Here is a 115,678-nt window from a genome sequence, read left to right on the forward strand (position 1 = left end):
TATCTACGATACGCTACAAGTTGTAAAGTCAGGGTGTCGAGTACAAATACATAATTAAATACTCTACATAGACAACACAGCAAAAATCAAGACGGAAAAGGAAGGCTGCGACAAAAATATCCTTAGAGGAGCAAGACAGGGTGACTCAACTGATAAAAATCACCCCAACTGTTTATTATTCTAGAAGAAATATGCCGAAAGTTACATTGAAATTTGACCCATCTGAGAATCGCGTCGAGACTTGTCCTATACAGCACAAGAATTACAACTTATGCTCTAGAACTAAATGCTTGTTAAGAGTTGGACATCCAAAAAACTAAACCCATGACCAATGGTTGGAATGACAAAATAGTAAAAATAGATGAGAACATAATAGATTATAATTGAGGTCAACAATATCCAACTATGATTTAACAACAAAGGAAATAGACAAGTTTATTGGAATTGCATGGAAGAGATATTGGTCCCTACGAAAATAAGTTATGAAAATTAGTCAAACAAGCATGCACATTAAGAAAACTTTTCAATACATGCATCCCAAATTTTACATAGGGCTACTAAACATGGGCACTTACCAAATAATAAAAATATTTAATAAAAAGCAATGGAAAAAAGAATTGGAAAAGAAGAATTGACAAAAAAGAATTGAGAAAACACAACTTAAAAGGTGGACTGATTAAATCACAGAAATAGCTAGAAAGTCACCTAGACGAAATAAGTATTCAATAAGGAAATATGAAGGATAAAGGGAGAGGCCTTTACCCGTAGACACACATAATCGCTTATCGTAGATCAACAATAACTATAATGTATATATTTTATATTTCTGATATAAGGCTATAAATAAATAAGAAAATAACAACAATTAATACTGTATAATATTTAAAGTATATATATTTAACATCTATACATTTGTCGTTTTAGTTGCGGAGCCTTAATTAAGAGGGCGTTTTGGTTTCTATTATTCTATTCCATAAATTATTTTAAACTAACCACAACCATAGATAAAGTAAAGAAATCATATTGTAAAATATTAAAGAAATATTTTACCAGATTAAATTCATACAAGAGGTTACGAAAATAAATACAATAAATTATAAATATTGTAATAGGAACATTCATAATTTTTTTCTTCGTAATTCGTATTCTATTATTTATTGAAAATATTATTTGTGTATGTATGTTATAATTATAAGCTAAATAGTTGAAAACTTGTTTACCATTAACTAAATAATGATATATGAATAATAATTTGTTTATTCACCAAAAATATTTGAGTAACACAATCTGAATGTTTTATAGGATGTCTCATAAAAAGTGTATTTTCTGTTCAAACACCTGTTGTTTTCTGTTTGGAATAGAAATGTAAAGATTAAGTTTTTGAATGGCATTCCAGCTTTGTACAGCATAGGGCACAATGCTTTCTAAAAAAATTATAACACAAAAACCTTAATTCTTATATTTCAGTACCCATTATGGCAGAGGTGGGACCATTTACTAGTACTACAGCATTTTGTGCAAGATGTGGATCTATACTACCTTTACTCAATGATTTTGGTCTTGTTAAATGCTATGCATGCAAATCGATTTATGAACCAGATAGTAAGTTCATACTTTTGAATAATAATGAGAAATCCAGTGGTGTCTTTTATGCTGTGGTGTATCTGCTTCATGATAATTATTCCATGAAATTTACTGATCCATATTAATAAAATGATAGAATGCTTTTAATACTAAAAAAGTGGATCACTATATCAGAGTACCAGATAGTGTTTCATAAATACATAAAATACAGATTATTTTAGTATGTGAAATGTTCTCTTTATTTCTAATTTTTGTCTAAATTTTCTTATAGATTTCAACAAGCTTAAATTCAATTACACTATTAACTTTAATACAGTGTCTGTCTTAACAAATGAAAATATTTTAAATTTGGACAATCCTGAAGGCCCAGTTGTTGAAAGGAAGTGTCCTAAATGTGGTTGTGATAGAATGTCATATGCTACACTACAGTTGAGATCGGCTGATGAAGGGCAGACTGTCTTTTATACCTGTGTATCTTGCAAGTGAGTTTATTTTTTCTAATTTAAAACAAAATAGTTACATAATATGTATGAAATTGGTATATAAAAATGTGTAGGATCTTATTTCACCACAATATTGAACTTCATACCACAAGTTATAATATAATATCAACTCAGTCCACAACACATATTCTACTCACCAGTGTTCAGTAGAAGAATTAAGTTGGAACCAAAGTATTTCTCAGTTGTTTAATATACTAGAAATCACATAATTGTTAAAAAAAAATAGATTTTTATAGTTTTTGATTACAACATAATAAATTTACAATTAGGTATATGAAAAATTTGTTAAATAATAATCTCAAATGGATGTGCAAACCAATCACTATACATTTTAATAAAAAACATGTGTCAGAAACACTTTATTGAAGTGTTACTAAAATAACTTTTGTGTTGCAGGTACAAGGAAACAGAAAATTCATAGTTATAAAAATCTAATGGGATATAAAAAATAAATAATATTATGTTTAAAAGTTTATTCAGTACCCTTAATTAATTTAATTTCTTATTTAGGATTTTGTGTTAATTTTTCATACCATAATGTAAACACATACAATCATCATCATCAACCATAAATCCATGAACATGCCAAATCTTAAACAACTGCCGTAATCTGTTACTTCTACACTTGAAGTAAAGGATTCAGAAATTAATAATTATGGATATGAGAACCTTGTCAGAAATAACATAAGAAATTAAAGATATGATTATTATAGTTCTTTCGAGAACAATGTCAAAGTTCAATTGTATTTATACACTACATATTAGATATTACTACATTAATAATTGTAATGATTTTAATTAATCTGATTTGAGATTATTTACTGTTCATTGTAACTATAATTTGTGACGGAGACACTGTTCATAATATGAAGCGCTTGCTGCTAAATTTTCCCGCGCTAAAAAATAAGCACTTGCGTTAAATAATTCATTTCAGTAACTATAATTATTTATAATCGTAAGCGGATAGGTCAGTGTTTAAAATAAAAGTTACAATTTCTGAACTACAATGAGCAATTCTCACGTAAGTCTCTAAAAATATATTAGTTTTAAATGCTTTTGAAACTAAACTATACTCAGGGAAATAGGAAAACTAGTCAGGTGAGGCATAATAATAGTTCAGATAGTAAATTTAAGTAGTTATAGCATAGTATGTATGTATTTACATCCATATATTCATATCATATTTTAGGAATTTTGATGCATAGGACTTTTTAAAAGTTATGAGTACCTACTTAATTTTGACGCGTTAGGGAAAAGTGAAGAGTAAATTTTTACAATGCGCGCGCACACCTTTACAAAAAACGGACACCCTGAAATTAGAAGTAGTCAACATTATAATTTTTATGCGTAATAGTAAAAATTTCAATGTATTAACTATTAAGTACATTTTTTCTATGTGTTTTTTTTCTACAAACGTAGAATGCAATGTTTGTATCTTGTTACGTCTAAGAACTATAATTCCTCACACGCGTTTTTTTATTTATCGTCGGTTTTCACATTTAATTTAAGGTATTTTCTATAAAGTTAACCACACCTATTGATAATGATTTTCTGTTGGTATTTTAATCAATTAAATAACAGTTCAGCAATATTGGTTATTAGGATACATATAACAATTTGTACTCATGACAACTCTGTGTTGGAAGGTGTTAGGCTTACAATACTGATTATAATCATAAATGGAGTAACTCAATGGTATTCGTACTTATTTTTAAATAACTAATAGTATTGTCTAAAGGTAAAACTAATCTGTATGTATTATTACGCAGGGCTTATGTCGCATGTATTAAATTGTGCGAAAATATTAAAAACAGGATCGCAATCGGGTTTACGATTGGCGTAAGACCATTTATACTTATATTGCCAGATTTTGCATAAATACTACAAGCCTGTTCATTTTATAGTTATATTGTTGTATGGTAAATACTTAAAAGGATTATTATGGTAAGTTCACAATTGAGGGATTAATTACGATTCTACAAAGGCGTTCTTGTATTTATTTCATTGCACAAAAGCTATTTCTCAACAAAGCAAAGGAATTCGATATTGTAACATAAATATCTCAACCAAAGCTGCACCTGATGTACGACTATACGAAAGAAAGTAAAAAAGTATTACATACTACGCCTACTACTATTTGGCCTAGTTTGTTCCATACAACATACGAAGTATTTTATGCTCTATAATATTAGAAATAGGACCCGATTTAGCCTGTAAATTTATGTATTTGTCAATCATTGTTGTGAAGATCAAAGACACCGACATCGTTCATTCACAAGACACAGGTGAAAACTTTCCGTTTGTTCGGCACGCGCGAACTAACAGTATATGTATGTTGGAAAGAGATACCAATACTATATTTGTATATAATTATAGCACGTGTGAAAAGGATAGACTAACTCAAAGCCGGAGGGAGAGAGAAATATTTTTGGCGGCGAGATGAGGCTGTAATTAATTTGATGAGCGGTGTACGCAGTTTGCTCATGTCATGATTAGTGATGTCGAGTTGTTGTCGATACCGATATATTAAAAGGTGCGTTCTAAGTTACATATAAATAAATGCTTTATATAATACATGTTAAAGTAACTCAAATGTGTATAATGTTGATTATATTATTAGTGACGACAAAATATAATATTCTGCTTATGCGTCGCATATGAAGATATAAAATATATATATAAGCTCCACCCATAATTTAAAACGCTTTCTAAAATTTATATTAAATATGATATGATTTTATATCAGTGCTTTGACAGAAACAAACAAACAAGGTGCGTTTGTTTCTTTGTGTTGTTTTTAGTTTCATTCCTTGGCATTTAGTTCTAATCAAAAAGTTTTGATTAAAAACCCTTTTATTTATGTTGTTGTACCAATAAGAAAGTTCATGAAATGAAAATATTTCATCGACATCGATACAGCACCTGCCTAGTAGCGGGGGCCGGGCGGCAGGTGCGTCCCAGACGCTCCGGCGCGCCAGTCTTTCGCGGCCGTTGCTCTGACCACACGTCGCGTTCTCTCGAACACATACCGACACGTGCGTGGCGCATCCCCATACCGTTTTATTTTCAATACGCACCCTGTGTTGTGTGTGGCGTTTGGAATTTCACTTCTTGCCTATTGGTAAGTAACTGTTAATTCGAAATCGATGTTTGCAACGGTGATTTGTGTGCCAGTGTCAATTTTTATTTCGCCCTACATTACGTGTTGATGAAAATTTCGTAGATTGGTATCTGTTGCGATAACAAAAGCATCGATGAAGCGCATATAAAAGACATCAACGTGTGTCGATGTGATTTTCCCAGTTTTTTAGCGTTTGCTTGAGAACTATCGCGACTTGCTTTTTCATTTTGCACTTTCATGCATTTGCATGGTTTAAAAACCAGAAGTTGCGAGGAACATTCGGAATGGCAATTTTAACATGAATGAATTTCGATAACACATAAATATTAATGAGATATAAGATATATTGGTCATGTTCAATCAAAAGAATTGGATCGTAAAATATTAAAATTAGAGAAAGCAGTTAATCCTTAATTAGATTTGTGGCAAATTGAATTTTATATCAGATCCAACTCTGTATCATTTAATCATCTGTCCAATAAATTGATATTCTGTAATCTATGATATATTTTCATTCATACATTCACCTTTCAAAATTGTGAGAATCAGCTTTATAGTTTCCTGAAAAGCTGAACCTGTCACCACGTTATATGAGTAACATCAATAGTGCCAAAATCTCACATAAGAGTTAAATTATATAGATCTGTTAACTTATTAATATTAATACCGCTATGGACTCCTGATGTACGAATTAAAGTCAACGGGGTCAAATACCAAGGTCTTTAGATATTAAAGAAAACTATTATTATTGATATCGTAAAAAAGTAAATTTTACTTTATACGGTCCCAGCCGTTGAGGTATTGGAGTCCTTCATAGTCCCACAGTGAACATTGCCAGCTCTACTTTTACACAGACTTCTATAACAATATTTGTGTAGAGCTGGCAATCACATAATTCTAGAAATGTATACTCTATACCTTCCTTTAAATATGAGGACAATTATATTATAAGTTTGCGACTTGTCACGGAAAATATAACTGTATCGCAGCGGAGCCGAAGGTCACTGCGCCTAATTATGATAAAAATCTAAGAAAAAGCTTCTCAATCAACAGTCCTTAATGACATGGATTTGTGTCGAATTTCAGATTACAGTTTTATATTCTATGATTTGAGCCAGCCGTATGCAAATCATTGTTGTAGCAGTTTTATGTCCTCCATATAATTTAAATAATATTGATAGCGCATTTAGGTCGCTGATATTGTTATTTAGAAATATTTGCATATGTTTGGGTCCAAATATTACACTCGCAAATGTAGTTTTGTTTCAGTATAAAGCACTTTTTAGGCATTCCGCGCACCATTTTCCGTTGATGTATTTACGTTCTGTGATATGTCTTATTTATAAGACGATCAGAAAGATTCTCGTAAACTTTTAACCACTGGTGCTACAACCTTTTTGGTGGGTTTCAGATATTTTCTAATTGAATTAACAATTTGACTAAATATGTGCATAATAATAGACATTCACTAACTCCAGGGCTTTGGTTCGCAAATTGTCTTTTATTAATGCATTCAATTATATATTACACGTGACAATTGACAACTGGATTCAAAATTCAAAGACAGTGTTAATAATGAATATATTACTTGTTTATATTGCATTTGTTTTAAAATGAATTAAAAAAGCATTCTTTTTAGCTTTAGCTAATATAAACAAAAATTTACTATTTTGAATGTAGAATTTAAAAAGTAATTGAGAGGTATCCACTAAGCTTCAATAACGTTAGAATTTAGAACCTGATTGTGGATATATCACACTGTAAATTAGCCTCAATGACTTAGGTTATGCAAATTAATTAAAGAGTGTCATATAAAAAATTAAAGAATTCAGTTCTATAAAACAGGAAGAACAGCAACATAGGACCGTTATTATTTTAACACAATTATAATGCATTATACAAGTAGGTTAAAAACTATGTGTAATTATCATCTGTGGATCGTTCACGCACAGTGGTCCGACACGAGCCAAGATTATTGGATTAAGTGGAAAGCGGTTTATGCCTTACTGTTTTAGGCCTGCCTAAGTTATGATAATATGCAATTAAAATATAATAAAATTATTAATATTTTATGTATAGCTCGTTGAACAAAGTACAGTCATTCCGTAACATGGAAATGGTCTGCGACTTAGAGGATTCAAATTATCTCGATAAAATTTACTATTTTTGTAAAGACATTGATAAAACACGACACTTATAGTCCTTACTTGGTACAAATCGATAAATGTTCTACAAATAATAAGGTGAGCAGTGTTGGCCTAGTGACTTCAGCGTGCGACTCTCATACCTGAGGTCGTAGGTTTGTTCCCGGGCTGTGGACCAACGGAGTTTCTTTCTATGTGCGCATTTAACATTTGCTCGAACGGTGAAGGAAAACATCGTGAGGAAATCGACATATCTTACCCAAAAAGTCGACGTCAGCCACTGGAGGCTGATCTCCTACTTGCCTATTAGATTTAAACAGATTCAGAACATCTGTGGACCTAAAGAGGTTGTAGCGCCACTGATTTAAAAAAAAAAAGGTAGATATTCATTCTTTCTGTAAATAAATCAACTCATAATATAATTAATATAATAAAGTTTTATAAACGTTCAGCAATTTTAATTGACCGCTTAAAAACATCGCTTAAATTATCAACTGAGAAGAATAAGCGTAAGTCAGATGTAATTATTCACAAGTGATTAGATTGCTATCTTTTTAATCGCACACTCAAATCTGATGCTGGTATGCGTAAATTATTATTGTTCATTTTTTTCAAAGACGATTTGAATTTAGAATTCTTTTTGTAGAGGTATATAACCTTTTTTGTGTGTATTGAGAATGTATAGACTAAACGAAATCTGCGGCTGTTTGCTCAAAGATATTATCACTTTATATTAATCACTCACGTACAATAAAAGAATAAATACTAATTAAATTCTATTAATGCTATGCTTATAATGCTCAAAAATGTACGTACACGTCTGGCTATACTTAACGGGATAAATTTTGACGATTTATGTAATCCCCACGCGTATAAAACTAAGATACCCTGAGTGATGATAGATATATAGATGGATTTTGACATGAATTAACCATAAGAGATAAACGTTAAAAATAGTGTTTCTGAAGACTAGAATTGAGAGAATAGGGAAAAAGATAATAGGGTCTTGAAATTAAACTTTAAACATATATCTTTCTTCATTTATAAAGGTTTGGTATTACAAAAGTATATACATCTAGACCAATATTATAAAACTCCATTTCCACTTATTAAGTTTGTTAAATTTAGACCTTGCTTGTCATTGGACGTTATGGAACAGCTAGATTAATAAATTTGCTGTTAGGAGATTAAACGCGCCATATTTAATCAGGACGGGTGCGAACCATTTAGATAGAAGTGAAAATGGCTTAACTAATATTTGAGATTAAAATCTAATAATTAAATGTCGCTTTGTTAAATAGATTTATATTGTATACAGTAAATAATGTTATTTATAATTGGTAGGTAAATTATTTATTACTTGTGTCAAAAATGTTTGAAATATGACGAATTAATTCAGGGAGTTTACGTATTAAAATTCGTTTTTATTCAGGACCTTGTATGGTAAATATATCTTTATTAATTATTTATTTATTATTGTCATCACGCCTGTCTTCCAAAGGTGTAGGCAGATACCACAGATCTTCACTTGCCACGGTCCTGACATAACTCTCTTGCTTCTCCACTATCATGATATTCACCAATCACCATGCATTCTCGTTGGTTAGATTGCTTTTAGCAAGTCCCTTCTCTTGTATCTCCTGGATGTGGTCCAGGTATGTACGATACGGTCTATCCGACCCGATATCATCGACGGTTGCCCTGTTTATATTAGTTCTATAAAGCCAAACCACATACGCTTTTGTATCTTTGTCATTACGTCGTCTCTTAACCCACACTGCTTACGTATCTTACGATTACTTTTAAAAATTAATTTATAAACTTGAAAAACAATCCAGACGGTCATATTTGTAAAGCGCCTTATTCGTAAGTCGATAAAATACAGTAGAGACAAAATGAGCGGTATTTCATGACGTATCTTAATTCGGTCCCTCGCTCGCGTCTAGCGGAATTCCATATAATCATTATTAATTTATTAATATATACGGAGCACAGCTCTCTCCAGTTTGTAGAGCTTATGCTTCGCTGAGCAAGCGCGTGATGGATCCTACACTATCGTACGAATTTACGTCGCTGAAATTTCTCTTGTATGTAAAATTTGTTCGTAAATTGAGTTGGATTTTTTTTAAATTTCTTTAATTGTACAGTTTATTTACCATTAGGAAGTACTAAAAATAAAATTTAATATTTATGACATTTATAAAAATACTAGCGGACCTGACAGACGTTGTCATGCATGCTATTTCAAGCGATGAGTATATGTATTAAATACTAAAAATAAAATTTTATATTTATGACATTTATAAAAATATTACCGATGTTGACGCGCGTGTATTTTAGTACGGATATCTTTAAACAAATTTGAATAAAGAACACTAAATATTACAGATAAAAAATTGGAACAATCATTTGTTCTCGAGACGCAATTATTTTTGTAACGAATTACGTGCTCAAAGTACGCGACTAACCAGACAAATGCGTGATTTGTGAAGTCAAATTGAATATCCGTAAAATTACACCATACAAATTGCCCAGATGGTGTCATGGCGGAAAATTAGTGTCTTACATTTGTTTTACAAAGGCTTAATAAAGTTATTGTCATTGATCGTCATTTGTTACAGTCTACATATTTTCTTTTACAGAGTGTAACGTTTGAGATTGAGGACTAAATGCAGATTATATTATATATACATGCTAATTAACTACTTCCGCTCTAAAGTTTATCTATTTAAAGGGCGTTCGATATTTGAATGAATTTGTTATTTTAACAACAGGTGACTAACGAGCAGGCATTTTGATTAAAGTACTAACCTCCGCCCATGGACACCTGCAACGCCGGAGGGCTTACGGGAATGTTAGCCTTGTTTGTCTTCAGGCTTAAAAAAAATACGTTATTTTTTTCTACGTACAAAATCATTATCTATAACTGTTAAATCATACCACATACGCTACATGCCAATTTCTTAATTCCGTAAATATAATTGTCAATATCAAACTAATTATCTCAACAAGTGCTAGTCCCGATGATTGATTCAACTTGGAGCTTAGTGAGCAAGTACCGTAATACTTGGTAACATAAGAACTGGCGAAACGACCGACCAAATATAGGAAACTTGTCTGTCGATTACCGATTGTATTTATTTTATACACGGCTAGAACATCACTTAATTTATTGTATAAATGGTATTGTTAGCGAAGCATGTCTATGGAATAGAAATGCGAACACTGAGAAACGGTTTTCGCAATAATATTTATTTACAAAAGCTTGACAACGCTCGCTGATACATTGGTATCATGAATGTTATACAAGATATAATGTGACCAGTACTTCTAAACATAAACATGGAAAATATATCGATTCCAAAAAAATATGGAAAATTGATTTCATAGTGAAGGCCTCCATGGAGACTCTCGAAAATCAGAATTTCAGTCTGGATATTGTCGAGTTTTTTCCAAACGCGTTCTGATAGGAAAATAGAAAATGGTGACCTACCTAAATTTTAAATACACTAGCATAAGAAATCATAAAAAAGTGTAATTAGGATAAAATGAAACTGAAGTTATTTTTAAGAGGATTGAATCAAGTGGTGCAATATTCTCATCGAGTTAATTCCATGGAGGTACTACCCTGTTTGGCGAGAAGTTCAATAAGGCCATTACTTTATACGGTGTTTAGCACTATAATAACCTTGAAGATGTTTCTTTTCGTTTAAATTCTCAATGTACACATAGGCAGACACATGTATGTTTCTATTTTTTTTTGGTGTTGTCTATTTTTAAGAAGCTTTGGATTAAAAGGTTTTAGTTTTATGTGATATCGTAAGATTTTAAAAAAATAACACAGTTTAAAAATTAAACTGTCTTAACTGTATTAATGTAACATTATGAATGTAACAACATACAAGAAATCTGTAGTTGCACTCTTTACCTAAAGCTCTTTCGTCTCTTTCTGTTAAATTGTGTGATCGCTGAGATAAAAAGAGGTACATAAGCAATTTGTTTATAAATAAGGGTAATAATACATACAAGATCTCGAGTAAACTGTGTGACTGACACGAATGACTGAGCATTTTTAAAGCATTTTTACCGCGCAACACTTCATGTGTGACAAATTGCCCCCCGAAGTGTTTCCGAACCAATTTGACTAAGGTTTTTCGTTGTCTGGCATTGTCCATGGGCAGCGGTATCACTTAACATTAGGTGAGCCTCCTGTCCAATAAAGAGACTTCTATGTTATGTAGAAATGGTAATGTAGCCAATAATTATACAAGTTTATTTTGTGTGCTGTGTTGTGTAAGTGCTGTTGATTGATTTCACTATATTTCTCTGTTTTTAATTAAATTTTAATATTTCGCTAAAGTCCAAGTACCTTTCTAGTCTAGAATCCAAGCCAAAGACTAAAAAAATACTTTATTTCGTTGTTACTGGATTTTTGTAAATAAGTGTCAGAAACTTTTACTTATCTTTACAACTAAAGAACTTCTTAAAATCTCAATTTTATGTTACAGTTTTCTTTAACAGTTAAAATGAAACTAGTAAGTTTAATATTTAAATTAATTTTACAGCGTTGTAAGTTCATTCATAGCCTCATAATAATATCATGAAAATATTAATATATCAATTTTATCACCCTATCATGTCAAACCAAAGTGTGGTAGGTACAATAGTTAGAAGACCAAAGGTAGAACCACAATTTTTTTTCTATAAATAAATGTATACATTTTTAATTGCCTAAATAATGAGTGAAAGAATGTCGCGTCTAGAGAGCCGTAAGAGAATGGGCAGTGGGCCGCTACGTATGAAATTAAAAATTATAACGGCAAAACGGTCTTATGAACAATTGTTCTAATTTTCCTCGGAATAAATGCAATAGCGCTCTCATTATCAAGTGGAGAGGCACTTATCATAAGCACTGTTGGCACGAACACGCAACACGGTATTTCATTGATAATTTAAAATCGGCTGTACTTTTGTATGAATTTATACTCATAGGTCAAATAAAACGCAGGCATACAAGTCATATTTAATTTCCAAAGTAAATACTGAAACAGAAACATAGAAAAAAAAAACATATTTTCTCTTAATTTTTTCTTTATTTTTGTCTAACCCAGTGATTCTCAACCTTTTTTTGTAACGGCACATATTAAATGATTTAAAATTTGGCGGCACACAAAGATAAAAACTATTTACTTACAACACACTCCATAAATAGTTTATGACAAAAGTTTTAAATATACAGAATAAACTAATATTTGCTTCAATAATAACATTAATTAAAAGTTTATTCCGGGATTAATTACAAGCTAATAATTAAAATATTTTTTTAATTGATATAATTTAATAATATTAACGTGATTTCGCAAAATTTGGCGGCACACTTCTGAAATTTGGCGGCACACAAAAGTGCCGCGGAACATAGGTTGAGAATCACTGGTGTAACCTAGGGACTAATATATTAAAAACGTATTAAACATTTCAATGTACATTTAAAATCCTTTTATAACTATATTCCACATAATCAATTAAAATACAATTGTCTATATTTCACTTATGTCGTCATCAGTCTTTAAGTTGACAGGCTTCGGCAGTATTTAGCAATCAATTGAATTTATTTACACTTAAAACACTGTCACAGCACACGCTGGAATTTAGAATATTATTTCTAAGAAAACCATATTTATTTTATATTTCAAAGTGTAAAGTGCATTTAATAAATGTAAAGAATTCATTTCTTCCATTAAAAAACCTAAGAACGCCTTCTTATTAAGATACAAGATGAATAGAGTTGTTGGTAATTGTCTTAAACTTATTATTATTAATAGCTTAGCAGGCGTTATATGCACCAATGTTACACCACTTGCGTGCGACTTAGAATTGTTTTATTTAAAGCGTTCGTGCCTTAAGACGCGTTGATTTTGAGTAATAAATATGCTGGTTGACTACAGCGCGCTTAAAAAATTACATTTTGAGAAATATTTTCTAAAATAATCAGGCATCCTTATACACAGTAACCAAAGCTCGCTCGATCGTTGAAAATCGCTGGATTAAATAGTCTAATGTTGCTTCTGTTTGTATACTAGACAGTACATACATTGTTCAAGTATAATTTATGAAGCCATAAGCATTGGCGATTCTCGTAAACACATGACAACATAGACAAGCTACCACTTAATTTTAAATAGACTTTCATAGACATTATTGTTTAGTTATAAATAACAAAATGATTACAGATATAAATATAAAAACAAGAATTTATGGATTTAATTTGCCTGTCTGTGCGCTAAGATCGTCGATTTTTAAGCGTCGTTCTTGTATAGAATTAATAGCTACCCGATTTAAATGCTTAGAAATTCATCGTAGTATACTTCTTCTCAGTCGTATTCTTCATTGAATGTAGCATTACTCCTGCTTCCCTGCTACTTCTCTCAGCACATCTGTTATGGGGGAAACACACCAGCGGGTTGGTGATCCAGGTTAGGCTCACGATGGACGATATGATAGCTACGAATTTCAAGTTGATCCAAGACTGATTGGTTCTAACATTACTTTATTTATTTCTTTTTAATCGGCTGTATCGATGGAGTTTGTAGGTAACTGGTATGCCATCATAGTCTGATCACCTACTTATTTATGAAAAAATAAATACAGATGCAATCTGAGGACTAGATCCATACAGCGTAATGCCATTGAATTATTATTGGTTTCTCTCATAAATCCGAACATTTTGCGTTGTTTAAAACTGATAAAACATTAATATAAACTCGATAAGAGTTGTCGAAGAAGATTCCATATTACACGAAATTATAAAAAGATAGTTCTAATCAGTTAGTTTATTTCTAATTTAACCAATGGAAAACTGAGTTGTTTTATTGCATAACACGGCTTAACCGCAGTTTTATTTTAATTAACGTTCATGTTTATCTTTGTTTATTATAATACTTATTATCTTCAATTATAAATGATACGCATAAAGTTATCTTGCATATTAGTAACAGTAGTAATAAAAGTCAAAGATTCGATAAACTTTTAACAAATGTTAGTTACCGGCTGGAATATTTGGTTGTTGATTCCTTCGCCATAGCGTTGTTAAATTAACGTTAAACTACTGCATTCGCTATCATTAAACCTGTGCCACGAAAACCTTTTAGCTATGTGCCTTAATTTACTGCATGTATTTCGATGTTTATTTTTCTTAATAGACAACTTATTAGTTGTCTATGTCTTCGCCGTCGACTTTTGGGTCTAAGGCAAGCAACCTGTCGATGTTCTTGTACATCAAGCTAGTGAATGTTATGGTGCACGTATTAAGCCACTAGTCCAATACTGATTTATTATTTCATACTCTATCGAAAAGGTAGGCTCTCCGTTAGAAATCTATCTCTATATTTCCACTATACGGATATTGACGCTTACGAATCTCAAATGAGGAAATACAAAATAATGGGTAAAATTTGCGGAGTGTTTATATTAATTGTATGTTCACTATCTTCTGTAAACATATATACTCATAACTTCACAAGCTATGAGTATATATGAACGCAGTCAGGTTATTAAGTTACGATAAAATCTAATCCCCGTTAGTAGATAGTTTCATGTTAAATGGTGGATGTAATTGAACAAGTCTGGATAAAACTACTATATATAGTAAAGTACATAAATTTTGCCATTTTGGAACCTACTGAGAGTGAGATTGTTATATTGATCAAGCATAAAATTGACTAAAAGTACTTAAATTACTATTAAAATCTTATATTCATTTCGATGTCTGCCTATTAGCAGTAACTATGAAATAATTAATTATTACACTTTATTGGGTTACACAGTTGGTACTACATTTAGATTAATTATGCAGGCAACGGGCCCTATTGCTAACAATAGATCTTTTCCAGGCTAGTAATGAAAAACAAAACGAAATACTAATAAAAGAACAAAAGGTAAATAAAAAAAACGGCAATGTAAAATTACTCAATCAAAATAATAATAAAAAGCTAATCTTAAGAGTCAAGAATCACAATGATCCATAATACATAAATATAATATACTTACAATCACAATATAATTAAAAAGTCACGATAAACCAGTGCCGCTACCACCTTTTAGCTATGGGCCTAAATTAATTCATGTCTTTCTATATTACGCTTAAACAGGTGGAATTATGGTAAAGTTTTAATATAATAAAAAAGGTAATTATAAATAATTACTCACTCAAAGTGAAATAATAATTCTATGTCGTTAATAGGAATTTTATTAATTAACGGTGGGTGTTTATTGTTTCCTATGATTGTAAATATGTCAAACAACGGAGGTTCACTTAATGGCTGTGTCATTGATTGAGGTTTGTTTCCTACCTGTAAATAATTCTTAAAAGGGATTGATAAACTTTGTATTACTGTTGACTTATAATTAGATATTTATTTAATACAACTAATGTTGTGTATTATTGTAGTTCTATTTACCATTTTACAAACAACGTTTTATGATAGTAATAAATTAACAATACAAAGGCAAACTTCACGTGTATTTCATATTTTATATATTGAGCCTACTTTTTTAGTTGCCACACACCAACATATGGAACATTTAGAGGAGATATGCTTACACATAGATATTGTTCGCTATTCTAGAAAAAACCGTAAGTACAAAATAAAACTGAATGTTTTTTTCAAAATTAACTTCATTTTTCTTTCTAAAACCTTCCTTAGAGTTCAAACATAAAAAAAATATTTGGTCCGTAGATGTCTACGCGATTTTCGCGAGCTTTTTGTCGCCACTACCCTGTTTCATTTAAACAATCCATATCTAATTAATTTTCCTTAAAATTGATAAAAAAATAGAATAAAGACGTCACCTATCGATGCTAGAAGCCACGTGTGGGTTATCGACTTATAAGCGGTCTTTTCTTGAAATCTTTTTTATATCAATCAATATCAGTAGAGCTTTCTGGTATCCGAGAAATTTATTCAATTGCATAACATTAAAGTAATTTTAAAATATAAACAGAATTTCTTGATTATATCAAATTGATATTGCCAATCGAATAGCGGAAACCATATCCAATTACTAGCAAAGTCTTTGATTCACGATAGATGATGTTATCACTTATACTTGTTTCTGTCTTTATTTGCAAAACGCTAGTGACTGTTATAAAATTAATTCTTTGGAGTATTTTGGGAAAAATAATAATGAATGAAATAAGTGCTTCGTTTGGTCTTCAGAAAATAGAAATTGTATTTTCTCCAACTGAGATTTAGTTCCCTTCTAAGTACCTACTCTTGGTCCATTAAAGTGCAGGAAGGCATGAACAAAAAAAAATAGTTACTGCTTGGTACAACTCCTCGCTCACCGAAAAAGTATCACAATAAAAGGAGAAAATGCCACCAGCATTAAATGTGCACAGCCACAGGGACTAAACTTGAATATATTATAATTATTTGTTTATTTGCGTATCTTCTTAATCAATGAAATGCTTGAAAAGTTTCATTCAAAATTAACTGCTCCTACGAATTTGCTTTCGTCTCATATGATTTTTTAATTAGCTTTTTAGTAGCTACCTAACATACGGAACATTTTCATATGTTTCCGTGCAATGTTTCAAATTTTTTGCTTCCTAAAAACCTTTCTCAGTGTTCAAGAAATCAACATAAAACTTGCTGTCTTTGGTTAGTCACATATTTCGCGATTAATTTATATTTATTTATAATAATATGTTTTTTTTTAAAATAATCAACATATATCTTTAATCTCGTATTCATAATAATGAATTTTTATTTGTTTACTATGTTTCCGAGCGCATCGTAGATCTGTTGAAAATACCTCAAAAGCATGAACAATGCAATGTCATGGTGACTTAATCGGATCATAGATAACTAACGGTTAACTTATTGTATTAAGGGCTTGTTTATCTCAATTTTAAAATCGTTTTGTGCAATTCGTAGTCGGTCACGCACTGTATGGAATGTATCGAAACATTGAGTTCAAGAAAACTATTACGGTTGAACAGTTCTTGACCATTGAAACACAAGTAGAAATGTGACGGTCCCTTACTCTTTATAAAACCTTTTTTTAGTTTTTCTAGCTTGAGAAAAATATCTATGAGTCACATTTGAAAATAGAACTCGAGTTCATAAACTAACATTACCTCAAAGTCAATCGTAACATTACCGCATCTTGGGAATGTTTCTTGTATCTGCATATCAAGTTTCTATACAAATATATTCAGCATCGAAATCGCTTTACTGAATCGACTATCGAAACGCCTATCTTGACGATACTGCTATTTAACATACATTAAGTATAAGTTTTGCCACGCCATAATTTAACATAAGATTATTGTAATAAGAACGTTATTTGAAAAGCGGGAATTAAATTATGATGGGGTTTAAATACAATATGTTTATCCTATTACGAAAAGTGGACTTACCGTCTTTGCAAACAGTTCTTAAGTGGCCGTTCGTGCTTGATGGATTTACGGGAATATATGAACTACTTTAATTTCAGTGAATATTTGAACCAGGAGGTAACCCGTTCTTTATAATTTAAATTGATTAATTAATGTCTAAAAATTTTTAAAGTAGTTTTGTTAATTTGTTTTTAAATTTTTATTTCAAACCTTAGCAATCATTTATTACTATAAAAAGTTATTTTTTTTAGATGCTCAATAAAAAGATTATACGATCATTGTTCTAATGGACCATAGATTATGGTAATTGTTCTATAGTCTGTGATAAATGAGCGCGAATTTAATCGGTTACATTGCAGGAACAAAATCGGATACATTCATCTCAGTCCAAAGACAATAGAAAAAAGAAAGTTAGGTAAAGATTTACAATGTGACGCGTCGAATCGCTGTGACGTAGAACGGGCCGTAATATATAACGGTACATATGCGACCGATCGACGCGGGGTATAGAGTATAGGAATGGTATTATAGCAAGTCGTTAAGACCTTTTCATTTCAAATGGCTGTTCTTATTGGAGATATTTAAATCTTCGTCGTTTAATGCTCAGCTTTATATTATGTAGCATAATTTACTTGTGTCATTTGTTTTGCATTTATCTTCTTGCTTGTGATGATTTAAAAATCAATGTTTACTACAGTTTTCTTGGGTAACAATGCATTTATTGTGCATAGTTATAATATGTTAGTAATAAAAAGTTATAACCAGAAAATTAGAACAAATTTAAAGAGTTTGGACCCTGTGGTACCATTTAACGCAGCCTTTAACGCAGGCAGCAATACCTTGCTAAGACTATCTATAAGGCACTAATTTTAATCTTTAATTAGCGCCTGTGCACTTGAACATTATGGCCTAAGAGTAATCCAAGGGGAACATAATCTTAGTTAGGGGAATGACTCCTATATTGTTCATTATTTTTATTAAATTAAAATAATATGTAGAATTGTGTTAATGCGTATTAAGCCTGCATAAATGTTTTGAAGTGAAACTTCTTTAGAATCGTTGTGATTTCAAACCGGATGCAACGAAAAAGCGACAGTAAAAAGAGACAGAAACATTAATTCATATGATTTAACGTGGGAGAAAATGAGATAGATAAACTTCTTTCGAATCGTCGTGATTTCAAACCGGATGCAGCGGTAAAGAGAGACAGAAACATCAATTCATCATATGATTTAACGTGGGAGAAAATGAGATAGCAGGCATTATACAGCCTCTCTTTACTGCCGCTTTTTCATTTGATCGAATTTCAAACTTTCGATGTTTTAGTTTTTCCCAAATTAAAAATTTATATTAAACTTATAAATTAAAATTTATCATTAAAATATACTGTTTTAAAAGAACACACACATTTAGATAATGGAAAATGATTAATTTATATATGATTAATAATAAAAAAAATGTTTTTGAAGGTTTCACTTCTACCATGTGTGAATTGCACATATGTTTTTTTTTTTTATAGATAATAAATACATAGATTTAAAGTTACTTGTAATTCAAAGTTTGATTTACAATGCGAAACATGCCTCTATGTCTATAGTATTCTATACATTGAATTTTAAGCTTAACCAACGTCCTTTACTGTAGTGAATGCTGTGAGACGTGTTTCAATAAATAATGGATTTGTAAATAGTAGCCCGAGTCGTGTCTACCTTAACTCACTTTGATTCGTGTTTAAGTTGAACTCAAAGCAAACATAACGCTTCTTATCTGTTAATATTTCTACGTCTCTTTAGGTTTTTTTAATAAATCGACAAGCAATTCGGCATAAAAAAATGTATTGAAAAGGATTACTAAAAAACGTGAATTAATCGTATGTAAAACACCCCACTAAAACATATATATTTATCCTTGCTGTTTATAAAAAACTAAGTACATATACCTAAAATAAATTATCGTTTACATTCATTGTTTTATTTTCTTTCTATCAAAGAAATTCTTTTTAAATTATGGATGCCATAGCAACAAACACTTCTGACCGTTTTTTTTACCTAATGGTTACTATTCATCGTCTACGTTTAATAAACAAATATATTTGAATCGTTCCATATTTTAAAATTAAATACCACTGACAATAATATTCCTAGACAATGAAGTCGTGATTTAAATATCAGAAATCCTTTGCGATTATTTGTTTTTGGGTCGAACGTGAACCTCCTTAGTGTCGCGGAGGGCAGAGGTCGGCCCTCTAATGAGAATTCGACGGTAAAGCTATCGGAATGCGGAGGCGGCATACATAATTGAAATTCGTTTGAAAACCTTTTAAAAATTATACATAATACTGACTGACATATGAAGTACTCAATTCTTATTCCTCGGTTTATTTATAGAGGCTCACCTGATGTGATAACACCGACCATGGACAATCACTGCTAGAGGGCTCGCAAGCGCGAACGATTTTAAGAATCCGTGCTCTGGTTTCTTTAAGGACCGTTCGAAATTGGGAATACTTAAGAGGTCAGCTGGGTACCGTAATTATAAAAAATGTGTATACAATATTAAGATTTCAATCTCAGCATATTTTTACTCGTACTTTGAGTTCATAAAAGGTATATACGGTGATACCTTATCATTTTATTAGGCTTGAGGAAGTAATAAAAGATATAGGTGAAGAATAATTAAGTGATTTCAAGTTTTGACTCGCTTGTAACAAGCTATGTCCGGATATCAGTATTGAGATCAGAGCAAGGTAGTTTTTGTTGTAAAACGGCTGTAAATGATGTCCCATACTAAACAGTTTAACAATTCTGTATTAATGTTTGAAACGATTAAAGGTACGTCCAGGGTTTTGATTTGTTATGAAAAGCTGGAGTTTAACGTAGCCTCTCTCTGTGTTGGTAACTCATATTAGTATCGTGGTCATATCTGGCGCGAATCACTTTCCTCAACCAATTTCGATCCAGCACTTCATTCAACAACGGTGTACAATTTTGAGGAAGAGGAGTCCGAGTTGATCAGGCTATCTCGTTGGTGAATGTCCACTCGATCTTTTGCCTTCTATATTTCCAATCACGATGAGCTTCTCTAGGTTTCTGTTCTCGCATTGTGTCATCAAAGTACGAAATGATGCGTTGTCGGTAAACAAAGTCCTCATCATAAGGGATGTTTCATAAAAATATCTAAACATAAACGGCATTTTAAAATTACTGTTTTTAATTAAGGATCAGACATGTTTTAGAAGACGAGTTTTGAATGAAAGCGCAATCTGTTAGTCAAAAAAATATCTTATTAACAGCATAATCTGTGCTTAAAATGTCAGTTGTCAATAAGTAGAGTCCATAGTAATCTGTTTTTTCTTTATTTCAGATTTTCTGGCGCGCAAAAAGTGTTGTGTGGGTGCGAGGATATGCGTAGTAATAGGACGGGTGAGCACAGGTGACATTTGTGTTTAATGCCAGTGCCGTGTTCATAATGTTTGTTTGGAAAGCGAACACGACCCGCCGGAAGAGCGGTAGCTGGTAAGTTTTTTTCCTAGATTATACAAAGAGCATCAAATATAAAAACTTAGTTTGAATGCCTATTACTAATACAAAGTACGATACTGAAAGTATTGACGTTTTATTTTTATCTAGCTGCTCCCGCGAACTTAGTTTCGCTTTCATGGTTTTCTTTTAAGCCTGCCTTATTAGTAGCTACATACCATATGGGAAAAATCTATACTAACCCATAGAGGGTTTTCTCTTTTGCGAAAAAAAACCTAGATTCTAAGTAATACTAAATTTTTATTTCTTATGTTTTAAAATTTTGCACTTTATAAAATTTCCTCGGAATACATGGAATAAATTTAAAAAATAATTATATCAATTAGTTCAATCTTCGAGTTTTGCGCTAAGCAACAATATATACGATTCATTTTCATTAACTTCACCTCTATAATATTTTAATACAAATATTATATATTGTAATAAAAAAGTGTCTTGAAAAAAACTTTAGTGAATAGGACGCAAGAAGCGCCAGATAGATTTCGATGCCAAAATATAGTAGACCTAATTAAAAATATAATAAAATTACATTCCATGTATTTAAAAAATGGCCGTTTATTTATCATAAGTTTTTGTAACTTTATTTTTTTTACTTTAATAAAATACATAAGTACAACCAACCAATTACCAATACATTGATAAGTATATTAAAATCTTTTGTGTAAACGATCTTGTTTAGCATACTCAAATTACAAAAATGCTTTTCATCTCGATATCAACGGCTTTCTTAATAAGTCATGATGATGGGGCAAACATAAGTTCAGTTAGTGACCTACATACAAATATTCGGGTACCTGGCTGTTAAAAACTTCTAAAATCTTTACTATTTTTATTTCTCACAAAAGCTTACATTATGTAAGTTTAAAGAAAAACACTTTTTTAACGGATTATAGATATGTATTATTATATTTAAACTTATAATTATTTGTACATAATTTTAAATTTAAACCGACGTTTCGCGTGCTTTACAGCGTGCGTGGTCACGGTGACTGAAGACAAAGGTGTTAAATGTCAAAAAGTATTACAGCTGCAGAAAATGTTGTGTTATCTGTATTTATTTCCCCGGAGTTCTATATATTATCATATAATCTTTTTCGAATCGATTCTTCCCAAGATTGGTACGCGAAGCCATTGAAATAAAAAAACACGCCAATTTCAATAGAGAGGACGGCCTAAAATTATCAAACACCTGGGATCCAATAATATCCAAATTAAAATCTCAAAATAAACAACCCGCGAAAATGGAGGACACCGTGAGCAATTTCTGCAAAAACCCTACATCTTTTAGTCGATACCAACTCCGGGGAAATAAATACAGATAACACAACATTTTCTGCAGCTGTAATACTTTTTGACATTTAACACCTTTGTCTTCAGTCACCGTGACCACGCACGCTGTAAAGCACGCGAAACGTCGGTTTAAATTTAAAATTATGTACAAATAATTATAAGTTTAAATATAATAATACATATCTATAATCCGTTAAAAAAGTGTTTTTCTTTAAATGTGTAAAAGTTATGTAAATAAAAGACAATACTATTATGTAAGTTTTTGTGAATGTGGACAGACCAATGTTTGTCCACATTTTGTAATGGAAAATAAATTACGTCTTGTCGCAAACATTGTTTATTTATGTTGTCTCATGGTTTGAAAATAAAAATGTCATAACTAATATTATTTTATTAATATTTTACATATTAAACACTTAGTAAACACCAACATAGAACGTGAAAGGGTAGCACTGTCTTACTTGACGTTTCTGCCTTATCTCCAAGATATTGACCAAAAGCGCGGCATGCAAAATTAAAGTAGCCACGATGAATTCCAATCTTCAAAAGGAGATGGCATGTTCTTTTTTAAATTTATTTATATATTGTCCAAGTAATTTCACGACCAAGTCGTTGTAGGTATTGAATAACTTATGTAAACGAGTATGTACAACTTGAGCAATTGGTATTGGTAACCAGGATGATTAAGTACTAACTACCTATTTCTGTTAAAAACGTTTAACATTTACAGAAAATTCCAGAAACATGCATCGTTACCTATTGTTGAACATTGTTTCTTTCAAGTTCGTCTCTGCTACTTTATTCCTATAGCTTGTTAAGTGTTAGACAGTTCGTATCAATACATTCCAATGTATGGGATATGACAATCGGTCAGGACATGTAACACTGTCTGTTCACATGTGCTACAAGGACAGGCATCACTTTGTCTAACCCTAGGCCTGTAAAGATTCCACAAGAATTCATCGTGGTCCAGACCTTAAGGCACTTTGCTCCTTGATGTGGTGTTTCAAATTCAATATAGCACAATGAAAGCTCAACAAATACCTTGTCGTGTCGGAAAGCGCCATCTCTTGGGCCAAATTACTCTCCCACGGCAATATCGATACGATTCGTCGGAACAAAGCCTCATTTGTAGGTCCTTTGTAAGGGGCCTATTATTACAGCATCATTTTAGTACTCAATTATAGCAGTGTGAAAACTGTACAATAATCATACAAGATTAGACGTTATACGATCTACCTTAGGTTCAATTTGTGTTAAAAAGAGAGGTTTTGCAGAAATAATTTTAAAATGTCTTTCCCTTTATGGATTTACTATAATTTGTCTAACAGGAATATTATATAATATTTATCATTTCTATATGAGTTTAAAAATTATATCCTAAAAGTTTAATCTGTAATCACGTACCTACTATAATTAGTATAACTTTATAAAGCTTTTACATAATGAGTTATAAAAGGACACGATTTAGTAAAAAAATACAGTTTCTATTACATTATACGTTTAGGCGCCAAGTCAGAAGCGGGTGTAATTTTTAAATATCATAATTGATCAGCCCACAAATGTATCGAGCTTTGAATAAATGTTTAACCTGTTGTATTCTTGAACTTACCAATTGAAATAACTTAAACAAACGCCTTTGTAAGGATAACCAGTGCTTACAGACGTACATCCCTTCAGGGCTATGTATTTACCGGCCATATACGTTATTTACCATTCAACGTTATTGCTTACAAATTGCAACATGGTAACATGATATTTCGCTGAGTGTCGGATTTTGAATTTCCTTAATATATTTGAATAATTACGATACGTTGTAGATGTATAAATATGATGAATTCATAGATTTTTTATGTAAATGTTTATTGATAAAGTATAATCAAAACGGTTTATATTATACACATACAAATACAATCTACTAATAGTTTACTTGTTGTGTATGTGGAAATGTGCAATGTGTGTGTGTGTCGTGTGAGGGTTTCGTGATCTTAATACATTTTATGATACTAAATATTTAAAGCAAAACATAGTGAATCATTAGACGCTTATATTTTTTATTTTTTTTATTTTCACATTTAGGTACAAAAACAGAAAACAGATTGATTACATACATAAAATTATTACACACTAAACAACATTTAAAAATCTGACTTCCAGTTATATCTGTACACAGCATTTACACTAAATATCAACTAAACAACATACACATATCAAACCGAATGACAATAAAAAAATAAAAGAAAAAAAATATATATATACATACACACACACACATGTATATATACATATACATTAATCAATTAAATTAGTAATTAAGGTTGCATTAATGGCATGTGTTTAGAAAGCGAATCACATGTCTATAAAGAAAAAAATAAATATAAATTTGAAGCTTAAGGTTTTCTCGCTACTTAATAATTACTATATAATAAGTAAAACGCTTTAAGGGCGGGATTCATCATTCAATAAAACATGTTTAGTGAAACCCAAAAAGTATAGACAATAAATTAATTACCAAGCGAGCCTTACGGTGGTATAACGGCTCATACCAGTTTTGATTGATGAAACTCTCGCAGGCCGACGATAATATTTGTGGAATGTGTGAAAAATTGAGTCTTGCTCGTAAATCTTTATTGGGAATATAGAGAAGTTTTGAGCAGAGTTTGCCTAGTGGCTTCAGCGTGCGACTCTCATACCTGAGGTCGTAGGTTCGAACCCCGGCTGTGCACCAATGGACTTTCTTTCTATGTGGGCATTTAACATTTGTTCGAACGGTGAAGGAAAACATCGAACAAATATATGCAGTACATATATCATTCAAAGCTGATTAATTAGCCATCTTGCCGTCACATGAGGCTATTTTCAGGTTATTTCGTCTGGTGGTTGTTTGAAACTGCTTACAGCGTAATTTCAATAATGATTTGATGACCTATTTTAGTATTAAATTTTCGAACCATGTTATTTCGAGTTAGCACCATCGACGCTATGCATAAAGAGTACCTATTCTTAAAAGATCGGCAACGCATTAGCGAGTCCCCCGGCATTGAGAGTGTCCATGGTTATTACATAACATCAGGTGACACTGTCTATACTAAAAATTCAGTCCCATGGGAGAAAATGGGTTAATTAAATATTGAATTATGTATAAACAACAGCTTGCAAGTATCAGCCCAAAATGAAATCTAGAGGTAAAAAAATCTAAATTATAATGGAGTCGTCTGTAAAAAAATTATAAATATGATACCGTGTTCCGGTAATTTAATTCTTGATTTGTATATTTAGTTTAATTAGAAATTACAGTTGTAACAGATTAAAATGTCTAGACAATGTAAAACATAAATAAAATATGCAAGAGGTAAATAAAAAAAATTAAGTAGAACAAACAACAATTTGATAATATCAACTTTAAATTGCAGATTCATTAATAAATTACTACAATTCACACCCATTCATTATTTATAATTATTAGCAGCTTCATTTTTATATACAAAAGAAAAATAAATGAATAAAACACGTATATTAACATACATACATACATAACATAAATATAATAACATACATATATTATGTTTCAACTGGATTTTTAATCATAATTGCTATTTCTGTAACATCTAATAAATAGTGCTGTATTTCTTTTTGGTGAACATCAATTTGAATAACTTTCACACACAAGCCTGCTAAAATTTATCTAATATTTATTTCTACTGTAGGTTTACCAATTATAATTAGTTAAGAAATCTTCAGTATCCAAGTATCATTTGTTTTACGTAGCAACAAGTTAGATAAGGTTTTATTTTTTTTCTCTCAAACATCACATACGCTAAAATGAGCACAGACAAATACTTCTATGTTATAAAAAAGATAAACAGGTGTGAAAATGTCATCAATCATACAAACTAAGATGTCGCAGCGCCAAGCAGATCCCGCGAACGCAGCACACTCCTGATTTGACTTTTTTCATCGATTCGAAAGAAATTCATCAGATGACTTAACTTTATCGCTTATCTATAATATCTAAACCAAGTGAGCGTGAAAAACAATAAACATACAACTCAGCCTTCAGGTCCTTCAAACGGGCGTTGAGAGTGTCCATGGGCGGTGGTATAACTTAACATCAGGTGAGCCTCCTGCCCATTTGTCCCCTGTTGTATAAAATGTGAGCAACGTTAAGTGATCAAGGCGCTCAAAAAGATTCGCCGTCAGCGATTCGAATCACTCTTCGTTCTATACGAAGTTCCTTATGAATTAATAGCTAATTTAGGAAAGAACAGTGGAAGTTTAGATCTTTAAATAACTTAAATAAACGCTTAACAAACGTGTGTATAGTTTTTAGTAGAAATTATTTTATAGAAACATTCGGGTTACTTGAATCAATATACTTAATACAATTTCCAAGGCACAATGAATCACATTAGCGAACTAATCAGGCGAGTGAGTGGAATCACGCTCGTTCGCTACGCATTCCGCTCAATAATAATGCACTTTCGATACGAGCAAAAAACATTTTTACGTACCTTTCGTATCGTAAAATGGACTACATGATAAACGAGGCAAAACATCGAGGTTTTTATTAAGGCGAACCGAATCAATCGATTTATATGAGATACATTATATTTATTGTCTACATGTTAACGCAACGTTAAATACGTGGCAAAGTTAATAGTAAGATTTATATAAGAATGTATTATTATTATTTTATTTACACTTTGTTGCCCTAATACAGTACCATAGACCAGAAAAAAATAAACATGTGAATAGAACAATAATACAAAAGTACACATGAAAAAGATAAGGGATCCAGATAATTTCAGATCTGCAATGCTTGTGCAATACAGATTGAAAGGAATATAGAGAAGGGCGCAGCGGATAGGAACGGGAAGTGAGTTCCATAGCCAAATCGCCAAGAAAAGAAGAATTGGGATTTAAAGGATAAAGTTTAGTGTTTATATAGGTAAAAACACTAGCTAAAGCAGAATAAATTTAAAGAGGTGCGCCAATTACATTTTGGAAGCCTATACCAGTCAGTCACAACTCGATTTGGCGAAGAGTCCTATGTAATATAATCGAATGTTTGTGATGGTAGCGTTTAACAACTCTATGAATTAACCAAAAATGAATTAATATTGATGGTCTAATAAAGCCTGTTACGTAAAGCAGCATAAAAAGATTGCTGCTGATTTAATAATCTAGTTGTAAAATAATGGCATTTTATTTGGGAATTAGTTTTAACAACTTTTCCTGTCGTTTTCATTTAACAATATATATGTAGTTTGAAAAATGTACGACTCGTTTTAATATGTCGTTAGCGGTACAGCTTCATACCCAATAGACTCACTTTTATAATGAACACGTGCCCGTAGTAAATATTAAATTTAGAAAACGCTAATGATCTCTACCGGATGTAACCGTTAAATTGCGTGTTAATGTCAACTCATACTATATTTATTGGTATTTAAAGAAGTAAAACAGCAATCAGCTTGCCTATTATTATCAACATGCATGACAAACTCGTCTATCATGATGAATACGTCGCATTTTAAGTATAGCTATTCTCTTTTATACTCGGATTTTCTGCGATTTCTAGAAGTTTTCTAGATTTTACTAGCTTGATGCAGGTATCGGTATAATAGTTGACCTATCTATCTATATATAAATATCGATGTTAAAAGGAGAAACGATCGCTGATTATGGGCTCTTTATTTAAATTCTAAACACGCGGATTGACATTCAATTCACCAACAATTCAACTAAATTCCTTTAGTTTCCCTCTTCATATAATAAATAAAAAAGTGTTTATTAATTATACGTATAAGTTGATGGGCATTACAATCTCTGAGATTTGCGTGAAAAATGACATGTGTCAAGGTAATTCCATAAAAGATTTAATATGTATAAACGGCGTTTTAATTATTTAAAATTCAAATTACCATGTTAATGGTCTCGATATATCGAATAATCGTTGTGGCCAAAAGTTTAATAAAATCACTAACATTGATCAAAACATTTGTTGTTAGACACATCTTACATTAGTAGTTTATACAAGATAAAAATATCCTACCTTTTTTTTTAAAGAGTTAGTGTCTATAAGGAATTAATAGTAATAATTGTAATTAAAATTGATGAATAGAGGATTAAAACAAATTTAAAAAGTTTGGTCCCTGTGGCCTTTAGCGGAAGCATCTCCTCGCTGTATTCAGATACTTATTCGTTGAGCGAGAAAAGCAAAAGCTCTGGGGTCATCGTTACTATCTACCTGACCCTGGTGGGATAAAAGTCATACCTACGATTTGCCAGATTATTATTTAATCATTTAAAAAATGAATAAATACTCGTTTGGATGAAAGTAAACAGTACCGTACATATTTTGATTACTCACGGCGTTAGTGTGAACTAGCTTCAAGTTATTATTACAATTTCAAGATTAATAACCAATAATAAAATAGAAATTAAAGAGTAGCCTTGGGTTATGAGACAGTGACAGTTATCGTTGTGAGAAAGCAAAACGGCGTCTGCGCAAACTAGTTTGTTTATGCTGATATTTTCACTTATGTAAATCACTGTAAATTCTAACATTCCCGTGAACTATCCGGTTCTTGTGTGCCGATTATTTTGAAATGTCTTCTACGTTTTTGTGACTTAACATGCACTTTGCGCGATAGTTTTAATATAACTGTCAATTTTTTATTTCACGGTAACAAAATATTCTATGTGTGTTAAACATATTCAGTACTGTATTTAATTTTATAGTAAAACAGTCTCCTGTAAATCGTTTCTTGGTTTGATATTTTTAAATGAGACTCCTGAACAATCAAGCAGGCATGATCACGGGTAGGATGAAGTCTTAAATGAGATTAAAAAAGCAAAAGTAAACAAATATATAACTTTCGGAGTATCCAGGTATAATACAGATTATATATGATTTATAGCGCGATTTTTCGTTGGATAATTCCAACAGGCGACACCAATAGTTTTCTTTAAATAAGCTAACAAAATGATACAATTAACAAAAAAGATTGTAAGCGAACTGCCATAGAACTTATAATGATTACTTATGAAACATTTATTTATTATAAAAAAATCAGTAGCGTTACAAGCTTTTTAGGTCAGGGCTGTAGATTTCTGTATCTGTATCATTATAATTTGCCAATCTAAACGGCAAGTAGGTGATCAGCCACCTGTCGCTGACAATGCCGTCGACTTATTCGGTCGACTAGAAAGAAAGTGCATTGCACATCTAGGGATCTAACCTTCGACCACAGACATGGGAATCGCACTAGACCACCACTGCTAATATTTATTATAACTAATAAACATTTATCTATTTTCAGGTCTAGAATGGTGACAAAAGTTGGAACACAAATATCAAGGACGACGTCTTTGTGCCTCGTTTTAGCATTAATCAGTGTAAGTACTTATTTATTATAAGTAGGTACATGTCGGCGCGAAGCGCCTGTAAATAACGAATCCAGATTAATTAAAGCTGTCATTAAATTATTGAAGATAATGACGTCAGTAATACTGGTGTCATAGATTAGTTTGTTGGCATCTGCCATTTAATTTCGACATTAGAGTCTACACTTTAAAGGCTTCTGCTTGGTTCGACCGCTCAATCGAACTGAGGCTCGCACCAATCAGTTCCTGTATTTATAACAACCCGCATTTGTAATAAACAAGCTTCGTAACATTTCGGGTACTCGTTCCACGACCGAACCCGAATAGACCACAGAGTCAAACAGAGTCATAAGAACGAGTGTCAAAGATTACTTTAATATTTATTGTTATCTAGTCTCCAATATTTAAAATTATGATAAATAACTTTCCATAATAATAATTATGACTATGGAGTCAGAATTATTATCGATCATTGAATAGTGATTAATTATAAGATCTAACAACATTGACAAGTTAAATGAACTAGTCATATTAACGGTTTTAAAGATATTTGACTTCGATGTCATTAAATGATAATGACAGTGGCAGCTGACACTAACACGCCATTGCTGTAACATAAATAATAAAGAATATAAAATTACTACAGACTATCATAAAATATGAATCCCAAACATTATTAATATTTTTCGTAACAATATATAAATTTGCGCCGATACGGCCATACTGACTCCAGCGCGTCCCCTGCGCTGCTTTACATTGCAACAACTTTAAACAAGGCATCACTCATGACGAGATCTAGCCCACACAAGGCATCACCCATCCTGGGTTCAGCCAACAAGACCAGGATCAAGGATACGCGTGGTGGCCAGCCAGCGTTTTAGGAAGGATATTGGATAGGAAAACACAAGGCATCACTCATTACGAGATCTAGCCCACACAAGGCATCACCCATCCTGGGTTCAGCCAACAAGACCAGGATCAAGGATACGCATGGTGGCCAGCCAGCGTTTTAGGAAGGATATTGGATAGGTAAAACACATTTTTATTTTTTCATAAACATGTCAATGCATATACATAAAATAATTATTACCTTTAATTAGATTAGTTATTCAGTAATTCAATGCAATTACCTAGATCCAAAAACGTCAGTAGAAGAGGTCGAGGCCTCCTCACATAAAACTCTCCGACAAATCTTCCGCCGATACGGTCAATTCGACTGAAGTATAAACTCATGGCGTTCAAAGAATTGCTCCAATTGGTTACTCAACCAACCACAACATGTAAACCGCCTCGGCCTGCTGACATCTAGACTAAGAATTATAAAGCAGTTCTTCTCAAAAGCAGTCTAATGACAGAATATACCGATACCCGTTCTCTTTAAAAAAAGATATATTAAAAATTAAAACCCACAGTAAAATGGTATCACAAAATACTTGATATATATTTTTTTGTCATCACACTATTATCACATTAGTTATTCACATCAAATTACATTCATGCACCTGATGTTCGTCAAAAATATTAGAAGGTTTAATTTTACAATTACTTTTACAGTTACATTTACAACTTAAATTCAAATCTTAATTACTCATATCTGTAACGTATGGAATGTTTCGCTTATGATGGTTGATATAAAATGCACACTTAGTTTTTAGTAATGGGCCAAACCCAACAAAATAGAATAACAACGAATAGTGGGTAGAACGAATACGCAACGTACGGTAGACAAAAATCACTGCATTTTGATGTGTAGAATGTAACTGAGCTGAAGAGAAAGCGTTTTGGATTGAGTATTCATACAAAGTTGATATTTGTCATGACAACTATGAATAAAATTAAAATAAAACACGTTTATTTTGGAACATAAGATCGTCAAGGTATCACTTTTTCCACGTCACCAAATTCGATCCCGTAGGCATCCCTACTCATTGGCAAAGAAGACAGGGTGTAGGCCGAGAGAAAAAGCCGACGTAAAAAACTCTCGGTAATTTTTAAAATAAAATAAGTCATCAAACAATACTACAACGCTCATAGCAAATTAATTAGAAGTAGCTTGCCCAGCACTAGTCCTAGGCCCTTTCATCAACTAGACAATCGCTGACTTTATAGTAAGCCTTTTTACACAGCTCCTCTTTTTAATACATTTCCCAAATTTATTAAAAGACAGATACAAGAGCATCTGGGATTTTATATTAAAGAAGAGAATCCCTTTTCCCAAAAAGAATTAGTAACTAAACCACTCAAATCAAATTTAATTTTTTTTTTTTGTGAGCAGTTAACGTCTCCAAATATTTGAATGTTCAAATTTATATTTACAACTTTGATTTGGATTTTACTTTGCACTATGTGCAAAATATTAGAGAATGTTTATAATGACCGATATAAAATTCTCTTTTCACTTTCAGCGATGACGAAAAGTAAAAATACATAAATTTACCGAAAGACATACGTAAATATTAAACACAAAAGCTGTTTTTTTTTAATAGTGTCATCTGATTAGGGAATTCCGTGAAAGCCAGATTCTATATCTAAGCATCTGTAATATCGGGCTCTGCCTAATCTCTAAATTTGGTCTGCTAATATCTCTAACCGCACTTGAATTCAACACGCAAAGATCAACGCAAAGTTGGTTCGTCCCGTTCTTTTTCTCGATTCATAAAATTCATATCTTATTATGACTTTCTCGAATTAATTGACAATTTTAATAGTTTTAAAAAGTCTTATACCTTTCTTTGAACAATTAATTACATATTTTGTTGTAGTAAGTTTAATAAATGAACAATACTTAATAGTTTAATTTAGCGAGTTACATTCGTCATTTTGACGGTAGTAGCAATTTTACTCTAGATGACCCACACAACGGCAGAAATCTCATTTAATAAACTGTGCCATGAAAACCGGTATTATTGTTACTGAATTATGACGAAATAACGTTATGCTTAGACGGATTTCTCACTTTGCAGTCCCGGTAACGCGACAACGACAAACGACCCGGTTTAAGAAAGTGAAACGAACGAATTGATCTTTTGAAGATACTATAACACGGGATCTTTGTAATATCATTATATTTACTCTACTTTCGATTTTACGCCTACGAAATATTATAAGAACTGATAAGAATTTATTTAGTGAATCGGAGGTAATTCTCAGTTACTCAGATCGAAAAAACTCAGGGTAAATACCTGTGATCACCGCAACCATTACCTCGGCGTCGGTAGCTTCTGGACGAATCCTCTTAAAAAGCGCCCATGCCGTTGTAGCGTACTCTGCGTAGGAATTCGCTTGCTCGGAAGTGTAGTTGCGCCATTTCTGCACGTCATCTGCGTACCGAAATTCGTTGCCAAACGTATGGATCAGCTCCTCCTTCACTTGCTCCCAGGTGGTTGAATGCAGAGACCAGGTGTCAGCCCATGTTTTGGCTCGTCCTCTTAACTGCAAAATGGCCTTCATTCGAGCTTCATGTGGAGGGACCATCAGCTTCGTGATAGTTTCGTCTACGTTAGCGCACCAGTCCCTGATGTCGTGCGATCTCTCATCAGGGTTAAACGGAGGTAGGTAGAAGTCATGGTGCCGTCGGAGGGTTGCATCATCTGCTGATAGTGTTGCTTTCACAGCGCTTGTCGCGGCAGTCTTCGTAATGGAGGTCAAGAGACCCATCACTTGTTCCATAGTGAAGGTCGTGTCGTTTGAAGAGTCCGAAGTCTCTTGGGGATGTGATCCCACCGCTGCTGTCGGCGCGAAGCGCCTGTAAATAACGAATCCAGATTAATTAAAGCTGTCATTAAATTATTGAAGATAATGACGTCAGTAATACTGGTGTCATAGATTAGTTTGTTGGCATCTGCCATTTAATTTCGACATTAGAGTCTACACTTTAAAGGCTTCTGCTTGGTTCGACCGCTCAATCGAACTGAGGCTCGCACCAATCAGTTCCTGTATTTATAACAACCCGCATTTGTAATAAACAAGCTTCGTAACATTTCGGGTACTCGTTCCACGACCGAACCCGAATAGACCACAGAGTCAAACAGAGTCATAAGAACGAGTGTCAAAGATTACTTTAATATTTATTGTTATCTAGTCTCCAATATTTAAAATTATGATAAATAACTTTCCATAATAATAATTATGACTATGGAGTCAGAATTATTATCGATCATTGAATAGTGATTAATTATAAGATCTAACAACATTGACAAGTTAAATGAACTAGTCATATTAACGGTTTTAAAGATATTTGACTTCGATGTCATTAAATGATAATGACAGTGGCAGCTGACACTAACACGCCATTGCTGTAACATAAATAATAAAGAATATAAAATTACTACAGACTATCATAAAATATGAATCCCAAACATTATTAATATTTTTCGTAACAATATATAAATTTGCGCCGATATACATTACTTTAAGTAGCCACGTATTGCATAATCTCTATAATATTGTATTAGTAACTAATCGTACTGATTAGTAGTTAAATATTCAATTTCTACTAAGCCTATTTGGAGAATATATGATGTGATTGTTATTATATTTACTTGCACTTTATATATACATCGATCTGCTTCGTCTGTTTACATTCTTATCAAGAAGATAAATAAGATTCTGAAAAGACATACCGTTTAGCTCCGTGTTCAACAAAAAATCGACCTAGCTCGAGTAACCAGAAACGTTCCGTCCTTGGGGTCGGATGAATGCCGACAAGTGACCGATCGCTCTTAAAACTATGTAAGAAGCTTTCTCGATAAGGCTGGTGATACACTGACGTGTTAGACTGATTAAAAATTAAAATAATTGTTTTTTTTTATCAAAATAAATTTACGCTATTGGCTAATGCTCTAAATAGCTATTGAGTTTTTAGTCGGTTAATTCGAAATTTTTTTTTAAATTAAAATACATAATTTTATCTTTTTTTATATAATTTAACTAAAGACTTTTTCTTATAACTCATGTATTTTAAAAATGATGAAATCGTTTAAAAAGAAAATTATTAAATAAATGTATCAACATAAAATGATAATGATTACAACCTTTGAATAAAACTAAAAACGTACGCCAAAACTAACTGTTGGCGTGTTTATAGGAACTTCATTATATGCCCACACTACACTATATTTTGAGTTTTATTTACTCTTAACTTATCAAATAACGTATATGTTGATGTGTGTTGAAAAATATTTATAAAATCGTTCTTAAACTATGCAATTATTAATTAATAACGTAAAAATTAAAAAAAAATTACAACTTTTGGTAAAAACATCAAAGAAATATTCCTAATAGTGGTCATAGGCTCTTCTCATGTTTGAATTCTTGGGGCGTTGATATTTAAGTGTAAAACACTAAGGGCCTGTTTCACAATGTCTGGATAAGTTCCAAATAAGCTATTTGTTACTTATTGGTATGATAAATAGTATTTTTGCGTTTCACGACTGTCAGATAGCGCTATACGTCATGAAATTCGAAGTATCTTATTTGAAACTTTTATCTTTTAAATAATTTATGTGTTGCATAGCTATTTGTCACTTTATCCATACATTGTGAAACAGGCCCTAAGTGTAACAAATTGACACGAACCTAATCGTTAGCAATATTTCTTCACAATTTTATCGTCAAAAGTTATAATAGTTGCTTCATAACACAGCTAAATGCTACTGCATAGTAAATAACATCCTATAGCCAACGTCATACGTCCTTATACGTCTAATATTAACCGAAGCAATAAAAGCTATAGAGTTTCCGTTTAAAACCGCCGGTCAGCGATTCCCCTTAACAGTCGCCGGCGTGCGCTCCATTTCAGCTCATCTCGATGCGTGCGTCCGGTGGCACACATAGCGTACATATTGCACGTCTAACTGGACTGCGATTGTAAAAACACCGATGTTGAATCGAGACTTCGATTTAAGTTTTCATTTCACATTGTTTAATTTAAATTTAAATCGAATACGTGAATAGACTATGAATAGAATAGGAGAGTGTTCTTGTTTTTCGTTCGTTTACTGTTCAATCATTTACATTGTTGATATTTAATTCCTGATACTTATAACAAATCTACACGTAGCAGTATTTTGTATATATCATAAGTATATTAAAAAAATCAGTCTTTATTTCCCTAAACAATATAAGGTATCTGAAAATATAAAAAAATAAATATTATTGAAATAAAGTCATAGGGATATAAAATACCTGTTAACCGGTACCGACACGCTAAAACCCAATCGAAACTATGTAAATAATGTACAAATCTGTAACTTAGATGTAAGTGTCGGCGGTTATAACTTTATTCAAAGTAACCTTGCTGCCTGCTCGTTTGCATTTTCGTATAAGAAAATGCCCCTGCAGTTAGTAAAGTTTTACTCGCGTACCAACCAAACACATAGCAGTGCTATTATTAGCACAGCGTTTCTGTGAGGAATTAACAATTGCTCCTACGATGAAGGAAAACATCGTGAGGAAGCCGGCAATATCTGTCTATGAAATAAAAATGATTAAGATACCAGAGACACTATTAATGATTTACATTTAAAAACATAGGCTCATTAATATGGTACGTGATCAGCAATTCATAGGTTACCTCTCAAATGTTTTACCATTTATTATTTTTATAAAGCAACCCGTCAAAACTAAGTATAAAACAATAAATCAAGCAAACACGAACTAATAGGTTTCCTGTGGTGTCTTAGCGAGGTAAAATTTCAATCATTAATCACGAGTTAAGTCTTGAATAAGCCGAACGCAACTTGACTTTTACAAGTAAAATTCCTTAATTAATTTTGATGATAAGTCTGCATTCTTACGATATGATAATTTTACTACTACACATGTTGCACTAAATCTTTACTCATTTAATCAATTGAATATGGCTGTTTACTATGATTATATATTCTATTATGTGTTAGAAACTCATTCTAGTGTATTTAAAAAAACTGTTGCGCAATAACCTTTTAGATCTGGTTCCCTTAGATTTCTGTTTCGGTTCTATGAGCATTTCTTCTAATGGGCAAGTAGGTGATTTGCCTTCTGTGCCTGACACATTACGTCCAGTTCATGGGTATAAGGTATGACGGGGTTTTATTTACCAGGGGCAAAGGGGTAGGAGGCTCATCTAATGTTGATACCGCCACCTTCAATGCCAGAGGGCTCGCGAGTGCGTTACCGGCTATGTTTTCGACGTACAAGCGAGCGTTGAAAGCACACATAGGCAGAGATGCAGTAGTAGATATATTATAAAAAAACGTTTAGATCGTAATATAACGATGTAAATAATTTTATGGTGACATTTACAATTTGTCTAAGACTTAGCATCAATTGTATAATTCACAAACGTTTCTATATAAAATAATAGAATCTTAAATGGAATGTTAAATATATCCTGTCCCGCAGCAAAAGTGAGTAAATCCTAATAATACATTTGTAAAAACAAAATTTTCGATGTATGTAGGCATTTTCGTTAAATAATATATTCTTAAACTACATAGCAGTAATAATTGATAAAAAATAAATAGAAAACTGAAACAATATAAAAAGTTCGGTTTCTTATGTACCTTTAATGCCGGCAGAATTTTCTCGCTGTAGCACACTCATTCGTTAGAATGTAGTAATTTAATTTCTGTACCAATATCGGAAACTTGAACACACATCACTCTCAGTCACTCAACATTGTTATGTCAAAACTTCTCAGCTTAAAGATTAATTTTAATTAAAAACCCTTACATCATATTGTCCTTAACACATTGTTTGAATGAATATTTCTCGTCTCATATCATATAAGTCAACCTCCCATACACATTTCACCCGAAGCAAATGACATTCTATTTTCTAGAATATCTTATACGTTATTATCGTGCTATTCGCTAATATGACGGATTTCCTCTCAGCTTTGAACGTTCACACCCGTCCTGCCCTGTAATGGAAAGCTAAGTTCACACGATTATCGTTAATGATTATTTTCAAATCAAATTTTATAAATCAAATCAAACATCATTTATTCATATAGGTAACATAATGTACACTTATGAAGGTCAAAATATACTTTAAATAATTCTAATTATACATTTACAGCCAGTTCTCAAATCAACGGCGTAGAACGGATGAGAATAACTGGCAATAAACTCTCCGCCACACTTTTTAATCGCCAAGTTTTTTTACACAATGTTTGTAAGGAGCTGTAACCACTACACCATGTTCGTCATAAAGATGTGTTAGCGTGGTTAAGGGTTCAATAACTCTAACAACCAACCAACTATAACAATGGATCTATGCGCAATTATAACTTGCTTGTAAAGAAAAGTCGAGTCCAATGAATTAAATAAATCTACGTAAAAAATTTGTAGTACCAGTATTCATTCAAACAAAATAGGGATAATAAACCTAACCTGCCAAAAGCCAAGAGAAAAACCTTGCCTCGTTTCTACAGCTATTTATAACAATTTAAGTTGTAAAAATTGGTTATGAACTGAATATTGTCAAACATCTAAAAACATTTTTTGATGGTGATTTGCATACACGTTCATAATCTTTGTTTTTAACTTCAGGCCTATCTTAAAACCATTTTGTATGCAGAATTTCACATGATTATATTTTATATCTTGCATCTTAATGCAGATTGTTTATGTCAGTCATAACAATTTGTTAGTATTCAAGTCTTCAAGCTTTTGTATTAAAATATATAAATATAAGGTTAATTACTGAGAAATAATCGCTTTGATATTCACAATTATTTCATGAAAATTGTGAAACTGGTGGTAAGTGTGCGTTCATAACTTACGGCAAAACCCAATGACCTATCTCAATCCATTTTTGACTATCTGAGATAGACATCTTAATCCAAATATTAATAAAAGTGGTCCAATGTGAGATTGTCTTCAATCTGAAATTGTGGATTAATCATTGGGTTCGGGCGTAAGCGTCTTGACAGATGATTTATTATTTTTCCTAATACAAAAAGTCATAAAAATCTTTACCCACTCATTCAGTTATTTTCCATACAGTATACATTTTTGTTTAAGACATCTAGGTTTATTTAGTACACAACCCATTTGCCTGACACAGCCAGCATCTCAAACGATGACCGCTTAACGTGACCAACTTAACAAAGCACCATTGTTACGCACTTTAGTATATATATGATAGTTTCTAAACTTTACTGTTTGTTTTGTTTGTAAATAGGCTGTATTGTCAATGTGGTCGACTTCAAAATGTTGTGATATAAAATTTTGTTACTTAAAGCTATCAACAATTAATATACATTCCAGAAATGTATATGAATAAATATAGAGTTAGAGACAGAGAGAGTTGAGTTAGTTAGAGAGTATAGTAGGTATATATATTTCGTAATCATTTGTTTCTTTCTAATGAATAAGTGAGTGAGGTGAGGTTTCCTCGCGATTTTTGCCTTTCCGAGCAAGTGCTAAATGCTTATGGACAGAGAGCTCGTTGATTTATTGCCGTGTTTCATACCTAGGACAATAATAAGAATAGCCACACACTGACTAGATCTAAATATTAAAAAAAAACGAGTTTGTTAAAACGCGTTGAAGTCAAAAACTATTTAACAATAGTACACTTGGGCGGTAGTCCTTATATCCGCCCGCCCATTCTAGTAAATCCAAATAAATCAATTAAGCTATTTAAATGACTTCCGTTTGGATTCTATCCAGTTTGAATTGTGATGCTACTGATGAATATGTAGATTTTGCGATGACGCCCCGTCGTGGAATGCTAACGGTCGGTTTACTTCAACAATGCCTCTTTGGATCCCATACACGCGTCTGCATCTTATTTACGCACGAAAGCCATATAAAATGTCTCCCTGATTAAGTGGTGAAATATTTAATAGTTTCTAGGTTCGATTACACGAAAAATTAACAGAATTAAATATCATCGGATAAAAGCGTTTAAAAATAATAAGTATGACATTTAAAAAAAACATCACACATACACTGCTTTACATTAAGTATTCTTGTCAATCCAAAACAATAATTATAATTCATTCAATACTTCTACGATTCACTAAATGGCAATGAAAAAAAAAACAAATAAAAAGACGCGTGCGTAAATTAAAACTAGCCAATAATTAAAATTTAAAATCTCGATTCATATGCGATACTCTATAATTAAACTCTAATTATGGTAAATTAATTTTGGCCATTCAATGGGTAATGATTATGCCTAGAAACATTCAGTATATTTCCGCATGAAAAGCGAATTTCAATGCTTAATACAGGAGGAGCCTAACGGCCTTCTCTCGGCCTACACTCTCTGCCTTTGCCGATGAGTAGGGATGCCTACAGGTTCAAATTTAATGACGTGGAATAAGTGATACCTTGATGACGTTATGTTCCAAAATAAACGTATATTATTTTTTTTATTTTACGTTATCTAAAATAGACTGTAATTAACGCGCATGCTGTAATAAAAGAATAAGAGAAGAACGAAGACGAAAATATGAGAGAGAACAAGAATTCATGTAGCGAAAAATGTATCCCAGCATTTTATATTTCTACGTCATAGTTGTATTATACGTCTTGGCCCGATTTTGAGTGATGTTTACCATTTGGTAGCTTATATTACTCATACACAGCTAATAACCAAATTATACTAATACTTCTAATTCATATAAAATAAATCATTCAAATTTATTTAACGATAGTACTTTCTCTTTCTTGATAGCCCAAACACAATTTAACACAGACGAATATCTACTTTACTTTGGCCGTGGGGTTCAAGTACACAGGTGCTAATTAAAGACTCAAATTGCCGCCTGGTGGAAGTACCGGTGACCCCAGACCTGATGCTTCCCTCCCTTAGCGAGCAAGTATTGCAGTACAGCTAGGAATTTTATTCTGGGAGTACATTGCCTTCACATATAATTATTTAACAAATGTACCTATACAAATATTGTAAATTCTATTTTAAAAAAGTGAGTGTGGAGTTTCTTACCCATTCTTCACACGAAACTACCTTTTAGAAGGGGCAACTAGAATCATCGTTATATTTTCAAAACTCTTTAACGTTCAAAAGTGCCATTTTAGGTAGTCTGATTGGAGTAAATGATTTGATTTGATTTTAAAGGTGCCACAATTCTAGGTACACTGCCACAGGGAGCAAAATTTTAAATTTGCTTTAATTTACTATCTATCTATTTTTAATTATTGTTGTTATAACTATGTTAAGAATAATGTAAATACTGTAAATTTTTGTCTTGGATTTGACTCTTTATTTTATATAAATCATATATATTCTAATAGACATACACAAGGATGTCTAAAAGAGCATAGATTTGTATGTATATATGGATTATTCTTCGATTCTAACCCTTTGACAATACACTTTCTACAAAAATAAATAAGTGAAAACTCGCCTCGAATATTATTTCGGAAGATTACGGTTTTAATGCATCTTAAATACAATAAAGCCGTGTTGGAACGTGCGACGTTTCGGTCGCCGTCAGATAAATTTATTTTATGTTATTCGTAATGGTCGAGTCTTATCAGTTCTCTCTTTTGCGGTCTTTTTACACTTAATATCTTTGAACATAATTGATTTTAAATATATGGTGAGAGAGTTGGTAATGTATGCATTTTAGGGACCTCGTTATGTGTTCATTTTAGGCTAAATAACGTAATTCTGATTTTGATTAAAGCAACGGAAGTTGTTTAGTTGCTATTAAGATATTTGAATACGAAATTAATAATTTGGACGAAATTTCAAAAAAATCAACGTAACAATTTAACGGTTCCAAAATTGCGTTGACTGTTAAAGTTAGTTCTCAAGTCAGAAGCGTAGAACGGATAAGAGGAACTGGAATACTTCATCGTTATATCGTTACATATCACAGGTTCTTACCTAGTTTAGAAACCAGTCTCCCAACACCGTCACAACTGTAATGTTATTTATTGTTGTAAATGTTATATGGGAACAAATAAATAAATAAATAATAATTATTATTATTATCGTTGCCAAGGGTTTTATAGCAGAATGTGTGTATGAAAGCATCTGCCACTATTAGATCATCATCACATGTTAAAGTAATTAATTATTGAAAAAAGTAAATATCTGAGTTTGCTGTATTTTTCTTGTGTATTTTATATTCAACTAGCTGACCTGGCGAACTTTGTTCCGCCTTAATGGCAATAAATAAGCAGTTTGGGTTTTTTTATTGGAAAAAATACAAAAAAATTAAATACCTACATTAATCATTCATTATTATTTCTGTATTTTAGTACATAGGTTGCTCTTCCCTTAAGTACCTTGTGATACACATTTTTTCATTTTTTGTTTTATTATCAGGCGCAAAAACAAACAACGCTGATGGTCTTCCGACCCGTGAACATGCCACGTATAATTGACCATGGGAAAAACATGAATGTTCTAGATTTAAACCACAAACTTTTAAGGATTGGCCTTGTGATTTGTTGATGGTCATGGCAAATGCAAGACGTATCGGAAATTGAAGTCTTTTAAATTCAAACGGCATATCGGTTGGGATCATCGGGATCCTCGGAATAAGAACTTCCTCACCTTTGAATTTTCCTATCATTATCGTAGCGTAAATTACATTGTTCTTCAATTTTCTAACCACCAAACGCATACCATTATGTAGTTCAGGTCATCTACATCTTTATTCTTTTTCTTCTTTTTTATCAGTAAGCAATGTAACTCTCATGTTTGTTGTCAGCTGCAGTTTCGTCACATAGCGCCATAGATTTGACGATTTGAGGCAAGCGTTTATTTCGTCGACAGCCGTAGATCTTGGAATTACTGGCAGTATTTGGCGGAAATCGCCAGACAGTAAAATCATTGCTCCTCCAAAACATCTCGATTCATTGCGTAAATCTTTTAATGTTCGGTTAAGTGCTTCCAATGCACGTTTATGCGCCATTGTGCATTCGTCCCAGATGATGATTTTCGATGCCGCTAAAACTTTGGCCATTGCTGAGTGTTTTGCAATATTACACGTTGGTTCTCCAATAGTTTGAAGATTTAACGGTAATTTTAATTCTGAATGAGCCGTACGGCATCCTTCTAACAATGTGGCTGCTATTTCAGAAGAAGCAACTGCAACCGCTATGTTGGATCTCGCCCGAACAGTTGCTAAAACTAATGACATGAGGAATGTCTTGCCAGTTCCACCAAGGGCATCTAGGAAATATAAACCACCATTTTCATCGTTTGCCTTCATTAAAGTATCATAAACTTCCTTTTGTTGGTATTTCAACAGGGGTACATTCGTTTGAACTACTAAATCTAATTCCTGGTGATCATATTCACGTTCCCGTTCCAATACTCGATTAAATGCGTCATTCGACAACAACAACAAATAGAAACATTCATCATTCTTTGGATGAACTGTATACATACGACAATACCGAGTTTTATAGTTCTCTTCACTGTTTATACGAATGGGCAATAGCACTATCATTATAATTAAATTGTAAATTGTAAAAATAATTAAACGTATTTATTTAATAGAAATATTTTGAATATTGATTTCTTACAAATATCAAATTGTCATATATACGTCATTACATAGCTGTCATTATACGTCAATTACATAGCTATCATTTGCGTTTTATTATTCCAAGTCTGATTCTTATTTGTTATACCACTTTTTATAGTGACTGACGTTTCATGTCAAGTCCCACGGGAACGCTGTCGAACGGGATAAAAAGTATCCTATGTCCGTCTCCTGGCTCTAAGCTACCTCCATACCAATTTTCACTCAAATCTGTTCTTTCGTTCTTGAGTTATAAGTGGTGTAACTAACACGACTTTCTTTTATATATATAGATAACCATCATAATTTTACATGTTTTTTTAGAAAATGTATAAATCAGTACAGCTGTTTTGCAGACTTAAAATAAGTATGTTACAAAACTTATGATTACTTTTGTATACAGTATTCTTACTAGATTGTAGAGACTTATAATCGTTCTGAGTTCGATTCATGTGAAAGAAAAAACACATTTTATACACAATTATTGAACAAATAAGCATAGCATACCGCGGAAATGTTGCCAGCGTAAAAGGAACACTTAACACTGAAACAGGAAACAAAACCAAACTGTATCCATTTTTAATTATTTTTATTATGTTGGTTAAGAATTATACACATTTCTCTATATTTGTGTGTCATTCATATAAAATATCATGTACCTAACCAAAAACAAAACCTAATATGTATTAGAACTGTATTAGAAAAACCATATCCCCTCGAAAACTTTGATATTTTAATCATTATTTGATTTATTTTAGTCTCTTGCGTTTATCTGTTTTCAAACCAAAGATTTCTTTATCAAAAGTAAATTTATTCAAGTCGTTAATGTGATTAATTTTCCCCAATACATTGACTTAATTTTAATGGCTTTGAATTAATTTATATTAAAAAATACAACGAACAATAAACTCTAATTTATGTACATAGATATGATTTAATTGGCATATATCTTGTATTCCTCGAAATGTAAAATGATTGATTTCTATCAGGTGTTATGGTAATATAAAAAGTTTCTATTATAATAAGTGAAAGAACGTAGAAATGGCCATTTAAACTTCTCTTAAATGTTTTATTTTTAATGAAGCTTTAAACGATTATTTTAGCTAAACTACGCGCTTTAATACGACTACACAGTCTACACTACAGTCTACACAATACATTTTACCATAATCAAAGTAAAACATTATTGTATCTAATAAAAAAAATTTATGTTTTTATGTAACAAGGTTTTGTTATTGTTTTATTGCTCAAATAGATCGAACTAGTGCCATTGTAACCAGAACTGAGATCCCAGTTCTGAAATAATAAGTAAAACAATTCACGTTGTATAAAGATGTCTATAGAAGTATACAAACATCAATTAAATCCAGCTATATCTAATTTAAATATGTGAAAAACAGTTTAGTTAAAATCAATCATAAAAATATCTACGAAAACGTAAGCTCCTCATTATAATAAAGAGAACCGAGGTCTGTTAGACATCACTTCATTGTTCACAGACATCAATTTTCAAGTGATTATGAAACTAATACAACTGTACTTAAGTTACGACTACATGAATAAGAATAATTTATTGCTCTTACCATAAGAGTCAATAACGATTTCTATTATTAACTCTTTAACAACATATACATGAATAAAGCTAATTATATTTGCTCTTAATGCTCGGTCTTGGCAGATTGACAAGGGTGATAACTTTTGCTGATTGAGGATAGATGGCGCTGTGCCACACATTCAGAATTCGGAATTCCGCTATCGTTACTCTTCTACATTTGTATATAGTGTCTGGCTGATGTAGAAAAAGCATACTTACCTGGCGTAGGGGACACCGTGATCAAGAAGGCGGTTCCCCCAGAGCGAGACTTATCCATTGCACTGCGGATAGGTTGACCTCTGCGATTATCCCTAATGTGGATAACTCGGACGCGTAATTTTTGGTAGTGGGGACTGCGTACGCGCCGTCCCCCATATAAATAAACTGTGTAACTATCTACTTTAATAATATACAGTAATATCCTCACACTAGTTGTTTAATATTATGCCGTATACGTAAGGCAGGTGCCAGGTAATCCAGGTATACGCCTTGACGTCAGAGACCAGAGTGATATCAGCCAACCAGTTCTCCATTGAATTCGAAATTTAAAATTGATGTTATTGATCAATGTTTTAAATAATAAAGAGGTTTAGAAGTTTTAATATTAAAATTTCTCCATTAAAAGGCTCCTTGTCTATGAACGTTGAGCGGCACGTTAGAGACGTAATCACTAAATTATACCACACGTAGGGCTCGATAGAAAATTAGTGGCATTCTTGAGGAACTCATTATTCACCATTGACGACGTAACGGCCGTTATATTGTTATAATAACCTGTTTTCTATCAATGCCCTTATAAAAATACGAATACCGTACTACATGAAGAAATTTTCCTATTTAACGCTTATTGTTTGAAAAAAATCGGTCGACGATAAATATTAGGCAAATAACAAAATTTTGTACATTTTCAATAGAATTAAACACGCAATAATAAAAATAGAAACTTACTTTTAGGACTTTATATTAGTACTTCTCTCTTCTCTTCTCTTCTCTTATTCTGAGACGTAACTATTATTTTCTTAGTTAATATAAAGCTGCTACTCTGCTCCATAGAAGTAATTTAACTATAAAAATAAGGGCCATTGTTATTCACTAAACTCCCATTAAACCGTTAGATATAAGATAATTGCTATCATAAAGATTTTAGACAGTAATAAATTAATTCCCCATGACGAAAAGATAAACCAAGTTTTATTTGACAAAAGTTGATAAAAAACTATAAAAAGAGCAAATTAATATTTCGGATTGAATGCGTGTGATGAGAAAATGACACGTCCCACCGCGGGCTATTCACATCTATTACATTTGTGAATCATTGACGTGCGCGAACTAGATTTGACATCAAAATTGAACCTACTTATAGTGATCGTGTTGCAACATTTGTTGGTCATCACATTCGATAAAATAAATTAGTGGCGCTACAAGCCTTTTAGGTCCTTGGCCTTAGATTTCTGTATATTATTCATGATCATTTGTTAATCTAATAATAGGCAAGAAGGTGATTAAGAAGGCAAGGAGGTGCTGTGTCTGATAACCATCGTGTTTTTTTGGGTCTGGTTTGGGATCGAGCTGGTTTCCTCATGATGTGTTCCTATACCGTTCGAGCGTATGTTAAATGCGTACATAGAAAGAAAGTCCATTGGTAGCAGAATAGCCGGGGTCGAACCTACGACCTCAGGGATGCGAGTCACGGGCTGAAGCCACTAGACCAATACTGACCACAATCATATTTAATAAATATTAGTATTATCCTGACATTATGAGACTTAAACCAGCTTGATCCTCCATGGGCTGAGTTATTTGTACATCAAAACATTTTGAATTGTGTCAGATAAATTTGACACGATTAATATAAAATACAGCCAACTTTGTTCTTGTATAGATGAAAAATGTATATGTACAGAAAAGTAAATAATATCACTTTTAATTTTTTATTAAACTACGAATAGTAGAAGAAGACTTTTAACCACTTCGGGGGACTAAAACTTCTATCTTTTGTATTTATGTCAATGTATCAAAGATAAAAACTTATATTTTTCATTTATTTATAAAACTTTTATTAACATTTTTTTTAAATTATTTATTTTCACTTTTCTAGTACTAATCTTCTTAAAGCAAATAAAGCAGTGATCATGTTATCTTAGTTTATTAAAGTATCTAAATAATATTTGAGTGATCTCTTCCAGTTATTTATTGGATAGTAAACTAACACCTGGTGAAAGGTCATTGACTTGTGGTATAGAATAACGTAAGTTGAGGACGAACTGCCAAAAAAATTGCCATAAAAACGTCCATTATCATAAGGGCGTGGTTTGATCTAGTGGAAATTTATACGATTTAATCTACTTGACACAACTAGGTTAGTTTAATGGCTTAAGCACAGAAACGTTCGGTATTCAAAACTAAAAATTACACGCAGTGATTGTTTGAAAATAGAATTATTTCTCGTTATCGAACACTTGTTCTCAACGAATTTATACGAAAAGATTTTGTGCTTAGGAAAGCTATTGAATAATAACAACTGGTAATTAATGATATTATTTGAACGATCGAGCAATTACTTTTTTTTGCTTGTAAAAAACTTTGATACTACTTGTTAATAAGACCTGACTCATATTTGAATTGGGAATAAAAAAATCGCGTTCATTATTATATATACTGGCGTATTTGACTGACTTTTCAATTTGTATGTTATTTTTTTTACGCTATTTAGCTTCTATTATATTTCGCTCAACATAAAAATATTAATAAATAATAAAATTAGAACTTTACTAAACAAATCAGAGCTTAGCGTCTGTCTTTGTTGCCTGAAATTAAAAATTCTGAACTTTTCAGAATAGGGTATGATGACAATAGCGGCTAAAATCATCTCTGTCAGAGCTATTTAAAGTTATTAGTGTGTTTCCCCTGATTTAACTTAATATAAAAAATATAACTTAGAATAATCGCTATTGTCTTAAAATAATCAAACACACCAAATGTGTAAAAAATGCATTACATAATAATTAACGGTATTTTGTATGTCTTGTTATTAAAACTAATTTCAGTTTTCGCATAATCGTAAGTTATTTGAAATAACTTTAGTTTTGCTCAAGGGTGGGCAAATACTGTCAGCATAAACATGTTTTATGACTGACGGTACATCTGCCTTCAGGCATTGATATTTGTAATTTATTACGTAGAAGTGATTCCATAGAACATAAAATTTTAATACGTCTTAAAGGAGTTATGTGAAATTGATTGTTGAATTATTAGTACATAAAATAATATATTAATTATATAATGCAATTTATTTATAATGAAGTTGTTCAAGCATTAATTTAGTTATAATAAACGTAAAATATATTTAAAATAATATTTTTTTGTTACTTAGACGTGCCTATCGCCTATCATAATACCATACTAGCTGACACGCCTTGCAGTCTAATAATATCGTTGTTACTTCAGTTAAACTTGTTTAAGGGGTAATGATATATAATACTTTTTTGAAAATATAGAAATATTTATTACTTACCATTGCGAAAGAAGAATAGCAGTTTTACACATTAGGCCACTTCTTTCTAGCGCTAATATTACTATACATACTGTTACATCACTTTCTAATAAACAACATTTTTTGATGTAGTAACACATTTCTTCGGTCAAGATTAAAGCCTTGTTATACATCTCATTCACCTCAAAATCGAAATTTCTTGCACTGACACGAATACGATGTAAAATGATGCGTAGTTTTGTCAACAGAAATCTGTTTGCAATCGTAAAATTAATTAATTAATTTATTGTTATTCGATTACTGATCCAATATTTTATTACTAATTCTGTTATTCGGAGCCGAGAAGTATCCACCAAAAAAATAGTTAACATCGGTCCAGCCGATCTTGAGTTATAAGTTGTGTAATACTTAACATCAGGTGAGCCTCCTGCTCGTTTGCCCCCTGTTCTATAAAAAAAAACTAACACGACTTTGTTTTATATAAGGTTGAAGGAGCCTTTGGCCAAATTTTGCGCTGGAACCAGAGTCATTCACTATTTTATTACACATAGTAATTAACTATTAGTATATTCTTAAACTAGTTTTGAAGGCTTTAGAAAACACGTTACATTAGTTTGGATATAAGTAAGTGGAATCACTGAGTCACCATTTCAATAGTACTAAATCAAATATATTTTGATCTTTATGCTCGCTAATATACCTACATATAAATTTCACTCCAAAGTTTTTGAAGCCTCTAGAAACTGGTTTATTTGACTAATGTAGAAAATATAGAAAACTGCGGAATGTTCACTAATATCACAGAAATAAAATGACTCACGCATTTCTCTGACACTTTCTTTTCGCTAAGACTCTTGACATACATTAGACATATTTATTATTTCAATTAAGTTGAACTCGGTAGTCTCATTCGCGAACAATACACAGATCGCGGTCACACCACCTTTTAATTACTAATAAATGGCGTGTGTAATTTGCTAAATTTAATTTATAATAACGTTTAAATATCAATTATAACAACGTGAAACACAATGCAAACAAACATATGATAAAAATACTGTAAACATTTAAGTACTCATTGGGGTATCTTTTAAATTTAATACTTCAAAGCTAAAAATATAATAAAATACATTCAAAGGCGATAAGTTCCTTCAGTTCTTTAATTCTGGAAGCTAAATTTGCATATCTAGTTGTTTGTTAAAATACTTGATAAACTAAGTATATTTGTTAATCTGCATTATTATGTTTTTGTGGATACAAAATTTCTTAAGAGAACATAACTTTTTTTTATTCATATTTGGTAGTATTGTAAAGGGTTGAAATTTTTTTACACTATGCGGTCAGTTGCATCAGTTATAATTAAAAACCATTCCATTATAGATTAGAATACTCTAAGACAGGCATAGGGTACGGTTACTGATATGTCAACATCGAAATGGACTTAAACTTGTATGCATTTTTAAGGTATTTTTAGCTGAACACCACCACTATATGGAAGCAGCTGCTCACTGAAGTTTTGACTGAGGGTCCTAAGAAAAGAGCGTACCAATTCTTAAAGGCCGGCCAAACTTTCGAACCTTCTAGCAATGTGGGTGTCCATAGGCGGCGGTATTTGTTTGGTCTTCTTAAACATGCTATAAGTATACTTAGGGCCTGTTTCACAATGTATGGATAAAGTGCCAAATAGCTATGCGACACATAAATTATTCGAAAGATAAAAGTTCCGAAGAAGATACTCTGCATTTAATGACAAATAGCGCTATCTGACAGTCGTAAAAGCCAAAAAATACGGTTTATCCTACAAATAAGTAATAAATAGCTTATTTGGAACTAATCCGGACATTGTGAAACAGACCCAGTCAAACTATAACTAAAAATATTTGACTAGATTACAATGTTAGATTTTCTAAATGCACAGGTTTGACTGCTGTTCTAAAAAAATATTTTAATATCCAAAGAAGATAACTTAGAATAATTTGCATGCCATCATGTTATCCCGCTAAAGCTGTGACAGCTGAAGATAATATTTTTTTAAGATTGAACCATGAACCGTAGTAATCCTATTTAATGGTGTTTTTAATTCTATCAAGAAACGATTTACACTGACTCTTATAATTTTATATGAATACTAATATATAGATTTCACTCTATAACTCGAATGTCAAGGGAAATGAGAATCAATCGAATTAAGAATCATTTCGACTTAACAAGAACTTCGAGATACATATGATTTAATATAGGCGCGATTCTAAGTTTATTTTTCGATTTGTAAAGTCAAATTTGAATAACAAATTAACTTAAGTTAGTTATGAGAATTACATATTAATGTAGTTTACTGTACTACTACGACTTTCGGAGTCTCCTTTTTCAAGTTCGAGTGATAGAGTATAAATCTGTATTATCAATACTTCGTAGGAAATAACGTTTGTTCTTGTTACAAAGTCTAAATATTTCAAGATATAATACGCGATGTATTTAGAGGTTCAGCTGAAGGGAATGTCATTTTAGTTTGACTTACTGAGGATTAGGACTTAACGAGGTTCGAGTTATAGATATTCCTCTGTACATGGTCGAGTTAACGAAAAATATAGTTTACGAGTTTTAAGACTAATAAACTATGCCGGGCAATTATTTACTAGATTACCGTAAAAACTTAGCAACATATTGTATTTAGATTACTGTTAAACATTAAATATGTCTGATGGTGATAATAAGGTATGCCAATACCAATGAGCTAATTTAATCACGTGCTCTATATTGATGACAGTAACAGATACAAAACGAAATCCGGGCGCAAAGTGAAAACATAGAAATCACATCTCATAATAATAATACATTTGTGTTATTACTGAGTTGCTCTGCATCATTATCGTAATAGCTGCCGGCGCACGCGCATCAAATGATTCGTTCATTAACTGTCCGCGTCTACTGGATACCGCTACTAAGAGGGTTCTGATTCTCATACAGTTCTGATTCTCATACACTCATATAGTTCAACCGAAAACAAAATACTTTAAGGCAAAATGTATTTAAACATTTTGGCAAAAATAATATGAGAACAGGATTAGCGAAATTATCTGGTAATATATGTCGACCTATTTAACAAACATTTGTTCACATCGGCACTTGATAGTATTATTTTAAATTTATTTTGAAACAATCATAGTAGGAACATAAAAATATCAACTTCCAATGTCTAGTTCTACAGAAATTATAATAACTTATTTACAATCATGATACCACATACATCATAATTTACAATTATGATGTATGAATCATAGAAATTATGTTCTATAAAAAAAAAAAACAATAAACGGTATTTATTATACGAGTATACGTATATTGTCTGAAAACGTTACGAGAATAAGACCTCAGTGCAATGTGAATTGTAATACACTAATTATATTATTGCTGAGCGTCTGTAAATGCGTGTTTTGGCCTTTAACAGTTACCGGAGCTAATTCGCTACAAGTTGGTAGCGAATTAGCTCCAATAGTGATTAGCAAGCTCAAAATTCAAAAGTCTTCCCACTAATTTCACTAAGGTTTTCTTGATTACCTAGCTGAATCAATGAAATCGAAAGATTGTTCAGTCATCACTAAGTCTTTATTACAGCACTAATATCGCTACATTATTGTTAAAATTGTCCAAAAGAAATTGGGTTTGGCCACCCGTATCATAAGTTGAGAATAATTAACGACCTTTTCATTAAGGAAAGCATTTTATATAGATAAATGTTTTTATATTACTTATTGATGCAATATCTCATTTGCAAAAAATTAAGTGAAATTAGCGGGCTGGTGGGGAAGATTGGCTGGAAAATGCTCAAGGTAGGGAGAGATGGAGACAGTTGGTTAAGTACGTTTAAATTAACAATTCGATTGTTTATAACTCGATTTTAGTTAATCGACGGATAATTCGTAACCCTAATATACTAAGCATCCCTTAATTAATCTTCAAGTATTTAAACTGTAAAAATGTATATAATATTAAATTCAATTTAAATTTATATATGTATTATTTCTACGGCTTTGTTCGTAGTTGAAATGTTAAAAGGATAAGATTCAAGACATTTTTGAAACACGAGCTATATTTAGCATAAAACCTTAGCTTAAGAATAAGCTTACAGAAAGTGAAATCCTAAATGTATTTATATCCGCATTATAATCAGTCTACTTGAAAAGTGAAGCGATCAGTAAGTGAGAAGCGACTTGGTTTAACATAAAATATTACACGTTCTTATACGAAACTGTATTTTTAATGTTCCATAGAAATTTTTAACAGCTTTAATTAACGGCACAGATAAAATATAATAGAATTTTAATGTAATTAAAGCAATTAAATAATTTACACCTAAGGATGTAAAAAGTAATCCAGAATGGGGCACTAGCAGTACTGTAAGATTGTTTCATAGAAACCATCTCAGCATCCGTTTAACATAGATGAAGAATCGTTTCCATCGTATTCCATAAAGAGTGTGTAGACATATTTGTATGTCTGTATTTGTGTAATACTTTTTTCATACGGATACAGGTTCCACAAACATGTTGTTTAATGAATTAATGATAATATAATTTATTTTTATAAATACAATACAAATAAATACAATAATTACCTGCTTTAATATGTGATGAGGAGCAAGATGTAATTGTTGCAGCTTACAAACATTTGTACAAAATCTTTATTTAAAAGACAGAGAGATTTCCAGTTCTCGTCCGTTTTACGCCCTTGATTTAAGAACTGACTTTAAATTTAAATTAAGAACCAAAAACTTAATGGTTCTAAATTGACAAATTTAAAATTTAACTTTCACTTATTATTTTTATTTCAAATTAGAATAGTATTTGTAATTAGAAATACAAACCTTTTTATATTTGTAATATATTTCAGTCATATAAAATGAAAAGTTTCCCACATTCCGTTTCAATTGAAACATTATTTAATAACTTATTGTTTAAAAACGCACTTTAGATTTTATATAAATTATTAATCTGTTTTATAAAAACTATGATCTGGAGTACCTAGTTAAGTTTTGTTATTTGCAGACAATTTATATATTTCAAGAAATACAGTGAAACGAAGTTTTCAACTCTTAACCATCATTTAACCTGGTAATAAATAGATTCTTTCGGTGAAAATTGTAAAAAAAATCTACGTACTAGTCTAATATATAAAAATAACACAGATTGTACGTCTGCCCTATGCGGCCAATGCCCCATAGGAAATTACTTTATTTGTACTCTTTCTTATAAAACATCACATGCTACGAAATTCCATGTGATTTCAAAATTAATACATGTTCATGCAAATTGCCCGTAACTTTAAAATTATCTCGACACGTCGATCAATATTGGAATAACTTAAGATGCACACGCGATGAATATTGATCATACTTAGTCTGTAGAAACTGTAATAGAAGCTACAATACTTAAATAATCGCCTTTCTAAGGTATTGTATAGATTTTGATACAATTTCCACACCTTGTTGCCGTCACTGATTGATAGATTTAAACAATATGATTTAAACAATTTAATCTTGACCAAAAACTAAAGAGAAAAACGTTTCTTTTCTTATTCTGGTTGCAAAAAAACTTATTAAAGCCGTTTCTGTGTATACTGGCGAAAGTTTATACTAAATTAGAAATAGAGATATTAATATTTTATATTGATTCTAACATTCCGATTTTAGGGGGATAAATGTAATTAAGAAAAGTTAATAAAAAGTTAAATTTATATATTCTAGTTAAATACAGGATTTGACAATTTTGCTCACATTAGAAAAATAAATTAAATGTTATAAAGTAACCTTTACCCATAAAAGTGCAAAATGTGAGGGACGATGTTCTAATGAAGCTTCTTTTATTGGCTTCGTTACTTTACAAAACTATTATTAAACATATCGTTGAAATCATCTGCTTCTTAATATGAAATATGGAAATGTGGAGGACATAGGCCACTTTTTGCTACACACAGAGTCAGGCGGCCATAACAAAATACGATCAAGATAAAATTTAATATGGGCAGTACAATTTTTTCCTTCAAAAATGTAAATTGCTTAGCTTTCTCTTTCTAAATTCATAACAATATATATCTGTCTCACATTGCAAATTCCCTTGCGTGGGAACGTGCGCCCGTTTTTCCTGGAACTTAAGATCGCTATTCATCAAATTGTTTTCGTCCAGACTCCAGACAAGTCAACATTTTCTTGATAATTACTTGAAAGTAAACGATGATTTGTAACTTTACCATGGCTATTAATTTGTGAAATTTTCCTTGTCCAACTAGAAGACGGTTTTCACCTTTAATAAACGCGTAGTTGACCTATATGTTGATTAAAACTTCATAAATTTGAATTAACTGACTTATTTCTTATATAAACAATTAAACCAAATTATAAAACGCTTTTAAAGGGAGCGCGGATTACATAACCCAAAAGTACCGACTGCTTTCACACAGAAATTCAGCTTTATGTGACATACCTTTGTTAAATTTCATTACTAGCTGCCCCCGTGAACTTTGTTTCTCCTTAATGCCTAGCTTTTAGTACACTCCAACATGGAACATTTTGCTACGCTAGTATCATATTAAATAAACAATAGGGTTTTATTGTAAAGGGTTGAAAATTCAGGGTTATATGTATCATAAATTTTTTTTTATCTAAAATTGAAAAAAAAAATTAGGGTTGGATTACCCTTAACATTTAGGTGAATGAAAAATAGATGTTGGCCGATTCTCAGACCTACCCAATATGCACACAAAATTTCATGAGAATCGGGAAAGCCGTTTCGGAGGAGTTGAACCACAAACACCGCGACACGAGAATTTTATATATAAGATTATTTTAAAACACTTTTCTTAACATTGCAATATTTCTTTCCAGACTAAAGCTCGCGCCGGCGAGCTCTGGCCTACAGAGCGACCGGATGGCATGCCTGTGATACAATCGTTAGAGGTGATGTGTGGAAAGGATCACATGGACGTACATCTGACATTTTCACATCCATTCGAGGGCATTGTCTCATCAAAAGGTACAAGTTACGTTCTGATATTGGCATATAGGTTTAATGTTAATTCCTCATTAATTCCTACATTCCTTTTTGTTTAATCTACATACTAAAACAATACACTGTAGTTATCGATAATACTATCTTCAGTGTGGGCCGTGTCAGATCAATTTCGTCATAACCATGTATTATTATTAATAAAATAACGCACCATAGTATCGAAATGAATTGTCCCCGGCTAGCCCGAGTCTTAAAGTATCCAATCACTTTTGACCAGTTTAATTCATAAATACAATATAACTATAATAGTTTTATTAAACAAGTGTATTTGATTTTTCGTTCATAAGTAAGTGAAAACTGTGTAATTAGAAGCAATAATTAGTGTCGGTCTGTATACGTTGTAGGACAGCATGAGCCATTGCTGTTCTATAACGCTTTCAATGATGAGATTAATTAAAGATAAGCTTTTACCAATGTAACTATGACCAGAATAATAATTGTATGTAAATTCAAAAGCTCACAACTGTTCTAAGGCTTACATTTAATACATGATGTTTTTTAACATTTTTTAACCTCTGCTAAAAATTTCTGTACTCTGCTATAGTGACACGTGGTGAGATTTAAGACGACCCCCAACCCCCACCAAAAATCACATATATTTTTAGTACCTACAAAGAATCTTAACAATTTTATATTATTATTTTTACGTACCGGCATAAAGTATAATTTAATCCTATTCTAATCCTATTCTAATTCTATTTACACAGAAAGATTGCAAGTTGTTTTTGATTGGCATATAGGTAATATTAAAAGAATGGCGTAATCATGCGAAAAACATGTATTTTATCAGTACATGTACATAGTCCTCCGACCACGGATTAGCAAGACTTTCATCAACACTAACAACTGAATAAGCATCTTGCATGTCAGTTGTTGGCACTGTACTTTGTTGAAGATTAACCTCCGTTTCATCAAGCCACTCGGCGTCATCATATTCGCGCAATACGCAGATAGACTCTCTCGATCTACCAACCGATCTTTTTTCAAGCCGCTTTTCGGTTTAGAAATCACGCGTTTGAGGTAAAAATAAGTACTCGTGATATCTTACTATACCCCTTTCTCCCTTTTGATATTTCGTGATTTTTGCCTAACCCCTCCCTCTCCCTCTTCGAACCTCACGTGACAGCCCCTAAGTCATATTTTACGGCCGGACGTAGTCAATAATTAAACATTATGAGACAAATTTAAAGGTCTCTAACGACCTTTTAAATTTGTTTTCACACCTATAAGCCTATGCATTTTCCTAGATTATCATAAATTAGTGTTACGTCATAGTAGATAATACATAACTTATAAGATTATTTAAGAAAATGCAAATATAATATCTTTTATTCCGACATTTTAATTGCTGTCTGCATGGGACATAATTTTAAGTCACCTTCATATCCTGGTCGTGAAATACACACATTTATAAAAATGTAAAGGTTTCAAGCGATACAAAGATTTAAATATTCTAAATTACAAATTACAGACATATTATGTACCGTAACAGTTATATAGAACATACATTATGTATATTCTATGTAATCGTTGTGGCGTGCGTGGCAGGGCTAATTAACAATTAACTCGCATAGGACCGTTAATTGCGTGAAAATATACTTTCTCTAAGTTCATTTCACCGTTTTTCTTAACTGTACGTAATTTTGTTGACCAATCAATGGTCCGAACGAACCAAGGATACAATGATTATTGAACGTAACATAGTCCAATGGCAAAATCGTGCATCGAAATAATGTTGAAATCATTGATAATTTCTTATATTTCAATTTTCAAACACATTTTGATATTTTGTTAATTAAAAAAAATACTCTCCCGGCATTGAACAAAATGATTTTGGATGAAATTTTCTTTCATTAAAGATATTAAGTTAAAATTGTAATCAATAGATTGCATTCATCAAAAATAATTAAAATCAAGTGTTGTGATGATAGTGTATTACCGGATGGGATATTAAAATTAAGGCAAGAATTTTCTCGCAATAATTCATATCGCCGGCCCACCCACATACAGCCGTAGGCACAATGAACATATGTTAGAAATATTGATTATTAATATTTCGATACAATAGTTAAATTTACTGGTAAAGAATGCAACATATTTTAATTCATAAAGGGTAATTACATACTCGGTTTTTGCCTTTTGCCTCAAACGTTTAGTTATCACAATATTAATTAATGTAATAAAAGTTATAAATCGACGATATTTCTCATCCACGTATATATGTTTATAAACGACATTTTATACCTCATCACAAATAATATTTGTTTTATCATTTAGTTTCCAAAAATAAACCAAAATTTGAATTTTATGTCTGTTGTCTGTAATATTAATAAATTTCAAATTACCAATTTAATAAGAATATAGAAACTTCTTGCTTGGGACATACACAATACTCGGTGTAAATTTGGAAGCGAAATTAAATACAAGCATGAAAGATATAGTCGAGATAAGAAAATAATATATTCTTTATTTAAATTCACTTTCTATCGCAATAAAAAGTATCTCAAAACAATAAACTTATAGTGGATAGAAATTTTGTGACGCTGAATTTTTACTAATATTATGTAAATCAAGCTCATTTTTTCGTATTTAACTTGTATTTTTAAGCTGCTTAGTTTAATTACTGCATAATTAACTGACAACTAGTAAACCTTATATTTATTTTATTTATAAAAACTTGCCAACGAAAGTAAAACACGCTCTAACTTATACTTGATTTTTGAAAGTACTAAAATATTTTCAAAACCAATTTCAGTATAGTAATTTACCAGAATGGAGAAAGCTATCGAGGCCTAGACTAGACTAAAAGATGTGTCATTTCAAGGTCATCCACGCATAAGCTAATTACATAATACAATGTTATTTATATGTACTTATTTCCAGGTCAGCACGGTGATCCTCGATGTGTCTACGTGCCGCCATCCACAGGCCAAACCTACTTCTCATTTAGAATCGCCTATGCCAAGTGCGGTACCAAACCTGGTAAGATTTTGTATATTATCTTATTATTCATGATGAACTTACTGCATATGGGCTTTTATAAAACGTGGATTAGAGACGCATTGGTTACCATGGTTACGATGTTATAAAATGATAAGCGTGTTTTTTATTCTTATGAAACTTTCCAAATGAACAAACATAACAAATTCAGAACATTAATAAAACTCTTTATTTATTTTATATTAAAAAAATAATTTCTTTTATGCACTTTCACTGGTCACAGGTTGACTAAGTCATACTTTGTCAATAGCATGCGAAATATTGAGACAGATGTATAACTGTAATTCAATGTGAATCATTGTATACTTTACTTGGCATAATATATTAAAATCATAAATTCGTTCGTAGTTAGGAGACTTACAACACTGATGCATGTCCTGGCAGGATCCAAAAGAATTGCTAATTGTGCAATATCACCTTTAACCAAAACATCGCGAGGATTTAGTCCTAAAAATTATAACACTTAATTTTAGAAAAAATATTATTAAAATAGACCAATTGGGCCTTTAGGCTATCTTACAGCTACAACATCTTATACATAATATGCACTGTAGCACAGTTAAGAGCAAGGAATTGTTACTTGACATTCCGCGCGAATTATAGTGCATAGTCAATAGATTAATGATAGATAATTTTCTGTTCTATCATTCATAGGTCATGGTTTCTTTGTCAATGGCACTCGGGGCATAGTTATTATAACTGTCACATTCGTATCAAAGATGATTTCCCTTCTATTGAAAGGCTTTGCTTTACGTAACATAAACCAGCCAGTCGTGTTAAAGGTTTGAAACTCTCTATAGATTTACTTCGTTCTTTATTTAAATTTCGTTAAAGTATAAGTATAAATATCACGTTTTCTCTATTTTAAATATTTGGTATTCTAAGTTTAGATTTGAAAATCGAATCCTTTTATTTCTTAATTTAGTCTTAATATAATTACAAAAATATTTTAGCTGATAAAGGCGCGTTTATAACAAACAACTGTCTATTTATTATTACCGGACTCAGCGCTAGGGCGTCGTCGCCAAAATTTATTAAACTTTGATGTGTCCAGTTCTGAAACTGAATCTCACATAAAATTGTACTTATATGTACTCATGGTATGACCCGAGCATCATTGTAGTGTGATTTTGAAACTTGGACGTATTAAATAAATGCAAAATCCAATTGGACAGTTAGTTATATGACAGCTTAAAAATGTGACTTATCGAAATTGGAAACAAACCACATGTTTTAACAAACCACACTTAAACGATCCCTGAGCTATAAACATTACTTACGTTTGTTTATGAATATTAATTGAATTGTTTATAAGCAAATAAAACACTACATTAACATCGTAACATCCGAAGAAATAGCCATGGCCCATTGTATCTTGGGCGGTTAATAAGGCTGTGTACGCATCAGTTGCATAGGATTAACAGTCTTGTGCAAATAATACACATCTACAAAATAAACAAATATATTAGTTATAGTTTATAATATACCGATTTACCATGTCTAGGCTGTTAAAATGGTAACCATGGTAACCAACATGTACATTAAAACTCCCATCAAATTTAGGTTCTGAAATAAAAACGCGATAAAGGGATACAGTAATTATTATATTATAGATATAAATCGCCTATATATATTTGTCGAGTGGTATGACGAATTCATTCAATTATCAAGTGTACTCTCATCTTTAGCAGCCACTTAGTGCATAATTTATATGACAAATGAATGGAAAACGCTAGCGAAGCCACATTCCACTGCGCCATTTCCGTTTTAAAAGCTATTTGAGAACACGCATGTTTCATGCATTATTTTATCTTTTACTAATGATGTACTAATACAATGCTCGTCGTCTTGAAGTCTTACTTACGGTATATATAATGCATTGTATATAACATTAATAATAATAATAAAGTGTTTATTCATTTTAGGTACATTTGTAATTGCCTGTATAACATTTGGGAACCTTTTTAAGTAATAAAATAGCATTGTCATTTAATATAGGCAAGACTTATAATTTGTGAAGAGTATTAGACTAGAATTTTTTTTATACTCCTTAATGTACTTAAGTATTTGAATTTTGACTCTAATACGACAGCTAACATATTATATTGTACATAATGAAATAAACGCAATAATACTAAAGATATATCACAAAAACAATAAAAATAATCATTACATTTAACTGAGTAATACCATCACAATACAATTAGGGGCTGTGTAATGTGATGGTGTAAAAGTGAGGGTATGTATGTGAGAGTGTGCATGGGGGTGTACTTATGATGCAGGTGGTTTAGCGCTATGATAGGTATACTTAAAATATGTGTCAGGCACAGACGGCTGATTAAATTGCTCTTACCCATTAATGTCTATTTCCACATCATTATCTATCTCAAGAGTTACTACTAATGCGATAAAACGACACAAACCCATTGATTATCCCACATAAAACATTAAAAAGATTATGACAATAAAATTATCAATTGTTACTTCTTCCTGACAAAAAAGGCCCGAACTTGTAACGGATCCGGATGATACAATCACGATTGGAATCACGAAGGCCCTTAAGACCAACAGCGAGATTCCAAAAAAATATAACAATATAGCAAGCAAGTCTTGTGAACTCAGTGTATAAAGAAATAGGTCTACCTCGATAGAAATTCTTATTACTTGTATTGTTATTTTAATTTAAAAAGCTACAATTAACATTTGAATTGTTTTTGCCAACTACACATATTTGCTGAGACCAATTCATTTTTTAATTGTTACATAACCCTATTAAAGTTCCATACGGGGACATAATAGAGGATAATCATTTACAAAAAGCCCCGCGAGAAAGGTCACATTAACAATTGCGTTCTGTTTCACGATAAAGCCATTAAAGAAATCATTTTAAAGGTATTTTAAATGTTAACCTTTTCCGTTGGAAATAGCACTTTCTCTCATCGACATTAAAACTATATATAAACGTTATTTACGCTTTATCGCTGTTGGGAATTTAAGGAAAACGCATTTTGCCAACAAGAACCCGCGAATTACGACTATAATCTTCTGTTGAATTTTGTTTTTTCATCATGTAGCAGATTAAGAAGCTTTTAGTAATTCTTTTTGAATTGCTTCATTATTATTTAAAAAATATTATTGTTAATTTGTACATGCCGTAAATTAAATAAATAAATAAAATAAAAATCGAAATATCGAAAGCATAATATTTCCTTGACTCAAACTAATTACTTAAAAATCCCAAAAAAGCGAATCTTATTAATTTCTTATAATTACTTGACTAACAAAAACCGATTCAATATATATTATTCACTTAACTTGGGTAATTATCTGAGAATTTTGCAATAAATCGCCATCTAACTCGTACGGTGCGTCGGTCTCATTTCAACAAAGTACGAAGTTTTTCTTGGCGATTCCTAGTTCCACTATGGCCTGTCTAACGGCAAACCCTCTTCGAATGCTATACACGCATTGTTTCTTGGAATCTCCACTCGCTCAGCCACATTGCATGCAAGGCACATTTTTCTATAACGCGACTTGGAGACGCCAACCCTGAAACTGCCTCTTTAGTAGGGTTACCTGTTAATTTAATTTAAAAATTACACGCAGTTGATAAATCAATGTTTCTTCGAGATTCATCTCCTATAGATTTAATTTCGTTTAGGTTATTAATTATCAAAGAGGATTTATTAAATTGTAATATTGAAAGTTTGTTAGTCTATGGCAAACACTTGTCACTTAAATTTTAACAAGTATTTTTGGATTTTAATTAGAAATTTCATTAAAATAATTGTTTTGACTTGAATGATAAAACAATCTCTAAATCTTGTATTATTTCAGATAGTTCATTAATTTTTATTGCTTTTTCATTTATTAATTTATACTTTATTACCATAATTATTCATATAAAAAAAACAAAGAGTAAGTAGGTTGCATTAGTTATAAGGCAACAGGCGGCCTTATCGCTAACAAGCGATTTCTTCCAGGCAACCGGATTCATTATAAAAAAGGAGATTTTTAAATAGATAAAAAGACTGAGCCCGTCTGATATAGATGCTTATCTTGTCTTCAAAAGGAATGTGAACTTATACTTTAAGGATTGAGATCAACCCTATATCGGGTCCTGCAGACGTCATGTTACAACTTCGCTTATAAGTTTGGTATTGCAATACAAAATACATTCTATTACTAAGTAAAGTAAGTTCAATTATGACAACCATTTTCGTTGAATTAGCAGAGAAACGTAAGTATTCACTGGGCTTAGGTATCTTAAACAAAATAAAATAAAATACTTAAATCAGTGGCACTACAACCTCTTTAGGTCTTGGCCTCAGATTTCTGAATCTGTTTCATAATCATTTTTAAATCTAATAGGCAAGGAGGGGATCAGTCTCCAGTGCCTGACACACGCCGTCGACTTTTTGGATTTAAGACATGTCGGTTTCCTCACGATATTTTCCTTCACCGTTTGAGCAAATGTTAAAAGGGATCGAACCTACGACCTCAGGTATCGAGTCGCACGCTGAAACCACTAGGCCAACACTGCTCTATTTTAACGAAATTACATGTAATAAATCATATTGTTTATGTAATTTGTAAAAAAAAACATTTTATACTATGCAATGGTGCTTGTGATTTTAGGTAAAAATCTTCAAGCCTTCTTAATAATGATGGCGCTTTAGAAGGTACAAAACAAATAAAAGTGTTAGATATACAGTCAAATATCTTTTGATTTTTTGATTTGTTCCAAGAAACAGCTCACTCACTCAGTACTTAAAATACTAGTAGTAATTAAAGTGAGTGTATACCACGCCTGCAAGTAGATCTAATGCGCGTAAGTGTCAGAATCGTTTAAAGCCAGTCAATCCGCGTTCTTCAGAAGTATTCAAGTTTTTGTTCAAGTTCAACCGCGTATAGTAATAGCAATAATCAGGATTTAAAAATTAACACTTTTTATTATAAACTAGCTGCCCTGCGAACTGCGTTTCGTCTTAATATTCGCCTTTTTACTTAGCCTACCTTTATTGTAGCTTCATAGCAACATATGGAACAATTTGCGCTTTTCTTTAATGAACACTAAGTTTTCAATTTTTTTATATATTATTCCCATTTTTATCTCCATAAAAACCTTCCTCAGAGTAAGGATTAAATAAAAATACTGTAATTGGCCACCCGTCTTCGAGTTATAAATCTTACTTATTACTGATAAACACCATAATTGATGTATTTAACATTTGTCCGTATTTGTTAAAAAAATCAAAAAAACTGGAAGAACTGGCAATAAACTGTCAGTCACTCAAAAATCACCAAGGCTTTTTTACAATATGTTTGTAAGCACTAATAACCCTTACATGATACTCCTAATCACATGTTAGTAGCGACATTGTGTTTATTATGTGTCTGATTTGTATGTACATTATTATATTTAATTAAATGTTTCTCCACATTGTCGCATTGGCATTGGCTGTAAAGATAATATGTGTATTTCTGAAATAAACAAATAAATAAAATGCTAATTTATGTAATTCATTAAAAAAAATGAAATATATGATCTATTACTGAATAAATCCTACAAAGTCTATGATTATAAAAACAGGTTTACCTATCAAAAGTATAGTTAAAATTTTTATTTCACTCATGAATAAATGTTGTCATCTAAGTCACCATCTATAAGTACACCTAAACTATTGAGCCATATATTATCGTTTAACTTGAAATAACATCATAACGTGCTGGTATTATGTTAAGCCGCTACTTTATCGTAGCAAAGTGGCAATTAAAACATGTATTTGACGATCGTTTCATGGAGAAGGGCGTAATAAAGATCTGATCTTAGTATGAAACAAGATTACACTAATTTAACTAGATATGTTATAATGAGTGGGATGTCTAACGTTGGGGCAGTAGATGTAACAAGATTGTTTTTGTGTATTGAACTGTATTAGTCATATGTATGTATAACGAGTTTGAGTAGTTTTAAATATAATAAAAAAATAAAAATAAATCAGGGGCACTACAACCTCTTTAGGTCCTGGCCTCAGATTTCTGGATCTGTTTCATGATCATTTTTAAATCTAATAGGCAAGTAGGTGTTCAGCCTCCGATGCCTGACCCACGTCATCGACTTTTTGGGTCTAAGACATGTCGGTTTCCTCACGATGTTTTCCTTCACCGTTCGAGCAAATATTAAATGCGCGCACATAGAAAGTCTATTGGTGCACGGCCCGGGATCGAATCTACGACCTCAGGTATGAGAGTCGCACGCTGAAGCCACTAGGCCAACACTGCTCATTTTAACTAGAATACTCGAGTATAAACTTATGCCTACATTTAATCGTGATACAATTTAATTTAGCTTAAAAGTATAACTTCCTTTCCATGTCAGTCTACAGATCATATATTAAATCTGAAAAGTAAATATTTGCTTTAGATTTTTCTAAAATTGCTAAAATTTCAATTGTCTGTGTCGGGGGTGGATAACTATGAAAAGCTGTTTAATTACTTTATTCAGACAACTAAAAGTGTCAGAATATCTGCGTCATCTCATAATATTCCACGTCTAACATCCATATAAAGTCAGCATTTTTTTTAATAATGTACATTTTAACAAATCATACATATTTCCAGACCTACATGGACAGTTCTACGAAAATACAGTAGTGGTTCAATATGACAAGGACCTGTTGGAAGTGTGGGATGAGGCCAAAAGGTTGCGCTGCGAATGGTTCAACGATTATGAGAAGACTGCTTCGAAGCCTCCTATGGTGATAGCTGACTTAGATGTCGTGCAGTTAGATTTCAGAGGTATGTCATATAATTATCATAGTATATGGTAAAGGATAGGTTTTTATATAGAGTTTTTATGTTAATGGTGGCATAATTTACTTTTATAAAATAAATTTTTTCTTCAGTCTATTATTTCTTTATTGTTTACGTGAAAGATGGCCGAATGAAAACATAATAAATACAATTAATACAAAATAGTAAAAACTCAAAACTATATATATATATATATATAACTGAAACTTTTTTATTAACCATCAGTTAGCGATTAACGCTCGCATAGTTATTGTATAGTATAGTTAATATAAATTATGTATAAGGAAAATATTATTAGCATGGGCTCCATGTGGCTTACCTGTTGGGCTATATATAATTAGTGGTAATTGCGATAATAAACACATTACAATTATGACTCTTCAAGTGCTATAAAATTAAGCAATTTATAGAAAAGACATCTTTGGTATGATATTTTCATTTCGATTTTTGTCATACATTTTTCATAAACAATTAAAGATTCATTAAATACCACTATTCAAGGCATTTTACATTCGTTTAATAATATATGCAGGATTTTTATTTATTTAGGCCTTTTTCATAATATGAAAATAAACTTACGGCGGAATCTCGGCTTGTTGTTATTCTAGGCCTTCGAATATATTCTTTATAAATGCCTTACCTGATTAATGTTGTCCTAAAAACTTTAAAACAATTTTGACTAGCGAAACATGATGTATTAAATGAATCGTTGTGTCCAAGGCCGGCAACGCACTTGCGAGTAGTCTAGCAATGTGTCTCCATGCTATAACTTAACTTCAGATGAGCCTCCTGCTTGTGTACTATTGCAAAAAATGCAACTTACATCATAAAGTGCAAAGATTACATCCATAAATGATTCAATAAAGACTATTGCTTTTTTGGCTGAGATCTTATCTATAAATCTTTACATATGTACCCCAGGTGACAACGTGGACTGTTGGATGGAGATACAAGCTGGTAAAGGACCTTGGGCAGCTCCAGTTTCTGGAATAGTGCCGCTAGGTTCCACGCTAACTCTCGTCGTTGCCATTAACGATTATCGAGGTACGTATTTTGTCTTAATACATATATATTTCACCAATATCACCTTGATGGCTGGAAGTCTTCCACAGTCCGTTTCACAATGCATTTTCTTTTGCGAACTAGCGAACTGTGGAATCGACTACCGGGATCCCAACAATTCAAAATTCGAGCGTACTCCTCCCTTAAAGGCCGGCAACGCACCCACTAAAAATGGAAGTCTATGGGCTCGCAGCCCTGCCTTTTTGGTCCCCCTGTTATATACAAAAAAAAATAATAATAATTAATCTCAATCCTCAACAACATTTTATCACCATTAGAAAGCTTTATTACGAACTATATATTAAATAAGGTACATTGCTAATGTAAGGTGTTTATTAATATATCACTTGCAAAACAATTACTCCGAGATGGAAGGTACAATTTATATGTAAATATTTTATGATTTCAATGCGAGGTAAGTTTTTAAAAGATAAGTAATTATGAGTACAATAGGACCCTTTTACGTGTAGCTGACAGCGAGTTTAGCTTACAAGCTCTTTGAAGCTCAAGGTCAAGGTCTTTAAAAAATAATACTAATTGAAATTACGATTTTTTTGGAGTAGATTTCTTAATTAGGAAAAATAATCGCACGTTACAATTCGTACAGATCCTTAATATCTCTTTTTGAGAAAAAAAATTGAAATTCAAATCCGGAAGTAAAGATTTCTAATTCAAAAACTTCGACCAATATTTTTTATATTTCAAACAATAGCTCAGTGTTTATTTTAAATATGCTAGAACTTTCATAGTGGAATGTTTACTAGTTAGGAAGAGATATTCAATATAAATTCTACAACCTCTATTTTTCTGTCCGCTTCACATGAAATGCCCCAATAGATAAATTTTAGGTCTTATAATAATAACCTAATTATATAAGACAAATGGACAAGCTATGCACTTTCATTTTGATAACCTCACGAAAGTTCAGATAATACGATGTCTTGTTGCAACGAGAAAGTATGAATATATGCGAAGATTAACATTGCACAACTATAAATTTAGAGTTAATTTTCCGCCTCTAGAAATTGTTGAATACCTGTGTTAAACTAATCTCAATTAATGTTCTCGGCATGTAGAGAAAGGTTAAATTCCAATACCTGAAGATGATTAGTAAAAGATGCGTATAGTATACTATACTAAATACTTCCGTGGGTATCAAAACTAGGATTTTATATGCAGAATTGTTATAAGGTATTTCTCTCTCAGACCTGGCCTAGTTTTTTTTGCTTATTTAATACTCACTCGTACGGTGAAGAAAAACTTGGTGAGGAAACCGGCATGGCATGCCTTTGACCCAAAAAAGTGTCGGATAGTGCGACTCCCATCCCTGTACTGAAATGAACTCTCATCCCTGAAATTACGCCAGGTACTTTGCAGGCTGTGCACAGTCTACGTATATTCCCATTTAACAATCGCGTGTTGAAGAAACACCGATATGCCTATGTGTGTCGGCGATGGAGTAAGCCAAACACAGAAGACTGATCACTTACTGGCCTAATAGAAAAACCAAATGATTACAAAACAGATGCAGAAATCTGAGACTCTCTAAAAAGGTTGTAGCGCCACTGTTTTTTTTTAATTCAAATTAAAGATTCAAAAATCATTTATTCATGTAGGTAACATAATGTACACATATGAATGTCTAAAAAAGAAATATACATTAAATGCTTCTAATTTTACATTTAATGCCTGTTCTCAAATCAAGGGCGTAGAACGGAAAAGAAGAACTGGCAATAAACTCTCCGCCACTCTTTTTAGTCGCCTTTTTTTTCTTTTACACAACGATACAAGCTATCCATGATAAGTCGGATCGGTGTATTTGGATAGACTTTTGTGTGGAAATAACAGTTCAACTGTGCCAATATCTTATCATAAGATTTTAACTAACACTGTTTTTAAAATAATTAAAAAGCTATTAGATTTGTTTTAAACATAGACATGTATGTTTTAATATTATTTGTACGGTTTTATTTCGTTTATATTGATTATCAAATATGAGTGTTAGGAGTGAAGAGATTACATTCTATCCGTCGCAATGTCGCAACGTCGCGAAACAGGATTGGCTTCGTAGGGTTTGCTTATTGGGTTGGAGATAGGAGATCAATCGACGGTCACAGTCTGATCTCAGATTGTTTTTAACCTGAGATTGTGGATTAATTATTATGTTCGGGCGTTACAAAGTACTAGAGCTGTGTCTGAATGACAGCTGACCTCTCTCAGACATCTGATTTCTTACTGCGAACTATTGTATAGATTCACAACTCAATACCCATTCAATCTATTTCAATTAATTTTGATTTGCGGTTTTTCGCGCACTAATGCTGTAATAATTGACAGCTATTATTCGGTTTTTACACCTCAACATCAGTTAGCACGGTAACAACACTTAAGTAATAATAGAAAACGAAATACGGCGTAAAAAGGTGTATTTTGAAAAGTTTATTTGATATTAATTAATAATTGATAAATACATTTTTTTATTTTTTGTACCCTGGGGTAACGTATCTTTAACGCTAATAGCAGCTCGGGCCCGGCGGGAGATGCCAACCCTGTATGTGAATAATGTCACTTTTTAGGAAAGGAGAGATTTCGACCTTCTTCTTCTTCAAAGGGGGACAAATATAATATTAAATTTATGGTTTTATAAGTATGAAATTACGTTTATTTGTTGATTTTCACGCTGGATAGTCAGATTCCTATATAATTATTATTGATATACAGTCAAAATCTGTGATAACGACATCGAATGGACTCCTTATATTTGGTCGTAAAAACCGATAGTCGTAACAGCCGATGAAGTTGTTATTGTATCGTTGTTATTGTTATAAGTACCTAATACAATAGAATTCAGCCTGAACCTTCAATTTTGGTCAATATAACCGATATGTTGTTATAAACTTCGTTGTCGTCGAAGGTTTTTATATCAATATTATTTTAATATTGATTACAATAAATAGAAACGTATGTAGTCTACATTTTAATTCAACGCATATTTTTTGAATACATACACTATGCAGATGTTAAAGATTAGTCTTAAAAAATAAAATAATATATATTTTTGTGTTTTAACTTTTTTTATTATATCAATTAATTTTAATTGAGATAGTATCATATAAAAGGACTATATTTTATCCTAATTATACGCAGACGAAATTGCGTTTGCATTAACTATTAAGATTTATAATCTCCTTGAAAAACAGGCTTTAGATTGAGTGGGTGTTGAATAACGATAACAAATGCTATTATTGACTTAACGAGCCCCGTTTAGGCCTTTAGATTTTTATTGAGGTTCCGTTAGTTTTTTCGTATTTCAACCATCTATCAAATCGTAAATTGTCTATAGTTTGCGCACGCACACATCTACTTAGTGAAGTCTAAAATATTGTTCAATTAATTTGTTTCGAGTTTATTATAGCAACCGCCGATTACCACAAAAAAACATAGTTAAAAGCACATATTTTTTATATGAAATAAATATTAAATAAAATTTTAAAATCGATGTATCTAAATCAAAGCCTTTCATATCACATTCTTATGTCTAGGCATCAGATTTCTGTATCTGTTTCATGATCATTTGTCAATATTATAGGCAAAAAGGTGATCAGACTTCTTTCTGACGCACGCCGTCTTTTTGGGCGGGCGAAGTTTTCCTCCACTGTTCGAGCGAAAATTAAATGCACACATAGAAAGTCCATTGATGCACAACCGGGGATCCAACTTACTTCCACAGATGATAGTCGCACATTGAAGTCACTAAACCAACACTGCTTAATATCAAATACAATCGAATATGACGTACCTGAATAATTTACGAAATTCTGAGAAAGTATTATGTTCCGATAGTTCAAACATCGATGTCACGGGTCGTGTGAAAATCATCTTGGAATTTAATGTATACATAGAAATGACATCACCTTGGTTTATGGGAAACAGTTAATCACATAACGGTCAAGAATTAAAATAATAGCGCTCATTAAATTATGACTTTAAAACTTACTAATAGGCTACAGATGGTTGCTTGCCAAACTAAATAATTAACTTTATTAGTTAATTGGAAGTAGCAAAAAAGCATTAAATATGACGATTTTGTGATGTATAATACAGTAAAAAAGTGTTTTTATACATCAATATCCACTGTCACTGAAACATACAATTCTTATTTAATTTTAGTTGTTTTTTTTATATACAGATGACCCCGCATACTTTCTTAATAGAATTGTTTAGCCTACCTTTTTAGTTGCTTACCAACGTATGGAACATTTTGCTGTCCTACCACATGAGACTTCCAATGTCTAAAGAACTAAAAAAAAACTATTTTTTCCAATTTTAATTCTTAGATTTCAAGTACTCGATACTATATACTCAAATTTAGAACATATTTAGATATACATTTATAATAAAATGGATATGGATAGCCTTTGCATTTGTCTTCCTTTGAATTGTATATTGCAATACATACTTTCTGTATAGTTGGTAAAGAAAATTAAATAACCTGTAAACATTATTTGAAATAATAATTAAATCGTCTACGTTTATCTATTGGTTGAAAATAGAAATAGTCGTTTGAGTTGTCACTTAGTCCAGTATTGATAAGTAGAGATGTTTTAAATGAATATTTATGTTCCTTAATTGCGAATCTATGATACGGTTGCATAAATAGTCTACATACTTAAGGGGATATCCACACCGGGTGATCCTGGATATTGAGTGGATTTGTTTAATGATTTGCTTTTATAAAAGAGTACCGAGAGATTTTTACGATGGCTTTTTCTCTCGGCCTACAGCCTACCTGTCTATCTTATGTTCCATAATAAACGTATTTTATTTTATTCCAAAAATCTTACATTGTTTGGATTTTTGATCATTTAAAAGAAATGTAAGATTCATATCGCTTCATACAAAAATAGTACAACATATATTAAAAAAGCAAATGGTTGTTATGACAATCGACTTTACTACACATTAAACAATTTTTTTATTCCGATAAATAATTAAAAATTGTCTATTCAAACAATTTTTTTTTAATTTGTCGTAGTTATTTTTTTAATTAATTGAACAAAATCTTTAGCTTTATAAAATTAACGTAATACAACGAAACGTACACAAGGTTGTGGGTCTTTCTAGTAAATAAATGACATAAAGCCACAGACAATGTAGACTGTTCGCGACAGGTCGGTCGTAAAAGCGTTTCTAACTGGTAATAATACTGTGCAAACACATGCTAACGGTACAAAGAATAGTAAAAAGTTTACTGGACAAATACGAATGGGTTTATTTAACGGCAAGTAATACTAGTTTTCGCACGGCTGTACTTGTTGTAAAAAATACTTGCGTAGTACATGCAACCAGGTTAATATGTGAATTTATAAGAAACCACTGCATACCTACAAACGATACAACTAAAATCTACATTAATTAAGCAAATTTATTTAAAAACAAAGAATTTTTTATATTATTGTTATTTATATTGTGTATAGGAAGAAAACCAGTGCCGTCTCAGATTTCTGTATCTTTTTTGTAATCATTTGTTTTTTTCTAAAGGGCAAGTAGCCCTCTGTGCCTGACGCCGGAAACTTTTTAGTCTATGGCATGCTGTTTTCTTCACGATTATTTACCACGTATAAGTGTTAAATGCACACAAAGACAGAAAGTCCATTGATAGATAGCTGGGGTTCCAACTTAAATTGACTTCTTCTGATGAAGCGTATACTTCATCTATCCCCCATTCTAAGCAGCTAGGAATATCCGTCTTAGTTCAAGTTCCAGTATGCAAAACTGCATTACAAAATATCTTCAAGAAACTCGTAAATTTAATTTAAGTGATATTCAAGCAGTAAATTTTGTTTTTAAGCAAATTATATATATATATATATATATATTTATATTGTAATGTCGACGCTTCGGTATACGGAGAGATTGTGTCCAATTTCCACCGTTACATAAATTTCTGTTCCTTTTTCATTAATAAAAAAAATCTACACATTTATGCCATGAAAGGGTAAGCACAGACCATGGATCTCTTGCTACATACATATCTCTCTCGCTTCATCCACATATAAATTATGCTATAATTTTTTTTAATTCACATCCTCTTGCTAATCTCGTTCGAGTAGATAATCAGTAATTAGGCCAAGAGAAATGTATATAACTAATGAAAGAATGCCATTGAGTTCGTTACTGGTTGATAATTAATCTTAATTTACTTCCAAGTTTCTCACGCTCGTTTCAAATCAATCACGATTATTTAATTGAGCATTGAAAAGTCTCGTAACCCCATAGCATGGGCCAGAGACATTTCTATCTCTATTGGTTTGATCATTTTTCTTAAACGGCCTTTGAGGTGACTTGATTATGACTATGAGATACCATAGAGTATATATGTATTCTGAACTTATACAGACTGTATGCAGTGTGCAAAAGTCATGAAATTATATGACTACCACGCTCAATTTATTCTTCTTGTCTATGCTAAATTATCCATAATGACGTTGGTTAAAAATTAAAACCCCTTATAAATGATACACTTATATAATTTTTTTTGGCTTTATCACACAACTCGTAATATTTTAATATTAATTTTATCAAGTTCAATAATTTTCTTTAAAACAATCTAAATCGTTCTTACTTATCTGCCTTTATCGGCAAGGCTTTGGCTAATTTCCCTTGATAGTATAACCATTAAATAACAAATACCTAAAGCATAGTTTGTATTGTTTAATGCGTTATTTGTTCGCGCAAAGTACATTCTAGTGATCCTCACTAGAATGCGGTTTGCACATCTAATCATTTTCACTTAAGTTCAGCGGTTTAACGCGTTATTATGTACTGGTTATAAAATAAACATACGTTAAACTATGCTGTGCTAAGTGTTTCCCATTGAATTAGGCAATATAATTTTATCTACGCTAATGATTAATGAATACGTAATACTCAATTTAAATCCAATAAATTATTAATAAATTATTAGTTCTTCAATTAAATCATCACTAACATTTAAAAAACTAAAATGTCTCTGGCTACGATTTCTGAATAGCACTCGAAACTTAAGTAAATAATGTATTAAATCCGCTTATTTACGTAAAACTCCGTGCATTTAACATTTGCTCGAACGGTGAAGGAAAACATCGTGAGGAAATTGACATGTCTTAGACCCAAAAAGACGACGGCGTGTGTCAGTCACTGGAGACTGATCAACTACTTCCCTATTAGATTTAAAAATTATTATGAAACAGATTCAAAAATCTGAGGCCAAGACCTAGCTGTAGCACCACTGATTTTTTTATTTACGTAAAACTCAAGTTTAAACAAAAGGTTGTTTGTAAAGTTCGTCAACTGATTTATTTAATTCTGATTAAATTAATTCAATCGAAAAATAAGTTTATGTAACTAAATTATTAATGTACTTTAAAGTATCGATAAGAAACATTTATTCTCAAGTGTATAAAAATGTGATAAATAGTTTTGCTTTAATACAGAAATAAAATAATACATAAAAATATATCTAATAACTAACCTTAAAATTTAATTATTAAAAAATATTATTAAAAGGAGTCCCTTTAGGCAAGGTTCCGAAGATACTAGCAGCGTTCCCCCTTTGAATAGCTAGACTAATTTTAAATAATAATTTTAAATCTATAGATTAATTTAAAACATGTATTTATGGGCTTTCAAATGTTACTTATATTAATTAAATTATTACAGGTGAATTCGATATGCGAGTCAAGTCTTGCGCGGCGTCTGATGGCTCCGGGCATATTATACAGCTGTCAGATGAATACGGCTGTGTGCTGCGACCTAAAATGATATCCAGGTAATTATTAATATATTTGTTAAATTTATTTTACCTAATGAATATTATCAATGCAAAGTCCAAGAAAGTTAAATTAAGATAAATCTCTTTACATTGATTATTTACAAGGAGAAACTTAATTTACAAAACTAAAGGGCTGCATTAAAAAAAATATGATTTCCTAAATAAATAAGTTTTTTCGACATTCTGTCATTTGCAAGTCTTCTATAGTGTCTTCCATCAATTTCACTCTCAAGCAAACTTTTGCCATACCTCCTGTAAGTCGCATCTTTTTAAGGGTCATCACCGTCATCTACATCACCTTCCACAGTCTTCCCACATTTCACAAATCATTTTCTTTTGCGATCTAGCGAAAAGTGGAATTGACTCCCAGTGGGACTCAACTCCCTGAGAAATACGACCTCCAACTGCTCAAGTACTACAAGTGTACTTCTCCTTCAAAGGCCGGCAACGCCCACTAAAAATGGGTGTCTATGTGCTGCGATTACTGCCACTATATATAAAAAGCTACTACGAATATTATATAAAAAATCATCAAATCAAAGTCAAAGAGTCACATTAGATCACGTAGATGTAATTGGAATAAATGATTTTTGGTGAAAATATTAATTAATTCCATATTTGAAAAAACCTAATTTTTCTTTCAGGTTCCTCAAAGCCAAAGCAGTTGATGAACGGGCTACAGTGATCACATATGCCTTCTTCCACGCATTCAAGTTTCCCGATGCCCTTAGTGTCCATATACGGTGTAAAGTTGAGATCTGTCGACACGGCTGCCTAGATCACTGTCAGCTGGCAGGTATAGCACCGGGACCTCATGATGCATTGGATAGAAAAGATGAGAGGTCACAACAGGAACGCAATGATATTGGGTAAGTTTAAAATAATAATAGTATCCGGTTTACCCAATTCAAAAGGGTATTAAACATACTTATCGGAATGGGCCTAGTTAACTTAAATTGGGACGGCTGATGGCGACATGTATTGCGCTCGTATATACATATTAAGTTTGTCGTGTAAATATTTAAAAATTCACTTTTTGCAATAAGAAATAATTTTCATTTAACATTTTATACATATTTACAACATACAAATAAACATAATTTGTAATATTCTAAACCTTCATTGTAATAATAATTATTATTTAAAATTCGTAATAATTACACGCATTTTTCCAAAGGGACAAAAAAGGATCTTTATCAAACATCACATAAGAAAACGCAAACAATTTTATGGGTTTTGCTAAATTATAAAACTAATTGAATCCCGCGGTTTTTGAACCCACATAATTTTAACTAACTGTTCTTGATGACAGTTAATCACAAAGACAATCTCGAAATCACTCACTAAATGTATGTTATTTCCAGTGATATATTATCGGAAGACACCGATTTGAGTCTCGCAGAAGACCACCAACGTCTCCCGTTGGAGGAGGCGTTTGGTGACGAAGTGTCAGGTGACGCGGTGCCGGCGCCTGCGCCGTTGCCACAGCGTGCGCCTGCGCCGGTCATTGAAGAAGAGACCGACCATCGGTCTGCTGTTGAGGAGCTGGTCGAGGCACTTGCTAGGCCGTTTACTGTAAGTACTTTTTTATAATTAATTGATGTATTAATGACTTTTCATGTACTGTTTACAATCTATGAGAACGTTTAAATGCAAATAATGAAACGGATTTCTTGATTCTTATCTCTAGAGTTCCGGGTTACTGATTATTTTAAGAAAATTTCAGCATTTTAGAAATTAAAAATATTGATACTTTTACTCATGAGGCATTGTTTCTAGTATATTTAAACTTAGCTAATAAAACAAGGGTAGGTTTTAAAATAACACGTTCTTCGTCAGTACAGCCGCTATTGTTAAAATATTGCTTCCAAGCTGAGGAAGCTTCCCGCATGGATTACGTTTATAACAAGATTTTGCTTCTTCTATAGCGCCCTCTTCTTACCCTTGGTCCTTTCCATCTTTAAAGTCCACCTTTGCCATGTACTTCTGCGGCATTAAATGTAAAACATCTATTAGTTTTCGCTTTTTAACCTATGTTTTCTTCTTTCCATTGCTGTCTGGCAAGCTCCTAGTTTATTTTTGTTTTGTATGCTTACAACACACAACAAAATAATAGAGACAGTTTAATTCTTCACTGTTAAAAATTACATCTCAAATTCACGTAAGCTTTGTAATTGTCTACGTTAGTTATAGTTATTTCCATTATTACGTGTTACTTTGGGTAAAAGCCTTTTCCTGAACTTTCCATTTGGATCTTCCGTTGCTTCCTCCATCCATTTCTCTAGAAAACTTTACTATATCGTCAGCCAATTGGTTTTGTATTCTTTTTCTTGAAGGTCCTCTCATGCGAGTGACTTCGGCGGTCCATCTTTTATTTACAACATTTCAACACAAAACATACTAACTATTATTAATAATCAACAAAAATGAACCATACAAAAATCTCAGCTTGGAGACTTAATTTTATATTTTCAACATTGCAGGACCGTCCTTCCGACTTAACCGAACGCGAACGATTCCCGCACGGCCCAAGAAACTTCGGTGATCTTAAAAACGAAGCCGTAGTTCCAGCACAAAAGCCAGGTCCAGCTGTTGCTGGCCCCAGGTCTTTGAGGAAACGCAGAACAGTCCGTGACGCACGGTCAGCTGACGTTGGTGTCTCTGGGCTTTATGATGTGGTGTCTGAAGCTGACCTGCAGTTTGGTCCAACGAGAGAACCCGTTACGGTCTTCAGTGGCAGGATAAGGGAGGAGGTGAGATTTTTTTTAAAGTTGAAGATATTTAAACAACCGATGTTATTTTTATATTACTTCATATTATTAATTCTATATTATTTATTTCGCGGTCCTATTTAAATAATTTAACTTAATATTTTTTTCTACTGTACGTGTGTGCCTTTTAAACGGCTGATCCGTTATGAATGAATTTTTGTATAAGTTTGGGTAGCGCCTTGGATGGTTTAAATACATAATCAACACGGTATATAGATTTCAGTCGGTATAACTAGGTTATTTATCTATTCATTAAATAAACAGCTGGTAAATGTAATATTTCTGTGCATGTGTTCGTAATTTAACTCCTAAACGACTGGACAGATTTTTATGAAATTTTTGTGTTCAACTGAAGTGATTTTCATTATGAGCTATGTTTTGTATGAAAGACGTGTGTACAATACAACGTCTGTCGGATCAGCTAATATAATATAAAGAAAGTAAAAGTACATAAAACACCAAATAAAGATAGTATTGTCCTTAAATTTACTTATCTTACTTACTAATTCTTGGCCAGAGAGACTCTCTGTTGACTTAGTATCTAATTTAAATTATAAATAATATGTCTTGGAATATCTTCCATGGTCTTACTAACTAAAACCTGCACACAGTATATAATAATTTTATATGTATATTAATAATAATAATAATAATAGCCTTTATTCAGATACATTTTACATTATATATTTTATATACATTTAAACAAATTTTCATTTTAATCTTTGCCAAAAAAGGCACACAGATGCACCAGAATTAGATTAAAATGAATATGTATATTACCGAGGTATAAATAAATATGTATATATATATATATATATATTTGTCTTTTTCAGGTGGTTTACGGAATATGTATGGGCGCAGTGAGTTTCGGTGCTCTCTTCGCTTCAGCGGCCGGCGCAGCCGCGGGTGCCGCACTGGCCGCTGCAGTTCTCTTGCATAAGTTGCGCGCGCGCATGGCTGCTCAGACGCCGATGTCGACAGCTCCGGCCTCGCACTCCCTCGCTGCCTGGATGGCCTTACGTTTATTAGGAACACCGCACTCACGGGAAGGATGATCATTAGTTAGTGTATAATGAAATTAATTATCCCAAAAAAATATTGTAAAATTCGTATTTCTGACAAGTGACAGTTGACACTTTGAATTCGTGAGGTCTTTAAGGCAATATAGTATCATTTATTGCTAATGAATATTGGTCAGTAATGAAAAGCATATTCGCATTTGTAATACTGTAGTTTGTGTAAACTACATCACAGTAATTATTAATAACTTAATAGGCTGTCAAAAATAATAAAGTAAATAATACTAACATTTGTTTATACGTTTTTGTTGTGATACAAACTCATACATTGCTCGCTTTAAGACCTCCCTTTTCATTTATACGACAAAAGCTATCGTATTAAAAAAAATTGCCACAGAAAAACCTTTTAGATACAATTGTTAATAGTTAATATGCAATAGTATTCGTTTATTCGTCACATTAATATTAATGGACTTTGAACCAGTGTTTTTGCATAATATAGAAAAAAAATGTTAGATTAACCCTACACTTGCAGAGCTTACATCCTTCCTATATATTCCGTGGTTATTAAATTATTTTCTTAGACAAAATACTACGTTGCTAGTTCAGGTGCCTAGACAAAGATAATTTGCGTCCAGCGTGACTCGGTACCGAAAATGTATCGAAGTGGTCACGTGACGTATGAGTAATTTTCAATCGCATAGCACAATTTTATTGCTCAGTTGTTATTGAGTTAGTTGTTTTCACTAAAACAGACTTTTCTATATAATTGGCATAGTTGACAAAAGAGTTTTTTTTAATAATTTTTATTTCAGACATTTTGCAAAATTTGCCTTTAACTTAACTTTGAATATATTAAAATATTAAGAACAATTTATATAGAAAACGATGGTTCTATTTGAAAAGGATGGTGCTAACTAGGACATGGTCCTATTGATTTTATTCGCACGTGACAGGCTTATTTTAAAAACATAATTAAATTACATTAATAAATAAAATAAATACTTAACATCGAAATCGTTTTTAAAATATTCCTGTAAATCGTTATTTTCAGTGATGTATCTACGATTCATAGATAAATCATTGAAAATGCTTTTTTAATAAGTTTGTACAGTTTATAATCGGTATATTTTAATTTAGCGGTAAGGATGTTGAGTCATGCCATTAGTATAAGATGTTCTTTATGCTCAATAAATATAACGATACTTCAAAGTATTTTTAAGATTGTGAGGTTAAACCGTATTTGATGAAACCCTTAAAGCTCCGTTAACATTAAAAGCGGCGGACATATGACGTAACAGAATAAAAGGCAAATTAATTGTTGTATCGTGACATTGTTCTATTAACGGCGGTATCCTACTTTGAGTTTCACAAAGTATTAACTATATAGTGATCGAACCGTCTCCATCAATATAAAAGAAATATGTACGCGTTGGTATGGTATGGTATGTGGACTCAGTTTCGTACGCGTACGCGTACGCGTTATTCGTACAGGTATTGGACTTCTACTTTTCATTTGTTTAGAACAGGAGCGTAGTTTTATCTGTGCATGACTCTCAGTCTTTTGTTCGACGACACCGGCTGTTTCTGATAGTCTAGGTCCATGTTTGGTCTACTAAAAGTAAACATGCTTGGTATGGCACGTGACACGATCAATGTCTGGCGTCATTAACCGTAGTGACGGTAACGTGTCAAAGAGGCTCTGATATGAAACGATAAAACTTTGAATGGTTGTTAAAATTGCAACTTGTCTATAGCCCGCATTCAATATCTAATACACCACAATCGCTTCGTAGACATGCGATTGGTTTAGATATAGAAATCGCGCGATTCAGTCAAACAGTATGACCATCAAATAAATTATTTATAGATAATAGTTATATTTAATGTATGGTTTAGAAAAACTTTTGTAAAATTAAAACATTTTCTTATTTTTAGTTTAACTTACTTAAGACAATTGTTGAAACACCAATGAATACAATAATATTAATTTAATAATTAGTTATAGGATTGCATTTATTCTGCATTTATTCTTGTCCTATCTTGCTCAATATTATCTATAGATTTTTTTTAAAAAGGTAAATTAGTTTTATTTCACTGTAAAGCACTGTTGTGTTAAATTGGCTAAACAGTATAATAAAACTGATTTAGTTTTTGTGAATAAAGGTTAGTTAGGGTTTTTATAAGGGTGTTTGCCAACGAAAACTTTGGCTTTTGACTTTCTAAGCTAATTTTATATTTACTCGTATTCGAGTAGTTTGTGTAACGCAACAAATCGATTTACATATTTTTATTTAAATAATTTTCATTCGTTTTTTGAAGACTCTTTATATACATTTTTGTTCTGTTTTCAATTTGAAATTATTTTTAGTTTTTATTAGGTTTCTTTTGGATTTGTTTAATTTTTCTAATGAAACACTATATTAATAAGATATAAATAATGAAACGTGCAATTTTATTTTATTAATTGGGATTTTGTTTATATATTTTGTCTGTGTAGTATTTAAAATCTTCGTCAAGTTTTGTGAAAGCCACTTGTTATTTTTAATGAAATAAATTATTTTTAAAATATGTGTTATTTTTATTTATTAAAAAAAATGAATCAGCATCGCTATAACCTTTTTAGTTCTGGACCTCAGATTTCTGTGTGTGTCATTCTAATAAGATTTACAAAAGGTAAGAGATGACAAATTATTAGAATGCCTATTGGGTCGACGTTTTGTGTCTAACGGAAGCGAAGTGTGAAGTGGGCGAATCGTGGTGCACAACCGGGGATCCAAACTTCAACCTCAGGGATCAGAGTCACACTCTGAAGCCAATGTAGGCCAACACTGCTCTCCTATTTTTATTTATAGCCTGTTTAATTAAAAAAAAAAATTCTTCATCATTACTAAAATTGGGCCCAACTCCGCTTTAGCCAGCAACAATATTTTTCAGTGGAAATACTATCTATAATATTTTGTTTAAAGTTGATTACAATTGGAAAGAGAAGATTATCAGCTTTGGTTGCCTGGAAGAGATCGTTCGAAAACGACAAGGCCGCCAGTTTTTATGTAATTATGTCACTTTGTTTAAAACTTTTGTTAAATGGAAACTACTACTAATACTCATGGAAAATGTTTTCTGGTTGACACAACTCAAGAAGCCTATTTCATTTAAACTAAGTTAAACTTTAATGAGATAGGAAAATGGTTAGTCGACCTTACAGGAGACCGAAAAACTGGCAGCTACCTCGGACAAAGAATTAGTCTAGCTATTCAAAGGGGCAACGCTGCCAGTATTTTCGGAACCTTGCTTAAAGGGACTTCTTTTAATGAATAATAAAGGTTAGTTATTTGTATGTGTATATTATACAAACTTTTATCAAATGGGTATTCTAGATTAAAACAATTGAGATGTTAAATCAAGTTGCAGTGACGGTGCGATTTCGTCTAAGTTTACACTTTGTTGGTTCCGTGTTAAGATTGACATACTATTTCGCTTAATAATTTACTTCTATTTATTTTATTATAACACTTCGCAAGTATGACGATTAAAACCATTAACACAATGCAAGAATCACGTTAGAACGCATTCTAAATAATTAAAGCATCTTGCTAATAATATAATAAATAGGTGTTTGCATGCAAATAAAATGATAGTCTTTTGTGAATATATTTTAATGCTACATTTTGTTTTTGATATTGTACATTCACTGATAAACATTTAAAATTTTAATAAAACATGATCACATACAATTAAATATACACTCGGGAGTATTGTGAAAAGTAAGAAGAGGTACTGAGGTGGTTCAAACAGTTTAAATATAATTATGACTACGTTGCAATGACTATGTATTTTACTAAATCGTATTTAGTCTGCTTAGCCTGACATTTTTGACGTTCATAAATTACATACATATATATATTGCGTTACACCAACAATTTTTTTTAGAATTTAACAAAAACAATTGTATACATTTCGTTATATGATCAATTAATATGCCTTATTCAATTTATGGCAACAGTTTAAATATTTTTTTTATTTTACAGATTTATAGTACTTAGTTACTTATATGTAAGTACACAACATTTAGTAGAATACACAAGCCATTGCTGCATCAAATCCTTAACTAAAATAAATATTATTAATACTAATGACAAGTTAATTTAAACAATTATACTAGCGGTTTAACTATAACTATCATTTAAATATTTTCCGTTGCCCCTTCATCAAACTTATTCAACAAGAGGCAACAGAAGATTGTACTTATTTAATCACTAAATAATTGTTTTAACGTTAATTTAAATGCTTTTTAACATTTTTTTAACAGATGCGGATCTTAAACTTGTCGCAGTATATATAAAATATTTACAGAATGTAGGATCTTATTAATATCATAATAAGAATCTGTATAAAATATATCGCAGAACACACAAAAGTCGATGACGATTGGACCAATATCAGCTTTTTTATTTTTAAATAGCAAAAAATAAAAAAGCTTTATGGAGAAAAACTATCAGAGGAATATAACAAAAATGTTTGTATGTAGCTATTAAGTAAACTAAGTAATAAAAATAAAAGGAGAAATTAAATTCGACAGGCAGCTATTTTCTAATATTATTTGAACTAACGATATGAAATTGTCGTAGTGTCAGAAGATTTTGTAGATGGGTTTTTAAAAAACAATTTTCGTTTCAAGCTAAACTAGAAATAAAGAAGTCTCATATAAATTATGAGTCATTACGTATTTTTATATCAACGTATAAACATTCTCCTTCATGTCAATAAAGGTCCCTATATAATTTATGTCCGCATCTGGTTCGTACGATTAAAATAAACGAATAAATAATGGCCAACAAAACGATAAATAATCTTAATATACAAAAATGCATGCTAGTAACTATTTCATAGATTTATCTATTTTTTAAAGTTACATAATAGAAGTTTCTTCTGCGTATAATCTTAGGTATAACTTTGTCTTCGTTAACCAGTTACCCTAAATATCGTTAAGCCTGCCTTAATGTCTAATACTTTGAATATGGTCACCCAAAATGTAATTTGTTTTAATACATAATAAAAAACATAGCTTATATTATTTTTTAACCAATTGAGCACTCGTACTTAACGCACATAATTTGTAAACGTTTCCAATTATCATTGAACTATATACTTCAGTCTCATCACACTAATATTTACATATTAAGTAAAATGCTATGTTACGAGTAAAATCGACTCTTTGAAATAACATGACATGGCCCTGTTGGTGGATGCGGTCGAGTTATCGTTGCGATTGGAGCAGTCTTCTTTTTCAATTTACTGATCGGGCGTAACTTAAAGAATAGAACTGCTGATACAGCACATGAGCTTATCAGTGTCACTAGGAGAGCGCCAAGAGTCGCAGCAAATCCAGGCGTAGTCATACAAACAAGTCCGGGTGTGGGTACAACGCGTGGAGCGGAGTTTTCATCTGCAGAGTCCATGTTTAGGTCACCAGCTGAGACGACTCGAATGACTCTATTAACTCCGACTTCCTTTTCTGGTGATGTTGCTCGTTGTCTCCTGACTCTTCTCTCGTCACGCCTAACTTCCACTCCTACTGGGTAAGAATCAATCTGAGGTGGGCCATATTCAGCATGTGGAGCAATAACGTTAGCACTTTCAGAACACTGCTCGGGACATCTATATCTGCAGATTTGTATCGTACATTGGAAGTGAACTTCCATTGAATCAGGAAACTTAAATGCTTGGAAGTGAGCGTATGACAATACTGATGCACTAGCTCCGAAATTCTTTATTTTTGTAAACCGTGACATCAACTTAGGCCTTGTAACGCATCCTCGTCTGTCAACGAGTTGAATTGGAGCACGTTGACCGTCATGAGCTACACAATCCCGTACTAGCATATCAAACTTGGCATCATCGTCCTTAATAGCCAACACCATAGTCATGGTCTGTCCTATTTTAACTAAACCTGATACCTCAGAAGCCCATGGTCCTTTGCCAACTTGAATTTGCATCCAGCAACCAACGTTATCACCAGCAAAGTCAGCTCGTACAACATCTAGCATATCTACAGGGAATGGTCGGAAGGTGACAGCCTTTTCATACTGGTCATGCCATGTACAACGCAACTTACGCGCTTGATCCCATACTTCCTGTACTTGTGGGTCGTATTGTATAACAATTACATTTTCAAAGTATGTACCAGCGGCAGCTACATCGCCTCTATATCTAGGATCACCACTACCTGCAGTGCCACAAGCATGAGCTCCAATTTCAAATGAGGCCGAAGTTCTTCCTAGATTCGGTGGAAGATGAACACATTGGTGGTTCGAGTAGTGACCTTTGGAAAATACTATACCAAAGAAGGGTTTGTCAAAGCTGAGAAACACCCGCATAGCATTTTTTTCGCATTTTACATCTAGCGAAACAATTTTAGGCATGTCTGGGGCTGGTGCAGGCCAGACATCTCCTGTTGTGCTGAAAACCTTGTCACTCGCTGATGTCTGTGCGTCTGCTGAAGGGGCTGGAGGTGGTGGAGGTCCACGGAAACCTGTTCCAATATCATTTTTGTGGTGATTCACAGGAGGTCCGAGAGCAAACGGCTTGGAGTGAATCGGATGATGGTTTGTAATTCTTGGCATACCTGAAAGTTGAATTATTATCAATAAATATCTTTCTATCTGAAATGACCCAAGCTCACGATTTGAATTAGAGAATTATTTAGTTTTATACCTATTGCATGATGCGGCTGATGATGAGCTGGATTCTGCCTCCTGTTAAGTTGTGGTGGTACAGGCGGTGGCGGTCCATTATATGCATGACTTGGTGTATCCCTTTCTGAGGACTCCATAGCCAACTGGTCACTGGAAGGCTCCGCCGCACTGTTTGCATCGGGACTCGCATTACCTCCCCCAGAATTCTCGTTCGATGTTTGATCACCGATTGTGCCACTCTGAAATGAAAACAATTTTATAACTACCTTTGTCAATATATAGAATGTAATTGTTTCGAAGAACTGTATGTTAAATAAAATAAAAGTTAAAGACGAAAATTGTTTCGTTTTTGTATCCTCGCTTTCACTAGTACGCGTGGGCAATATTTTAAGTGTTATTTAATTCGACACACTGACCGTTTAAACACTCCCGGATAACTTGGTCGGAAGTTATGCGACAACACCCAAGACTGGGTCGCTTGAGCGAAATCTGGCTAGATGACTCTCGCATTCAAATTTTCATGGGACAAAAATAGAGTCATGTGAAAGTTGCCCATTACTCTGTTTTACATTCGATTTAAATCATCATTCCACTGACCGCTCTGCTTGTTAAATGTAACAGGTTTCGACCAACGAGTTTACACTTAATCATTAATTATTTACTTTTTGTTTTACGCCGAATAGTTTTTGGATGTTATTTTGGCGGTTGAAATTACTTGTGAATTAAGTGTCGTTTTATTTTCGATGTCTGATTTGTTATGGGCGTTGAATTTCTACCGGCCGATATAAATTCATCGATGCTTCATACCTCTCATTTATTTAGCCTCGAGGCACAAAATTAGAAAGTATTGGTATCTGGTCAGAGTGTATGTACGTAGAGGTTGTTTTATTTCTCCAATAGAGATTTATGAGTGGGCTTATAAAGGTTCCTCCTTCGTGTCGACTGTCAGGTATAGCAATTAGTTGAGATTGGAATCCGAATGGATCATAATCTTGAGAATTGAATCTTACAATCCTATCAATAATCTAACACGCATCGTGTTACACAATAAAGGAGAAAGTTCTAAATTGCGTTTAGTGTAATTACAAATGTTACAAGTTTAATATACTGAGATATTGAATAAAGAATTAACGGCAGATGATTTTACACTAGTAATACAACAGCGTGCCTATATCTAATTTATTTGAAATTACTCTAATATAGTATATAATATAGTATGAATCATAAAATATGTAATTAATTGTAACTAACTGAAACTAAATAAAAAATTGGCTCGTTCATCACACCTTGAAAGACGCCAATAGTGGAGAACGAAACGAAAACACAACGTAGTAATAAAAACATGTAGTGAACAGAACACTGATAGTAAAGATGCATAGTGATGTCTTAATTGAAACTGCGTACGCGCAAGATCCGTATACTATGTGCTAAGGAGTGGCCGGCAAGTGGCAACTCAAGTGCAGTGTGTCAGCTTGCGGTCGATGCTCCTACCGGACTAATTTTACTTTCATTATGTATCATTGCACGACTAAACGTCACTCTCTATGTTTGTAGTGATTTCCTCTTTGTATATTGTTCTTTGGTTTGGGGCGTTTTAAGAAATGAAATTCATATTCATATAGAAATATTATTTATGCACTTACAGACCGTAGAGACATTACCGTAGTTTCAAACGTAGAGCACACATTTAAAATTTAATCCCCAAATCTATATTTAAGATTAGTATATCGTAAGCATGATGAATATTTCGCAATAGTCAAACAAATTCCTTAATAATTCAAAAAGCCAAATAAAGCAAGTAAATTTGAATATATATACGATTATTGCTTTATGAATGAATTAACGATGCAAGGAAAACCGCATATAGAAGCTTAACCTAAACGCCTTTTAAAACTAAAGCTTATTATAAAAACAGGGTGAGGCAAGTTGTAGGACAATGCCTAGAATGACGAGCAGGATTTCAAGTTCAATGTGTGTCGTCGCTGTAGGTCGAGCTGCGACCGACCGCCGGGAAAGCTGACTTTTACTCATAAGGCGACTCTCAGCTATTGTCATACATTTATGCTAGCCTTTGGCTGAATCTTTGAAATATTGGTTCTAAGGAATTTCGAAAGAAAGGAATGCGTTACATCCCTTAATGGGTCGAATGCGGGCTTATCAAGAAACTGGAGTCTGAGGTGAAGGCTTTTCTTTATTGGATAATTTTTATAGGCAATTCGGTGATCATAATTCTTCGTAAATGTAATTTAAGGTAAGTATGACCAAGAGTTTGCTTGCGTTTTGCTTCAGTAGTTTACGCGCGCATATATTATAGTCGGAACGAATGGACGTAATTATTGACGTGGAATAAGTGATACCATGATGATCTTATGTTCCAAAATAAACGTATTTTATTTTTTTAATAAGCCTTATTCCAAATTAAATATGTGAAAATCGTAATGATTGTCTAAGTTCACAACAATATTATATTCATCATAAAATAATTATAGCAAGGTTCCATTTTAATTACTTACTGTTGATACTAATTTCTTTTTCTCGGGTATGCAAACTGTATGTGCAATTCTGTTACACCGATGCCATGTACGTAAAAGCTCACCAAGTAAAAAGTACGCAGACGGAACTGCATGCGTCCGTCGGTGGCAGTAGGTCGGAGTTACCATATTTGGTGCTTCTACCCGCTGACCGTCTTAGATTCGATCTCATTCTATTTCCTATGGAAGACACGCCCCTATCGGTTGTTGTTGTTTTTATAACACATTAACAGAATCCGCAACATTGTTTGCATGGAATAAGGCCAAAGACGGCAATGATCATTTAGTTTGATATAAGTATTTAAAAGACAGAATTGATAGGTAATATTTTATTAAAGCAAGTTTAAAATAAAATATGTATAAATGAATGTACATTGTTTCAAAAGCACGACTATTCGAATCGTAGTGTAATTTTAAATAAAAGCACTAAGTTTAAATAATTAAAAAAAATCTCTATACATATAGAGGTATTCTATATCGTTTATCAACAGCCTATACTTTACTATTCTCAGGGTGCGCCATGTGAGAAAGTAAAAATCACATGGTTTAGAACACACGAACACGAAGGTCAATGAACTATTGTAAACGCGTATTTTACTAAGTTAAACGGGAAAAAGTTTCGTACTTTTCGTACGAAGGGTGCCATCTACAATTTATGTTTAATTGATATATCTGTCTATAGGGTCAATAATTCAAATAGAAATATATAAGGGCAGTGAAATACAAACTTTAATCATTTATCGGCGTTTCTGTTTTGAGCAAGTATAAGAACACGCTTCTCTCGATTTATCGCATAAATGAAATTGCCATATCTCCCTAATAGCTAATTTCCTATAAAAGTTAAAAGCGCATCCAATAAATCAATCTTAATTAGAAGGTATAATTCAACGAAGTGCGCCGGCGCACAGTGATCACCCATTTATGGGCTATACGCAGACTTTCAACTAACTGCTTTGTGGTACTCCAAAGAGAATTAATGACGATTTAATTTCTTTGAATGGCGCCAGTTTAGTACTGTCGACGTTATTATAAAAATGGTTCAGGTGTAAAGAGTTGATTTTGAAGGTGGCTCGTGATTAATTGTCCTTTTAAGAAGTACATAATTATACGCACACCTACATAACCATGAGAATGCTGAGGCAATACAACAGTCTTGATACATCAGTGCAAGACGTCTAAAAAATTAATAAAACAAGTGTAGCGAATATAAATGCTTGTGTGGTATCTCATACACTAAAACTGTTAATGAACATTACCTTAGTTGAAGCAATTCGTTAGTATTGCAGAAAATTAAGTCAAAATAATATTCCTAATTAGCCAAAACTATTGTATAGGCTAGGTTGTTATTCTTGTTAAGTCCTGACTTCTTGGTAAATCTTTTTTTAACTTTGTAAAAAGAAAAAAAGGAATTATTTAATAAAGTATGGTTCTCATATATTATATATAGAATAAGAAATAATAAAACTTTAATAAGATTGAGGAAATACTTTATTTAAGAAGTTCTTGTCGTTATATTATCTATCACTCAGTGTGATCAGCGTTAAAATATGACATAAGTACTAAGGATTTTCCTAATTACTATTATATTTTATTCTGTTTTATATATATATATTCGCAAACTATTCTGTTTCAAGATAAACCGTCTACAATAATAGACAATTATAAACTGAATGTACAATTAATAAACTGTATATATGTACTCTTAAATACATAATATTAGTAGTAATTACGTTCACGTAATTAAAGTAAATTAAAAATATTGTGTGAGCATTAAACATGTAAAATACTGTCAATGGTCAAAAAAGCTTTTATACCTCTTATATGTAGACCTCATTATAAGACTCTTAACCCCATTTATTCATTCAGTATCATTATACTCATCATACACTTGTAACAGAGATCATTTGATTATGTGTCATACAGATAAACCTACGGCAAATATTACCCAACTGTATATATATATATATATATATATATATATATATATAATGTACTTAAATTAAATAAAAAAAACCTTTTTTATGTCTGAGCCTCAGATTTCTGTATCTGTTTCATGATCATTTGTCAATCTAATAGGCAAGTGGGTGATCAGCCTCTTTCGGTCAGCCACCTTCAAGTTTTTGGGTTTAAAGCAAGCCGGTTTTCTATCGATGCTTTCCTTCACAGTGAATATTAAATGTGCATATAGAAAGTCCATTGATGCACAGCCGGGGATCGAACCTGCGATGACCTCAGGGATGAGAGTCGCACGGTGAAGCCACTAGGCCAACACGTACTTAAAATTAGAGAGTAAAAAAATCTTACCATATGTAATAGGAGAAGTAGAAAAGCCGACGCGCCGCGCCTCAACCGCATCGTGGATCTGCAAACAAACAAACATACGTAAATTTTACATAGAAAGTTCAAATGTTTGACTTTAACTGGGGAAAGTTCTACTCGCGCTGAATTTGTAATATATACTTATACGTGTACTAAAAGATGCACATTCTCTCATTTAGAAATTTACATAGCCTTTTTACGATATTAGAATTACTTTTAGTATATGATAGGTTAATTTAACAAAAAATAAATTTGAGATGTCCAAAGCAAATAACCTAACCTAACCTAACCAAGTGATTTGTTACTACGTTTATTTTTTGTAATTTAACTTTAAAAAGAAATTACATATTTATGTTTCCTTTGTCTTCTCCTTTACTTAAGTCTTTAGTATTTCTGTTTAATACCACATAGATACAATGTAAGAACATTCAAAAGGAATATAAAAAAATTGTCTTAGATACAGATATAGTAATAAAATATTTTCAAATGATAATTATGCCATCAGTTTCTCCTGTTTCACCTACATTCAAACAAAAGTGTAAGGCTGTTTCCCGCCCTAGAGCAGTCGGTACCCACGAGCAGAATAAATACCATTGTAACTGGTGCCTTACTTCTGAAATAACGGTTGATTGTGAATGTAGTGCGAATTAATTATTGAGCTAGGTTTTACTTTTTATACGCATCGCTTGCGCATTGTTTTTCAAATGGCTACTCGTCAAAGTATGTGCTCAATGGGAGCAGAAGTATCTGGGTAAAATTTACTAGATAAAAACGGGTAAGAAGGGTACAAATTAATAGATAAATACGGGATACCATGAGACCAAAGGTAATAGGGCCCAATGAGTTCGTTCAGTGTTATTGGGTAGAAACTGTCTTCGCCAGAGAGGCTGTGAGAGATGAACACTATAACATTGAAGTGTTCCGCAACTGAGATTAGCACAAAAATAAAATTTGAATATTTAAATTTCGATCGCCCGTGTAAATTCAACGCAAATGTTTAACTATGGAGTGGATTTCAAAATTGGATTTGGAAATTAAGGGTCAAAAACTTAACATATAATTATATGAAATGATTAACCAACAAGAGATTCTTATACGGAATAATCAAACGTCATCGTTAGTACAAGGGAAATGAAAGGGCGGTTTACGCTTCGCAAATCGATCACCATTAAGGCTATTTTACATCTGTCGGACATGAACAAAACGCCTGCCAGACTTAATTGGCAGGAAAGTATTTTTAATAATCGAATATTTTGGGCGTACCGAACGGCTTGGCGTGATGTGGGTCGACCAGCCCGGGAGAAAGTGCGGCTCTTTGACAAGTTTTTTCTGTTAATCGTATGTTCCGCTGTTGTGTAATTAAAGGGTGTGTGCTATGGCATGAATGTTGGGAGGTATTTTTGGATTCATACTACAATGTATATGTCACAATGAAAATAATTATAAAGAGGGCGGCAGAAATAGAATTACGTCTGATAATTTCATGTATCGTAACAGTATGTAACTATTATTAAAATGACATAATAATGCGCCGGTGTACAAAGCGTACATACTAATGACTTTGAAGTAACTTTGCATGCATCGCGTGGTGTATGAAGAATATTAAAATTAAAAGTAACTAAGTTTTTTGAAGTATTGAATGTTGTGCTTATATGTGTGAAATTCACATACACTACCCTTACAGTATAAACAAGTACAGTATATAAAAAAATTAAATACTTAAGATAGACAATATTGCTGTGGTGAAATCACACAGTGAGCATTCAGAATATATAGGTAACTCTTAATTAACATTATATTTTAATTGAATTATTTAGTTTGAATAAAATCCTTTGCATATTAAGGCTTAACGATGTGAAGTGATACAGTCACATTGCCAGAACGCTCGCTAGTGCGTTGCCGGGCTTTAAATAATTGGAAAACTTTTTCTTAAAGGACCCTAAGTCGAGTAGTTTCGGAAATACTTAAACTGGTAGTTGGTTTTACATAGTGGTTTAAATTCGCGGCACTGTATTAAGTTAACTGTATTAAGATACGCTCTGTTGTGGAACGACGGAGGTCAAATTCAGCTGCAGGTCCAAACAACTCCTTTGAACATTTTCCATGGCAAATGCGATAGAAGGTAGAGATACTTCTCATCTCTATATAAAAATAAGGTTTTAAGTAATTGCATCTAAGGTTTGGACTGAATAAAGCAACAAAGATATACAAGAATGATTTAAAAATTAAATCTTTTGATAGCCTAAATTGATACTTAGTATTTATTTATTTATTGGGAAACCAAACAGAGACATCCTTAATAAAAACAAAGTCAAAAATAAAACAAATACAAACACACTGGATGCATCCACAACAGGTTACACTTATATATGATACAAAAAATAATACATGACAACAACACACATAAAAGTAATATAAAGTTAAGACATTAAGAGTTGCTTTATTTTATTCTTAAACAAAGCAGTAGTGGAGTGCGAAAAAGGGTCAATGTTTTTGATTGAATCTAAGGAAGAACACATCCTGTGAAGAAGCTCGCGGAACCCAATGTTGGTTCTGGGAGTCTGAAAATTAAAAGTTCTATGTAAGCGTAGAGACCTGGCAGGAACATTAAATGGTATGAGTTCAAGAAGATCTGAACAACTTATTTCATTTACGCATATTTTTCTCACTGTGACACAATCTATTAGATTACGCCTAGTACTCAGAGAAGGTAATTTATATCTTTTTAAAAGTTCCTTGTAATTAGCCCTACCACTATTCATCCGATAATTTAAAGTGCGTAAAAATTTCTTTTGTATCAACTAATAACTCAATAATACCTTATAAACTAATTGGTAAAAAGAATCGTCTTATTTAAATAGATTTATTATTAGCACATGCTTTGGACAGATGATGTTTCCTTCTAATTGTATCTTTCATACGAAGCTGTCATATAAAAATAATATAATTATTAGTTTTTTGTCGGTTGTACCTCCCAAAACGTGGGAGCCTCTCACTTTCACTTGGTCTTGACCTAGATATGGAGTCTCATTGAAAATTCTCTTATCATCATATCTAAAATACGAGGAAAATGTTTTAAAGATTGGTTCAATGGGATTAGGATAATAAAAATGGAAACATGTCTTAAAACATATTAAACTAATATCTGAGATTAGTCATTTATTTTGAATAGTTTAAATAATCAAATAATCAGTTGTAATCAAAAGCAGATTTTAACTAAAACTTAACACAAATCATCCTATATAAAATGTTTCATGATTTACTTTTTTATAGTTCAGGGGCCAAACAGGCAAGAGGATCGCCTGATATTAAGTGCCTGAGGGCTTGCGAGTGTGTTTAGGAATACGTAAAATTTTAAAAACCATGGTAAAAATCTACAGGTCATGACAAAAATTACCCTGGAATCCGCCTGGCCAGCCATTGATTCTATCTTTCATGATAAATAAGAGACAATGTATTGATATCGTTATGTAAAGTCCGCGTTTAAACAACCTTACTTTATAAGTTTTTCGTACGTAGATAATAGTCTACGCCAAATTATCAGTCAGTAGTTATTCTTTTGGAGAAAGAACTACGACCCGTAACAATCACGATTAGTTTTGAATATAGAAACCGAGTGTAATTGTTCAATGTGGCTTGATGTTATAAGAGACCGCATGAATTCGTTACATTGTACGCAATGTCATTTACTCTCACTATCACAGTACAATGACCCCGAGATTCGCTAAGATATGTAATCTAGATGTCTGTTAGCTGTCTAGTTAGAAATTAATCGTGCGAAGAAATTAATATGCAGGCAATATGTACATATTTTGTTTCAAGTAAAGTGCGCTTTATCTTATCTATATCAGATCTTTTGGTGTAAATTCTTTTATTATTATATAGAATATTAAATGTTTATTTAGATATTGTCTTTATTAAAATGTTTATTAAACCTAATATAATAAATCACTGGCACCACAACCGTTTTAAGTCTGAGCCTCATTTTTGTATTTGTTTCATGATCATATGTCAATCAAATAGGCAAGTAGGTGATCAGCCTCCTGTGCCTGACACACGCCGTTGACTTTTTGAGTGTAAGGCAAGCCAGGTTCTTCCCGATGTTTTCCTTCATCGTTCGAGCGAATGTTAAATGTGTCAGACAGAAATTATATCAGTGGACAGCGAGAGTGGCGGGGATCAGATCTACATAGGGGATGAGAGCCGCTGGCCAACCCCGCGAAGTCCTTATATATCCTGCTTCTTATTTAATGATCCCCGTATTGATTATGTTTTATACCGACTAATAGTGTTTGGTTTGCCAGGATCAAACCAGGTTAAAAGCACTGAATAAATTAAGGCACTCCACCACTAAGATATAAAGATATATTTTTTACTCGTTTAAATACGTCATAAAAGTTGACGAAACAACCACTCTAACCAAAGATAAAACGATAGAAAACTTAGCAATTAGTATTTAAGAGGTCTGTCAAACGAAAGTGTATCCCTACACTTTCAGACAGGACGCAGAGGATGAGAAAGATCACACACAAACAATTGAGATAAAATGTCAATTCCATCTTGACATATAAGTCTGACAGCTGAGCACGGTCGTTAACCCTTCGATTTGACGTTTAATTAACGTATATCATGCATCAATTATTATTGTTTGTATAAACGATTTTTAAAAAGTTTTCAATAAATCTTAAGTCAGCTCACAACGTATTGATAGTAATAATATTTGTAAAGGTTTGAGGTCAAAAGTGTTTTTAAAAGATTTGAATTGTGGTTTTCTTAATATAAATAACTTATTATTATGACATTATATTATTATATGTTATATTATTTTTTAATAATTAAATTTTAAGGTAAGTTATTAGATATATTTTTATGTATTATGTTTAGATAATTGTAGTTATATTATTATTCAATCTTCTTATTGTTTATTTATGTAGCTTACATGTACCTAACATAAATTATTTAAATATTATATGACTTCTTCGCATTGTTAATGTTCTTATTATATGACATTATAAAAATTAATATGACATTTGCATGCCTATTATAATATATGTATGGCTGATTGTGCGGATTTTTATAATAAATCTATCTAATTGTACTACTATCGTAGCAAATAAAGGATTTCATTAACTTAATAATTACCAAATTTTTTGAGAGACTGATATCTAAACTAATTCAAAATATAGATTACATATACGTATGTTACGCTTAGGCAAATCCTGATATTTATTTATTTGTTGTTTGATTTTGGTATTAAAATGTCGGCCCGATGCATCCCGATTCACATATTTTCATTCACACACTATCCCAGGAACTAACAGTCAGTGCTAATTATGGCAAACAATGAATGCGTGTTTGTGTGTGTGAATCCGTGGTGTCGTAAACCCACTTACCTGCTGGCACACATAGGAGGGTCATCTCCGGTGTATAGAAACCACGTGTTGATCGAGACATTGACACTTTATATTTATGACAATTGTAAGTGAATTTATATATTTACTTCGACATACGGCAGATATATTTTCTAGGTTGAATAATTGTAATCCTAGGTATGTCTTAATGTAATAGCAATATCAATAGAGATGCGCGCGCGATTTATTCACACTGAGCATCTTTGATAACATAAGTTTTGCACTTCTTCATAATTATATTAAAACCATTTTCTTTTATTAGAGTTGTCTTGAAGATACCACTTAGTAGCAATAAGGATCGATGCACTCATCATTTACATATATATACATTAGTTTATTTACGAAAATCTATTATAAAATTATGTACATGCATACATTTTAGTAATTAATATTTTTTCCCAACACACAAATAAGTAATAATGATAATTAAAAATGCATAGATGAAAAATTAAATCATATTTAAAAACTTGTGTCTCTGCGGCTTGTCTGTCTTGTATGTCTTCAATATTGTCAGAACTTTCTGTATTGCGATACCGACATTATTTAATAATCAATTTTATCTTTTGATATATCAATTTTGGTTTTGGCAATTTCTTACTAAATATTACTTAAATCTAAAGTTATGACTATACTCAGTTATAGTTTCACTTGAATATGCGATACGACATAATTAAGTATAACTTAATTTCTGAGACATATATTGGTGAACGTAATGCGTTTATCTTGTAAGTCAGTCTAAGTCTTGATATATAACGATTTAACGACGATAACTTTTGAATTCAACACTAAGGCTTAATCATTTTTTTAAAGCATTTTATAAAATGTACTTTTAAATCAATAAAATTAAAATTCACTGAAAGGTATAATAATATTTGATATTTCAATAAATATGAGAATCAAAGATTATTGATTATTTACGTTTATTAAATGTTTGTATCCCTAGAAACCCCGATTAGCCAGCAGATCGAGCGACGCAAATGGAAATAGCTCATAACCGCTTAATTGGAACCCGCAAGGAAGCGTGACCGACCGAAGTCTGGCGTCTTCCAGTTGCAGATGAGGCAAAGAGAGGCGAGGCTTAAGACTGAACATAATGGACACTCACTGTTTAAGCCCTCTGCCTCATTTTGGGGTTATAGGACATTAAGTCATGTCAAATACGTTTATGATGCCACCTTTTCACGATTTTAATTCAAGAGTCTAACTCCAGTGGCTCTGTGATTAAATAGCGAAATAAAAAAATGAATCGGTAAGAGTGTCTTCAAACTGATCAACGCAGAATTGTAAATGGTGATTTCTATAATACTAAGTAGTTAACACGTAAGAGCTAAGAGCAGTCAAAAACGAAAGTAGATTCGATCTAAAATTGTTGTCCAAAACATCGAGTTTGGATCGTGGTCAGTCGGTCGGCACTTTCACCTTTGCTAATTAGCAACTATATTTTATAGTTATGTCGATTTTGTGGCCGAACCCGTGTTATGATTGATTTTTATCATCCTTATAGATTGGTTTTTGATAGCGTAATTATTTAATTAAAACAATTTTTAGATTTACATTTCGGAAATTGGCTGCGCCGGAAACGAGGAAGTTACTAAAGATAATTATAAATTGTGGCTCACTAGATACAAAACGTTGTTACATCTGAGACTCTAGGTTTATGTCTAACACTCAAAGCTACTACAATTACTTGTACTATGGCAAGATTTACAGTCTATAAAAATGTCCAACTTTTGATGTTGTATTTCTTTATATGTATAGTGCCGTTTCTTGCACATGCCCCTTCCAGTGAAGGGAGTAAGTATAACCCCAAAAGCTCTAGACTATCCCGGGACAACTCGCGAAGTTATCATAGTTCATCTATAATAACCAATTATGACAAAACACGGCATATTAATTATCTCGTGTGAACTAAACGGTTACCACGGGCTCTCATTAAAATTTCACGCAAAACACGACAATTGGGAGAAAATTTCAGTTGTGTGTGAACGTATGTCCATAGTTATGGCATAAACAAAAGATCGTTTGTGTATGTCAATTAAAAGCAAATTCCAACAACTCATCAAACTTTCTCTTTTATCTATTCAACTCAACTGAAAAATATTCGATCAATGACTTGAATAATATTGACTGACAATTCATTGAATTTAGGGGAAGGATAATTACTTTGATAACTGATGAAGCTTTCTAAAGATATTTTTTAAAACGAAATTTTATGAGAGGTCAATGACATTCCGTTTCTAAAATCACTGATAATAGAAACACATAACTGTTTTATGATTTTATTACACATTTAACGGTTTAGAAAAAAACTTTTTTATACCGTTATACGATAGATATAGATATCCTAGTAATAGAGTACTAAACAAACTAATAAGTTGATAAATTATGAATCAGTTGTACGCATTATAGTTGATATATCAATAGGTTTTGCGAAACCATTTAGAAACATTGTGCACAACAAGTCCGCACAAAAGTACATAATAGTAAGTACCGAAGTAAAAAATTGTGCACAATCCCCTCTCATGTGAAATGTCCATTGCTGTGAATTGAAAGAAAGCTGTCGACCGGGTGCACTTCCATTAAGAAAGGCATCACTCGCAGGCCCTTACTTGTACTGTGACACATTGTAAACAGTGCGATACCTGTTCTAGTTTACACTTAGGTTGCAACTTAATTGTAACTCAATGCTTAGTTGTTGTAATCCTTTGACAATCAACAATGCGTAATATCAGTGTTAATATGTAAAATTAATTTGTCTATGAATATGAATAACGTAGTCTATGTATTTAATAACAGTTGTTTGGAGATTTTTTATTTCAATCAGAGAAACTGTTGAAACCGTTTGGTTGTATATATGTATATTGAACTAACTTGTAAGATAGAAAACATATCCTGAACGGTACAAAACAAAAATCCTTTCTACTCGTTACTTAGTGTGGCTACTGTATACGTAAAAGTAGATGTAGATAGATACTTATTTTAAAATAATAAAATAATAAATTTCGAGTGATGTTCGAAGATGTTGTATGTTTGATACAAGATTATAGTCTGTGATATATATAATATGTGCTATCTATAATATGCCTTAAATAACTGCAAATGCGTTTCTGAAGGCAGTTTTTGCCGCACACCACCTCTATGTGGAACTCACTAAAATAGTTAGAAACCAATTCGTATTATGGTCTGTCAAAAAAAGAGCGTACCAATTCTTAAAACCGGCAACGCACTCGTAAGCCCTCTGGTTATTCGTTTGTCAGGGTGTTATCACTTCAGATAGGCCTCCTGCCCATTTGCATCATGTTACATAAAAAAAAACTAAGACAAAATTATAAAAAGTTGTTAACACACATCCGATAACGACTTATGAATCTATGAAAGGAAACGAATTATATTCGATAATGAAAAAAATCAAAGCTAACAATTAATAAAGATGGAGAAAGTCCAACAAAAAGTGTACGGCAGGCTTCGCAGGGCCTACTCCACCGGAGATAAATTTCTCCTATTAACGTAACGACTAAAGACGATTACCCGAATACCGACGCACACATTTCCTGTTTACTTTGCAATATTTTTTATTTATTGATCGAGTACATCAAATTATTTAAGGTCATATTGATTGAGATTTTACCTTACGATTACGATGAACATAATTCATGAAAAAAGTTTAGTATGTCTATAATCATACAGTTTATTTGGCTCTTTACAATATTGCATTTACAGTTTTACATGCTACAGGCAGGTGCCTATAATAGGATTAAAGAAGTAGAAATAAGAAAATATACAAAGAGATGACTGTATACTACGACTCTAAAGTAACAAGTCAATAAAATAAAATAATTAAAAATAATAATATATATTATATATATATATATATATATATAAGTAAGGGTATGTGAATTAAGCGTGTCTCAAAGAGTTTAATTCAGTCTTAAAGATAAGTAACATATTCGTGTTTTACATAGTTATATGAAGTTTTGAATTAGTTAATTGTTTATGTGTATTTCGGAATTTTATTTTACTGATAATTCTGTAACTGTATTAGCTAGTATTAATATATAACTTAACGTTTAATATAGATATTAAATGTTAAGTTTTTAAATAGGTCATGAGGTTTATTGTGACCCAATGGTAACAGTTAGAAGTCAAACTAACGATTATAACATTGCCAAATCGAATCAGTAATTATTTTATAATCGACTATTATTCAATTCAAACATAGCGTTATAATTATTTATCAACGGTAAATCTTTGAAGTTGCCGATTGAGCGTGAAATTCCGCATAATCACTAGTAATCGTCTCAGATACGTAATTAATCTGTGAGATGTCATTTTACATCTGTCATCTCCAAAGTATTTTTTTTTTATAGAATAGGGGGCAAACGGGCAGGAGGCTCACCTGATGTTAAGTGATACCGCCGCCCAAGGACACTTTCGATGCCAGAGTGCTCGCGAGTGCGTTGCCGGCCTTTTAAGAATTGGTACGCTCTTTTCTTGAAGGACTTGAAGGAATTGAATTACTAGTATTTTAAACTACCGTATATAATATAAATTTTTGCATAATATGGGCGTGAACTGCGTGATATCTAAATAGGATTTACGGTAATGTAGAGAGGTATATTAAAAAAATATTTAAGGACTTTAAAACTTAAAAACGAAATGAAATTAATAACTAAATTCGCAACACTATATTAGTATAGACTTTTGGCATAGCACGCTAGCTAAATAATTAAAATTAATATGAATTGGAATTTCGTAGCTTGTATGTAATATTTATTATTATAACGCATACTGAATGAAATGTACAATGTTTCAGAATAACAATGATAAAAATGGAACGTGTCCTAATAACACCAAAATCAGGGATTGAAAAGACTTTAAATTTATTTCAAAGCATTTCGTTCAAAATTATTTATGTTTGCAAATTATAATTTAGCTCAAATTATTTTTTTGCTTAAAGTAGTTTATATTTAGAAAAGAAAATATGTGTTAAGAGGTTGTAGGTTTCGTCTTCTGACCTGTAATCATAACACTTGATAAGAAGTTTTCTCATATTCCGTCTTCTTATGCTGTTGGCACTACAACTATTATAACGGGTCCGAAAAAATAAATAAAAATAAAATAAAATACCCTTCCTTAAAATAAAACTAATTTAAGTTATGTGAAATAGGGGAAAGTTTAGTTTTCATATTTATTTAACAATTATATATTTTGTGCAAATTGAAGTTATTCATTAATTATCGCACAAACTAAATATTTGACTTGCAGAAATTTCTTCATTTCATTAAATTAAAGCGATAAGGCCGTCAGTTGCTGTCCTTTTCATTTAAATATGTTCAATTTTTATATGGTAATGTAACGAAGTATTAATAAATAAAATAATAAATAATAATATATTAGGGTGCGTAGTAATTATTTAAATTAGCTATGCTCTAAGCAAGGTGCAACGGGAGTGAACGGTTAGTTTCCTCTTGGACAGCCTTCCGTTTATTAATGTTTAAGTTCTGCTAGACACGTGTTAATCTAAAATAGCCTATTGATGCATTAAGAATATCAAGATGAAACTATAAAGGATTTACGTATAAAACTTATACTGATAAAGTTCAAATACGAATGTTAATTTTTACATATATCACGCTTGAAGTGCTAAAGAACATCATAAGTTCTTAAAAGTCATATATTATTATGTGTCTTCATTAGATTTTCAGCACCTGAAGAATTATTGAACCGTAAAATTATTTACGCCTTTGAAATCCTTAAGAACATCTGTGACTGAAAATATTCAAAATTCGAAAGCAATAGAAAATAATCTGAAACAATTCCAAATTTAAATTCCACCCCCAGAACATACCGTATAAATCTTCCGAACGCACGGAAACACACACAAGGTCACAGTTCTCACAGATTTCCACAGATATCACGTGCACGGTACAATTTGTGCGCGTCGATGCGCGCGCGACGGCCAGTGACAAGTGGTTGTATCGCAGGTGTCAGGCTCCCTCTAACAAGGTCGCTCCCCCCTCGTATACACATTTCACCCGGAGAAAGTCTGCCTACATACATACCAAATTTATGAACTGATTGAGTTGGAATTAAATGTGATGAATGAACCAGGGGTCAATGTTGAAGGTTACGCGATTGGTGCCCTTAGCTGTTCTATTAATTGTATTATGACACTTTTCATTAGGCAGTGTGCAAACTGTTCAACATAGGACTATATTAAAAAACAGCTTTTGTTTATTACAATACATGACATAAATATTTTATCTAGTGACGAAATAATAACAACTAGGAAATCTATTCGAAAATAAAGGTTCAACATTATTTGCATAACTAAAACACTTTGTGAATATGTACTTAAAGTGCAAAACATGGTTAAGAATTTGCATTAAAACAAAAGCTTGACAGACCAGACTTTGTTGACAATAAATGAAAACAAAAATGGAATAAATGTTTATATTACTGAGTAATTCAAATAATTGTTTATATATTTTCATATTTTCGAATTAGTATATAGTAGAACAATAATTATTAATTGTTTTATTAATTAAATAGTTGATAAAAAGGATATTTCGTAGAGCAAAGGTTCTACGTATGCTACGAGTCCTTGTGCTACAAAACATGTAGAAGCATTCATATTATTATAATATTAACTTGGTAAAGTTGAGTTACCCTTTAAATGTCCAATGAGAAAATGAAATTGATATTTCTGCTTCTTTTATTCTTTCTTTCATCTTGTCTTTCTGTACCACTGAATTAATTATCGATCGTCGATACTAATTCGATCATTTGAAAATACAAATTGTTTGTTTTACTTTTTATTTTGTTAATAAGTGAATTGCAAAGCAAGATTTAAATATTTAATCTGCCATCACCTGTCTACAGCTGTGTCTATTTAGTGCAATCATACTCCAGTACATTTCTTTAAATAAATTGTTTTTGCACAAAGACATCATGTAAACATCTAGCCTACCTAAAGATACAACAAGTAATTTAAGTCAAAGCTAATTTACGGAAAAGGATATCAAATATATGAAAGTCTACAATAACACTTCTTAAAGTCTCTATTTAGCGGAATACACTTTGTTATTGTGTACTATTTTTTCCATTTACCATTGTTTACCACTTAAGTCTAACGTGCACACATTAATGCACTAATTCAAATATTTATCTTCTCAAAAAGCCTTCTTTGTGTTGCACCTGATATCGGCATATTTAATTATGTTAAAGATTAAGTTACCTATATAATTGGTGTTGTTTACTTTTTAAATCTAATTTATTCGATATCAATCAATCAATCAAAATTTATTTATTCAGTTAAGATGCGACTTAAGGCATGCTTATGAATGTCAAAAACGTTTACAAAATTCGCGAAAGAGCAAAACTACGCCATCCGTTCGCAAGACTAACAGATAGGCAGAACTACCATAATATTAATAGGAACTATTATTTTCCACCACAAACCTTGTTAGTATTTAACCGCGAAAGGTCAATAATATACAACACAGAGACAAATAAACTAAGCCACGGTCGTTTTATCAGGAAATATAATAATGATTAAAATTTTTGCAAAATCATGTTCGTAAATCGATTAATAATAATAAATGTTAAAAATTGAATGTCTTGGAAGTCTCCTATATAATTTATATAACTTACAATTTAAATTTGCTATATATATATACTTATACTTTATTAATTTATAACAATTCAAAGATATGCTTAGATCAATAGCAATTAAACGGCAGCTTAACGATCGTTTAATTATAAGACTGAGGGAATATGTAAGTTATTGTCTGAAATTAATAAATTCTGGTATTGTCTGTTAGCTCACGTGGTTTCAATGAAGAGTTAGAGAGAATAACAAATTTTATTTTTTTTTATTATTATTATTTATTTTATTGAGACTCTTCCACACACGGTAGCAGATACTTCAAACTTTTATAGCCCAGTAACTATTTTTGCTTGTATAAGATTTTTGAAATGAAATGTAGTAGGAAATGCGAAAAAAACAAGTGCGGTTTATACTGCCATTCTGAGAAATTTGAAAAGAATCATTATGTTTTGATCATTTTCATTAAAACATTGTATATTATTTCAATCAGCTAATTTAAATGCCACTGTCGTGTTATAAATTATTTAAATGTTATCTTGCTCTACAATTTGACAAATTTCTAATACATAGAAAGTTGGATTAATTAATAAAATTATGCAGAGTAACTGTGTTTATTCATGTTAGGTGTTATAATAATTATTCATATTTGTTTAAGTAAAAATATTATGATTATGTATTGCTAAATTTTTCACTTTTTAAGACAGGTTCATCAGGTTCTTTACACAGTCACATATTACACTATAGTCAAACTTCCGTAGTTTAATTTGTTTACGTGTCTCTATATATAATATATTGGTCGTAGTTTCCTTTTTCAATTTTAATATACGTATTACTGATTTAATATACGTACACCAAACTGTTCCTAAAGTGGTTTAGTAGTAGGTATGATGTACTTATTAAGGCAGAGAATAGTTTTAAAAAAAATATTTTTGTGGAACACTAAAAAAGGTAAAAAATAGTTTTTTTTTTTATATTAATTACATCTGGTTTATAGTTGCTTAAATAACTAAAAATTTAGCGTATAATAGTACAAAAGTAGACCTTTAAAGCCGACACATTATGCATTCTAAGCAGAAGAAGACTTCTGCTTTCTACCAGTTAAAGATCACTGTAATGCTTTCAAGGGGAAGGTAAATAAATTTTTTTAAAGTCAAGATGCCTTTACAGGCTTGGCGAGTATTCAGACCATAAGTTTGACAACAATTATATGTAGCTAAACTTATTATTATGGCATAGTGTTGATGTTCTTAAAAAAATTTAATATGACACAAATAATTAAATTTAATATACAAAAATAGGCATATATCCTTAGATGAAGTGCACCAATACATTGAACCTGACACAAACCCGCATACAGACCTGTCTACCGTATGCCGACAACGAATAATTATCTATAATATTTCGGCTATACAATGTGCAGAGGCAATGAGAACTGGTAAATTAATCGTGGTTGGTAACATCATACCCTCCACATATTGATCACTACGACACAGACATGAGCTACCGACTGAAGAGAGAGAGTATGTAGACCATTACATATATACTGACATGATTTTATTAATGTGTGCGCTGATCATAATTTATGAAATTAGATCCATAAATTTAAATTGGAGACAAATATCCGTTTTATGTAAATAGAAAGAAAAAGTTATTCACGATAATGGCTTAAAAAAGCTTTCAGATTGTGAAGACTAATATTTAAATTGGAGCCTTCACCTAACTACAATAGTTTCGTCAAGTATTCGTCAATATGATTTGAAGGAAAACATCGTGTGGAAACTGGCTTGCCTTTGGCCAAAAATCTCAAAGGCGAGTGTCGATGTCGAGTGGCGATTGGCAAATGATGAAATCATGAATCAGATTCTGAAATCTGATTTATTATTTAATTTTATCCTATCCGAACGATAATTGTTTATTCTTTCGTTTACTGAGATAGCGTTTTAAAATATACAAAACGTTGTAAAATAGAAAAAAAAACGGGACACGATGGCATTAGTAGGAATTATGAAGTAAAAAAAATAAACAAAAAGTTACCAAAAGTAAACCTGCTATTCATTATATATATATATATGAAAATAATAAGAACTACAGGATCCATATAAGTGGAGTAATAGTGATACATATGTAAATGGATATGAAATGAGACCTCACAGTTATGCGCGTGCGACGCTTATTACCCGATATTACAGCAGTTATCTTTATTGAAGTAATCTAAGAATCGTTTGCTTAACACGACAATAACATGCAACTTAGGAGAACATTTAAAATTTTGTTAAATTCATCAAAATTTAAATGTCAATATAAATTGTACGATATAGTAATATTTCACATTCTGATAAAGCTGTCTTAACTGTTCTGACATAAATTTGAATAAAGTACAAATTTGTATTTTTTTTTAAATTATATGATTTTATTGATGATAAAGAATAAAATGATGTAGACAATGTACTAATAAAACTTAATTCAATATCTCCGTGGGAAACCAGTCATTACACCATTCACCAATCTATTGTATTACTATAGGCATTGATCTGACAAAAATATAAATTCGTTGGGCTTCGTAAACTAATAAACATCATTTATCATTCGGATGATTTTATAGGAATTTCACACGCCGAACGTTTTTTTGCCAAAGTAATGCCCTAGATTTATTAGGAATTAGTAATTAAGTTAATAGATTTTGCCCAAACAAGTCAAGGTAATTAAAACCGTTAGAATAATATTCACAGCGTAATAATTCCGAATTTTGACAACGGCGCTGACGTCATACACCAAGAGACAATGATATGGAACATCATTAAAAAAAAGATTACGGGCTTCCTTTCTGAATAATTGTATTATTGTATTTAATTGTTAATACATAATAATAATATTACAGGAATAATAAATCCCGAATTTTGTTCAAATTCTTATCTAACCCCTTGTGGTTATTTAAACTTATGTTATTTTGAACTCTTGGTAATTTTAAATTTATTTTTGGTCCCTTGACTTTCAAATGATTGAGAGTTGATTATATAAAGCTATATTAACAGACAGGATGCATATTTTAACAGCGTGAAATCTATGTTTTCATACATGAATAACGTCTATAACATAAATCTAATCTCTAAAGATTACATTCACTTTTAATACCACCAATATTTATAATTTATTTTATGATACCATTATGTTTAAATGCATTTCTAAATCGATTTGTCGATTAATCTTAATCGCATGAGGTGTTGAATTGGAGTCTATTTTTTTACCGAAGTTTTTATTATTATTATTAAGCCTTTATTGGAAGTGTTATAACCTATAACATAACCTCACTTAATCTTATACACCAGATGTGCTGGTTTTGGTGGTAAACGATATACGAAACGATAAACGATAAAAGTATATGACACATAGGCTACTAATATAAAAGAAGCATCTTCCAGCTGCTTCCATTATATTCTAATACTAGCGACCCGCCCCGGCTTCGCACGGGTGCAATGCTGATACTAAATACACTACAGAAAAACTGTGTACTTAGTACATTATTTTGATAAAACTCGTAGGGTCCAGCCTGCGGTTGCAATGTAAGCGGAAAAAATATCATCACATTAGAAACCTCAAAAATAACAGTACTTCTCCACTATTTAATGGATGTTATTATACATATAAACCTTCCTCTTGAATCACTCTATCTATTTAAAAATCGCATCAAAATCCGTTGCGTAGTTTCAAAGATTTAAGCATACAAAGGGACATAGGGACAGAGAAAGCGACTTTGTTTTATACTATGTAGTGATAAGCTCTTCTTGCCCAAGTTGTGTCTCCTATTCTCTTCATATCTCTGTCAGCCCATCTCTTGCTGTGTCTTCTTCTTTTCCTTTTTTCTTGGAGTCTTAGAAGAAGTAAGATGTATCCGTACTGTAAATAGCAATTTCTTTCTTGGCAATAAGGTTCAATTTCGCTTGGTTTATTGTAATATGAAATTGAAAGACTTATAGTAAAGCTAATTGTGCTCGTTTACGGATGGTTAATCCGAAAATTTTGTCACTTCTATTGGTATATGTGTGTGTGTGTGAAAAATTTGTCACTTCTATTGGTATATTGATGTTTAAACCATTTTTTAATAGTTCCAAGCTATGCTGAGAAGTAATGTGTTGGTATTTATAGGTACGACTGTTCTATCCGAAACATTTACCTCCTTCTTCCGAAGTCTGTAAATCCTAATAACGAAACTACTTTAGTATTTTCATTCTGAGCGTTTAAACGCGTGATCCTCAGCTTGTGACAGTCCTACGGATATCAAAATGGGTACAAAAACGTTATTATAACTACTCAACATTCCTATTGATTTTGAAAGTTACTATAGTGATACTATATTACCGCAGGTGTTGCACGTGTACAAAGAAAATAAAACTGTGTGTGTCTTTTGGATATGGGTCGAAATTTATCTTTCGAGGATCTGTAGGTCCTTTGTTCTATAATCCTGTGATGGAATGTTTGCTATCGCGATTTGAGAAATAATGGAAGGTTTTATTGCTACACTTTATTTAAGAACTGTAGATGATGCTTTAAAACATTCGAAGTTCTTAGAACTTCTAATGTCTCTTTTCGGACACTTGTGGGAGACTTCTTAACTATTATTGAATTGAGTCTCTGAAATGGTTACATGACAATCAAGTGCGTACTGTATTCCTGTTTTTAAAATGCTCTTGAAATTCTTCATCGGTTCAGTCGCCTACGCATAATGGATGTCTGCATTGAGATGATATTTTTAAAATCACTTGCCGACTTTCGAATATGTCAACATAGGCTTTCGCTCTCGGTGACCGATACTTGGTTTGTTTTGTGTATTTGAACATTCTTTAGATAGTTAAAACGTGATTAAATTTTCATTTTAGTTTTCTATTTACTTTATGTGGTACAGCCAGTCAGCTTTAATTTAAATAGTCTGTGATAATATGTATGTTCTGTTTTTCTGGCGAAACATTGATTCCATGTGATTCGGCCTAGAAAGTTAAATCCTATTTGTGCAGACATTACTTATTTAAAATTATGGCCATTAATTAATACAGAAGGCAATACAAAAACAAGGAATATATATTAATATTTTTTAAAGATTTTTATTAATTTAAAAACTTAGGTTTAAGTACATTTTATAGCGAACGAAAACCTGACATGGTTTATCCGTCGTTGTCAATGCTCACTTAATTGTTATACAAAAACTATTAAAGCAGATACAATAGGTATACTTGACAGTAAAAAAGTGAATAAAGTTACCTAGTAAGTTTATAACTATCTATGAGGTGGTTTTTTATCTTACTCCTAAAATTATCAGTAGTCACAAATAATATGTTCTGTATCTCCAGGGGCAGTTCATTTAGAACGCTAGGCAAGTAGTATATCCATGTTCATTGACCATACATATTATTGAACTTAGTTAGTGAAATGATTTTTGATGCAGTATGTTACGCAAATCGGTCGCTTTTTCTTATTAAAGTTTACTTTAAATGTATTTATTCAAAACAAATAACATAATACATAAAAGTATACCAAATAACTAACCTTAAAATTTAATAATTGAAATATATGATTAAAAGGAGTCCCTTTAGGCAAGGTTCCGAAGATACTGGCAGCGTTCCCCCTTTAATATTACTAGTTACATAAAATTGATCCTACATATCAGTACTATCTCGTTATATCGGTGCACCACCCAAAGGTTGTATAAAAACCTATAGGTTGAGTACTCATTCATAAAATACCGCCACAGTTTATTAAATTTAATGCTACAGTTTTATCGACTACGAGTAAATGAATTCATGGAAAATGGGAAAGGTGTAAGGTTGTAAACGAGGCTACTGACCACGCCCATCCGTAAGTTATTGCGTACATGATATGTAATTTATATTAAATTAATAAATTAAGATATCAAAGCAGTGGTTTAATATTCATTACGATAAAAGGAAATTGGTATGTATTAAATTAGTTATATTTGTACCTTTGTCGTATTCCAAAATGTCTTAAGTTACAACAATATTAAAACATATAGTATTAAAGATTAAATTTTTGATAGACATGAAAGCTTTGTTAATACAGATAGACAGACATTTATAACTATTTATTACACACAAAATAATAATAATCTAAATGGAACGAAAAAAAGGAATAAGGTACATTTTAAGTGTATAATGTGTGTGTGTGTGTTGTGGTTATAACTGGCCCTGTCCGGCATTATATATTGTTAATAAAACTACATTAAGAAATAGATAAATAAATATTTTTGTACACATTAAAAAGTAAACGTCGAGTGTTTTTTATTGAGGAAGATGTATTTTAAAATGTATTCTTAAAAACACCTTTTCACCGATATACGAACGATATACGAACCAAAAAACATATTCAAATAAACGTTTATTAATTTCCATGTTTGAATAGACCTAATTAAGTAATGCATAATTATTTAATTGTACCAACCATTAAAACTAATTTCAAATGTGAATTTCAAAGACTATATATATATATATAATGTTTAAAACTGACATTTGACATAGTTTTTTTATATTATATTTTAAGTATGTGACTTAAAAAGTTAATCTAAATCGTCTTTACGGGATTACATATGATGGTTTAACGTAACATAATCTTACTATATCACTAATAATAATAATTTGATATATTTCTCGCCAAATAAATTATGCAACTACGCATAGAGAAAAATAGTCACGAACATACATACATACAATACGTCGTAACACATACAACAAAGTTAAAGTAGAAATAGGTAGATCAAATTGCCCGCACATAGATGGCACATAGGTCAAGAAGATTCTTACTTGGAATGATCCAGTGCGAACAAGAAAGAGAGGACGCCTGCCAGAAACTTGGGAATATGGGAAAACGGGATAGAGGGGCAGAATTGGATAATTATAGTAATAGAGACAAGTGGAAGAATTTGGAGAAGGCATTTACTCCGTCGGACTGCGAGGACGAGTGTTAAATATAATGACATGGATTTGGTGTTTAGTATACTCGCATTAAGGCAATTTTCATATTATTTTATCTCTAGTATTTGTACTATAATACTCAATAGCCTTAAAAATGAAGGCATACAAACAAATTAATAGCAATGCTGAATTACTTTATTTTTAATGTACTAAAGGTGTAGTCAATCCGGCTATGCCACATAGTACCGGATGGGCACAGAGCGACCAACACACTGACATACATTTTTCTACTTCAACACAATTTATTTATTTAACCGTATTTAACATTCGAGTCAAGTTTTCCTAACGATTAGCATTCCGGATTGTGATGGATTAAATTTAAGTAGGTTGTATTTGAACACCTTGTTGAATTTACTATGGAATTTATCTTTCGGATTTTTTTATTTATCTAACATTCGCACTCAACATAACAAGATAACAGGTTTTTTTAAGTGCAGTTTTATATACAAGTGAATTGCCTTATTCATTTGTTTACACTTCGTTATCTTATACAAAAATATACATATAAAAAGCAGGTTACTAAAGCTACGCAACTGGCCGTCTTTTATTGCGAACAAGCGATTTCTTTCAGGTCATAGCATGGAAAAATAAACAGCTTCAGAGGGTATAGTGCAAGAACCGCGTAAATTATTATCAAAAATACAGAAAATAACATGTAACACTTTATCCATACATTGTAAAACAGGCCCTAAGTATAATAAACTAAAATTAAAAAAAATATAATAATACTATAAACTAAAATATCAAAGCTTATCCTAGGGTTAATGAGCCACCATTAATATATATAAGTAGCTAATTGCGAGATAGAATATAAATTATAAGCTGAGGTCGTCAGATGCCAAGAGGTAAGGAGTTTCAAAGCATATCATACTTTGCACAGTAATCGAGGAGTAATAGAATTCAGTTTTATGAGTAGGGTATTCTTTATTTATTTTCGTTTGCGTAGATTCTCCAGGCACCTGACTTGCAACCAACTAAAACGATCTTTAAACTTATGATATTCGTTTATAATATTACATGATTTACATTGAGAGATGAAAAGTTCACGGTATATGTATCTTGCAAATATACAAGTAAATAAATTTAATAAGTAAATTACCTACGTGACTAGATTCAAGCCTAGATCCATATATGGTACTTGCGCCACTGGATTATTATTTACCTATAAACACCAAAAATTAAAGTGGGCTATAACTCTAGAGGGGTCTGAGTCTTATCTAAGCAAGCTCTCGACAGCTCCATACAGACCTGGTAACGATTGCAGATTTGAAGGAAGCTGGAAAGAGCTGGAGTCGCAGTAATCGATTCTATCTTAATCATATGACATGACCAATATATTATATCTTAATATATATATTTCTTGTGTGCGTGTGTATGTGACTGAACTCCTCCTAAACGACTGGACCGATTTAGACGAAATTTTTTGTGTCTGTTCAAGGGGATCTGGGAATGGTTTAGATTCACAATTTTGTCCGCTGGACAATGTTTTTTTAATTAATTTTCAATTTATTAGTTGTTGTTGATTTTGGAATGTTTTATTTATTTATTTATTTATTTATTTATTTATTTACACTTCGTTGCTAAAGAAATACAAATAACACAGTATATATAAATTACAAGGGATGCAACGGGCGGCCTTATCGCTAACAAGCGATCTCTTCCAGGCAACCCTAGTAAGAATAGAAATAAATAAAGAAAAATGATGGGTTCAAGAAGTGCAGAAGTTATATAAAAAACAAAATAAATTTATATTAAAATATAGATCCTTAATCTATTAGTAACTATATATATTATAATAACTAACTAAAACTAATCTTACAAATTCAAGAAAATAGAGAATTTACAAAACGAACAGGAGATTCAGGAATTACACAGGTCACGATGGATCAGGATAGGATAAGGTTAGGAAATATTTGTATAGAAGGGTTTTAAAAGACGATAGGGAGGAAGCCAATCGTATAGACTCAGGCAGCTTATTCCACAGCCTAATGGCGGAAATCCAAAATGAATTGCCTAAGAAGGAAGAGCTGTGGGATGGAATTTCCAAAAGACATCTATTAGAAGAGCGTAGCGTATAGTGAGAAGGACCTAAGAATTTGAAATTATTTTTGAGATAAGAAGGGGTTTTGGGATTGAAAAGAATTGAATATAGAAGCTGAAGAATATGAGCGTCACGTCTGAATCGAATAGGTAGCCACCCCAGCTGCCTGCGGAACTTAGACACATGGTCATATTTCCTAAGACCAAATATGAAACGTATGCACAAGTTCTGCAGGCGTTCGAGCTTGTTGAGTAGCTCTTCATTCATATCAGAGGTGCAGGAGTCCGCATAGTCGAGAATAGGAAGCAGAAGAGATTGCGCTAACATAGTTTTAGTGCGGATAGGAAGGAAATTAGAAAGACGTCTCAGAGAATTAGACGCGGCGTATAGTTTACGGCTGATTACCTTTACGTGATGACCCCAGGATAGCGTTTGGTCGAAGAAGACCCCAAGGTTTTTTACATTTTTATTAAGAGACAAAGCCACACCGTCAAGGTAAACGTCAGGGATCTGAGCCCATTTCACTCTTGAAATAAAGAAAGGGCTTCCAATGACAATTACCTGACTCTTGGAAGGATTAATTTTAAGACCAAAGTCTTTACTCCAGTTAGCTATATTTTTAAGAGCATCATTCATCGTTTGTATCGCGAGAAGAAGCCGATCCAGTGTAGACTGAACGTAAACTTGGAGGTCATCAGCGTAAAGGTGATAATGAACCAAAAGACGTGCTGTCAGTGTGTTAATAAAGATAGAAAATAGAAGAGGCGAAAGTACTCCACCCTGCGGAACACCAGTACTTACATTATTCCACTGCGAGTGTGTTTCATTAATTTTAATACGCTGGCGACGACCGTTGAGATAGCTATCGAACCAAGCAATAGCAGATGGAGAGATTTACATTGGATCCGACAGACGGCGCTTCCATCGCAGTGTCAAATTTTAAATAATATTCGAATTTTAATTTTAGTCTGTCCCGAAATTTAAAAAAGTTTTGTTATCATTGTGTTTTATCGTGTGTGACCATGTGCTGGATCGTTAGATATTGTCATAACATTTGAATAATAATTTTCATCAAAATGGCTTATTAAAAATTGAAATTTTGAAATTAAAGATGTGTAGACAGGACAACGTCTGTGGGATCCGCTAGTATAATATAAATGTTGTATTGGAAAGCAAATTTGTATATTTAAACTTACATAAAATTCCCGCATAGAGCAATAAAATTAATAATATTACATATTATCATAATAGAAGAGAGTGTTTGCAAATAATCTCTATTCAAATGACGTTACTAATATCCATCGTAACCCGACCGGTCTGTACATTCTTAAATGATTTACTTTCTCTAAAAAAATCTCGTCTATATTTTGTTCAATCGACTGAACGTGTAATTATTATGATTTAGTATCAACATAATTCTATTGAAAAGTAATTTCTCGTATGATAACTGCGGAGCGTAAAAGAGATTGGAATTAATGATGTAAGTAATATGTATTAAGTAGTGTATATTTACTATTACATACTATTAATTGCATTAAAATTACACGGTAATATTATGATAAAGACATAGTAGGTAGGTGATGACTACTGTCACGATGCGTCTTTGTATATACGTATATAAAAAGTAACATTCTTCTTGACGTTGTCACATTCAAAATATTTACTTTTCGAGTCTATTATTTTTTAACCTTAAGATGTAATAAATCAATTCTAACAGATATCAAGTGTGCCTTATAAAATATAAGAGCTTACTTGTGGTAACTACCACATATCATTTAAATTCCTATTACCTGCTTTCTCAAAGAGACAAAGTCTATATTATGTTTAGTAAGGTGAAGTCAATGTAATGGAAGATGGCTGCAGCAGCCAGTCTCTTCGTAGAATGCTTACGCGACCCCAAGTTACCCCAACAATGACGTGATTGGTGGGAGGGCTTTTAGAGCGAGTCCCCCACTATATTAACACTACTAGAATTAGTGGTATTTAACTTTATATATAATGAAATAATAAATCATTCTTAAATTCAAATGCTTTTTATAGAAGTTAACTCAGTTGGTTAATTTCTATTTTTACCGAAACGTTTACATTACATTGAACATCATACATTATTTATTTGTGAATGTCAAAGCTAATTCGAATGCATTTTCACTTGTTTAACCCATTGACACACATCTTTAACTAATTCAGTCAAGGTTATTTCCGTTGGGTTACCAAACTTACAAATTGATAAGTTATCAAATCTGTAATTTATACTATATTTAAATATAATTTTTCATTGTATGTTGCTGGAATACGAATTGTCTATATTGAATAGTAATATTAGAATAATATGTACAAGGTTTAGCTGTTACAATTTTTTTTTATTTCCTTTAGACGAAATATACTCGGTACATGTTTGTTTTTTTTTTCATGGAATGCCCAAAGGAGCTTTTTAGCTTGCTTTTTGCACACAGTAAATGTATTCGTGTTTTGTTTTATTGTAACAACTACTAACGCAGTTCATGATAAATATATCACACATAAAATTTAATTACAACTTAATTATTTATTTAATATGGGTAATAAAAGCATTATTAAGTAAATGTTGGTTTTTATTGTACTTTAATTAGTTTTATAAAACATTATATGTCATCGTGAGAATAAAACAAATTTTATGAAGCAAGCGGCCTCCATCTTTTACTAAACGGGTTATTTAGAAATTGTTTAACATCTAAATCACTTTCTTTGAATTTAAATCAGAATTGGACCTAATTATTTGGACTAACGGTATATTTTATTGTTTTTCTTTAAAAATATGTGTTTTATAATTCGTTGTTATTGTGATTTCATTTTAATTATACTTAATTCGGCATTTACTTATATGTGCATATAAAACTGTTGAAATTATAGTTTTCAATTAATTAATATAATAAAGTTGCTTAATGATTCATACTAATCATGCAAAGAATACGTTATTAGCGATGCAAAATATATTGGCGACTGGAGCTTAAGCAGAAAACACAAAATTATTTTAATTTTAATCTTTTTAGAAATGCAACTTACCTTATAAGCTTAAAAATTCCAAAGTATCCTTATTCTATTAGTACTTCCAATTAATACAGATAACATTCAGATCTTCCGCTTTCTGAGCTTTCTCATAACAATTCCTTTTCCCTGAATTGTCCCAGGAAGTCTATTTTATATTCCTGGTGTTCTTTCATAGTAGGCAACATAAGTATACTAATAATAAGATGTAAGCTACAATCTAAGTATTCATTTTAATTTTTAATTAAGATATGAAAAATGTCCAAGAAATAATTTATACCCGAATCTCTAATATTTGGTTTTATGTATTAATTAATAATTTAAATAAACTCAGTACTACTGTACTCAAGATCCAAGAAGTCGCGACGTGAGTCAGGCACAGGAGGCTGACCATCTACTTGCCTATTACATTAAAAAAAATTACAATTTTTTCCTTCAAGAAAAGAGCGTACAAATTCTTAAAATGCCGGCGACGCACTCGCGAGCCCTCTAGCATCGAGAGTTTCCACGGCGGAATCACTTAACATCAGGTGAGACTCCTGCCCGTTTGCCGCCTGTTCTATAAAAAAAATATAAAACAGATACAGAAATCTGAGGCCCATAGTAGCGTCACTGATTTTTTATGTACTATTGAACGTATCTTTCCGGTGGAATGTTAGAAACTGATACGTGATCCGGGTAATGTAAATTCTTAATAAAATACATCAATTGCAATTCCTTTGGCAAACTTATTCGTATTCAACGCAGCCACGATAGAGACGAAAGCGAAGACAACGAAGAAATACAAGTATTTTTTTAAGGATCTGTTTCACAACGTCCGGATAAGTTTTAAATAAGCTATTTATTACTTATTGGTAGGATAAACACCATTTTTGCACGACTGTCAGATAGCGCTAGTCGTCATGAAAAACGAAGGTTTTTATTCGGAACTTTTATCTTCCGAATAATGTATATTTAGCATAGCTATTT

The 115,678-nt window shown here is 31.9% G+C and overlaps 3 protein-coding genes and 1 non-coding gene across 7 annotated transcripts; 3 read left to right on the plus strand and 1 right to left on the minus strand.

The window, feature by feature from the left end:
- Positions 1–1,023: 1,023 nt before the first annotated feature.
- LOC111003793 (DNA-directed RNA polymerase I subunit RPA12) lies at positions 1,024–2,511 on the plus strand. Of its 4 annotated transcripts, none has more exons than XM_022274479.2 (4): positions 1,024–1,174; positions 1,468–1,602; positions 1,856–2,066; positions 2,484–2,511. In XM_022274479.2, exons 2-4 carry the CDS (start codon positions 1,476–1,478, stop codon positions 2,506–2,508), a joined length of 363 nt encoding a protein of 120 aa, XP_022130171.1. In that variant the 5' UTR covers positions 1,024–1,174; positions 1,468–1,475; the 3' UTR covers positions 2,509–2,511. The 4 variants fall into 4 exon arrangements, with proteins under 4 accessions (XP_022130171.1, XP_022130173.1, XP_022130172.1 ...); XM_022274481.2 differs by having other exon boundaries at positions 1,036–1,071; XM_022274480.2 differs by having other exon boundaries at positions 1,043–1,178.
- Positions 2,512–5,074: 2,563 nt separating this feature from the next.
- Positions 5,075–78,893, plus strand: LOC111003805. The gene is made up of 12 exons (XM_022274503.2): positions 5,075–5,208; positions 21,115–21,266; positions 29,906–29,981; positions 55,435–55,582; positions 58,502–58,600; positions 65,243–65,419; positions 66,356–66,478; positions 74,198–74,306; positions 74,954–75,178; positions 75,674–75,884; positions 76,793–77,062; positions 77,914–78,893. The coding sequence occupies exons 2-12, from the start codon at positions 21,220–21,222 to the stop codon at positions 78,133–78,135; spliced, it is 1,707 nt and encodes a 568-aa protein (XP_022130195.2). The 5' UTR covers positions 5,075–5,208; positions 21,115–21,219; the 3' UTR covers positions 78,136–78,893.
- Positions 45,273–45,434, plus strand: LOC123689941. Its single transcript, XR_006750798.1, has one exon. It is a non-coding gene; the product is annotated as a U1 spliceosomal RNA (small nuclear RNA).
- Positions 78,894–82,660: 3,767 nt separating the features above from the next.
- Positions 82,661–101,022, minus strand: LOC111003807. The gene is made up of 4 exons (XM_022274507.2): positions 100,907–101,022; positions 89,633–89,690; positions 84,817–85,036; positions 82,661–84,727 (listed from the first exon to the last, which is right to left on the minus strand). The coding sequence occupies exons 2-4, from the start codon at positions 89,681–89,683 to the stop codon at positions 83,298–83,300; spliced, it is 1,701 nt and encodes a 566-aa protein (XP_022130199.2). The 5' UTR covers positions 89,684–89,690; positions 100,907–101,022; the 3' UTR covers positions 82,661–83,297.
- Positions 101,023–115,678: the final 14,656 nt, after the last annotated feature.

Source organism: Pieris rapae, chromosome 17, assembly GCF_905147795.1.
Source record: "Pieris rapae chromosome 17, ilPieRapa1.1, whole genome shotgun sequence".
Taxonomy (NCBI): domain Eukaryota; kingdom Metazoa; phylum Arthropoda; class Insecta; order Lepidoptera; family Pieridae; genus Pieris; species Pieris rapae.

Coding starts and splice junctions, on each gene's coding strand:
- LOC111003793 (XM_022274479.2), top strand. CDS start 1,476: ATGGCAGAGGTGGGACCATTTACTAGTACTACAGCATTTTGTGCAAGA. Junction 1,603..1,855: donor ATCGATTTATGAACCAGATA/GTAAGTTCATAC, acceptor ATTTTCTTATAG/ATTTCAACAAGCTTAAATTC. Junction 2,067..2,483: donor TATACCTGTGTATCTTGCAA/GTGAGTTTATTT, acceptor TTTGTGTTGCAG/GTACAAGGAAACAGAAAATT.
- LOC111003805 (XM_022274503.2), top strand. CDS start 21,220: ATGTTTGTTTGGAAAGCGAACACGACCCGCCGGAAGAGCGGTAGCTG. Junction 66,479..74,197: donor TGCCATTAACGATTATCGAG/GTACGTATTTTG, acceptor AAATTATTACAG/GTGAATTCGATATGCGAGTC. Junction 74,307..74,953: donor CGACCTAAAATGATATCCAG/GTAATTATTAAT, acceptor TTTTTCTTTCAG/GTTCCTCAAAGCCAAAGCAG.
- LOC111003807 (XM_022274507.2), bottom strand. CDS start 89,683: ATGCGGTTGAGGCGCGGCGCGTCGGCTTTTCTACTTCTCCTATTACAT. Junction 85,037..89,632: donor TACTTCTCCTATTACATATG/GTAAGATTTTTT, acceptor TTTTCATTTCAG/AGTGGCACAATCGGTGATCA. Junction 84,728..84,816: donor TCAGCCGCATCATGCAATAG/GTATAAAACTAA, acceptor TTCAACTTTCAG/GTATGCCAAGAATTACAAAC.